We start from the raw sequence: 144,179 nt of genomic DNA, 5'->3' as shown, positions 1-144,179 counted from the left end.
TTACCATTTGCCTATACAAATCATGATGTCATTGTTTTGAATAGCTAAGGAATACACTATTGTATAAGTGTGCATTTTTATCCAGTTTTTGGTTGGATGACATCTAAGTTTTATCAAATTTTTATTATGAGTAAAACTATTATGAACCTAGTGGAGCAAGTGTCCTTGTGGTATGGTGGAACATTCTTTTGGCTATCCCACTCCTGAACATATAGCCAAATTATAATTTTTATATATCCTCACAACCTCACTGTCTTTAAGTAAAAATATAATCTCTCAGTATTGTTTATTCCTACTTTTATCGTTGAATTTCAAAAAATACAACTTGTTTTCAGTCAGTAATCACATTCAACTTTCTCAGCCTCCTAAATTAATTCTGGTCTAGTGGAGAATGAGTGAAAATGAAAAGTCACCACATTAACTAGCCAAGTGTATTCCCTGATAAACTGATGGCAGAAGAAAACATGAGCAGGTTTCATTCCAAGATGATAGATGTCAACAACCAAACAAGTCATTAACTGTTATCAGCTACTATTGGGTTTGGCCTTTAATGAAATATATTTGATTAGATGTAAGGAATAATTATATCTTCAGGTTCCACTTGTTTTGCTATTACCCATCAGTTATTTAACTGAGGTATTTTCAATGCAAATATAATATGCAAAGATACTGCACTTTCATGGTGTCAACTAGAGATGAAATTCACGGAGCAAGTGTCATTATACCCCTATACACTTTTGCATTCTGAGAGAGCACTTTAGTTTCCTAGATTTCTGTTCTCTAAACGTAAGGTCTAATAAGTGAACTCAAAGCTGTCATATCTCATGAGGCTTTCGGGATTTTATCTACTCAGCTTGATAAAGAGAAACAGTAAATTTGATAGTTTGGAAAGGTCAATGATTTTCATAAAATTGTTTTAAGTGAGATTATTTATTAACAAGGCTACCTGTTTTACTTCATTTCTCTTCAGAAATGAATTCTGACAACTACAAAATAACTTTAATAATAAGATTGCCTTTATAATTTGAGTGTGGCTATATTTATTGATATGTCAAAATGAAGACAGTCACATGATCAGCTGTGAATTCTAACATTTACAGAGCATTCATTATGGGAATTCTTTAAATCCACAGTTATTTTTGTTTACATCAAGGAAAGTAGCATCTTATTACAAAAAAAAAAAAGAATAGCTAAGAATAAACTTCTACACAAATAATGAATGTATGTTTTCATTTATATGTCTTCCTTTCTAAATTCAACATCAAACCATTTAACTTGTGATTGATGTCTTGAATAACACTATATTTATAATTTGTCCACTTCTGTCACAGTGAGAATCCATTTTGAAAAAAGGAGAAACAGAAACAAACTCAATTACATAAAAACTAAACCACATGAAGAGACTACTTAACTTTAATTTCTTGACTAAACTAAATGTATGAAAAACAACCCAAAAGACAACAAAAGTTTCCACAGAGTACTTTACACATTATTCATGCATATCTTCTTGTACAAAATATTCTCCATTTATTATTAGGAAAAAATCTGAGCATTTGTTTTATTTATGAAAATATGACTAAGTTAAAGAACTAAAGATATCTGGGTTTAATTGCAATTGAGATGATATCAATGAAAATCACCTCAAATATATTCAAATTGAGGCAAACATTTGTAAAAGAAAAATATACATTTTTATGAGACCGAAAATTCTAAACACAACTTTCCATAAACTTAAAAGTAAGACTAACTTTAAAAACACTTTCATTTGAAAGAAGACAGTGGTTCTAACAACAGGTGAGATTCTTATTCTTGGGTCTAGAGTCTACAATAAAGGTTGTGTTGTTACCAAGCAGCACAAGAGAAAGACAGAAATCCATTAAATAATTCACCTAAGTAGTAGTATTTATTGTGTAAGTTGTTAGGTACTCAGCTTGTAAGCTATTCAACACACTTAGTAAAATTTACTAATAGCATAGTCTGTCATGCATGGCTAATCTTGGATGCCAAATAAAGTAATCCTAAGCAATTAGGAATATCTGTGAGGGATTGTATTGATTTGATCAATTGAGGTGAAAAACCTAACCCTAATTCTGGGCTATACCTTCTAGTGTCAGCCCACTTAAAAGGATGTGAAAGAAGAAAGTTTTTGCTTTTTGTCTGCCTCTTTTTTACTTTTGTTGGCAAGAAATCTCCCTTGAAGCAGAAGTATCTCTTTGTTGGTATTAGCACCTACTTCTCTGTTATTATAACATAGAGTGAACAATGGCATTATTGGTCTTCCCTTATATTCCAGCACCAGACTTGGAATGTAAAACTTCCAGCCTCATGGATTGAACAGCCATTTGATTCTTTTCCTTTATCTTTAGAGACAGTCACCATCAGACTACATGAGCCACAGCCCTTACACTACTCTACAAAGTCTCCTTCTGCAACCATTCCAACAGTTCTGTTCCTTGGAAAAACGCCCTGAAAGCAAACCTGCTAACTCACTTAAAAATCATTTATTATTTTCTCAAAAGAACTATTGATAACACAAAAAATAGAAAGAAATCTCACACCATCCATCTCTAGGATTAGCCTTATTACCCATTCAAAAATGTGACGAAATGTGATGAAAGATTACCTGTCATCTTACAGAAAAAAGTATCAATTACTGAAGAAGGGTCATGAGATACAATCAGAAAAATTGATGAGAAATTAAATTCCTATACCCAGTGATCATAAATAATATGAAACTGAAATGTATAAAAGATTTTAAAATATTTTTAAATATATTTGTATAGATAATTTATATTAAACAATTTTGGCTAGAAAAATGGTTTCATAGTAAGAACACTTGCAGGTTTTTTCAGAGGATCAATGCTTAATGCCTAGCACTCACAACAGAGTATATCTCTAGGTGATACACACACACACACACACATACTCCTTCAATAGGTAGAAAAAGAAATCACTAAAATATGCTAAAGAAATAAGGAATAAAGGCTATATAAAAATTAAGAGCCATTGAGAATTCACCTCTAGGGAAAGAGTTCTATAAAGAGATGAGACAATAAAATATGTAGGAGAAGGGTGTCTTAGTGAATTCAGAAATACAAAAATATTCAGACCTCTTTCCCCCTGTAAGAGCCCGAACTTACTTACCATACTAAGGTCACTTGATATGGCTATGAAGCATTGAGCCACACTGGTTGGAGGGTTCATAACATGACCAAAGGTGTAGCAATTTCATTGATAACTGTCACACTTTTTATTATCTTTATCAGTGACAGAATATAATGGTAATTTTTATGATCAGTGCAGTAATAGTTACCATATTAGAGCCAACAAAGAATCTGAGACTGAAGTATATATACTCTATAAGTAGAAAGCAAAGAATGCAATTAAAACTTTTTTCTCTACTGAGAAGTAGTCTAAAAAAATATTAAGTAGTCTAAGCAATACATTATTTAAATCTGAAGTGAGATAAGACATTTATAACATATATTGTAAACTATGGAATAAGACTGTATATATGTAAACATCAATTTATCATTACATAAAACTGGGCATTTTCTCTTTAAAGTATAAAAAGTATGGGGCTAAGGAGATGGCTCAGTGATGGAGAGTACATACTACTCTTGCAGAGGACAGGAGCTTATAACTAAGCATCTAACTTGCTGCCCATAGCTGCATCTGCTGGAAGATTTACTGCTTCTGCCCTGCCCTCCCCCAGCTCCTGCATTCAAATGTACACCCTCAACACTAACATATATATAATGATGTATAATATAATTCATAATTTTAAAATGTGTAAACTAAAGTGGAGTAAAGAAGATGTACTTTTTAAAAAAGACAATATATAGTGTCTGTTCCAAGATTACTAATGATACAAAACACTTTTACAAGTTTAAAAATTAAAACTGACTACACAAAATATATTTAGATGTATAATATATGCTGATTTTTTTTTTTTTTGGTTTAGAAATATCTACGTCACCACATACAAAAGCAATCAGACACACTTGTGAGGGATTATTTGGCCTCTGGATATTTCTGTGAAAGATTAGATTGAATAGATCAATTAATGTGGGAAGAAACATGTGGAAAGTGTACGACAGATTCACTTGGCTTCGGACCTTCACTCTTTAAAAAGTAGAGAGCTGGCTGAGAGCAAGTATTTTGTCTCCAGTTGAGCATATGATGGAATCAGCTGCTTCAAGCTACTGTCATCTTGTCTTCCCTGACATGATAGACCGCACCTTGATCTGTGAGTGAAATAATACAGGAAAAAAAAAAACAGGATAAAATCATATTGCAATAATTACTATTTCCTTACCATTAAATATTAATTGAGATTTATTAGGAATTTTCAAAGTCCTCTTTTCTAGTTTTATACAAAATAGAAAATTTGAAGAGAACTACCAGTCAGCCTTTTTTGCATGTGTAGTAAAACTTATTTGTTTTGTAAGGCTTTCTTTCTCCTTCCATTTACAAACTTGTGATAAGTGTTATTGTTGTACCAGGGAAATATTCGTGATCCCCCCAAAAATAGACAGGAGCCAATCTGATGCAACTCACAGCAGGGTCTCTATCCTATTAGAGCTAGCTCATCCCCCTCCCCCAACACATAACCATCATGCAGGACAGTTTTTGTGGTGAGGGAGCCCCTAAAGTCTATCCAGGCGAGGCTTTAGAGTGAGCTGAAAGCAGGGTATAAGTGTGCAAGCATCTACTTCGAAAGCTACTGTGGCCTTTGACATAACTGGCTGGTGCTGGGAGTTATGTCATAAACTTGCTCAACTCTGCATAGGTGGCCGTTAGGCAAATGGTAGGCTTGTAACCTCGGAGTACAGGTTTGTTGGGTAAATAACCTGAGTCTTATTGAGGGTGTAACCTGGAAATGCTGGCCTTGTTGGGAAAGAGTCTAGAGACTGGAGCTAGGCTCCAGTTTCATTGGGAGGCATCTTGGAAACTAGTGCTAGGTACCAGTGTTTTAGTTTACCTGAGCTCAAACTTAGATCAGGTTCTCTAAAAACAAAGCCTGAACTTAAAAGTTTCAGCTTCTCATCTAATTATATACTTCTATTAAGTTGATACTTGGAACTTTTATTTTTTCGTGCCTGATTTTTTTATAAAGTGATATCATTTCTAGCTATGTTGTTACACACGACATAGTAACATTTGTTTGAAAGTTGGATAATATCTAATGGTATCTCTCACAAATGATATTGTGTGTATATACATTTGTAGCTTTATTATCCATTCAGTTATAAATATACAACCAAATTATATCCAGAAACTGGCTATTGTGAACAGTGCTGCAATAAGGATGGGGGTATTCTATGAAGTATATTTATATTGATTTTCTTCAAATTTTTAGATAATTCATATGGTGGCTGCAATTTATACTTTTTTTGCAACATTTTCTACCCCTTCAGATAATAACTCATAGTAATATGGGTGAATAGCATATTCACCCATATTCTAACCTTCAAAGTATACTTGCTTTTTACCCTATCCTTGAGAGCAGATTAATTTCCTTTTGTAATCTCTGGGTTTTTTGTTTGTTCTTCTTTCTGTCACGTGTTTCTATTATATACCCCTTCTAATCCTGGTGAGGTGGGATTAATAAATAAAATTGACCCACACAACAAGTTTACACAATGGCTCTCATAATTTAGAAAAGGTAATATGTAACCATAGCCCAGTTTCAAACTAGCTATGTGGTCAGGGATTATTTTAATTGATGTTGAACTGTCTGCTTTTTTTTTTTTTTTCACCAATGCACTCTTCTGTCTGGTTTTATGGTGCTGGGGTTAGAATCTAGTGCTGCAGGCACACTAAGTGCTCTGTCAATCTGTCTATGCTCCCAGCTCAAAATACCTTTAAAGACTATTACATTTAAAATACTCTGTTACAAAACAGTCACATGTCTGCATAGAAAAATAACAAAATATTCATGAGGCAAAAGTAGCTTATATAAATGCTGTGCACTCTGATTCCCCACATTTTTCTGTGTGATTCCATTTAAAAATAAATAGTTTTCAGTCTATAACTTGAACTTATAACTCAAACTGTACAGACCAACTCACATTTTGAAAAAATATATACATAAGTCTTCAGGTTTTAGAAAAAATAGAGCTTTCAGCTTCTGCACCACATATACTTAGCTCTATGGTAGTGAACATTTTCTAAGTCTTAATTCACTTAAGCAGTAAATGTTCAATTAAAAGTTATACATCTTTCTCCTGTGTCAATGAGTTCAGAAGTATTTCCTCTCTTCTATCAGTTGTAATGTAGAATATCACTGACATCACAGGTGCTAGGATTAAAAATTTACAATTAGGACCTCATGAAATTGAAAAGCTCTCTACGAAAAGTGATATGATAATTTCAAATAAGTGCCATGCTACGGGATGGAGAAAATATTTACAAAATACAAATTCAGATAGTAAGCTAAAATATATAACATACTCAACACATTGGGATACCAAGAAAGCCAACAACCAAACTTAAAAACGTGGAACAAATCTAAACTGAATTCACAAAACAGGAAATTCAAATAGCCAAGAAGCATGTACAGAAATATTTAATATCCTTAGTCATCAGGGAAATGCAAATAAAGACTCTTTTGAGATTCAATCTTACACATACCAGAATTGTCAAAATCAGTAAAGCAAATGCTAGCTCATGCTGCAGGGGTGTGATATAGGAAAATACTCAATCTTGGCTGCTGGGACTGTAAACTCATATATAGTCACTATGAAAATCAGTGTGAGAGGTCTTTAGCAAGCTAGAAACAGATCTACCTCAAGATTCAGTTATACCACATGTGAGCATATCTAGTATCTGCATGGGCGTACCTTTCTTATTTAGTAGCATGAAGAATAACTTCCAGTGACAAGAACATTAGTCTATAGTGAGTGATTGATCCAGGTAGGCACCAGCTTGACTTGAAGAAGTCATGTCTCTCATGTCTTTCAAACCTTGTTTTCTAAGGTATGGAAAGGGTATTTCTTTCCTTTTGTAATCTTACTGTTCCTTCTGCATGCATTATGGGATCCAGAAAAGTATTTTTAGGGGATTCCTTTGTGTGGGACACATGTCTCTGCCTCTACATGTGTATCTTATGCTTTTTCTTTGTCTCTTTTTCTTCTATTTGTTTTTTTCCTACTTCAGTGACTTTGTTTGTTTGTTTGTTTTTTGTTTTCTCTTATTTTATTATTATTTAAATGCATATTTGTTTTCTAAATAAATACAGGAAAGATTTAGATGTTAAAGGGAGGAAAAGATGGGAATATCAGAGGAGTTGGGAAAAGAGAAACTATTGCCAGGATAAGTATACAAAATATATTTTTGGTAAAATAAAAATATAAACATATCTTTTTTAGGTACTGGAGACAAAATTACATCAATTGTTTTTAATAAATTTCTGAAAGCATTTTAAAAATACTATGCAGAAACAATCATGTGTACAAAAATGTAAGCAGAATGACTTCTAAGTTCAGTTTCCAATATGCTATTAAAATCTTATTTTTATTTTGATGGTTTTTATTCAATATCTTCTCTGAATTGAAACAAACTTTGTTAATTAAATGGTATTCATTTTGATAAAGTATTTTTTTATTTGTAATTCAGCTGACACTTTCATTCTTTTGCATCAAAATCGAAAGAACAAAGCTAATGAAGTTAAGTAGGATTTGAGCATGTTTTTGCTGCCCCCCATGTAGCAGGTGTCAGGCTAAGCATTTGTGGAGTACCATCACTGCATCCCTAACTCCCACTGAAAGCTGTTTCAGATCAATGTTTGTTCCACAGTGCTATTCTATAACCCAATGGGGAAGCACTACAAGTTTTACAACCAACTCACAAGCAGAAGTTCAAGACTATGCTAATCTCACTCACCTTTCATGTTCCTATCTCTGTTAGATTCAGGGTATTTGCTGAATATTAATTAGCAGTTGCTTTTAAAATTCATGCTCTTAATTCAGTACTCAAACCTCAAATAGAATACATAATGTGTTTTTGTCCAAATTAGTATACACAGTTCAAGAAGACCTTTTCCTTAGACAATACAGAATTCAAAAATAGTTAAATAAAATATTGCAAATTCAGACAGATGTACAAAGTCTGGAATAACTGTTTAAATAACACAATTATGGCTGTATATAAAGGAAATTCTAATCATAAATACTGTCCAGTTTTCTATCTCTTTCAATAGCATCTGACTGTGTTTCATTCCCAGACAGCCCTGATAAATAGAAATGCTATTTATCAAAGTATACTTACACAGCGATGAGGGTACTACTAAAAAAACAAGGCTTGTTTCTGTTGTTAGAGGCCTAGTAACTCATATAATGTATATTTGGTGATAATTATATATATTATATTCATATATTTATATTACATATACCATGTATCATATGTAATGATATACATATATAATTATATACATATACATATATAATTATAAATACACATATACATATATATGTATATACACACACATATTGGTAGTTTAAATATGTATGGCCCCATAGTTCTTACACGCGCTATTGTCTCGCCAGCAAGAACACACACATGAGAAACCGGATCCTTCGGCAGCAAGTTTATTACACCAGTTTCAACATGAAGGGGAAGACCCCAAGCACCAAAAAGGTGCTGCTTATATACACCTTAGTGTGGTGTGTCCACACCTGATTGGCTGTTCGCCCAGAGCCTCATCACCACGCCCTGGGGTGGGCTGTGACTTGGCATGAAAACACTCTCGCATATGCGCACATTGCTTGTTTACCAATTAGGCCACGCAGGCACAGTGGAAACCACTTCCTACATCTCCCCCTTTTTGTTTTATTAAAACGAGGCTGGTCTAGGCCTCTGCAGTTAAGCCCATCTGCTGTGGCCCCTGTTTTAGGTTGTTCCTCTAATGTCACAGCCTTACGTATACACCTGCGCAGCTCTCCTGTCTGCATGCGTCAGGTGCATCAAAAGGCCAGGATGTTGATTAATCTATGGCCAGATTTTGATTGCTGCAAACAAGCCTCATGGTGAAGGTAGAGGTCTGATCCCCAGAGTGTAAGCATAGGGGCCCTACACAAAACCATCCCTTGGGCTCATCACCCAGAGAGGTCTTGGCCAGCTCCCGTGTCGTTTTTCCTGGGGGAAGGAAACTAGGACACTGAACCTTCATGCAATCAGACATGCCTTCCACAGGATGCCAATAGCAAGCTATCGTCTGTGCAGTGCTTAGCCTCGCAACCCATGGCATAACACAGCATTATAGGTTTGTCTGTGCAGGAGGAAAGTTGCCTATCTCTGGATACCACAGTGCTGTGTGACAATAACTGCTAGATGGCCTAGGGTGAACTCTACGAGCAAGGCCAGCCAGGTTTTAAGGAAAAATTTTAGTCGAGAAATCATGATCACCCTGTCACGTGCAATGAGGAAACCTCAGCAATGTGCAAGGGCTGATCGATGATCATTGAGTCTCTCTCATCCCAGTGCAATGGATCCGCAGATCCATGGGGTACAAGAGCAGAGAACTCAGATGCTGAACCAAGGGTCACTGGTTCCACTCTGGTCCCATTGAGGTTCAGGATCTGTATCTGCAGCCGCGTCTGCAACCTTTCCAGCTCCTGTGACCAGTTCCCCTTCAAGTGATTCGATAGGTCTGTTCTCTTAATAAAAGAATCATTAATATACCTAAAGGGAGTAATGCTGCCCAATTAAAGATAATCTACTCTTATACACCCGTGGCTCTTGAGGAGTTTGTCGTGCATAAGGCACATCCAAAAAAATATTCCTTTGCAAAAAACAAAGGCAAGGTAAAAGAATTGGAATGTACCAGTAAAGGTACTGGCCATGGTCTTACTATGGCCCACAGAGGTATACTTATTCTGGTCTCAATCATCAGGAGCAAGAGGATCATCTTGGGGTTCATCTTGCTCTTTCACGGTCCTTGTCAGTCGCGTTGGGACCTGCAGCTGTTTTTGATGATCCTGACGAAACACAAACAGACCCTCTCTCCCACACCAATTGAGAGTGCTCCTCTCTTACCTGATTCAGTGCCTCATTTTCTCTCTGGAGTTCTGCAACACTGTCAACACTGGTGGGCAATGATTTCCATGCCCTTATGGCAGCAGCTGAAACCTGAGTGTATGCTCCCCAAATATACTTTGTCTGATTAGCTGCATATGGCCCCTGACCTGTCAGCAGATCAAACATCCAATTTCTCTGATCACCTTCAGCTGCGGCATTAGCCCTTGCTTGCGTTTGAGAAGTGTCATACCATAAGGCTTTCCATTCTAAATACTGCTCCATATTGGTGAGCACAGCCTTTGCCACCATTTGCCAGTCTCCCAGAGTTATGGCCAAAGTAGCAAGTCTTTCGACTTGAGATAAAGTAAAATTGGCACTAACTCCATAATTACGGACCAACTCAGCAAGTTCTTTGATCTGTATGTGCTCCACAGATGCGTGAACGTGTCCTCCATCCACTGCCTCAAAGATAGGAAACATCTGTTGTAATTTTTGCCGCTCGTCTCGAGGGATAAAAGAATCTGAGCAGAAATTTTCTGCATAAGGTGGAGGGGTGCTAAGGCCCGGACACGAACCATGCCCTGACATAAACCACCATTTCCTTTTAACTTCCTCCTTGGTTCACTATTTCTACCCTCATCAGGGTTGTATCTTTCTTCCCCATAGTGGGCTGCTTCTTCCTCTAAGTCTTCTTCCTCCAAGGGACTAAGTTCTTCACTTGAGCTTGAGCTATCAAGTCCTAAACCCTCAAGTTCTTTTAACGAATAAAGGTTCTTCCTCTCAGGGGATTCCTTCCCCTTCTTTTTTCACTTCTCCCCTTTATCTTTTCTCCTCTTTCTCTCTCCCTTCTCCTTTTTCTCTCCCAGGGCGTCCTTTACCTTTTCTCTCTCTTCCTCGGATCCAGAATCCTTGGAAGGGCCTTGTTTCTTAGGTATACCTTTTTTTCTTTGAGCTCCCAATCTTTTACCCTGCTCTGTTTCTGACATGCTGTCTTGAACCTCCTCCAGCACTCCCTGTCCTGCTTTCACTATAAGGAAAAGGGTAAGTGCTGCAAAAACAATTACAAAGGCTTCCATTGCCCCTTCTAATTGTAGAGAAAGAACAGAACTAAACATGCCTCTCAGAACCTTAAAAAAACAACCTGACTGCAGTTCTGAATCCGCCCCGCAAACAGTCTCCTCAGCTCTGGTGATGGTAAGGCAGTTCCCGGGTTTCGGCACCAATTCTCACACCTGCTGTTGTCTCACCAGCAAGAACACACGCGTGAGAAACTGGATCCTTTTGCAGCAACTTTATTACACTAGTTTCAACATGAAGAGAAAGACCCCGAGCACCAAAAAGTTGCTGCTTATATACACCTTAGTTTGGCATGTCCACACCTGATTGGCTGCTCTCTCAGAGCCTCATCACCATGCCCTGGGATGGGCTGTGACTTGGCACGAAAACACTCTTGCACATGCGCACATTGCTTGTTTACCAATTAGGCCACACAGGCACAGCAGAAACTGCTTCCCACAAATAGTCTCATGTGTTTGAACACTTTCCCCATAAGGAGTGGCTTTATTGGGACCTGCAGCCCTGTTACAGTATGTGTGTGCTTGTTGGAGGAAGCATGTTCCTGTAAGAATGCTTTGAAGTTTTCTATGCTCAACCTACACCTAGCATGGCACCCACTTTCCTTCTGCTGCCTGTGGATTAAGAGTTAATACTCTTGACTCCTTCAACTCCATGTCTGCCTGCATACTGTCTTGATTCCTGCCATAGTGATAATGGATTAAACCTCTTGAAACTATAAGCCATCATTGCCAATGAAATATTTTCCTTTTTTAGAGTTGCTATGGTTATGGTATCTTGTCACAGCAATGAAACCCAAGTAAACAATCTGTGTACCATTTTTTGTTTAATAATGTTTCATATATCTTGAATTGTTTTCAACTACTCTAGGCTTGTTATCATTGTCTTCACAATGATTAGTCCTCTTCATAATAATCATGCAATTAAAGGCTAATATCACACAATTGTGTCATATAACAAAACAATTAAGTGGAAAAGCCCCAAGAACTTTGTGGTAATTTTTCCCACTATGAGTTAGTCTTGGTTACAATTAGCAACCTGTTTAATCGACCAGGCATCATTTGCATTATTCATCTTGTGGACTTTTTCCTAAGAGCTGCAGATACTATTTTAGTTACTTCTTTCTTAGCGGTGGCAGCATCTGTTTCAGAAGAAAATGATTTATTTTGTTCACAATTTAAGAGCCTATAGTACATTGTGGCTTAGGGGAGTCAGTGCATGCATAGAGTAAGAACACAAGATTGCTAAACACATTGCATGTCCACAGTCAGAAAGCAGAAGTGGGGAATGCTGGTGATCTTCCTAACTTTAGTTCTCCCACATGACCCCGGTTTCAGTTCAGGCAAATATACTAGCCCAAAGGAAAGTGGTATACATACTGAAGTTGTGTCTCTCCTAAGTTAAACGTTTTGTTAACAAGTAACAGTTCTTGGTTTATAGAATAAAAATGATTGTAAAGAATATGATAGCTTAATTCTACTAACTTCACTTATGCTTTGTGGCCCAGAATGGTTCCAAAGAAGATCATGCAGGCTTGCAGTGTCTGGTTAGAGTTGCTATTGCTTGGAAGAGACACCATGACTACAGCAACTCTTATAAAGGAAAGCATTTATTCAGATTTGGCTTATAGTTTCAGAGTTTTAATACTCTGTCATCTTGGTAATAAGCATGGCAGCAAGCAGGCACACATGAGGCTGGAGAGGTAGCTGAGATTTCTACAAGCCTGAGAATCAGACAACAGGAAAAATGAGTGACACTGGTCATAACCTGAGTACGTGAAACATCAATGCCTACCCACAGTGGCTACATCTCCTTATTGTGTCACTCTCTAAGAGTCTATGGAAACCATTTTCTTTCTAACCACTACATGTAGCAAGACTGAAAGACTGGAGTCAGTGAGTATTTCCATATTCTTTTCTCGAAAAGAACATGACTATGATATGAAATTGTATTTCTTTGGTGTTTTCCTTTATTCTCTTTGTACCTGAATAACTGAAGAGCCTGCTTTAGTCTGTTCCACCTCCTGAATAATTAACACAGAGACTTGGCATTTTTATCAACAAGTTGCAAGCCTAACCTGGGCAGGTTCTAACCCTCTAACTCAGCCTATTTCCCAACCACATGACCCTTTACTTTTAGTGTGAGCTTGGCTTTGATTCATTTTGGTCCATTTCTGTCCTCATGCCTACTCTTTCATCATGATCTCATGTGGAATCCACCTATTCTGCCCACATGGTCTCTCCACACACTACTCTCCTCATGCTCCTTCTTCTCTCTCCAGTCCCCCTGGGACATGCCCTGAATCAAAGCAGAAGTCCCAACTTATTCTGTTCTGCCCTGATATTTAGCTGATCAGCTCTATACTGACCAAACGGAAGGTGATGAAGAATCTTTACAAAACCATGAGACAGTTGATGCTTCATAAAAATAACAACACCAAAGTCCACCCTATGCTTCAGTATGCAGGTACAGAAATCAGCATTTGAATAATACAAGGAAAATCTTTATGCAGTGCACAAAATATAACTCCAACTATGATACATTTGATCATACTGTATATTTAATAGGAGTGGTGGGTATTACAGAAGCAATGGGAATTGTTAATTTTCAACGTAGTAGTGTTTTCTTTTCTAAAAAAAATGATAATGAAATTACACTAGAGTGATGGCCTACTAAACCATCTTCTGATACATATGCAGCTAGAGAAATGAGCGCCAGGGGGGTACTGGTTAGTTCATATTGTTGTTCCACCTATAGGGTTGCAGATCCCTTTAGCTCCTTGGGTATTTTCTCTAGCTCCTCCATTGGGGGCCCTATAATCCATCCAATAGCTGACTGTGAGCATCCACTTTTGTGTTTACTAGGCCCTGGCATAGCCAGCCTCACAGGAGACAGCTATATCAGGGTCCTTTCAGCAAAATATTGCTAGTGTATGTAATAGTGTCAGTGTTTGGAGGCTGATTATGGGATGGATACCTGGGTATGGCAGTGTCTAGATGGTCCATTGTTTCGTCTCAGTTCCAAACTTTGTCTCTGTAACTCCTTCCATGGGTGTTTTGTTCCCAATTCTAAGAAGGGGCAAAGTGTCCACACTTTGGTCTTCGTTCTTCTTGAGTTTCATGTGTTTTGCAAAATGTAACTCATATCTTGGGTAGTCTAAGTTTCTGGCCTAATATCCACTTATCCATGAGCACAGATCATGTGAGTTCTTCTATGATTGGGTTACCTCACTCAGGATGATGCCCTTCAAGTCCATCCATTTGCCTAGGAATTTCATAAATTCATTCTGTTCAATAACTGAGTAGTACTCCATTGTGTAAATGTACCGCATTTTCTGTATCCATTCCTCTGTGGAGGGGCATCTGGGTCTTGCAAACTTTATATGCCTCAGTACAGGGGAACACCAGAGCCAAGAAGTGGGAGTGGGTGGATGGGGGTTGGGGGAGGGTACAAGGGAACTTTCAGGATAGCATTTGAAATTTGAAATGTATATAAAGAAAATATCTAATATCCCTGAGACCAGTTTTAGGCAAGTGTTTATAAAGGCAAGAAGGCAGTATTTAGCTTGTTCTACATCTGATTGGGGGGAGGGGCACATTATGATCTTTAATACAATTGGCTGCTGCTGGGATCAAACAATAAACCTAACTTCTATTTCCCTCATGATAGGTGGTGGTTTGGAAGTCAAATGACAGGGGCAGGTTTGTAACCTAGAGGTCCAGATTGGCTGGGGAATAACCTTGAAACTGGTACTAGATGCAGGTGTTTTTGAGGGTTAGCCTGGACACTGGTGCTAGGTATTGGCCTGTTAGTTAATTTGAGTTCAACCTTAGGTACATATACCTGGTACACATATAAACTGTGACAAAAAAAATTAAAAAAAAAATAAATAAAAAGATAGGAAAAAGTTTAGAATTTCCAAGTAACAGTAACTGCTCTATTTAAAATCAGCTTGATGCATAGTTTTCTTATACTCCCTAAGAAAACCTAAGTCAACCCACACCATTCTCTAATTAGCAAATAATTAGCCAAATATACCATATGTATGAGAATGTCATTCTAATCAGTAAGTGCAGATCATGCTGTCTCTGTTTATGATGATGACAACATAGCTATAGAAGGAAAGTTAACAGAGAGAAGCACACTGCTAAATATGCAAGTGTCACAGCAAACTCTATAGAGCGGAAGCGCTGGAGGTGGGTTCACTTGATGTGAAAGTAAGGGAGCTTCCAAAGGAGGATTAGGAGAAGAATACCAGTTTATATATTCAAGAAAATGCCATATATTGCACTTAAGTCGACAAACTAAACAGAGATTTACATTCAGTATAAACGCATGTGTTGTGTGGGCTGGATGTAACTTCTTTTTTAAACTGCAGAGAACATTAAACCGTTGTACAATTAGAAGTGTTGAAAGAAAAACTGTCCTCAAGTTTGATTCAAGGAGGAAACATTTTGGTAAGGGTTAGCCAAACTCTACCTGATTTTCATCTCTGAATTTCTCAGAGAAAATTCCCAATTCCACTGGTTGGCTTATCCCAAACTGACACAGTCAGGGAAGCTGTATGTAACGTATATCATTCGTCTGCGGCAATGGGAGACAAACTCCTTCATTGCTGTGTTCCCTTCAGTGCTCGCTGCTAAGATTGAACTAGGGTTCTCAAGTCTACTTCAGAAAAGCATTTAGGGAAGAGCCAGCATGCAGCAAAAATGACGTTTAGTAAGACATAGTTTTATCAAAATTTTAAGTATTCAGCGTTCCCTGACTTTTAGGTTGAAGGGTTGTGTTGAAGATGAATCAGTTGCAGCTGGGCTCTACACAGACATGTTTTCAGCTTTTTTCCCAGCTGTGGAATTCTATACTGGTTTCCAGAGAACAAAATCTAAAAGAACCTTCTTTCATAAGGAGTGTATGGTGAACTTTCCTGTGGATATGCAAGTGTTTAGAACAGAGTTAGAAATTACACCTATATAGGAAGATGGCAGAAGTAGTTCTCACCAGCCACCGATAGTTGGGCTTATAGTTAGAGTTATGACTACTTTGCAATTGAGCATCTTTAAGTACAATTAGAGTGCTGTGTTTACACCCAAGATATAGGTGTCACTATTTTATTCTTCAGGTTATCATGTCATGGTGATCATCATTATGGTATGTAGACCTTACAGCTGGACAGGATCATATTTAAGTGTATGTGTGACTAACTCTGTGTGTGTGTGTGTGTGTGTGTGTGTGTGTGTGTGTGTGCGCGCGCGTATGTTTGTGTGTATGAGAGAGAAAGGGAAAGAGAGAGAGAACACATGCATGTGCATGTATGTGCAAAGTATATGTATTTTAAGTAAATATAAAATAATGTTTCCCTACATTTTTTCAAATATTATTAGTGTTGCATAACCAAGTTTTATAGGGGTGCTGGTGACTTCATTTTGGGTCTCCATGTTTGGATAGAAAGTATTCTTATCCACTGAGCCTTCTCTTCTGCCCCTCTGTGTTTTTCCCAATGCAATGTTAGTGTAATGGCGTGGCTATACTATATCTAAAATATTTTAACCTCAGTGTTCAAATGAGCACAGTCAGACAGTGTGGTCTTGGAAAATGATTGAGCAATATAATGAAAAATTGCATATGATTATTTTTTGTAGTACTGCCTCTCATTTTATGATACCCAGATGTCCCCTTCTCTTCCATTTAAGCAATACACCCACTGAAAAGCATGAGCACAGTTATTTCACAGTGTTCAATTAACACAACCAGAACTCTAGAGACTAAAGGTAATACTATGTGACCTTGCATTGTTTCCAGCTTTGATAGTCACTAACTAAATTATGATAAAAATGAACTTAATGAAAAGGGACTGTGAATTAAAAAAAAAATCAAAGTAAATCATAATGATAATCAACTGTGGGCTATACGTTTTATGATGGTTTGCATATGCTTTTCCCAGAGAGTGGCACTATTAGGAGGTGTAGCCTTGTTGGAGGAGGTGTGTCATTGTGGATGAAGGCTTTGATATGCTCATCCCTAGCTGCCTGGAACTGAGTATTCAGCTAGCAGCCTACAGATGAAGATGTATAACTCTCAGCATGCCTGCTTGGATACTGCCATATTCCTGCCTTGATGACAATGGACTGAACCTGAACCTGTAAGCTAGTCCCAATTAAATGTTGTCCGTACAAGAGTTGCCTTGGTCATAGGTCTGTTCACAGCAGTAAAACTTAGCTAAGATAGTTTGCTCTTGAGTCTCCATGGATCTGGTTTACTCCATTACATTTGTATACTGCCAGATTGAAAACTTTCACATTATTCTTTATTTCTACTTTTTTACATGTTGATGAATAGACATCCATAGAGTATTATTTTCTATATATTTTTCATCTGCCTTCACCTATTTCAAATAACATATTTGGAGAAAGAATTTGATGAGTGTGGAGCTGTGTACATGGCAGTAAAACTGTCATAGCAATCATGTTCAAGACCTCCAAAGATTCACAAGAGCATTTGCAAGATTGCTTTCCTGGCTTGCATGACTAATTCTCTCCATCCAATTCCAAGAAAGCCACAATCAGCTTTCTACAAATGTTCAAAGGATTAATTTTCACTTTATTTTTCTTATAGTTTAAAGAAAATCATATTGTAAATGGATTAATTATAATAATTCTTGAAAAGAAGTAAAGAACCTTAAAACACCTTCCTCCTATGATTTAGAGAAGAAATTAGCAAAGAATTAAAATACTAATATTTATTCTGAACAAATTGTTTCAGGATTAATCTCACATCAACTCTCAATAGTCACTAGTAAAATAGGTTTTATTCTTGAATAAATAAATAGACAATGTAGTTATTAGTTGGTGGTATATTTTGCTTTTTGCAATGAGATGAATTCTTCACCTGAAGTGAAATTTTAATGTATTCATCTTTTATCAAAGTAGATCGTTTTCATCTCACATCACACTCCTAATAAAATATATTCTATTTTAAAAATCTAAGAAATTTGCTTAAAACACATTGGGTTTTGGGTTATCTAATTGGTTCTGTGAATTTGGCCAAAATTACCTTAGAAGGGTTTCAAGTGCCTTACCTCAAAGTAACATTTTAGGTGTTAATATTATGCACTTCCAATATAAAATCCTGTGGTATTTATAACATGTTTAAAGCAATGGATATTTATATTAACCATCTTATTTACTAACGTAAATGCGAAAATTCTGGATTAGAAGTAATTTAAGGATGCTTGAGTAAGGGCAGAATAGACATTGTAATAGTGAATAAGATATCTATGAAGTATTTTACTTTGTATTTCAAATTATATAATATATATATATATTTAATAAATTCACAATACCAGAGTGGTTGTACAAGCTTGCAATCCCACCAACAATGGAGGAGTGTTCCCCTTTCTCCACATCCTCGCCAGCATCTGCTGTCACCTGAGTTTTTGATCTTAGCCATTCTGACTGGAGTGAAGTGGAATCTCAGTGTTGTTTTGATTTGCATTTCCCTGATGATTAAGGATGTTGAACATTTTTTCAGGTGCTTCTCTGCCATTCGTTATTCCTCAGGTGAGAATTCTTTGTTCAGCTCTGAGCCCTATTTTTTAATGGGGTTATTTGATTTTCTGGAGTCCACCATCTTGAGTTCTTTATATATATTGGATATTAGTCCCCTATCCGATTTGGGATAGGTAAAGATCCTTTCCCAATCTGTTGGTGGCCTTTTTGTCTTATTGACGGTGTCTTTTGCTTTGCAGAAGCTTTGCAATTTTATGAGGTCCCATTTATCAATTCTTGATCTTACAGCACAAGCCATTGCTGTTCTATTCAGGAATTTTTTCCCCTGTACCCATATCTTCGAGGCTTTTCCCTACTTTCTCCTCTATAAGTTTCAGTGTCTCTGGTTTTATGTGGAGTTCCTTAATCCACTTAGATTTGACCTTAGTACAAGGAGATAGAAATGGATCAATTCGCATTCTTCTACATGATAACCGCCAGTTGTACCAGCACCATTTGTTCCCATTTCTAAGAAAGGGTAAAGTGTCCACACTTTGGTCTTCGTTCTTCTTGAATTTCATGCGTTTGGCAAGTTGTATCTTATATCTTGGGTAACCTAAGTTTCTGGGCTAATATCCACTTATCAGTGAGTACATATTGTGTGAGTTCCTGATCCTGCCAATCCATGAGCATGGGAGATCTTTCCATCTTCTGAGATCTTCTTTAATTTCTTTCTTTAGAGACTTGAAGTTCTTATCATACAGATCTTTCACTTCCTTAGTTAGAGTCTCGCCAAGATATTTTATATTATTTGTGACTATTGAGAAGGGTGTTGTTTCCCTAATTTCTTTCTCAGCCTGTTTATCCTTTGTGTACAGAAAGGCCATTGACTTGTTTGAGTTATTTTTATATCCAGCTACTTCACTGAAGCTGTTTATCAGGTTTAGGAGTTCTCTGGTGGAATTTTTAGGGTCACTTATATATACTAGAAGGAGTTACAGAGACAAAATTTGGAGCTGTGACGAAAGGATGAACCATCTAGTGATTGCCATATGCAGGGATCCATCCCATAATCAGCTTCCAAATGCTGACACCATTGCATACACTAGCAAGATTTCGCTGAAAGGACCCAGTTATAGCTCTCTCTTGTGAGACTATGCCGGGGCCTAGTAAACACAGAAATGGATGATCACAGTCAGCTATTGGATGGGTCACACTGCCCCTAATGGAGGAGCTAGAGAAATTACCCAAGGAGCTAAAGGGAACTGCAACCCTATAGGTGGAACAACAATATGAACTAACCAGTACCCGGGAGCTCTTGTCTTTAGCTGCATATGTATCAAAAGATGGCCTAGTTGGCCATCACTGCAAAGAGAGGCCCATTGGACTTGCAAACTTTATATGCCCCAGTACAGGGGAACGCCAGGACCAAAAAGGGGCAGTGGGTGGGTAGGGGATTGGGGGGGTGGGTATGGGGGAACCTTTGGGATAGCATTGAAAATGTAAACGAGGAAAATACCTAATTAAAAAAAAATATGGAAAAAAAAAGAAATGGGAACAAAACACCCATTGAAGGAGTTACAGAGACAAAGTTTGGAGCTGTGTCGAAATAATGGACCATCTAGAGACTGCCATATCCAAGGTGACAAATAAGGATCTATTTTCATTCTTCTGCATACAGACAGCCAGTTAGCCCAGCACCATTTATTGAAGGTACTTTGTTTTTCCATTGTATATTTTTGGCATCTCTGTCAAAGATCAAGTGGCCATAGGTGTGTGGTTTTATTCCTTGGTCTTCAATTATATTCCATTGATCAACATGTCTGTCTCTGTACCAATACATGCAGTTTTTTTTTTTTTCACTTTTGCTCTGTAGTAAAGCTTGAGGTCAGGGATGGTGATTCCCCCAGCCTTTCTTTTATTGTTAAGAATATTTTTCACTATTCTGGGATTTTTTGCCTTTTCAGATGAATTTATTGCTCTTTCCATATTTTTGAAGAATTGTGTTGGGATTTTGATGGGGATTGCTTTGAACCTATAGATTGACATTGTTAGGATGGCCATTTTTACTATGTTAATTCTGCCAATCCATAAACATAGGAGGTCTCTCCATTTTCTGAGATCTTTGATTTCTTTCCTGAAAGACTTGAAGTTATTGTCATATAGGTCTTTTACTTGTTTGTTTGGAGTTACCCCAAGATATTTTGTATTATTTGTGGCTATAATGAAGGGAGTTGTTTCCCTAATTTCTTTCTCATCCTGTTTACCATTTGTATAAAGGAACAATACTGATTTATTCTAGATAATTTTGTATCCAGCCACTTTGCTGAAGTTGTTTATCAGCGGGGGAATTACAGGAATGGAAATAGAGAGGAGCCTGAGGAAAAAGGGTCCATCATCAGGCCCAAAGGGAGATCCAGCTCAAGGGGAGATTCCAAGGCCTGACAATATCACTGAGTCTATGGAGCATTCACAAAAAGGAACCTAGCATGATTGTACTCCAGAAGACCCAACAAACAGCTAAAAGAGTCAAAGGCAGATAGTGGCACCCAACCAATGGACAGAAGCATCTGTCACCTGTTGCTGAATTAGGGAAAGACAGTAAGAAGCTGAGGAGTAGGGTGACCTGTAGGAGGACCAGCAGTCTCAATTAATCTGGACCCCAGATATCTCTTAAACACTGGATCACCAAACAGGTAGCATACACCAGCTGATATGAGGCCACCAACACACATACAGCAGAGGACTTCCAGGTCTGTGTTCGTTTAGAGATGATGAATCTAACCCTCAAGAGACTGGAGGCCCAGGGAGTTTAGAGGTCAGGTAGGGTGAGAGATGGGGGACATCCATGTGGAGACAGGTGGTTGGGGCAGAGGTGTGGGATGTAGATTAGTAGGAGGGTGGATGGGGGTCAGAATAAAATATGGAGTGTAAAATTAATTAATTAATTAATTTTAAAAAGAATATGCTTCACAGAGTCTTTGAAGGTCCTATGACAAAAGCTATTGAAATATAAACAACTTCTCTTACATTGTCTCACTATGCTAACATCTATCAGTGGGAAATTAAGAAGAAAATTGTGACCTTCACTTCTACCACAAAACTTCCTTGATAACTAATCCAATAGAGACAAACACTGGCTATGCTGCCTTCCTCTGTAACTTTGTTCTTTAAACCACGTCTTCTCCTGTAGGCCATATCTCGATGACTGTCCAATAGTCTATAATTTGTTATCTCGAGAATCCATTTGGAACACATAAAGAAGGTTGGTAGTATATATTCCTTCTCCTCCATTATTTCTTCCAGTTTTTTACCCCTTCTCTACCCATCAAACTTCATGCCAGGTTCTTAATTAAAATTAAACAACAACAATAACAAATGTTGTTAAACACCACATAAAGCCATAGTGAGAAGCTCATCTAAGGAATATTCTACTATCTCTAAAACACATATTTCTGGAACATGAAGAAATATTTCTGCAGTCGTATCATAATATAATTTCCTACTCTGTAGAGACTGAGTGAATAAATGAAAAAAATAAAGAAATGCAACAATACAATGTAATATAATACATTTGATGAGAATATAATTAATTACTGCAATATAATTCTTCCATTTTGGAAACTGATAATATCTCAAGATGCAAAAAATATGTCTATCAGTAGGTGTACATTTTAAAAATTTCTATGATTTCTCAGTTAAGAAAAATTCTCATATAGCTCGTTCACTTCCTTAGTTAGTGTCATGACAAGGTATTTTATATTACTTGTGACTATTGTGAAGGGTGTTGTTTCACTAATTTCTTTCTCAGCCTGTTTCTCCTTTGTGTAGAGAAAGGCCATTGACTTGTTTGAGTTAATTTTATATCCAGCTACTTCACTGAAGCTGTTTATGAGGTTTAGGAGTTCTCTGGTGGAATTTTTAGTGTCACTTATATATACTGTCATATCATCTGCAAAAAGTGATATTTTGACTTCTTCCTTTCCAATTTGTATCCCCTTGATCTCCTTATGTTGTCGAATTGCTCTGGCTAGGACTTCAAATACTATGTTGAATAGGTATGGAGAAAGTAGGCAGCCTTGTCTAGTCCCTGATTTTAGTGGGATTGCTTCCAGCTTCTCACAATTTACTTTGATGTTGGCTACTTGTTTGCTGTAGATTGCTTTTATTATGTTTAGGTATGGGCCTCAAATTCCTGATCTTTCCAAGACTTTTATCATGAATGGGTGTTGGATTTTGTTGAATGTTTTCTCCCCATCTAACGAGATGATCATGTGGTTTTTGTCTTTGTGTTTGTTTATATAGTGGATTACTTTGATGGATTTCCATATATTAAACCATCCCTCCATCCCTGGAATGAAACCTAATTGGTCAGGATGGATGATTGTTTTGATGTGTTCTTGGATTCGGTTAGTGAGAATTTAGAATTTTATTGACGATTTTTGCATCGATATTCATAAGGGAAACTGGTCTGAAGTTCTCTAACTTTGCTGGGTCTTTCTGTGGTTTAGGTATCAGAGTAATGGTATCAGAGTAATTGTGGCTTCATAAAATGAATTGGGTAGAGTACCTTCTGCGTCTATTTTGTGGAATAGTTTGTGAAGAACTGGACTTAGATATTCATTGAAGGTCTGATAAAACTATGCACTAAACTCATCTGGTCCTAGGCTTTTTTTTTCTTTTTTTTTTTTTTCTTTTTGGTTGGGAGACTATTAATGACTGCTTCTATTTTTTTAGGGTATATGATAGGAACTTCGTCTTTGAAGAAAGAAATTAAAGAAGATCTCAGAAGATGGAAAGTTCTCCCATACTCATTGATTGGCAGAATCAATATAGTAAAAATGGCTCTCTTGCCAAGAGCAATCTACAGATTCAATGCAATTCCCATCAAAATTCCTACTCAATTCTTTAACGAATTAGAAAGGGCAATCTGCAAATTCATCTGTAATAAAAAACCTAGGATAGCAAAAACTCTTGTCAATGATAAAAGAACCTCTGGTGGAATCACCATGCCTGACCTAAAGCTGTACTACAGAGCAATTGTGATAAAAAAAAACTGCATGGTACTGGTATAGTGAAGGACAAGTAGACCAATGGAATAGAATTAAAGACCCAGAAATGAACCCGCACACCTATGGTCACTTGATCTTTGACAAGGGAGCTAAAACCATCCAGTGGAAAAAAGACAGCATTTTCAACAAATGGTGCTGGCACAACTGGCAGTTATCATGTAGAAGAATGCAAATGGAATCATTCTTATCTCCTTGTACTAAGGTCAAATCTAAGTGGATCAAGGAACTCCACATAAAACCAGAGACACTGAAACTTGTAGAGGAGAAAGTGGGAAAAGCCTCGAAGATATGGGCACAGGGGAAAAATTCCTGAATAGAACAGCAATGGCTTGTGCTGTAAGATCGAGAATTGACAAATGGGACCTCATAAAATTGCAAAGCTTCTCTAAGGCAAAAAAATACCATCAATAAGACAAAAGGCCACCAGCAGATTGGGAAGGGATCTTTCCTATCCTAAATCAGATAGGGGACTAATATCCAATATATATAAAGAACTCACGAAGGTGGACTCTAGAAAATCAAATAACCCCATTAAAAATGGGGCTCAGAACTAAATCAAGAATTCTCACCTGAGGAATACCAAATGGTTGAGAAGCACCTGAAAAAATGTTCAGTATCCTTAATCATCAGGGAAATGCAAATCAAAGCAACCCTGAGATTCTTCCTCACACCAGTCAGAATGGCTAAGATCAAAAATTCAGGTGACAGCAAATGCTGGTGAGGATGTGGAGAAAGAGGAACACTCCCCCATTGTTGGTGGGATTGCAAGCTTGTACACTCTTGAAATCAGTCTGGCAGTTCCTCAACAAATTGGACATAGTACTATAGGAGGATCCTGCAGGAGATTTATCTCCTGGGCATATATCCGGAAGATGTTCCAACTGGTAAGAAACACATATGTTCCACTATGTTCATAGCAGCCTTATTTATAATAACCAGAAGCTGGAAAGAATCCAGGTGTACATCAACAGAGGAATGGATACAGAAAATGTGGTACATTTATAGAAGGGAGTTCTCAGCTATTAAAAAGAATGAATTTATGAAATTCCGATGCAAATGGATGTATCTGGAGGATATCATCCTGAGTGAGGTAACCCAATCACAAAAGAACTCACATGATATGTACTCACTGACAAGTGGATATTAGCCCAGAAACTTAGAATACCCAAGATACAAGATACAATTTGCAAAATACATGGAACTTAAGAAGAATGATGACCAAAGTGTGGACACTTTGCCTGTTCTTAGAATTGGGAACAAAACACCTATGGAAGGAGTAAAAGAGACAAATTTTGGAGCTGAGAGGAAAGGATGCACCATCTAGAGACTGCCATGCCCAGGGATCCATCCCATAATCAGCCTCCAAAAGCTGACACCATTGCATACACTAGCAAGATTTTGCTGAAAGGACCCAGATATAGCTGTCTCTTGTGAGGCTATTCTTGGGCATAGCAAACACAGAAGTGAATGCTCACAGTCAGCTATTGGATGGATCACAGGGCCCTCAATAGAGGAGCTAGAGAAGTACCGAAGGAACTAAAGCAGTCTGCAACCCTATAGGTAGAACAATAATATGAACTAACCAGTACCTCCCAGAGATCATCTCTCTAGCTGCATATGTATCAGAACCTGGCCTAGTCAGCCATCATTGGAAAGAGAGGCCCATTGGTCTTGCAAACTTTATATGCGTCAGTACAGGGGAACGCCAGGGCCAAGAAGTGGGAGTGTGTCTAAAGGGGAGTGTGGGGAGGGTATGGGGGACATTTGGGATAGCATTGGAAATGTAAATGCAGAAAATACCTAATAAAAATTTTTTAAAAAAGAAATATTCTCAGGTCTTGAAGAATATGAAAGTCTGAAACTCTGTGTTTTTTTTTTTTTCAAAATGAGAAATTAGTACTTTTTTGTTTTAAAATTCTATTAAATATTTAATTTTAAAATTTTACATTTTGACTATGAAAATTTTTAGTATTGTGCAAGATATCTTTAAAAGATAAATACAAGTAAATAAATTTACAATTTAAATTCAAGGTCTACCTGACTTAACATCTCAGTTAAAAAGTTAGTGTAGACTCTATAGAATTAAGTATAAGTATCAGAAAAAATAAAGATGGATTGCATTATTTGATAATTATATTTTTATAATTTTATTGTACATATTTTACATATTATATAACATATATAATTGTAATTTCAATTTGTGACATGTAAAAATGGTTGAAGTATGTCTGCCTCAAGTTGCCTTTCCATAAACAAAGATTCCTATACCATATACAAATATATTTTTTGATATATATCTTTTGATAAAGAAATACTCATTCTGTATTCATTCAGTATTCAGTGGTTATGTATATAGTGATGTTGCTTTAAGGATTTAAGCCTATACATGACTTTCTAAATTTTTTTTCTCAAAGGCAAAAGAAATAATTCCATTAAAACTAAGGAAAAAAGAGTTGGCTGGCAAAAGTAGTTATGGATTTGGAAATGGTCCATAATACTAGGGTAAGCTTCTTGATCATCAGAGTAATGGTGACATAAGTCCATAAGTGATTTCAGATGCACCTCACCCATCAGTCCCTGCTTTCTCCCAAGGCCTTGTCTAGTTCCTGTAGGAGAAGTGGCCACTGATAAATCAAATTTATATAATATATAAAAATATAAAATCCATATAAAACATGTCTAAATTAATGCAAAGTCATATCTAAAATTCATAAGTAAAGCCTTGTATCTGATGCTTAAATAATCCAGAACTATTGTTATTCCATTATTGTGATATCAACTGTCTGAGGACTATCTAAACCAATGATCTCAGGATTGATGGAGATTACAGGTCTTGAAAGAGTCAAGAATTTTAAAGATAAACACTTCAGTGAGTTGTCTAATCTTCAATTTGGGGGAAGAATTTTAGATAATTAGCTTTCACTTATTATTTTGTACTTTCACCAAATCCAGGAATGTATAGCCTGGAGAAACATCTAATGAAGAAAAAAATAATCTTACCTCAGTTTATAAAGTAAAATGTCACTAAAGGAAGAGGTCCAAAAATATTTGCAGAATCGTACATGGCATGCTCCATTGAAGTAATCAATAATGGTTGTGACATTAATCATTTGAGTCATGAAACCTTAGTGTTAGGAACTTTGCTCAATAAGAGACAAGAGAAAAAATACAGGATTCACAGGTACTTCTGAAATATCATGAAATTCACCAAGGAGGCTAGGTTGAAGTAGCTAAATATGCCATATGTATGTTTTACTAATTTAAAACCTCAGGTCTGAATGTTAAATATTAACACACATATGGTTTAGAGCAACTTGGCAAAAGGGATATATATATGACATGCTTAAAAAAATAACATAAAATAGTTGAAATAAGCACAGCAAGTGACAGAGGAATAGGATTTCAAATTAATGATGCCTGGAAGATACAAGAATTACAAAGTTTACAAAAACGTTTTAAACAAAAACAAAATATTTTACTGGTCTCTATGACATTGTATTATATATTGGTTCTGAATATAGCAAATGTATTCTGTCTATATATAAGTCATTCTGTCTCAAGTAACAATTGTCTAAGTTCTGTTTATGGAGGTAATAATAACTATTTAACCACAAGTTCCTAAGCATTCAGCTTCAAGCCCAGGAAAGAGCATCAGGAAAGTAGAATTGGCTCTATTTTAGATCACCTAGCTTCAATGTGCATCTTTTATTTTCTTTTTTTTTTTTTTCCATTTTTTATTAGGTATTTAGCTCATTTACATTTCCAATGCTATACCAAAAGTCCCCCTTACCCACCCACCCCCACTCCCCTACCCACCCACTCCCCCCCTTTGGCCCTGGCGTTCCCCTGTACCGGGGCACACAAAGTCTGCGTGTCCAATGGGCCTCTCTTTCCAGTGATGGCCGATTAGGCCATCTTTTGATACATATGCAGCTAGAGTCAAGAGCTCAGGGGTACTGGTTAGTTCATAATGTTGTTCCACCTATAGGGTTGAAGATCCCTTTAGCTCCTTGGGTACTTTCTCTAGCTCCTCCATTGGGAGCCCTGTGATCCATCCATTAGCTGACTGTGAGCATCCACTTCTGTGTTTGCTAGGCCCCGGCATAGTCTCACAAGAGACAGCTACATCTGGGTCCTTTCAGTAAAATCTTGCTAGTGTATGCAATGGTGTCAGCATTTGGAAGCTGATTATGGGGTGGATCCCTGGATATGGCAGTCTCTACATGGTCCATCCTTTCATCTCAGCTCCATACTTTGTTTCTGTAACTCCTTCCATGGGTGTTTTGTTCCCACTTCTAAGGAGGGGCATAGTGTCCACACTTCAGTCTTCATTTTTCTTGAGTTTCATGTGTTTAGGAAATTGTATCTTATATCGTGGGTATCCTAGGTTTTGGGCTAATATCCACTTATCAGTGAGTACATATTGTGTGAGTTCCTTTGTGATTGTGTTACCTCACTCAGGATGATGCTCTCCAGGTCCATCCATTTGGCTAGGAATTTCATAAATTCATTCTTTTTAATAGCTGAGTAGTACTCCATTGTGTAGATGTACCACATTTTCTGTATCCATTCCTCTGTTGAGGGGCATCTGGGTTCTTTCCAGTTTCTGGCTATTATAAATAAGGCTGCTATGAACATAGTGGAGCATGTGTCCTTCTTACCAGTTGGGGCTTCTTCTGGATATATGCCCAGGAGAGGTATTGCTGGATCCTCCGGTAGTACTATGTCCAATTTTCTGAGGAACCGCCAGACTGATTTCCAGAGTGGTTGTACAAGCCTGCAATCCCACCAACAATGGAGGAGTGTTCCTCTTTCTCCACATCCTCGCCAGCATCTGCTGTCACCTGAATTTTTGATCTTAGCCATTCTCACTGGTGTGAGGTGGAATCTCAGGGTTGTTTTGATTTGCATTTCCCTGATGATTAAGGATGTTGAACATTTTTTCAGGTGCTTCTCTGCCATTCGGTATTCCTCAGGTGAGAATTCTTTGTTCAGTTCTGAGCCCCATTTTTTAAGGGGGTTATTTGATTTTCTGAGGTCCACCTTCTTGAGTTCTTTATATATGTTGGATATTAGTCCCCTATCTGATTTAGGATAGGTAAAGATCCTTTCCCAGTCTGTTGGTGGTCTTTTTGTCTTATAGACAGTGTCTTTTGCCTTGCAGAAACTTTGGAGTTTCATTAGGTCCCATTTGTCAATTCTCGATCTTACAGCACAAGCCATTGCTGTTCTGTTCAGGAATTTTTCCCCTGTGCCCATATCTTCAAGGCTTTTCCCCACTTTCTCCTCTATAAGTTTCAGTGTCTCTGGTTTTATGTGAAGTTCCTTGATCCACTTAGATTTGACCTTAGTACAAGGAGATAAGTATGGATTGATTCGCATTCTTCTACATGATAACAACCAGTTGTGCCAGCACCAATTGTTGAAAATGCTGTCTTTCTTCCACTGGATGGTTTTGGCTCCCTTGTCGAAGATCAAGTGACCATAGGTGTGTGGGTTCATTTCTGGGTCTTCAATTCTATTCCATTGGTCCACTTGTCTGTCTCTATACCAGTACCATGCAGTTTTTATCACAATTGCTCTGTAGTAAAGCTTTAGGTCAGGCATGGTGATTCCACCAGAGGTTCTTTTATCCTTGAGAAGAGTTTTTGCTATCCTCGGTTTTTTGTTATTCCAGATGAATTTGCAAATTGCTCCTTCTAATTCGTTGAAGAATTGAGTTGGAATTTTAATGGGGATTGCATTGAATCTGTAGATTGCTTTTGGCAAGATAGCCATTTTTACAATGTTGGTCCTGCCAATCCATGAGCATGGGAGATCTTTCCATCTTCTGAGATCTTCTTTAATTTCTTTCTTCAGGGACTTGAAGTTTTTATCATACAGATCTTTCACTTCCTTCGTTAGAGTCACGCCGAGATATTTTATATTATTTGTGGCTATTGAGAAGGGTGTTGTTTCCCTAATTTCTTTCTCAGCCTGTTTATTCTTTGTGTAGAGAAAGGCCATTGACTTGTTTGAGTTAATTTTATATCCAGCTACTTCACCGAAGCTGTTTATCAGGTTTAGGAGTTCTCTGTTGGAATTTTTAGGGTCACTTATATATACTATCATATCATCTGCAAAAAGTGATATTTTGACTTCCTCCTTTTCAATTTGTATCCCCTTGATCTCCTTTTGTTGTCGAATTGCTCTGGCTAATACTTCAAGTACTATGTTGAAAAGGTAGGGAGAAAGTGGGCAGCCTTGTCTAGTCCCTGATTTTAATGGGATTGCTTCCAGCTTCTCTCCATTTACTTTGATGTTGGCTACTGGTTTGCTGTAGATTGCTTTTATCATGTTTAGGTATTGGCCTTGAATTCCTGATCTTTCCAGAACTTTTATCATGAATGGGTGTTGGATCTTGTCAAATGCTTTTTCTGCATCTAACGAGATGATCATGTGGTTTTTGTCTTTGAGTTTGTTTATATAATGGATTACATTGATGGATTTTCGTATATTAAACCATCCCTGCATCCCTGGAATAAAACCTACTTGGTCAGGATGGATGATTGCTTTAATGTGTTCTTGGATTCGGTTAGCGAGAATTTTATTAAGGATTTTTGCATCGATGTTCATAAGAGAAATTGGTCTGAAGTTCTCTATCTTTGTTGGATCTTTCTGTGGTTTAGGTATCAGAGTAATAGTGGCTTCATAAAGTGAGTTGGGTAGAATACCTTCTACTTCTATCTTGTGAAAAAGTTTGTGCAGAACTGGAGTTAGATCTTCTTTGAAGGTCTGATAGAACTCTGCACTAAACCCGTCTGGTCCTGGGCTTTTTTTGGCTGGGAGACTATTAATAACTGCTTCTATTTCTTTAGGGGATATGGGACTGTTTAGAAGGTCAACTTGATCCTGATTCAACTTTGGTACCTGGTATCTGTCCAGAAATTTGTCCATTTCGTCCAGGTTTTCCAGTTTTGTTGAGTATAGCCTTTTGTAGAAGGATCTGATGGTGTTTTGGATTTCTTCAGGATCTGTTGTTATGTCTCCCTTTTCATTTCTGATTTTGTTAATTAGGATTTTGTCCCTGTGCCCTTTAGTGAGTCTAGCTAAGGGTTTATCTATCTTGTTGATTTTCTCAAAGAACCAACTCCTCGTTTGGTTAATTCTTTGAATAATTCTTCTTGTTTCCACTTGGTTGATTTCACCCCTGAGTTTGATTATTTCCTGCCGTCTACTCCTCTTGGGTGAATTTGCTTCCTTTTTTTCTAGAGCTTTTAGATGTGTTGTCAAGCTGCTAGTATGTGCTCTCTCCCGTTTTTTCTTGAAGGCACTCATAGCTATGAGTTTCCCTCTTAGAAATGCTTTCATTGTGTCCCAAAGGTTTGGGTACGTTGTGGCTTCATTTTCATTAAACTCTAAAAAGTCTTTAATTTCTTTCTTTATTCCTTCCTTGACCAAGGTATCATTGAGAAGAGTGTTGTTCAGTTTCCATGTGAATGTTGGCTTTCTGTTATTTATTTTGTTATTGAAGATCAGCCTTAGTGCATGGTGATCTGATAGGATACATGGGACAATTTCAATATTTTTGAATCTGTTGAGGCCTGATTTGTGACCTATTATGTGGTCAATTTTGGAGAAGGTACCATGAGGTGCTGAGAAGAAGGTATATCCTTTTGTTTTAGGATAAAATGTTCTGTAGATATCTGTCAGATCCATTTGTTTCATCACTTCTGTTAGTTTCAGTGTGTCCCTGTTTAGTTTCTGTTTCCATGATCTGTCCATTGGTGAAAGTGGTGTGTTGAAGTCTCCCACTATTATTGTGTGAGGCGCAATGTGTGCTTTGAGCTTTACTAAAGTTTCTTTAGTGAATGTGGCTGCTCTTGTATTTGGAGCATAGATATTCAGAATTGAGAGTTCCTCTTGGAGGATTTTACCTTTGATGAGAATGAAGTGTCCCTCCTTGTCTTTTTTGATGACTTTGGGTTGGAAGTCAATCTTATCAGATATTAGGATGGCTACTCCTGCTTGTTTCTTCATACCATTTGCTTGGAAAATTGTTTTCCAGCCTTTCACTCTGAGGTAGTGTCTGTCTTTTTCTCTGAGATGATTTTCCTGTAAGCAGCAAAATGTTGGGTCTTGTTTGTGTAGCCAGTTTGTTAGTCTATGTCTTTTTATTGGCGAGTTGAGACCATTGATGTTAAGAGATATTAAGGAAAAGTAATTGTTGCTTCCTGTTATTTTAGTTGTTAAAGGTGGCATTCTGTTCTTGTGGCTGTCTTCTTTTAGGTTTGTTGAGGGATTACCTTCTTGTTTTTTCTAGGGCGTTGTTCCCGTTCTTGTATTGGTTTTTTTCTGTTATTATCCTTTGAAGGGCTGGATTCGTGGAGAGATAATGCGTGAATTTGGTTTTGTCGTGGAATACTTTGGTTTCTCCCTCTATGATAATTGAGAGTTTGGCTGGGTATAGTAGCCTGGGCTGCAGTTTATGTTCTCTTAGTGTCTGTATAACATCTGTCCAGGCTCTTCTGGCTTTCATAGTCTCTGGTGAAAAATCTGGTGTAATTCTGATAGGCTTGCCTTTATATGTTACTTGACCTTTTTCCCTTACTGCTTTTAGTATTCTATCTTTATTTAGTGCATTTGATGTTCTGATTATTATGTGTCGGGAGGAATTTCTTTTCTGGTCCAGTCTATTTGGAGTTCTGTAGGCTTCTTGTATGTTCATATGCATCTCATTCTTTAGATTTGGGAAGTTTTCTTCAATAATTTTGTTGAAGATGTTTGCTGGACCTTTGAGTTGAAAATCTTCATTCTCATCCACTCCTATTATCCGTACGTTTGGTCTTCTTATTGTGTCCTGGATTTCCTGGATATTTTGAGTTAGGATCTTTTTGCATTTTCCATTTTCTTTGATTGTTGTGCCGATGTTCTCTATGGAATCTTCTGCACCTGAGATTCTCTCTTCCATCTCTTGTATTCTGTTGCTGATGCTCAAATCTATGGTTCCAGATTTCTTTCCTAGGGTTTCTATCTCTAGTGTTGCCTCGCTTTGAGTTTTCTTTATTGTGTCTACTTCCCTTTTTAGGTCTAGTATTGTTTTGTTCATTTCCATCACCTGTTTGTATGTTTTTTCCTCTTTTTCTGTAAGGACTTCTACCTGTTTTCTTTAAGGACTTGTAACTCTTTAGCAGTGTTCTCCTGTATTTCTTTAAGTGATTTATTAAAGTCCTTCTTGATGTCCTCTACCATCATCATGAGATATGCTTTTAAATCTAGGTCTAGGTTCTCAGGTGTGTTGGGGTTCCCTGGACTGGGCGAAGTGGGTGTGCTGGGTTCTGGTGATGGTGAGTGGTCTTGGTTCCTGTTAGTAAGATTCCTCCGTTTACCTTTCGCCATCTGGTAATCTCTGGAGTTAGTAGTTATAGTTGACTCTGTTTAGAGATTGTTCTTCTGGTGATTCTGTTACCGTCTATCAGCAGACCTGGGAGACAGATTCTCTCCTCTGAGTTTCAGTGCTCAGAGCACTCTCTGCTGGCAAGCTCTCTTACAGGGAAGGTGCGCAGATATCTTGTATTTGGACCTCCTCCTGGCCGAAGAAGAAGGCCCAAAACAGGACCTTTCTCAGACACTGTGTTGCTTTGGCAGTTCCCAGGTGGTACAGACTCTCACCTAAGCAGACTAAATTCCTAAGTCCCGGGACCAAGATGGCGACCGCTGCTGCTGTGGCTTAGGCCGCCTCCCCAGCCGGGCGGGCACCTGTCCTCCGGTCCGGACGGTGGCTGGCTGTCCCCGGCCCACAAAGGGTGCTGCCTCAGCGCCTCTGTGCTTCCGCCTGTTCCAGAAGCTGTCAGGTTCTCTGGCGCACCCTCTCACCTGTTCAGACTAATTTCCTAAGTTCGGCGGGTCCCGGACCAAGATGGCGACCGCTGCTGCTGTGGCTTAGGTCGCCTCCCCAGCCGGTGCATCTTTTATTTTCTTATTGCAACCAGATAGCTACTATTTCAATTTGGTAACATCCCTTCTGTCACAATGATTTCAACTTTGAAGAGAACTGTTTATATTCTCAAGTTTCACTCCTTAAAAACATACTTTCTTAAGCATGAAAATTTTTAAAGGCAATCTGGTCAAATATTTTATTGCACATTTTAACCTATGTAATCTATGTTTTAATTTTTTTCTTGAAGAACAGGCCATATGACTTTATTTGGGAATAAGTGGTCAAAATACCACTTTTATTGCATGAGACGAAATGATGAGAAGAAAGCCATGCACTAGACACATATCTTGGACAGATCCCAGAAAATTTCTTTCTCTCTCCTAACTATCCTTATGCCTACACCTGGTGGCTTCTAGTCTTCATTAGGGCTAATATTCTAAGCTGATTAATTCAATCTGGCTTCTGACTGAAATGATCTGCTTGCCCTCATACTGGCTTTGGCAATATCTTTTAATCTTCTGCCTCCTTTTTCTCTGGCTCATTCTGTCTTGACCTGTGTATAGCCTATTCTCTCTTTGCAACCTTTCTCTATAAAACTGTGTAGTTAAAATGTTCCTAAACTCACACCACATGCCACTAACTATACACACCTTTCTTAAATGGCTTCTCTCTCCTGTGCTGTTCTCTGTAAATTGTATCATATCTCTTATTCATTCTGTCAAATATTTCTCTGTCTTGTCACTTTGTCTGCCTCCCAATTAGACTTCACTCTCAAACATAGCTGCTTCCTTCTACAAACCACCTTTACCTTCATTAGTAGGAATTAAAGGTGTGTACTAAGGATGTGTCTGTACTCTAACTAGATCATACTGTAATCCAGGGCATGTCTGCATTCTGACCAGATCATAGCTTTGGATTTGATCCTTGACTTTGTAGACCTTGTTTCCTTGTTATCCTCTATGCTTTCTGGCTCAAACACTCTTTCTGCTCATCTTCCACAGAGTTCTTTAGTGTCAGGAATTGGTTCCATATCATTGATTAATGCTATGTCAGATTAGATATTGGTTGGTTACCCCAACATGGTTTGTACCACCATTCACCGCACTAATATATCTTTTGGGCAGGATACCTCTGATGTGAAAGGGCTTGTATATGGGTGGGTGTTTGTGTTTCTCCTTTGATAGTGTACAAAGTGTCTTACTGTACCAAAGATGCTAGAAGATAGAGGTTAAGGCTTTGTGTAGGTACTAGGTATATATGTAGGTGTTATCTTCAATAAAATATATATCAAAAAGCTGTTTTTTGTGTTTTTATACTTATCTTGAAATTAAGACTAGACTTTTGTATTTTGATTATTGAATGTTCTAGCACTCTTACCTGTCTTATTGAACATAAGACATCTCAAGTGATCAGTTTATTTTTTTAAAAATATTAAGAATTGCCTTTCATTGTAAATAAAGTATGCTGGGTTCCTCTTTTACAAAAATAAGTTGCATTTAGATATACTCCATTTTCATTACAGAATCTTGATGCATTAATAAAACTTTACCAAAGCTATCATATGACCAGGATGTACTCACACATTTAAAATATGTTTTCTCCTAAAGAATCCCTGGAAACTCCCACTGCCAAAATGTATGTTTCTTGTTCTTGGCCACCCAAGTAGTGTTTGGAATGGTTTTCACCTCATGAGGTGGGCCTTATGTCCAATGAGATACTGGTTGGTTACTTCCACAAGCTTTGGGCTATTATTGCAATAGTGCATCTTGCATGCAGATCACCATTGTACATCAAAGGTTTTTTATCTGTATTCGTTTTAACCTTTACACTTTAGTACCATTCATAGTACTCCCTCTAAGTGAAGGCTCTAGGTATGTGTCAGGTCTACTTCTTCGTAGTCTATGAATTCTGTAGGTGCTATCTTTAGCAATATGGTCAGTTCTGTAACCTGCTACTGTATCTGAATGTCAGTTCCCTTTGACTTACTGAAGCTTTTCAGTTTCATGATCTCATATTTATTAATTGCTGTTCATTAATTGAGTTAGAGATTATTTCCCTTATTTTCTATTAGATCTAGTATATCTGCTTATGTTTAGGTCTTTAATTAATCTAGAATTGAATTATCTTCATGAAAATACATATGAATCTATTTACATTCTTCTATATGCAGTCTTCAGGAACCCTTTGTTAACAAGAACCGTTTGTTGACAAGAACCCTTTGTTGAAGTTTCTGTCTTTTTTTCTATGTGAATTCTAGGTTGTTTAAAATATTAGGTATTCAAAGGGATGTGGAGTGGTATTTTGGGCTTTAGTTAGATTCTATTTATCAAAATTCCTGTTTTGATACCAATACTTCACAGTTTTTATGATTATAACTCTGTGGTACAATTTAAGATAGGCGATGGTAATGTTTTCCATAATTCTTTTATTATTAAGGATTGTAATAGCTTTGATAACTTTAGGCTATCCAGAATTATTTGTAGCTTTAAATAAAAATGACATTTTCATTTCAAGTTCTGAGAATAAATGTCTTTGAATTTTGGTGGAGATTGCATTAAATCTCTTGATTGCTTTTGGTAAGATGCCTTTGTTTACTATTTTAATCCTGTTGATCTGTGAACATGGGGGGTCTTTCAATATTCTGATATTCCTTCAATATCTTTCTTCAGTGTTTTGTTTGTTTGTTTGTTTGTTGGTGTTGTTTTGTTTTTGTTTGTTTGTTTTGTTTTGTTTTGTTTTTTTCAAGACAGGGTTTCTCTGTATAGCCCTGGCTGTCCTGGAACTCACTTTGTAGACCAGGCTGGCCTCGAACTCAGAAATCTGCCTGCCTCTGCCTCCCCAGCGCTGGGATTAAAGGCGTGCGCCACCACGGCCCGGCTTTCTTTCTTCAGCTTTATAAAGTATTATGCAAGTCTTTAGGTGGCTTGGTTAGCGTTTTCCCAAGATATTTTATATTTTTGAGAGTATTTCAAAAGCTGTTGTTTCCCTAATTTCATTCTCAGTCAATTTACTATTTGTATGTAGGAGGGCTACTGAATTTTGCATGTTAACTTTTTATCCTGCTACTTTTCTGAAAGTACTTTTTTAGCCATAGGGACTTTCTGGATCCAAGCCATACATAGGAGGTTTCTTGGTCCAAGCTAATGGCCTATGTTCTATTCAAGATGGCTCCCTAGACAGTTCACTCTAGATAGCTCTTCCTCTGTAGTCTGAATAAAATAGATTTTTTCTAGTTGAGACAGCTATCTCTGCTCAGGACCAATCTCTCTCTCTCTCTCTCTCTCTCTCTCTCTCTCTCTCTCTCTCTCTCTCTCTCTCGCAATCTTTCTCTCTCATTGAGTTAGCTTTCGCCTGATAGGGAAAAAAATCTAAACGCTCATTGAGTTTCTGAACAAAGTCAGAAAAGCTGCTTAAAAAAAAATAATTCTCGGATTTTCCAACCAAATCAGAAAACTTTTTGGAAAAATTCTAAATGTAATTCTTGGGTTTTCCAATCAAAATCAGGAAGCCAGAAAAAATTCTAAAAGAGCTGTTTTCACTGTTCAGACAGCTTTCTTTGGTTGGCTGCTAAAAAGGATTCCAAAAGATCTGTGTTAGCTCTTTAAGCAATTCTTAGGATTTCTAAACAAGGTTAGAAATCCTGTTAGAAAAAAAAATTCTAAAAGATATATTAAAAATTCTAAAAGAGCTGTTTTTGCTCTTCAAACAGCTTTCTTTGGTTGGCTAAAAAAGATTCCTAAACATCTATCTTAGCTCTCTAAATAATTCTTAGGATTTCCAATCAAGGTTAGAAATCTTAGAAAAAAATTCTAAAAGAGCTAGTAAAAATCCCATAAGGGCTGTTTTCACTTTTCAGAGTATGTATTTTCCAACCAAAATCAAAAATCCTGTTAGGAAAAAAAATTTAAGAAGTATTGTAGCTCTCCAAACAGCTCAGTTCTCGAAAGAAAGAAAGAAAGAAAGAAAGAAAGAAAGAAAGAAAGAAAGAAAGAAAGAAAGAAAGAAAGAAAGAAAGGCAGGCAGGCAGGCAGGCAGGCAGGCAGGCAGGCAGGCAGGAAGGAAGGAAGGAAGGAAGGAAGGAAGGAAGGAAGGGAAGAGAAGAGAACTGGAATTGCTCTCTGCTAGTTTATCTCCCACAGACTAAAAGCCCAATTTGTTTGTTTTTTTAATTTTATTTACATATCAATTCAGTAATTTTTTTTCCGAGGGTCCCTCTTGACCATTCCACAAATCAGCATTCTAAGATCTTAACCACTTGCTTCTTAGTGAAAGGATAGCAAGTACATTTTTTGTTTGTTTGTTTTTTAACATTGTAAAAGAATGCAGAGATCAGCCTTCTGCCTGTCACCATCTAGAGTACTCTGGAGATTGGGTCATGAGTCTTGCCTGGACAGCATAACAGAAATGACAGGTGAGCCAGCCCCAAGGTCTAGAACATGGAATAGCTGGCCCAACAACTTGTCTTGTCTTCCCTGAAGTGAAAGTGATGCTCTCCACCACCTCAATTTTTACCTTCAGTGGTCAAAATAGCTGCTCCTGGAGTTAAGAGAACAGTGTAGCTGGCCTTATCTCTCATCAGCTGCATCTCTTTGGAGAATGGGCCCTGCACCTCACCTGGGCAACACATTGGAGCTGGCCCTGGTTTCAAAGGCAAGGGTGAGTCAGCCCCTCAGGTGTGAGCATGGGCAGCTGGAGAACTGTCCCATTGTCTCACAGTCTGCAGCACTTGGGATCATGAGCCCTGCTCCTTCACTGAGGAGCTTAGTAGAGCATGGGTGAGGGAAAGCCATCCATGAGGGCATGAAAGTAGGAGAGCTGACCTGATGCTAGTGGCATTGAGTGGTCTAGCCAGAGTAGTAATGGGGAACTTGTCCTTGTGACAATGACAAAGGAGAGCCAGTGGTTTGACCAGCTTCGCTACCACCCAGGCCCAGATCCAGGGCTCTGAGTTGGTGCATCCCATGGTCTACATTATCAGTGAATGTTTAGGATGCTTAAAAGGGCCAGCCCTACATTTCCAATGCTGTAGAATCTCCATGACACAAGACAATAACAGAATAACTGGGAGGAATCCATATGAAGACCCAGTGTTGATTATATAAAATAAGCCAGAGATCTTGAAGCAGACTCATGACTCATTGCAACGAATATTTGCAAATAAAGACTTGTAGACTGAATATATGTTGGAGCACACTGTGACATACTACAGCTTCCACAATGAGATGTTTTCTATGCTTTATTGTTGTTGCTATTGTTGGTTGGTTATATGATTTTATTGGATTGGTTGGATGTTTGTTTGTTGTTGCTTTGTTTTTTTATTTTTGTTGTTGTTGATGATTTGGTTGGTTTTGGGGTTTTTTTATTAGGTTGTAAGGGCAAAGTTCAGACATGAGGGGACAGGAAGAACAGCAGGACTGGGATGCTGGGGGAGTGGGTGGGTAGGGGAGTGGGGGTGGGTGGGTATGGGGGACTTTTGGTATAGCATTGGAAATGTAAATGAGCTAAATACCTAATTAAAAATAAAAAAATGTATAAAGAAGAAGAAAAGAAAGCATCTGCATCACTCATCTTCAAATCCGCAACCTAAAAGATCTTCCTGCAAGATATAATAGTAAGATGGCACAAATGTTATGCAACACACCTATTTTTTATTGGATTTTTATGCTCATTCAGTGAGATGTAATGCACACATGACATTGATAAATTGACCAAGAATCTAATACTATCTAGGTCATGGACATAGAAAAAAACCTACTTCTATTCTTCTGTTAAAGGAAAATAGCAATAGGAAATCTCCTAATGACCTAGTAGTATTCCCACTTAACCTCCTTCAAAGAAGCATTGTCTTGCAGTCGATTATAATTAATACAAAGATCCACAAAGGAACCAACAGCAGAAAGAGTATTAGACTTTGGAGCCCTCAGTCCTAAGTAGGATGTCTTTCTCAACCTTCCCACCAGGTGGAATATTTTAGAAACAAGATGTTGTGAATGATATCTTCTAAACAACATGGTTGTTTATATACATATACATACATATACATATATACATACACATACACATACACATACACATACACATATACAGTCATATTCTGAGAAACTATGGCAGTATGCAAAAGACATTTTTTTTAGTATAGAATAGAGTTTATTCAGGTCATGGGGAGAGGAGTTCAGAGGGTAGTGGAGACAGAGCAAGGCAGAGAGAGAGAGAGAAAATAGAGGCTGGTGATGAGCACTTAGAGGGGAGAAAGGGGAGGGGAATGGGGAGGGAGAGAGGGTAAGTGAAAAGCAGACAGAGAAGGAGCAAGAAGATAAGAGAACAACATTATGCAAAAGGTGTACAAAGTTCAAACCAGACAACATCACTAAAGAGGAGACATTGACTCAAAATGTTACATATCCCTAACCAAGAACAAATAATGCAGTGTCTGATGCCTTCTTTGAATTAATGAAATATGGAATCTAAATAATTCTTCAAAAGCCCTGAAAGAACCAGCTAAATGTTTATAATAACAAGCAAATAACCTTAAAACAAACAAATAAAAAATCAGAAACAATAGTAAATTTCAGTAACTTTTAGAAGTCAATAGCATTAAGAAATTGATCTCAGGTTGACTGGAGTTGTCATTCCATTCAGAAATGTCTATTATTTTATGCAAATTTTCCTGAGAATGCAAGCAAACTGCAGTTCTCTATATTAAGTCATAAGGTAGATCATGGACAGTTTAATATTGGGAACTCTAGAAGATACCCATGTCAGTTCATCTACTTTGAAGTAGAGTCATCAGTAAACACGATATGCAAAAGAAGCCTTTCTACAAAAAGGTAAAGATAAAATTGCCATATTTAGTTCCTTCCCTTCCAAAGAAGAAAGACTTGAATGTGTGAAAATTAAGTCAAGTCAGAATTAGGCCAACTCTGCTGACTAATAGTTCCATGAGGAAACAAAAGTGTACTGAGCAAATAGTGTAATGCATAAAACATAACAGGCACGTCAAATTCCCTTTTAGGATGAATGAATCAGTGAGTGGAGGAACAAACATGTTCTCTGGAAAAGAAGTGTTGAGGAGGAAATATGTGGGGCATTATCCTCACTAAGAGCAGAACTTCATAAAATGCTTAAGAGTAGAATAAATTATAATAGGCAGAGAATAGTGTGGATTTTAAATTGTATATCTTGCCTTTTAATCTTGCTTATGTAATAATTACTGTGTGGTTGTTGAAATTTTTATCACATAAACTTTCTTTGTAAGGTGAAGAAGTCCTTAGCTACTTAGAAAGGGTGGAACCAAAAATGTAAGTACAAATATTAAACATGTGATAAAAATCTTGTTTCTATTTATTAGAACTCTTCAAATATATAATAATAAAATACATCTGCTATTGAAAACTATGAAACTCTTGACTTGTGATATTTCAATTAATCTAATGTTGATGGAAAACAATGAAGTATTTTACATTGTTCTTGATACAGACCTAATTCACCCCCTCCTTATCTATCATTCAAAGCAGCATCCTCTGAGTTATTGGTTTGTACATTCTATCTTACACATTTTCATAAGAAATTTAATTAAGTGTAAACTGTTTGAATATTGAACACTTATTCATATTCATTAGATTTTAATTTAGTGATTGATTATACAAACTTTTTGGATTTAAATAAGATACAAGAAAGAAGATAATTATTTATCCAAAATCCTAAACTCTATTAAAAACCTGCATTTTCTTTATATGTATACCTTTATTGAAGATAGTTATTTTTCATGAAACTCATTTCTCAAAACTTCAACTTATACTATCAGAGAGTGCCAATAAAGAACTAGAGAAACATTTTCACAGCTTGTTAGTTGCCTTCAGTCCGGAAGATTGAATTTAGTGCTTCATGTACACTGAACAAGTACTCTACCATTGAGATGCATTCCAACAAGAAAAGCAGCACAAAATCTTACCAATAGAGCTGCCTAAACATGAGCTGAACATGGGCAGCAGCAATAAAGAAGTCAAGTGAAACATAAGATCAGAAAAATAAAATAGTTATGGAAAGAAAAAGGTAAAACTATAGTAGAAGAATTAAATGGGGAAAGAGTTAATGATAAATACCTTACAGAAATAAACACTTCCCTTGTATCTAGACAAAAAATAGGCAGCAAAGTAATAATTAACACAAAATATCTTTAAAATATTTTAACATATTTCTTATGAACAATCTTTGTGAGCTAATATGTAAAAGCGACATAGTTTTACTTTCAAAGCCTGGGATATGTGTAACGGATACTCTAGGAAGTTAAGCCATGAGAATAGCACACCAGACATTGATATGCTTTTCTACCAATTAAGAAAGAAACCAGCATTGTGTCTTAATTTGGGACTTAATAGCATACTGTCTATGACATCTGGTACAAAATTGACTTATCACATTACTTAGCTAATGTTCACATGTAGATATTGATATCAAATGTACGTTCAGAATAGAAATTACTGGAGGGCTCATGAAAAACTATATATGTTTAATGCACCCACGATTTTCTATGCATTATTCACAATCTTAACAAACATTTATTGCATGATTAGAGCAAGGTGTTCTTCATAGCCAATTAGACAAGACTGCCATGCATAAAAGCAATGAAGAGAACCACAGGTATCATACTGTTCAGTTGGAATATAATCATGGTTTCTGCACCAAAGTTGTTATGGAGGGAACTATCAGTGACTCAGCTATCACAGGTGACTGAGAACACAAGGGTGAAGAAAGTAACACTTATTACATTCTGCCAGAGATAATGGGATTTTAAGAATTATGTATATAATTGCGAGCTACCTCAGAAATCAACAACTTAGCTACCCAATGATTTATCTGGATATCTACTCATTCAACTATCTGCCCACCCACATATTTTAATCCTAAAATGTAAACATTCCTGAAGACACTTTGAAGATATAAGGGAACATTCAAAGAAAGCCATTTATGGATATGCTTATTTCCATGTATTTTAGATGTAACAGGCACATTTTAAATTTTACTTTAATCTATGTATTCACATTTATTCAAGGCTTGGAAACTATGAATGAGCATTTTCCTCTTTGCTTAACCATCAGAAATATTAAATACAAAAAGAACAAGAATCCTTTACAGAATTATTTAATTCCTTTGTGTCTAGGTAAATGTTTGACAAAGTCTAAAAGAGCCTCCAGTCATCACAAAAAGATATGTATCCAATACATAGATAAAATCAGTAATTTTCAATCATATAAAGGCACAAATAACCTTTTATCGTGCATGAGTGAGATTTTCTCTCTTGAAAGATGGACTTGAAACCTTAACCCCATGCCTGTCTTTTATAAATCACTACGTAGGAGGTACAGCTTAATAACTTCATTTATAACTGTTATTTACTTGTGAAAGCAGAGACAGTGTATGAGATGTATTATTTTCTGACCTAATCTCAACAGACCAGTGACTAACATGACCATTGCTTCTCTCTGTTCAACAGGATGCAAGGACGTATGAGTTGGTAAGCACAGAATCATATGAATGTATTATTTTAGGCAAAAGTTTCATTAATAGAAAAGCCCATATCATCCATCATAAAAAGTATACATTTGGAATTAGTAACTCTGAGTCTAAGTCCTGGATCTAGTCCTGGATTCTGGTCAGGTCACTTAAGCATTCTTATTCTTTACCTCACATAAAACCACAAAGATATTCAAACATATTTTTGTAGTGAATTTTAGATTTAAGTGATGTGACTGGAAATAGATATTAAAAGCAAAGATTTTATACTTCATTACAATTAGCACACAAATACATATTACAATAAATTCCTTTAGTATTTTTTTTAAGTTTCAACAGGATAATTAGTGAATTGAATGTTCTTGAGAGTAATAAATAACAAGGCAATAGGGCATGACTTTAAATTATGTTTTCTATAACACTTGTCTTACAAAAGATAAAGAAATTAACATGTTTAAAAAGACTGAACTATTTAAAGAAACTGAACTATAGAACTTTCATTTGTAAATCAATTTTATGACCAACTTATGAGATTTTACTAACATATTCTCACTAATCTAAGGAAAGTAAGATTTACAATATGCATCTAAGTTCCTAGACATGTATATAAGAAAGAATATTCCATGAAGGATACAGAATATCCCCATATGCTATTACGAACAATTGCTGAGTTTCAATCTTTACTCACTAGTTATCCATGGTAGACTTTACTCCACTCAGCACTTCCTGTTTTCATATATATAAATACTACATTCTTATATATTTTCCCATATTTTATGTATTCCAAAACAGATTTTCACTTGGTGGTCACAGCAACATGCAGGAAAGATCAGGATCAATAGAATTAATATTTTAACTCAATGAAATGGATGCTATTACAGTTTTGGCAGAATAAATTATATTCTGCATCATGTGTGTAATAGGCATTTAATAAGCATTTATTGCAGAATTAGAGAAACTTATCAAGAAGCAATTAGATAGAGACTCATTGGTATATTTAATTACACTTCACCATTCTGAAACAAGATTTTTCACTTCAGTATTTATCATTTAACTCTGTATATATAACTTAGAGTCTAGGAATCTAGAAGACTTAAGTGATTGTAGTAGGGTTTATTTTTTTTAATCAAAAACAAAACAAGTGCAAATAATGAAAGGACCAAGGTCACTTTAATAAGCAACAGTTTTAATAACAAGCAACAGTTATCTTTCTTAACAAATAAAGTTCTCTAAATAATTATCTTCATGGTATACATTGTTGCAAAAATGCAGACCAAAGGTAAGTCTGACTTACCACTCCTATTTCAAGTTGCTGTGCTTTTCTTAAATAATTGTCCCCTCAAAAGGCTACAGTTTTATTACTTTTATACACAAACTTCTTTATGCAATTCATTGCATTGCACAGGATAGAAAGTGCACATAGCTGGGTTCACATAAAAATTTTATATTGAATGAAATTATTTCTAGTTTAGAATCTTTTGTGACTTTTGTGTTCTAAATGATTTACTGTCTTACACAGTGTCTCATATTTTATTTAGTAGAATTTGTGTGGTTTATTCTACTACTGACCTCAAAGTGTAACTATATGATTATATTACAAAGAAAAAATACCACACATCTTTGTTAATAACTATTTGGGGTCAAGGCAGAATTATCCATAATTGATTTCAAAGCATTTAACTGTTATTTAACTGTTCATATTACTACAGATTCATAAGACAATTAGAGGTCATAATTTTAAGTCTCTGAAACTAAATATAAATCTATTAATTCTATGGCTAGTATGTAAATATGCTACTATAATCTTAGTTCATTCAGAAATTTTAATTGGTTCTTAAATTCATATCAAATGTTATAGGTACTGAGTTCTGATAAACAGAGATCTCCTTCAATTAAGTATTGGGGCTAAAATAATGCTTAACAGAATTCCAAAATAACTATTTGAAGTGTAAATATCTCACTCAACCATACATAAACCACAGAATCCATTGCTACCGTGGCCACCCTTTCCAGAAAATTTTGTCAAAAAAAAAAAAAAAAAAAGATTTTGCTTGCTTGTTTGGTTGTTTTGTTTTGTTTTTTGATCCTTGGAATGCAAGTCTGTTTGTAGCTGTATTAAGTGGACACAGGGTTAACTCATCAAGGAAATAGTAATTTTTTTTTTATTTTATACTCAAAATAACTAATGTAGATGTGCAAGATCAAGAGAATTATTCTCGTATACCCAAACTAATGTAGTAATTTCTTTAGTGTGACTATTAATGTATCATGATAATTATAAGGCTTCTTGGTAGGCGGCTAATTACTTTGAAAAAGAAGTACATCACTCTATAAATATTTCATATCTAAATCCCACCTTACTTATATATTAATTTAATTTAAACTGTGAGGTTTGCTATAGTATTGTTTCTCATCCAATCAGTTAGGAGCTTACTCAAATCTGTGGACTCTAGTGTATCTCACCAGTTTTACCAGGGAAGCAAATGATAATAGTGTGATAATTTTTAATGGTCAACTTAGCACAAAATAGAATCACCTAGGAAGTCTTAATGAGGAATTATCTAATTACCATTGATTGGGCTAACCGCATGTCTGTGTAGGAATATACCATGATGGCTCATGGAATAAGTCATAGCCTATGATCGTTGGTAAAATTTTATAATTTGGGCTTTGAACCATATGAGTGAAGAGTTCTAGTTGGCAACATGATTTCATTTCTTTATTTCTGTTTTTGACTGTAGATGCTATGCAACTATAGATTTTAGTTCTTGTCTTAATTTTCCTTCATTGAAAGATTATAAGATAGAATGGTAGGGTGAAGGAAACTTCCTTTTGTAAGTAACCTGGGTAGAAAAAAGCTTATTTGATAATGGTTAAGCAATTCACTGAACTGTAAGTATAACATGATATCAATAGGACTAATTTTATTGCTGGATTTTCTTTTCATTTTTGAATACCAGAAGACTTTGATTTTATTCTAGGTCTCTGGGCTATCCAGTCCCAGGTGATTAGTAACCCATACTGTGGGATGTGGGTTCCACCTCATTAAGTGAGCATTAATTCCTCTCAGATATTCGATGCTTATCCCTATAAGCTTCGTGGCACCATTGTACTAAGATATCTTGCACACCTGGTTTCCTTTATATCTTTCTAAGATGAATCATTAGTGTAGCTGCCTCTTTCCCTTCAGGTTTTTGAAGGCCCTCATTCAATTCACTTTGCAACCTTTTAAATTGCATAGTTGAGAAATCTTGTAATAAACAATTCTTACAGTGATTTATATATTCTAGAACTCATGTTTTCAGAGTTCTTTGCATAACCTTAAATCTCAGCATCACAGAGACACAGACTCACTCTCCTGAATCATGCTTTTTCTGATTATCCACAAGTCATTAACTTTGGCAGGGACAACATTCCCTGATGGTATGAGCTCATACAACTCTTAAGTCATATAAAGGAATTAATGACAAGTATGGAGACCAAGCTGTGCATATGTTACATATGTGCAAAGAGGCCTAGGTGCAACCTCTGCTTTCATTTTGGTTGGTGACACAGTCTCTGGAGTCCCCAAGGGTCCAGGATAGTTGACTCTCTTGGTCTTCCTGTGGAGCCTCTGTCGTCTTCAGATCCATCAATCCTCTCCCAACTCTTCCATAAGACTCCATGTGCTCCATTGAATATTTGACTGTGGGTCTCTGCATCTCTTTCTATTGGTTGCTTGATGGATCATCTCAGAGGTGTTATGCTAGGTTCCTTTCTGTAAGCATAACAGAGAATCATTAATAGTATCAAGAATTGGTTTTTATCCATGATATAGGTATCAATTTGAGGCAGTCATTTTTTGGTATTCCTTCGATCTCTGCTCTATCTTTGTCCCTGTATATGTTGAGGTAGGACTCATTTTGGGTTGAAGGTTTCCTGGGTGAGTTGCTGTCCTTATTCCTCCACTGGGTGTCTTGCCTGGCTACAGGAAGTAGTCACTGCTTGATCACATACCCCACTGTTAGGGGTCTCATTTAGAGTGGCCAAAGTACACCCTCCTGGGGACTGCCCTTCACCTCAAGTTTCTGGAACTTGTAGAAATTCTCATCCCCATTGATTTTCCTTTTCTTTCCCATGCTCTTCCTACATCTGGTTACTCCCCTCCCCTCCACATCCCCTCTCCCACCCAGTTCCCTTTTTTCATGGATCTCTAATATCTATGTTGGTTTTTCTCTTTTGAGGACTCAACCATCCTCCCTTGAGTCCTCTTAGTTATTTGGCTTCTGTTCATAATAGCGTGTTTATCCAGTTCTTTATGGCTAATATCTACTTAAAAGTGAGTACATAGCATGTATGTTATTTTGGAACTTGCTTACTTCACTCACGATGATATTTTCTAGTTGTAACAACTTTCCTGCAAAATTCATGGTGTCCTTGTTTTTAATGGCTAAGTAGTATTCCATTGTGTAAATGGATCTCATTTTTTTATCAGTTCTTCTTTTGAGGGATATCTAGGTTGTTTCCAATTCCTAGCTATTACAAAATACAGCTGCTTTGAACATAGTTGAGCAAGTATCCTTGTTGGATGGTGGAGTATCTTTTGGTTATATGCCCAGGAATGGTATAACTGGATCTTGAGGTAAAACATTTCCCAATTTTCTGAGAAATCAACAAATTGATGTCCAGAGTAGTTGCACAAGTTTGTTCTCCCACCAGCAGTGGAGGAGTGTTCCCCTTCCTCCACAACCTCACCAGCATGTGCTGTCCTTGAGTTTTTGATATTGTCCATTCTGATCAATGTAAGGTGAAATCTCACAGTTGTTTATGATTTGTATTTCTCTGATGCCTAAGAACATTGAACATTTTTCAGGTACTTCTCTGCAATTAGAGAGTCCTTTTTTAGAGAATTCTCTATTTAGCTTATTATTCCATTTTTTAATTGGGTTTTTGATTGTTTGGTGTCTAACTTTTTTAAGGTCTTTATATATTTTGATATTAGCCATTTGTCAGATGTAGAATTAGTAAAGATCTTTTCCCAATATGTAGGCTATTGTTTTGTCCCAGTGGTAGTGTCCTTTGTCTTACAGAGGCTGTTTGTTTGTTTGTTTATTTTGTTTTGTTTTTGTTTCCTAAGGTAATTGTTGCCCTTATTGTGTGAGCCAGTGTTGTTTTGCTTGTAACTCCTGTTCTGATGATTTCCAGCCTATTACCCACCTTCCTTTCCACTTGATTTAGTGTATCTGTTTTTACCTTCAGTTTTTGATCAATTTAGAATTAAGCTTTATGTAGGGTGATAGATAAGGATCTACTTGCATTCTCCTACATGCAGACATGCAATTAGACCAAGATCATTTGTTAAAAAATCTTTCCAATTTCTATTGTATGGTTTTGACTTCTTTGTCAAAAGTCAATTGTCTCTATGTATGTTGCCTTATTTCTGGGTCTAATTCAATTTCATTGATCAACTTGTTTGTTTTTATATCAATACCATGCATTTTAAATTATTATTTCTCTATAGTTCAGCTTGCTGTCAGATTTTTTGATAACTCTAAATGTACTTTTATTGTTCAGGATTGTTTTGGCTAACTTGAATTTTGTTTTGTTTTGTTTTTTTTTTTTTTGTTTTTGTTTTTTCACATAAAGTTGAGAATTGTTTCTTCAAGGCCTGTAAAGAATTGTGTTGGGTTTTTTATGGGAATCTGTAGATTGCTTTTGGTTAGATGGCCATTTTCACTATTTCAATTCCACAGATTCATAAACAAGGGCAATCTTTCCATTTCTGATATCCTCCTTAATTTCTTTCTCAAGAGACTTGAAGTTCTTGTCATACAAGTCTTCACTTTTTTAGTGAGAGTCACACCAAGATAGTATATACTATTTGGTGCTATTGTGAAGGGTATAGTCTCACTACCTTCTTTCACAGCCTATTTGTTGCTTGTATAAAGGAGGGGTACTGATTGCTTTGTGTTAATTTTGTATCCAGCCACCTTGTTGAAGGTGTTTATTGGCTATATTACATATATTATCATATCACCTATAAATAGTTATATTTTTAACCTTTTCCTTTCTCATTTGTATTCCATTTGATTTCCTTTAGATGTTGTATTATACTAGCTAGAACTTCAAAAACTCTATTTCAGAGAGAGGGAAATGGCATAGATTCGTCTTGTCACCTATACTTGTACAATTGCTTAATTACTTGTAAAGTTGTCTTCATTTTATTGGATATTGGCTACTAGTTTGTTGTTGATTGCTTTCATATGTACCTCATATCCCTGATCCCTGCGAGTGTTGGATTTTCCCAAGGCTTTTTCAGGATCAAAGGAGATGATCATATGTTTTTGTATTGTTTTGTTTTCAGTTTGGTTTAATGATTGGTTAAGTTGATGAATTTTCATATATTGAACCATATCCACATCCCTGGGATTAAGCCTTATTGATCATGATGGATGATGTCTTTGATGTATTGTTAGATTTGGTTATCAAGAATTTTTTTGAGTATTTTTTTACATCAATGTTCCTGAGGAAAGAATTATCTGAAATTCCTTCTTTGTTAAGTCTTTGTGTGGTTTACATATCAGAATAACTGTGACGTAATAGAATATGTTTGGCAGTGTCTCCTTTGTTTCTATTTTGTGGAATAGTTTGATGAGTATTGCTATTTGCTTCTTTTTGAAAGTAAAATTCTGCATTAGAACCATCTGGCTCTTGGGCTTTCTTGGTTTGGAAATTTTAATGAATGCTTCTATTTCCTTAACGGTTATGTGAATATTCAGATAATTTATCTGATCTTGATTTATATCTGATAATTGCTACCTTATAGAAAATCATACATTTCATTTAGGTTTTCCAATTTTGTGGAGTACAGGCTTTTGTAGTAAGATCTAATTATTCTTTAAATTTCCTCAGTGTTCTTTGTTATGTCTGCCTTTTCATTTCTGATTTTGTTTGTGTGGGTACTGTCTGTTTGCCTTTTAGTTAGTTTGACCAAGGGTTTGTCTATCTTGTTGATTATCTCAAAAAAAAAACCAGCTCTTGGTTTTGCTGAGTCTTTGTATTGTTTTCTTTGTTTCTAATGATTGATTCTGATTATTATTGAGTTTGATTATTTCCTGCTTTCTACTTCTCGTGGGTGTGTTTGCTTCTGTTTTGTCTAGTAAATATTCACATATATAAATTTAGTCAATTATTCATATAATTATAAATATATATCTTACCTTATATATTTACACGTTACATATTTATAATTTTATAAATAATAAAATATCAACCAAAGAAAAAGCACAAAACAAGAATAGAAACAAACAATTAAAGACCAATAAGAAAAAGAGTGAGCATACTCTGTTGTGTGATTGATATATCCAGCAAGACTCCTGTGCTCCCCTTGCCAGTGAATATTGCTGCAGATAGGTTTTTGTTTAGTGGTGTGGCCCTATGTCCATTCTCACTGCTTGGAAAATATATAGCTAGACCTTGTTCAGGTCTTATGCATCTGCCATAATCTCTGTAGTTTAATTTCTGCATCAATCTTCTTATTTCTGGAGGACACTTTTTCATTAGAGACATTCATCACCTCTGGCTGTTAAAATCTATATGCTTCCTCTTCTGCATAGATCTGAAAGCCTTAAGGGAAGAGTTTGATGAAGACATTCTCTTTTGGCCTGAGTGCTTTAAAATTTTTGACTCTCTTTACATTGTCTAGTTATAGGTCTCTGTGTTAACCATTCTTTACACATACACAGCAGTGCAGATTTCTACTCATCGATCAGCATTTGCCTTCATGTATTTATTTGCAGAATACATTGAAGAAAATAAATATCCTTTGAATTGTGCCTGAGATAATTGCTGTGGAGTCTGTGTATGAGATAATAAATAGATGATATCACCTAGAACTCCTTTATTAGCAGAGTAGAAAGATGTGAAGGAAAGTTACATCTTGACCTTTCCTTGAGTAAAATAATAACCAATGGCTCAAAAGCACAAATTGTTTCAGGAAAGTGCTATGAATCACTACCATACAGTCAAAAGTTTGGCCTTCATAGGAACAAAGAGTTTCACAACCTTTTATTTCTTCCAACATTTTCTCATAAAAAGAATATCTATGCTCCTAGTCCATTAGAAACATACATTATATTTTACACATCCAAAAAAGAAGTCTGGGTCAGACACAGAAGACAGATACAAGGAAGCCCCAGGTTAAAAGAAATCTTTTGTGGAAAGCAGTGTTATTGGATACTGTCACTGTTTTGTGAACAAGGATATTTGGGGCTCAATACTTGACTTTCAACATCCTATCCAGGAAACAAGAGATGATTCCACTAAATGACTTCAAAGATTTTTCTTTCTAGAATTTTTTTTAAAATTTTATACAGTCATGTTAATCAAAAAGCTCATAAAAGCAGATGAACATAATGAAAATGTGGGAAGAGACAAAGGATTCAGGATTCAAAAACAACTGGTGAAAAAATCTTGCGTCAAATACAGTAAATCTAGCTATTGTAAAGTTGATTAGAGTCATCACGTCAATTTATAATTTATATGGCTCTTTTCATTTCTGTTATTTCCACCTGACTATCTTATGTGTGCTTCCACTGTACTACTTTGTACCAAAAGTGGACTTTGTAAGTTAGCATACTTAACTCCTCTTTACATTAGTTTTTTTTTTCTTTTCTTATTGGATATTTTCTTTATTTACACTTCAAATGTTATCCCCTTTCTCAATTTCCCACCCTCCCAGACAAGCCTGATCCCATCCTCCCTCCCTCTGCTTACATTAGGGTGTTCCTCCACTCACTCACCCACCCACTCCAACCTCCCTGCCCTTGATCCCACTACACTGGTGCCTTGATAGGACCAAAGACCTCTTTTCCATTGATTCATGCCAAGGCCATCCTCATTTAGTAAATGTGTATGGGATGAAACTCCAGGGTAGAGAGTCTCAGGGTGGCTTTTCCTTTAGTCTCTGCTCAATACTTTATCTCCATATTTGCTCCTGTGAGTATTTTGTACTCTTTCTAAGAAGGACCAAAGCACCCACACTTGGTCTTCCTTCTTATTGAGATTCATGCATGAGCTATGGCAACACCACTGAATTTTAACAACACAAAAGACCACCACTCCCACCACCACAACCACCATCATAAAAGTAAAACCCAAAACCTTGAAATAGGCAAAAAGAAAGATGATTGAGATTAAAAGTGGTGTTCTCATCTTAGAAATAAAGGAATTATATTTTTATTTACTAAGAAAAAAATATCCCATGCTGTCTCTTTGACTTAATGTGAAATGCAGGATTTTATAGGGAGAAGATTACAAACCACTGTGGAGTTTACTCATTTTAACCAGGTGTTCCTACCTTGTGCCATCTCATTTACTTATAAGAGGGTTTCCTTAAAACATTCAAATCATTTACTTTGGAACACTCAACATCAGAAGATGTTTTCTGTGTCTTATTACATAAAATCTAAACATGTTCTAGTTCAAGGAACAAATCATAAACCAAGACTTCACTAGGATGGGGGTGGGGTGTCTGGCCAAAGATATTGGCAGTTTGTAGAAGTGTGTTCTGAGCCAGTTCCATGTGCATTTATGGTAGTCCAATAGATTTTCCTATGTAAATGTATCATATCTAAAATGAAAATATTCTCATTGAAATGGAACCACTAAGGGCTATTTTAACCATGGTAATAATCACTCATAGAAGAGTCAAGAACAGAATTATAGAGGTAAATACATTTTTGGATAATTTCTAAAAATAAAAAAACTATAAATATGCCAGGTGTGGTAGCACACGCCTTTAATCCCAGCACTCAGGAGGAAGAGGCAGGCAGATTTCTGAGTTCGAGGTCAGCCTGGTCTACAAAGTGAGTTCCAGGACAGCACAGGGCTATACAGAGAAACACTGTCTTGGAAAAAAAAGAAAAGAAAAAATATAATTATATATGAAATTAGACTTGGGAAATTACATTTCTGAATACATCAGTCTTGAAATGATTACTTGACGAATCACTCATATAATTTAATATGAGGATGGTTTTTGGTTCATTTAAATTGATATGTGGATCACCATCATAGACATACCTGAAATTTGCCCTAACTCATTAAAAAAGAGAATGCTGTCAGTGATGTTGTGATGTTAAATGTTTATTTAAATTCTTTAAAGTCAATGACACAATCGGAAACAGAGACTTTGCTGTAAATCTGTGGATGCAGTTATTCAACAACTATGTTGATTAATAAAGTATTAAGACTTTACTTGTTACACTTATCAAAAAACTGAATAAAATGCATATTAAAATTAAAGAAAACATTTCTTTAAAACAAGTAGTTGATTTACAGGAAAGATTCATGTTTTGTGTTGAACAAATATAATCTCACAAAATCAGAAAAGTTAACATTATTTAGAGAAAAGTCACCTATGATATCAGTAAGTCGTCAATAAATGGGTGAATCAAAGCTCCATTTAGATTATTGAGATAAAACACCCATAGTAAATACTCACATGGATATGATTACATAAAAATATACTAGTTTACTGTTTTAAAATTAAAAATTAGAGAACAGTGAGTATACAGGCTTTGATTACATGGTGAAAGTCTTTAATCCCAGTCGCTCAAGAGCATGGGGTGGAAGGATGGCAAGGGGACAGCAAGCCTAAGTTAGAGAGTGAATTCACATCTAGCCTGACTAACTGAATACACCTAAATTGGAAAAATTAAAATAAAAATAAAATGATTTAAAAATATTATAGAAAGAAATTAGGTAGACTAGTTTTCTAGAAAGTAGAAGATCCTAGATTCAGCCCTGATACCAAGGCAGAAATGAAAGGAAAAAAGAAAAATTGGTTAAAAAGACAGGGGGAAATAAAAAAGGAAGGGAGGGAGAAGCAAGGAAGAGAAGTAATTCCTACTAGGCATAATTCACAGAAACACTTGTAATGGACTTCTTAGAAGAAGAAAGCTAAGCATCAAAAGCAATGTTGGCAATACTCTATACCATGTGAAATTTTAAATTATCGCTGTTTAAAGTGTGTGTGTGTGTGTGTGTGTGTGTGTGCACGTGTGTGCATGTGAGTGCACATGTGTTCGTGTATATGACAAAAAACAAACTGTCAAATTCAATTATTTCTTTTGCTCAATACAAACATCCATCCTCATGTCCTACACAATGATCAAAACTAATACAGAGTAGAAATTGCCAGCTGTCTAGAGCACACTACCCAAATGTGATTGAAAGTAGAAAAGGATTCAGCAGCCTAGATTTAGAGTACCATTTTCCCTTGTTACATGTACCTTACATTGTCTTAGTTATTGATTACCACAAACAGGTGAATGCTTGTATCTTCACAGATACTTGCCATATTGATGGTTTTTAATGATGTCACAGATGTTAGAACTATTACTTGTTTTCCTCATCTGGTAACTTCAATAGTACTTTCTAGAATAGAAATAGAATTTCTGGAATAGCTACCAGAATGCAAGAAGGACTTCCAGTTGGATGTAGACGAACCATCAGAGTCCTGTGTCATATGTGCAAGATTCCTTGAGCAACAGTTACTTACTTTTTTTTTTTAATTAGGTATTTTCTTCATTTACATTTCAAATGCTATCCCAAAAGTCCCCCATAGCCCCCTTTCACTCCCCTACCCACCATCTCCCAATTCTTGGCCCTGGCATTCCCCTGTACTGAGGCATATAAAGTTTGCAAGATCCAGGGGCCTTTCTTCCCAATAATGGCTGACTAGGCCATCTTCTGCTACATATGCAGCTAGAGATACAAGCTCTGGGGGGTACTGGTTAGTTCATATTGTTGTTCCACCTATATGGTTGCAGATCCCCTTATAGCTGTCTCTTGTGAGGCTATGCCAGTGCCTGGCAAACACAGAAGTGGATGCTCACAGTCAGCTATTGGATGGAACACAGGGCCCCCAATGGAGGAGCTAGAGAAAGTACCCAGTTTCTTACTTTTACCTCACCTTTTGTGAGGTATTCCAGAGGTACTAACCTGGGCAACCACTTAGATAGAATTTGCTCATGTCTGGTACTAGGGATTTTTTAGTCTGAATGTGATATGTAATATTGTTAGCCCAAGTGCAATAATATTTTGAAAAATATATTTAGAGGTATTATGTATAACTTTATGAAATAATATAATTATTTGAGACTATCAAACAGCCTTGGTCCTTTTTGACCCTCTGTCTCTTTTAGTATTGACTTCCCTCACTCCTCCTCATTTGAAGCACCTCCCCAATTTCTAATCCCAATTCTATCATTGTGTCTTTCTATTAACCTTCTCCATAGAACCTTTTCCACACACACACACACTTTATCATTTCTGGATTGGGGGTTTGAACAAGATTACTTCATATCAACTCATATATTTTAATGTTTAGTTGTTAGGGGTTGCCACTATGTGAGAGGTGGTTTGTTGGAGGAAGTATGTCATTGAGGGTGTGCATTCATATTGGAAAGTCCAAGTCAGGTCCAGTGTGTCATTCTTCCTTATACCTGCTCAGGTACTTCCCCAGCATTGTGTTTGTCAGTATGTTACCATTATCTCCACTATGATGATAATGAACTAAAATTCAGAAATTGTAAGCAAATCTCATTTTGCCAGAGTCTGACCAATACAGATGTGGATGTTCAAAGTCAACCATAGGATGGAGCACAGTGTTCCCAGTGGAGAACTTAGGAGAAGCACAGAAGAATCTGAAGAGGTTTGCAACCCCATAGGAAGAACAACAATATCAACAAACCAGACTTACCCCTGAGATACCAGGGACTATATGACAAAACAAATAGGACATGTAGAGGGACCCATGGCTCCAGCTCCATATATTACAGAGGATTTCCTTATCTGGCATCAGTGGGAGGGGAGGCCCTTGGTTCTATGGAGGCAACATGCCCCAGTGTAGGGGAATGCTAGGGGAATGTAGTGAAGCAGGAGTGGGTAGGTGGGGAGCACCTTCATAGAAGCAGGGGAAGGGAGAAGAGGATAAGGTGTTTGCAGAGTGGGACTAGGAAAGGAGATAACATTTGAAATATAAATAAATAAAATAACCAATAGAAAATAAAATAAAGGGAGTAAACTTAAACCACATTTAAAAGATTACTTTTTATAAGAGTTGCTATGGTTACTGTGTCTCTTTACAGCAACACTAAAACAGATGGGAATTTTTCCATATTATATACTCATATCTGAAGACTTAGAACTGGGAGCCACTGAGGAAAGAGAACATGCAATATTTACCTTTATGGATCCCAGCTTACCTCACTTGTTACGATCTTTTCTAGGTCCATCCATTAAAAAATAGAAGTAGAAGATTACAGAGAATCAACAGGCTCTATAAAACACCAACTGGGCCACTTTGATGCTCTTAGTGGTAAAGGATGCACCTAGTCCTGCAATAAATTGATGTGCCATGGTAGGGTGATACCCAGAGGGGTCCTCCCTCTTCTCAAAGGGGAAAAGGAGGGGAGGATGGGGAGAGGAGATACATGAGGAAGTAGACTGGGAGGACAGGCATTGCTACAATCAGGATATAAGGTAAATAAATAAATTAATCAATGGAAAATGTATTCTGTAACACTTTCAAATAATTAAGCATACCTAAAAATTAGCACCAAACAAAAGCAAGCAAAAACAAACAAACAAACAAACAAAAACAAAACAAAACAAAACAACAGAACCCAGTAACCACAAAGAAATTTGGTACATGTCTGTCAATACTTGAGAGGCAAAAACCCAAGGTTAACCAGAAGCAGTATTTAAATTAAATAAAATAAATGGTAAAAACTGAAGAAGCACCAGTTAATGAAAATACCAGGAATCTTATATCAATTTATCTTATTATTTTATTCTGGAAAACATTCCTTTTATTAAATTAAAAAGCAAATAATAGAACGTATTGAAATTATCTCCTCATGGACTAAAGATCTATGCATTTTTATTCCAGCTCCTTAGAGACCTTCAACCCTGCCTGACTTAAGCAGAGAAGAAACAAGTGCATACCAAGCATAGACCTTTTCTGATTCTTGCCTTTCTGCTCTTCATTCTTTTCATATCCTTTATATGTGCTTGCCTGGTATTTTTCCCTTTATTTGCAATTTTAAAGATTCTAAGGAAACCAGATTTCAGATAGTAGGGATTGGCATAAAGGAGATCAAAAGAAGTTTTAAAAATACTGCTATATCTTCTTGACATTTGTCAATTTCTTTTATTTCTCTGTTCCTAAGAAATGCAGAATTGATATGACCCACAGAAACAGACAACCAAAGGAAAGATATGTGATAAGAAGTCATGGTGGTTTTTTTTCCTAAACCTAAAAATGATTCCATAGTACTTCTACCAATTTTTTTCAAAATATAATTATCCCAGTGTATAATGATATGCTAGATTATATTATCATTCCATGGTCTCTGTAATAAATAATCATTATAATAACATTTATCCTTGTCTTGATCTGGAGTCCAAAAGTCTATACCTAGTTGCACTGGGACATAATAAAGTTGCTGGCAGAGGTATGCACTCACCATCAATCAAAGAATCGATTCCTTAGTTCTTCCCATCTTCCTTGGTTTGAGGCCCCTTGTGGACAATATCTGATTCTTTGACAACGTTGTCTATTCTGTATTTGAATAATCCCCCTTTTACATCTAACTTGAAACTATTATTAAAGCCTGAATATTTAAGTATCCATACCTTGATCCCACAGTTGCCATAATATACTATTGTCATGTCTGGTGTATCTTTTATCACAACCATTTTCTGACAATTTATTGAAGATCTATAAAAGCAATAAAGAATAGATTCAAGGACAATTAATGTTACTTTAGCTATCAAAGGATACTATTTTAACTTAGAAAAGATTAAATATTCTGCTTTATTTTTAATACATCATTGTGAGGCACAAAATTATTAAATGAGTTTCTCTTCTTTCTTATTGAAATCATAGGTTTTTAATTAATGAATAATATTTTATATAATGGCAAGTCTAAAAATATGTACAATCAATTGCAAAATTATGATTAGTTATTTAATAGGGCAATCTGGTAAATACCAAATCCTCTTGTTATTATTTTAACAAATATTTTAAATATTTGTTTGCTCAATCTACTTTATTATCTAAAGGCCTAAGAACATATTTTATTCTATGTCCTCAGTATAAAATACTAGCAGTATGCTAGCTGGAAAAGAAAGTAAATCATTGAGTCAAAAATGTACCTTACTAACTAATATTGTCATTAATACCAACTCATTTGAAAAGAATATTTCAGTTTTTGGCTATCACAGATAAGACAGCTATGAACATAGTAGAGCCCACACCCCTGTGGTATGGTGGGTGTCTTTGGGTATATGCCCAAGAGTGGTATATCTGGCTCTTCAGGTAGATCTATTTCTAATTTTCTGAGGAATCTCCAGATTGATGTCCAGAGTGGTTGTACCACATTTCAATCCCATCTGCAATGGAGGAAACAACCCAGATGCCCCAAAATGGTAAAATGGATACAGAAAATATGGTTCATTAACATCTATTCAGATATTAAGAACGAAGACATCATAAGTTTTTCAGCCAAGTGGATGGAACTAGAAAATATCATACTGAGTGAGGTAACTCAGACTCAAAAGGACATGTATGATATATACTCACTGTTAAGTGGATATTAGTAAAAAAAAGTACAGAATACCTAGGATAAAATCCACAGAACTCAAGAAGTTTAACAAGCCAAAGGACCCAAGTAAGGATGCCTCAATCCTACTTTTTAGGGAAAAGAAAGCAATTTTGGGCAGCAGAAAGAAGGATGTACCTGGATGGGAGAGGGAAGGGGAAGAGCAAAGAGAAACATGATTAGGTAGTTAGGAGGCAAGAGAGAAGCCCTGAGCAAGAAGAGTGAATGGGAATATGCAACCTCAGCGGGGTAGGGGGTTGTAAAAGTACCAGAGACCTTGGAGGTAAGAGGGACTCAAATGGAGGAACCTTAGATGAAATGCTAAACAGTGGAGAGAGGAAACTTGTAGAGTCTACCTCCAGTAGAAAGACAAGGCACCAAGTGAAGGGAGGGTGTTGCCATCCCATAGTCAAAAACTCTAACCCAGGATTGCTCCTGACCAAAAGTACTGCAGGGACAAAAATGGAGAACAGACTGAAGGAAAGGTTGTCCAGTGACTAGCACGAACTGGGACCCATCTCAAGGGGAGGATCCAAGGCCCGACACTATTACTGATGCTGTGATGTGCTTACAGACAGGAGCCTAGCATGGATGTCCTCTGAGAGACCCACCAAACACCTGACTGAGACAGATACAGATGTTTATACCCAGGCATGGGATCTCTGTGGTTGAATTAGGCAAAGGCTGGAAGTAGATGAGGAGGACAACCTGATAGGAAGACCAGCAGTCTCAACTAACTTGGACCCCTGATATCTCTCAGACAATGGGCCACCAACAAGGCAGCATATAGTAGCTGACCCAAGGCCCCAACATATATACATCAGAGGACTTCCTGAACTGGTCTCAGTGAGAGGAGAGGTGCCTAAACTTCAAAAGACGTGAGGCCCCAGAAATTGGCAAGCCTGGTAGGGATTGGAAGTTGGGAGGATTGGGGACGTCTTCTTGGAGACAAGGGTAAGAGGAATGGGATGAAGTTCTGTGGGAAGGAAGACCGGGAGGGGTAGTGAATGTAAAAATAATACAAAAATTTTCACGCAACTCTTGGGGTATAATTTTCACCCCAGGAAAGTTAATCTATTTTTTCTGACTCTTTATTCTTAGATTCTTGTAAAGCAGAATTGTTAAAAGTCTTACAGGTATTAGAAATATACTCTCAGTGTTATAAAGGGAAAATTGTCGGGAACACCACATTTTACAAGTTTGTTTGCACTGTCCTTTTTCTGTTTCAACTGAATACTGAAGCAAGGCAATGGAAAGGAACAGCAGTCTATGTCAGTAGACTTCATAGTTTTGTATTTAAATAAAATAGGTGTGGAAGCAGCTGCTACTTGATATCACCTAACTGCACTAATTAGACCTTACATGTACAGTTGCAATAGGCATTTAAAAGAAAAATGTTGACAATTGTTACTAGATATTATACAGCATAAAATGAATGGAAACTGATAGAGTATCTAATGAAAGTTATCAGAATGACTCATAAGGAAAAGACATACTTTCATAAAGCAGAGAACGAGACTTGTGTTAAGTAGAAATATTTTAAATGTGTAGGTTCTACATCCTTTGCAATTTTTTCCAATAAATTTTGTGACTCAGACATGAAATGCAGTTTCCTTGTAATCTCCTCCATGGAGTCCAGTCATTTTCTGAATTTTCCTTTTTTCTCATAAGAGGTCCTCTACATTTTGCTAGATTTTGTCTTCTCTGAGACACAAAGTAAGCTTGTAGTCACAGATTTACCCCAATTATAATCCAGTGTTCCCTACTATTATAGAAAAATTAAATGGTACTTAATGAAACTTGTTGCTTAAACAAGCAAAACTTCAGTAAACTATATCTACTGTGGATGTCTATAAGTACCTATGAAATGAGAGAGAGGAGTTAAGTAAAATGTTTGCACTTTAAGGAGAGATAAGGACAAAAGTAGAGTGTTTAAAATTATTAGAAAAGGAAGATGTGAGAGGTGTCACATGGCATGTATGAAGAGCACAATGTGAAGCATTAAAAAACATAAAGAAACTGTATAGAAAGAAAAAACCAAATGAATAGAAATTGATAAAAACAGAACAAGTATCAAGATGTTGTAGTCAAATATGCTGAACATACAGACAAAAAATAAAATAAAAAGAAGAAGAAGAAGAAGAAGAAGAAGAAGAAGAAGAAGAAGAAGAAGAGGAAGAAGGGGAAGGGGAAGGGGAAGTAGAAGGAGAAGGAGAAAGAGGGAGAAGGAGAAGGAGGAGAAGGAGAAGGAGGAGGAGGAGGAGCAGGAGGAGGAGGAGGAGGAGGAGGAGGAGAAGAAGAAGAAGAAGAAGAAGAAGAAGAAGAAGAAGAAGAAGAAGAAGAAGAAGAAGAAGAAGAAGAAGAAGAAGAAGGGGAAGGGGAAGTAGAAGGAGAAGGAGAAAGAGGGAGAAGGAGAAGGAGGAGAAGGAGAAGGAGGAGGAGGAGGAGCAGGAGGAGGAGGAGGAGGAGGAGAAGAAGAAGAAGAAGAAGAAGAAGAAGAAGAAGAAGAAGAAGAAGAAGAAGAAGAAGAAGAAGAAGAAGAAGAAGAAGAAGAAGAAGAAGAAGAAGAAGAAATAATGACCCTAGGGAAGAAGGTGAGCTCACAGAGCTCACAATGTGAGAGTCAGAGAGCAAAGGGAAAAGATGTGTCTCTGAAAGATTTGGAGGCAATGCACACTAGGACACAATGACTCTTTCTAAAATGAAAGGCTCTTTCTCCACTGTGAACAAAACAGGAAGCTTGGACAAGGTGTTCTGTGCTTATTATTTGACTCTCACTTCTGAATGATATCTGTATAGTATAGAATGGCGAGGAGGTCCATGATGAAACAGGTCCTTCAAAGACTATTCGGTACTTGTTTAGTGAGCAGAACATTCCAGTCTGTAGCAGAATACACCAAGTTCCCGCAGGCTTCTGTTTTGTGAAGTTTCTTTTAAAGACTTCATTGATCTAAATCAATACTAGACCAGGCATCGGAAGTCTTTATCTTGAGTTTCATATACTACTTTATGGCAAGTTCCTGCCTCAGTATCATTTGTGACTGGAAGAAAATAGGGTAGATATATTATTTAAATTACTTCAGCAATTTTACATCTTTTTCCAAGTCACTATAAGGCTGAAAATGAAAAAGAAGAATTCATAGTAATAATATTATTCACACACAAGAGTCAAGAGCTAGAATTATGCTTTAAATATTAACATTTTATAGTGAATAATTTTGTGCTATATACTGTATTTATGTTTGGTTTGTTTATGTTCTTTGAAATTCCTCATTTTTATCACTGAGTCATTTGTATTTGTCCTTTCTGGTTTGGTGTTGATTGCTTTTGTTTTTGCTTTTTAATGTAGGCACTTAGGACTATAAACTCCCTCTTAGACTTGTTTTTATTTTGTTCCAGACCAGATGCTTCTTTACAACTTGGCCAGATGTTATCCTTCTCATTGCTTCATCCTCCCATCTAAAATTTACTCCTTATTCTCACCTTGCTGGTCTTGACACAAGCACTGAATACTGACTTGAAAAATCCTTTCTTCACAAGTAAAACAGAGTTGTGTGTTTATAGAAATCTAGAAAATAATTAATATAAAATACATAAAATAATTTAGGTTAAAGAAAGCTTACTGGTAATTTAGCATACTTAGGCAGAGGAATGAAAAAAAAACATGTTAAAATATATATCACAAAAGCAGTATATACTTTAGATAGCATCTGAAACTTTTGAAGAATTTGAAATGCTTGTATTTTATGAAAATTAGTTATTTTTAAGCAGCATTACTATTTTCATCTTTTTCAAACACTAAACCAAATATAACATGGAAAAAACCACATTGTTTCTGGTAGGAATGTTAATATCATTCAAAAATAAATAGTTCAGTTATGAATGAGTTTATAAAGGTGTACTTGATATTCAGTCATTGAAGCACCTAAGTTCAAACATTTGATCCCACAGAGAAAAGAGGGAACCAGCTCTCAAATTTATCTTCTTATTTCTATACATGCTGTGTTATTACTGGGCCCATATCAAAATATTAGTTATAATAAAATATCTTCAATTCATAAAAGTTTCCAAAGGAATAGAAAAAAATTTTTCAAACAAATATATGTATAATAGCATGAATGATTAATTTAATATTTTGTTAATGTAAAATTATAATAGCTCTCATAAGTGAACAATAATGCCATCCCTGCAAAAATGCCACCATTCAACAAGACATATATGTATGCATACATCCATCAATATATATATCACCCTTTATCAATTCGGTTTTGGTTAAGGACCTAATTGCTCAGATTCTACAGAAATGTGTTTAAATCTTGAAGGAAGGAAATATTAAGTTATTTTAGTTGACATTATACTACACATATTAGTTATATACTATTTTGCTCAGAAAGTAGTTTATATTTTATTACAAAATTATAATATAAAACATTTGCTTCTTTCTCAGGTCCTCCTACCACTTTTTAAGACTGTGGTACTAACATTTATCTCTTAAAATAGCTGAATAATTTGTCTTTCCACTGACCTTTATCAACCTTATCTCTCAATGTCCAACCAATGTGTGGTCTTAAGCCCATTCACTCTGCAAAGCACACAAAATAAGCAGGATTTAACTCTTCCCATGTTGTGCATCACTTTTTATTGCTTTTTCATGTTTCCTTTGACTTACAAAACCCACAACACAGTTTTCTACAGTTGAATTATTGATTGGATCTTGCAATATCTCTAAAGGCAGTACCTTTGATTTACTTAGCTATTTTTCTCTAACAAATGTCTGAAGCAGTGTGATTCAGCCCTCTCATGATTGAACAAATGCAACATATAACAATGTCATCTTTTTGGCTCAGAGATCTAAAATCCTGTGTCAGATTAAAATTGGTGGAGAGAAAACTAATGGCTCTGAGTTATATTTACAGGATATTTAAGTGAAAATATTAAATAGCTTCAGGAATATTTATGAAGGAATATATATGAAGATGATAGCAGTAATGTCTGTTTCTTAGACAAATATACTAACACCAACATACAAGCATGTGAACACACACATACACAGACACACACACACACACACACACACACACAAACAGCACAATACAAAAAGACCTTACCTCAGGAAAGATCCAGAAAAATGGAAGCATACCTAACAACAAACTCAAATAATATAACTGACATATAGAACTCATGAAACATGTCTATGTTTCTTATGAATATGACTGCATGAAAACCATCATTAATATTGAGTTGAATGCTCAAGAAGATTGAAAGAGAATGGAAGATCTGCACAAAGAAAAAATATGGAGAGGTAAAATTGTGTTAGTGTATTTGCAGATAAATAGTGGTGTATGTAATTTGTAGTGATAGAAAGGGAGCCTATTGATTCTATAAAGTTGAAATTAATTTTTGCTTGCAAGATTGGGTGATAGTTGGTTAAGCTATGCTATGTGCTTAATAAACAAACCAGTGTCTTAACAGAAAGAGGAATTGCATCATATGAACTTTAATTGTATACTAATTGACTTAGAAAAAATTTTGGTTTTGTTATTATTTAGTAAATTACAAAATTACATGTAATAAATGTATATAAACTAAATTTTATTTAGTTGGTATTACTTTCTGCTTAATTTTAGTAAGAAGCCTATGTGTGTGTGTGTGTGTGTGTGTGTGTGTGTGTGTGTGTATTCAATAGCAAATGTTTTTTTTTTTTTCACACATTAATAGGTATTTCTTGTGGCGTCTCCTTCCTCTATGCTCCTTGTTTCTTTCTATGCTTCTTCCTCTGATTTGGATCCATCCCCTTTCTGTCATTAATTATTAAATAAACTCTTCTATAGGATTATAATAACACTACATTAACATATTATAACATAGACACAGGAACTGCAGAGCAGCTGGGGACTCTGTGCTCTCCATACTCAAATCCTGACTGAAGAAAGCCGGCTCCCAGGAGTGCTGATACATCTAAGATAACAGGTGAAATCACCACTATTGCTTCAATACCTGGCCCAAGTGGGACCTTCCAGGAGGCCACAGGACACAGGAACCTCTGAACAGCCAGAGACAGACAGGACCTTCTGGTTCCCATCTGTGCCCTGGAACTAATCCTGTGTCACAGTTCTCTGCACACAAATTCCTTCCAGAGAGAGTTGGTATCCCAGGAGTGCTTATACACCTATGATCACAGGATCACAGGCTCACAGGAAGGACAAGGTAAAGTCAGAGACAGCAAAACCAGCTAAAACCAGAGATAACCACAAGGACATAAGCAACAGAAGCCAATGCTACTTGGTTTCATCAGAACCCAGTTCTCACACCAGAGCAAGCCCTGGATACCCCAACACTCATGAAGAGCAAGATTCTGATTTAAAATCACATCTCATGATGGTAATGATAGAAGACTTTAGTAAGATCTTTACTAAATCCCTTAAATAGCTCCAGCCACATATGTAGCAGAGGATGACCTTGTTGGGCAACCAGGGGAGGAGAGACCTTTGGCCCCAGTGTAGGTAAACTTGAGGGTAGGGAGACAGGAGTGGGTGGGTAGGAGGGGAAACACCCTTAAAGAAAAAGGGAGAGGGGAAATAGGGTAGTGGGCTTCCGGGGGCTTGGGGGGGGTGGACCTGGAAAGGGGATAATATTTGAAATGTGAATAAAGAAAATATCAAAAAGTAATAAAAAAGCAAAAAACAAAAACAAACAAAGAAACAAAGAAACAAAGAGAAAAAACAAAAAAGGAGAACACAGGTAAACAGGTAGAAGCCATTTAAAGAGGGAACACATATATCCCTTAAAGAAATGGAAGAAAACATAAAGAAACGAGTGATAATATTGAACAAATCCAAAAATGGAAATAGAAGCAATAAAGAAATCACAAAGGGAGACAAGCCTAGAAATAGAAAACATAAGAAAGAGATCAGGAGTCATAGATTCAAGTATCACCAACAGAATACAAGAAATAGAAGAGAGAATCTCGGGTATAGAAGATACCATAGAAAATATTGACACACCAGTCAAAGAAAATGCAAAAAGGTCATAACCCAAAATTTTCAGGAAATCCAGCACACAATGAAAGACCAAACTTAATTATACTATGTATAGAAGAGACTAAAGATTCCCAACTTAAAGGGCCAGTAAATATCTTCAGGAAAATTATAGAAGAAAACTTCCCTAGCCTGAAGAAAGAGATGTCCATAAACAAACAAGAAGTCTACAAAACCTCAAATAGATTGGATCAGAAAAGAAATTCCTCCTATCACATATTAATCAAAATACCAAATGCACAAAAAAAGAAAGAATATTAAAAGCAGTAAGGGGGAATATCAAGGAATATATAAATGCTGACTTATCAAAATTATACCAGTCTTCTCAACAGAGACTATGAAAGCTAGATCCTGGGCATATGTCATACCAACACTAAGAGAACACAAATGCCACTGCATGGTACTATACCCAACAAAAATCTCAGTTACCATAGATGGAGAAACCAAGATATTCCATGACAAAACCAAATGTAAACAATATTTTCCCACCAATCCAGCCCTACAAAGAATAATAGAGGGAAAACTCCAACACAAACTTCTATACCCTAGAAAAAGTAAGAAAGAAATCTTCTTTCATCAAACCCCAAAATAGCCATAGAAACATAATTTCACCTCTAACAACAAAAATAACAGGAAGCAACAATCACTGGGCCTTAATATCTCTTAACATCAATGGATTAAGTTCCCCAATAAAAAGACATAGACTAATAGCTTGGATACATAAACAGGACCCAGCATTTTGCTGCATACAGGAAACTCACCTAGATGACAAAGACAGACACTACCTCAGAATAAAAGGATGGAAAAAATTTTCCAAGCAAGCAAGAAAGAAACTGGAGTAGCAATTTTAATCTCAAATAAAATCAACTTTCAACAAAAAGTTATCAAAAAAGTTAAGGAAGGACACTTCATACTTACCAAATGAAAAATCTACCAAGATGAACCCTCAGTTATGAACATCTATGATCCAAATGCAAGGGCAGCAATATTTAGAAAAGAAATTTTAGAAAAATTCAAAGCACACACTGCATCTCACACAATAATAGTGATAGATTACAACCCCCCACACTCATCAATGGGCAGATCATGGAAACAGAAACTAAACAGAGACACAGTGAAACCAGCAGAAGTTATGAACCAAATGGATTTAACAGATATCTGTAGAACATTTCATCCTAAAACAAAAGAATAAACTTCTCAGCACCTCATGGTACCTTCTCCAAAACTGACCACATAATTGATGAAAAAACAAGCCTCAACAAATGCAAGAAGATTGAAATGGTCCCATACATCTGACCAAATCATCATGGACTAAGGCTGGTGTTCAAAAACAACAGAAAGCCCATATATGGAAGCCGAACAACTCTTTACTCAATGATAACTTGGTCAGAGAATGAAGAAGGAACAAAATTAAAGACTTTTTTAGAATTTAATGAAAATGAAGGCATAACATATCCAAATTTATGGGACACAATGAAAGTAGTGCTAAGATGAAAACTTATAGCTCTAGGTCCCTCCAAAAAGAAACTAGAGAGCCCATATTCTAGCAGTTTAACAGCATATCTGAAAGCTCAAGAACAAAAAAGAAGTAAATACACCCAAGAGGAGTAGACTCTTGGAAATAATCAAGCTCAGGGAAGAAATCAACCATGTAGAAACAAAAAGAATTATAAAAAGAATCAACAACACCAGGAGTTGGTTCTTTGAAAAATCATCAAGCTAAATAAACCCTTAGCCAGACTAACCAGAGGGCATTATCCAAAATAAGGAAATCAGGAAAGAAAAGGGAGATATAACAAAATAAACTGAGGATGTTTAAAAAGTTATCAGATTATTCTATAAAACCTATATTTAACAAAGCTGGAAATTCACATAACCCCTAAAGAAATAGAAGCAGTCATTAAAAGTCTCCCAAACAAAACAAAACAAAACAAAAAAAGCCCAGGACTAAATGGTTTTAGTGCAGAATTCTATCAGACCTTCAAAGAAAACCTAATACCAATACTCTTTAAACTATTCCACAGAAGAGAGATAAAAGGAACACTATCTTATTTGCTCTATGAAGCATAATCCCAGTCACTTATTATAAATATTTGAAAGAGTTGTGAGTATTTTTAGTGACCCCTAGACTCTGAAATAAAACCCCTTTCTGACTAAAATTGGAAATAGTACAAAGCAATATACACAAACATAACTATTTAGAAGGAAGATTAAATATATGATTCTATATAACATAACAATATTTTCTATTATGAGATCTATATCTTTCCTAGCCATTGGTACTCTAGTGATCTGAAGGAGAATAGCACAAAAAAATTCACTTATTTACATACTTGTTTCCTCAGTTGAAAGAATTACTTGGGAAGGATTACAAGGCATGGCCTTGTTAGAAAGGTGTATCATTGGGAGCAGATTTTGAGGTTTCAAAAGATTGTACCAGTGTCTTCTCTGCCTCCTGCTTGTATTCTGCTATATGAATTCTCACTTTCAGCTTGAGTCCATATGCCTGCTGCATTATCCTGTGTTGCCCTTCCACATTGAATGGCATGTTAAGGAGCTCAGAAGACAGTTCACAGAGCCATAAAAATAGTACCAGGCTCATTTTAGAATTTTTAGAGGGAAACTATATTAACAACAAGGCTAGGTATATGACTGCTTTCTATTGTCCCAGAAATTTGCCAGACACTAAGTAAAAAGAAATTGACTAATATTTTCACCACAACAGATTTCAATCCCAAATAAGAGAGTGTTTGCTTGCAATCATAAATAATATTTCTATGAATTAGGGAAGGCGGAAAGGAGCTGAGGAAAAGGGTGATCATAGGAGGACCAGCAGTCTCAATTAATCTGGACCTCTGAGATCTCTCAAACCTCTGACCACCAAACAGACAGCATATACCTGCTGATATGAGGCCCCAAACACACATAGAGTAGAGGACTTTCGGATTTGTGTTCATTCAGAGATGATGCACCTAACTCTCAAGAGACTGGAAGCCCCAGGAATTTTAGAGGTCAGGTGTTATGGGGGTTGGAAGCTTCCACTTAGAGATGGGATGGGATGAGGAAGAGATGTGGGATGTGGAACAGACAGAGGGTGGATGGGGACATGTGGAACTGAATATAAAGTATAAAAAATAAATTAAAAATAAAGCTGTCTGGTCCTTGCTGCTCATGCAGACCCCTAGTTGGTCTGTTCCCATGAAGTTTCCATATCCCAATCCATCCTAGAGGACCCACTGCACTCAGAGCAGTTGGAGCCACTGCACTCACAGCAGTTGATCAGTTGAGGAACCTCTGCACTCAGAGCAGTTGAGGATCAGCTGCTCTCAGCACAGTTGGACAACAGCTTGACTGCTCTACTGAAGATCCAACAATCTAAAGGCCTCCCAGGAGATCTGCTGCAGCCAGGGCAACAGATCAGCAGCTTCTCTGTTCCAGTGAAGAGCCCCCAATTGGAATACCCCACAAGTGGTTTGATACAACCGGGGCCCCAAGCCTACCAGGAGATGTGAAGCAACCCAGGTACAAAAGAGACAGACTCCATACAGTCACCCAGATTAAAGAATGTCATGGATATCCAGATGACTAAAGGAAAGCCCAAGACCATGTGCAACAGAAGCCAAAATACAGAGCATCATCAGAAACCAGTTATCCCACCACAACAAGCTCTATATACAAAAACACACAAGAAAATCAGGAAGCTGTCCTAAAATCCTATCTCAAGGAGATGATAAAGTTCTTTAAGGAGGATATTAATAACTAACTGAAAGAAATACAGAAAAACATAGGTAAACAGGTGAAGGAATTAAATAGAGCAATCAAAGACCTAACAGTGAAAGTAGAAACAACAAAGAAAACACAAATGGAAGGAAACCTGGAAATGGAAAACCTAGAAAAGAGGCCAGGAATTAAAGATGTAAGAATCACCAAAATAATACAAATGATAGAAGAGAGTACCTCAGGTGTAGAAGATACCATAGAAGAGATTAACACAGCTGTCAAGGAAAATCCAAAATGTAAAAAACGCCTAAGCCAAAGTGTCCAGGAAATTCAGGACACAATGAAAATACCAAATCAAAGGATAATCAGAATAAGGAGAACGAAGAGTCCCAGCTCAAAGGATCTGAAAATGTCTTCGGCAAAAATCATAGAAGAAAATGTTCCTATCCTAAAGAAAGAGATTAAAGGATTAAAAAGCAACATAGGACACCAAATAAATGCTGCCAGAAAAGAAAATTTTCTCATCACATAATTATCAAAAATCTAAAAGCACAGAGCAAAGAAAGACTATTAAAACCTGCAAGGGGAAAAGGCCAAGTAACATACAAAGGATGATCTATCAGAATTACACCAGATTTCTCAACAGAGACTATGAAAGCCAAAAGAACCTGGTCAGAAGTCATGCAGACTCTAAGAGAACACAAATGCCAGATCAGGCTACCATACTCAGCAAAACTCTCAATCAACATAGATAGAGAAATCAAAATATTCCAGAACAAAACCAAATTCAAACAGTATCTATATACCAACACAGCCCTAAAGAGGATCATAGAGGAAAACTCCAACACAAGGAAGATACCTGCACCAAAGAAAGGACAAAATATTAAGCATCTCACTACAAAGTCAAAAGCAGAGAGCCACAAGCACATAAAGCTACCTACAAAAACAAAACTTAACAGGAAACAACAGCCATCTTTCTTTACTATCTCTCAATATTAATGGACACAACTCATCTATAAAAAGACATAAGCTGACAGACTGTATACATGAACAAATGGAAGCATTTTGATGCAAACATTGAACTCATCCCAACAACAAAGACAGCCATCATCTTAGAGTAAAAGTATGGAAAAGGTCTTCCAAGCAAATGGTCCAAGGAAACAAGCAGAAGTTGCCACTCTAATATCCAATAAAATAGACTTTCAACCAAAAGTTATCAAGCATAAGGAAGAAGAATACTTCATATTCATCAAGGGGAAAATCCACCAAGAGAAAATCTCAATTCTGAACATCTAGGCCCCAAATACAAGAACACCCAAATCCATAACAGAAACTTCACTAAAACTCAAAACACACATTGAGCCCCTTGCAATAATAGTGGGAGATTTCAACACCACACTATCACAAATGGAGAGTTCACTGTAACAGAAACTAAACAGAGACACAGTGAAACTAAAAGAGGTTATGTACCAAATGGATTTGACAGATGTCTACAGACATCTCCCTAAACAAAAGAATGTACCTTCTCAGCACTTCATGGTACCTTCTCCAAAATCAACCATATAATCAGTAACCAAACAGACCTCAACAGATACAAGAAGATTGATATAATACCATGCATCCTATCAGATCACTGTGGCCTAAGGTTGGTTTTCAATAACAGTGAAGACTACAGAAAGCCCACATACACATGGAAACTGAACAACTCTTTATTCAATGATAACTTGGTCAAGGAAGAAAGAAAGAAAGTCAAGGAAGAAAGAAAGAAAGTCAAGGAAGAAAGAAAAAAAGAAAGGAAGGAAGGAAGGAAGGAAGGAAGGAAGGAAGGAAGGAAGGAAGGAAGGAAGGAAGGAAATAAATTAGACTTCTTGGAACTTAATGAAAATGTTGACACATCATACCCAAACTTATGGGACACTAAGAGCACTGTTTTCATTGCACTAAGTGGCCTGCTAAAGAAACTGGAGATACCTTACACTAAAAACTTAAAAGAAAACCTGAGAGCTCTAGAACAAAAAGAAGCAAACCCAAGAGGAGTAGAAGGCAGGAAATAGTCAAACCCAGGGCCAAAATCAACCAAATAGAAACACAGAAATCACTATCAAGAATCAACAAAACCAAACGCTGGTTCTTTGAAAGAATCAACAGGATAGATAACCCCCCAGCCAAGCTAACAAAAGGCCAAGAGGCAGTATCCAAACTAATGTAATTTGAAATGAATAGGAACCATAACAACAGAAACAAAGGAAATTCAAAAAATAATCATCAGATCCTACTATAAAAGCTTATACTCAACAAAACTGGAAAATCTAGATGAAATGGATGGTTTTCTAGACAGCTATCATATTTAACCAGTTAAATCAAGAGCAGGTAATCTATCTAAACTGGCCAATATCACACAAGGAAATAGAAGAAGTCATTAAAAGCATCCCAACCAAAAAAAAAAAAAAAAAAAAAAAATCCCAGGGCCAAATGGTTTCAGTGCAGAATTCTACCAGCCATTCAAAGAAGACCTGATACCAATTTTCCTCAAACTATTACATGAAATAGACCAGAAGGAACACTACCTAACTTATTCTATGAAGCCACGATTTAGAACCAGAAGGAACACTACCTAACTCGTTCTATGAAGCCACAATTACTCTGACACCTAAAGCACATGAGGACGGAACCAAAAAAGAGAATTTTAGGCCAATCTTACTTATGAATATTGATGCAAAAATACTCAATAAATTTCCAAGAACATATCAAAACCATCATTCACCACTATCAAGTAGGCTTCATCCCAGGGATGTAAGGTTAGTTTAATATGTGAAAATTCATTAACATAATCCACTACATAAACAAACTCAAAGTAAATAAATCACATGGTCATCTCCTTAGATGCAGAAATAAGTATTTGAGAAAATACAACACCCCTTCATGTTTAAAGTATTGGAGAAATCAGAAATTCAAAGCCCATAACTAAACATAATAAAAGCAATTTACTGCAAACCAACAGCCAATATCAAAATAATAGAGGCATAATTAAAGCAATCCCACTGAAATTGGGCAAAAGACCAGGATGCCCACTTTCTCCATATCTATTCAATATACTCCTTGAAGTGTTGCCTATAACAATGGGACTAAAAAAGACATCAAGGGGATACAAATTGGTAAAGAAGAAATAAAGTTATCACAAAACACACATTGTGTACCAGAGAACTTCTCCAACTGATAAACAACTTCAACAAAGTGAATGGGTATAAAATTATCTCAAACCTGTAGCTTTCCTTTATATAAAGAATAAAAAGGCTGAGAAAGAAATTAAGGAAACAATACCCTTGTCAATAACAAGAAATAGTATAAAATATCTTGGGGTAACACTAACCAAGCAAATGAAAGACCTGTATGAAAATAATTTCAAGTCTCTCAAGAAAGAAATCAAAGAAGATATCAGAAAATGGAGAGATTCCCCATACTCATGGATTGGCAGAATTAACGATAAGAATGACCATCCTACCAAAGGCAATCTATAGAATCAGTATAATCCCCATCAAAATCCCAACACAATTCTTCAAAGTCATGGAAAGAGCAATTCTCAAATTCATCTTGAAAGGCTAAAAACCCAGACTACTGAAAATAATTCTCACCAATAAAAGAAAGGCTGGGGGTATCACCATCTCTGACCTCAAGCTTTACTACAGAGCAATAGTTATAAAAATGTCATGATATTGGTACAGAGACAGACACATTGATTAATGGAATAGAATTGAAGATCCTAAAATAAAACCACACCTGGTCACTTGATCTTCAACAAAGAAAGCAAAAATATACAATGGAATAAAGAAAGCATCTTCAATAAATGTTGCTGGTCTAACTGACTATCTGTATGTAGAAGAATGAAAATAGACCCATATTTGTCACCTTGTACAAAGGTCAAGTCCAAGTGGATCAAGGACTTCAACATAAAACCCAGTGCACTGAATAGAAAGTGGGACTTATCATGACACCCCCCCCTACACACACACACACACACACACACACACACACACACACACACACACCCGTGAAAGACCAATAAGCAGCTGAAAGGGTCAGATGCAGATATTTGCACCCAACCAACAGAAGGAAGCAACTGACCCCTGTTGTTGAATTAGGGAAGGCTGAAAGAAGCTGAGGAGAAGAGTGATCCTGTAGGAGGACCAGCAGTCTCAATTAATCTGGACCCCCATGATATCTCAAACACTGGACCACCAAATAGCAGACACCAACCGATGTAAGGCTCCTAACACATGTACAGTAGAGGACTTTTGGGTCTGTGTTCATTCATAGATGATGCACCTAACTGTGGGAACTAATAAGGGGGCCCAAGGAAGGAAGGGGGAACCCACAGGACACCAGAGTTTTACCTATTCCCTGGTCTGCCAGGCATGGGAGAGCTGCTATACACTTTCCACTCAGCACTGGATGGGCATTTAAGCCTCTGACCCACTCTTCAGTGGGTGGCCAAGGGGCAGCCCTACCTGGGGAACCCGGGGTTACCTTGCTAAAGCCACCAGGGTTATAAGAAAGAGGGATAAGGGAAGAGAGGTTCCCAACACCTGCAAAAGTGAGGATAGAGGATCTTTATGAGCAGAGACTCTCTTTGATTTAAGAGCTTTATTATAGAAATGCAGGGGTAGAGAGAGGGGGGGATGAGAGGGTGAGAGGAAAGGAGAGAGGAGAGAAGGCAAAGAAAAAGAAAGGAGGAGAGAGGAGTGAGAGAAGTGTGAGGTAAGAGAACAAAGGAGTGAGAGAGACAAGTAACAGAGACAAGTAAGAGAGCAAGATGGGGCTGAACAGCCCTTTTTATGGTCTTTACTGTTGCTAGGTAACTGAGAAGGAGTTTAGCCTGAAGGTCAGAAGCTTGGGCCATTGCCTACTTGACTTCTAGCTGTGCTTCTCTTGTGGGGGCTGTTGGGCCAGTAACTTATGCAGGATCCAGAGTTCCAGGAGCATGAGGGAATGCCTACCATGTCATTTAGGTGAAATATCACCACTGGGGTTCAGACCCTATCTCAACTGGATACCAGCCTGTCTGTGCATAGCCCAATTCCTCACACCTAACCCTCAAGAAACTGGAGGCCCCAGGGAGTTTAGAGTTCAGGTGGGTTGAGGATTATGGGTATCCACGTGGAGACAGGGTGGTGTGGGGAGGAGGTGTGGTACATGAAGCAGATGGACCATGGATAGGGGTGTGTGTGCTGGTAATGGAATATGGAGTGTAAAAAATAAATTAAAAATCAAATAAAACTTAAAAATAGAATTTAAAAAATAAAATTGAATTTAAAAAATATTTTGTACTGATAGTCACAGATTCCTTGGCTGTGGGAAGCCACATGTGCTGTTGCAGAGTGGCACTGACTACTGCTGGCCACCACACATAAGTTTGGACAAACAACCAATGTGTACATATGTAGTAAAGTTTTTTACAAAGACACTGCCTGGCCTGGGCATGATAATGAGGCTTTGGGAGTATAACCAATCAGATGTGAGACTTGCAAATGAGGTATGATAATGAGGCTCTGTGAGGTACAGAGAGAGAGTAGGCAATCAGATGAGGAACATGCAAATGAGGCGTAGTACATAACCAATCTGGGTGTGAGACATGCCTCTCCTAGGCCTATATAAGCAGCACCAGTTCTGGGCTCAGGGTCTCTTCGCCTCTGCAATCAAGCTCTCCCAATAAAAGTGTGCAAAAGGATCCTGTTGCAGCATCATTCTTGCTGGTCGAGTCCGGCGCACGCAAGAAATGGTGCTGAAACCCGGGACAAGAAACATCTTCAGGCACGAGCAAAGACCCCCTGCTACAGGGAAGATTCAAAACTGCATCACGGGGAAGGAGCGGTTAATAAAGGTTCCCGTAAAACAGACTGCTGAGAAGGATCCGGCATGGATTCAAAACTCTTCAGCTGGGGAACAGTGATAATAAAGTGTTCCTGCAAAACAGACTGCTGAAAAGGATCCGACTGCATGGATTCAGAACTCTTCAGCTGAGCAACGGTGGTACCAGGTGAAGAAAATCCACTTTGGGTCCCGATGCGACTGACAAGGACTGACCGTGAAAGAGCAAGATGAACCCCAAGATGATCCTCCTGCTCCTGATAATTGGGATAAGTATACCTTTGTGGGTCATAGTAAGATCATGGCCAGTACCTTTACCGGTACATTTCAATTCTTCTACCTAGCCTTTGTTTTTTGCAAAGGAATGTTTTTTAGATGTGCCTTATGCATGGCAAACTCCTCAAGAGCCACAGGTGTATAAGCGTACTAGTTATCTTTTAAATTATACATTATGCTTTGTGCATAATGTAGATAAACATTTTACACCTTGTATATTTTTTAAGAAAAAGATTATCTCTAATTGGGCAGATCAAATTAATACTGCTGACACTATAAGTCAGATAGCAGAAAAAACGTCTGAGACATTGCTTACCCTGCAAAGGGTGGATTCTCATATCACCTCAGGGTTAATGTTAGTAAATCAGAGTGGATATTTTACAACATGACATGGAACAGATGATGGATGTCATACAAATGAGTTGTGTGGCACCCACTTTGCATGTGTGCATCACTCCCAATAGGTACATTAATAATTCTTTTATTAAAAGTACAGACCTATCAAATTACCTGAAGGGGAACTGGTCGCAGGAGCTGGAGAGGTTGCAGACGAGGCTGCAGATACAGATCCTGAACCTTAATGGGACCAGAGTGGAACCAGTGACTCTCAGATACTTTAACCTCTTGACTTACCTCTGCTTTTTCTTACTTTAAGGAATGGGTGGGAGTGATTTTGTTTGGTGCTGCCATATGCTGTGGACTGGTGTTCATGCTCTGGTTGGTATGCAAATTCAGAACCCAACAAAAAACGTGACAAGGTGATTATAACTCAGGCACTTTAAGCTATTGAAAACGGCACATGTGGCTTCCCACACTTGGCAGGTAATTATCATATTATTCATGTAAGTTCTGGTCAAGACATCTTCTGACATCTCTGTTTGTAGTGGTTTGAAGGATAAATTTGCCCTATGGACTTGGGTATAAAAATACTATTCTCCCAATTGAAGGTCTGTAATAGGGGTTAGAATATCTTTCCTTGCATCATCCCTGGAAGTAAGCTTTATGATTTTCTAATCTAGTCCCTCTTCTGATTTGCCCATGTCTTGCTTTCAGAACACCCTGGTGAAAGGAATTTGTTATTTAAGAAAAACAAAACCAAACAAAACAAAATAAAACTTTTTATTTGTTCTTTGTGAATTTCACATCATACACCCCAATCCAACTCATTCTCTTCTCCCCTCATACCTGCCTTCTACCCTCAAAACCTCACACTAACAAAGTTAAAAAACAATCTGATCATGGAAGCTGTATTGTGTTGCAGTGGGTCCCATGGTGTACCCATTTTTTTCCCTCCATTCTTTTCTGCTTGTCAAATCTCATTGTAATAATGTTGCTTTGGTACTCTGGCTTCTGCTACTCTTTCACTAGTGGAACCTCACTAGGACTCTCTCAATTATGCTGTTGTTTTCCTGTATCATGGAGATCCTATAGTTTTGCATGTGTAGGACAAGATTCCTCATGCACTCCAGCAGCTCAGTAATGGGGTAGATGTCAGGGTGAGCCAATTTAAAACCCTGGATCTGGGTCTGAGAGGTATCTAATCTGCTCAGCCCTCTGGCTTTCCCAATTTTACACCCTCGGTGCAGGCTCAGCTCTGATCCCTGTAACCAGGGTCAGCTCTACTCTGCTGTCCAGGTAAGACGTAGGCATCACTTCCCTGAGTGTTGCAGATGTTGAGGAACATGGACAGTTCTCCCAACACATGACCCTAAGTTCAGCTCTCCTGCATAGCATAGGTGAAAAGGAACAGAGGAAGGGAGGAGCATGTTCTTTTCCTGCTCCTTACCACCACTCAGTAGACAAGAGTCAGGACCAACAACTCTACTTACACACTTGCTCACCCGCAATCTCCACATCCTGGCCCAACTATACTGCCCAGGTGAGGTACAGGGTGTGCTTTGCTGAGTGCTTCAGTAGGTGATTGTCAGGGAGAGCTCTCCTGCTTTGATAACCTCAGGGCCTGATGTAGGTGGCAAGGGGCAAGAGGGGGAATCTCTCCCTCACCCATGTCACTGCACAAGAGGCAGGGTCAGCTCTCCTATAGTGATATCTTCCAGCTGGCTCACCTGTGTTGCTGCCAGCAAGGTCAATTAGATCTACTGTGATCCCAAGGCAAGTTGGATATCCCATTCTCCAGATTGCTCCGGTAGGTGAATAGCAGAAACAGGTGCCCTGTTCCCTTGACCTCAAGGCCAAGTCTCCCACCTGCAACAGATGGTAAGTGTTAAGGTGTGGGGAACAAATTTCAATCCCTCATTCACATCATGGAACAGGAGATGAATGGCATGTTCAGTTCTCTCACACTCAGTCTGGCTCACCAGCAAATCCCACAATGAAGAGAGCAACACTTCCAATGACTCAGCTGGCTGGAGGCAAGAGTCAGCTCCTGCTTTTACTCCCCCAGAGTCTTCTCTTCTGAGATGCCCAAGTGAGGGGTAAAGATAGTTCTACCCAGCCTTCATACATCAACATGTCCCAGATCAGGGACATCTTTCTAGCCTTTGGTAGTAACAGACTATTGTTGCTATAGGGTCTCAGACTCAGATGTGGCCTCCAGTGGCAGCACAGGCCAGGACCCGACCATACTCCCAGGTGGTATCACCTGCTTCTCATATGATTCTATTCCTCACTACTCACAAGTCTCCAGTTCTGCTTCTCTTTCTTGTGCCCACATCCTTCTGATTCTGTTGCTCTTCCATTTCTCCACTACTCACTTACTTCTCTTAGTGACCCTCCCGTCTCTGAGTATCTAAGGTCATCTCAGGAGTGGACTCAGCTCATGGATTATGTCACTGAGCAGGGGTCACCTTGTGCATGATCTGACTCCGTAGACCTGTCAGATGCAGGTATATTGGTCATCTCAGTCTAGCTTCATGTCTGAGCCCATTTCTGTCAGTAATCTCAGGTTTGTTCATAGCCATCCCTATATAAGTGGCCTCATGTGATGATTATCTGTCTCAGGCACATTCTTGCTCAGAGGACCCAGGTTTCAGTTGATGTTCTAGTCTCTTGCTTGCTTCCCATCCTTGAAGCCCTATGCAGTGAAAGACTGGTTGTTGTCTCAGGGTATCTGTCAGTAGACTGGTGCGCATCTCACACTCTCTAAGTTTCAGGGAATGTTAGGCTACTACCTGTGTTTGCAGGTCAGAATACTGAAGGTAGATATAAACTATTTTCTCCCAGCTACTGATGCACATTTGACAGAGCACTCACACTTGCAACCACTCTAGGGATGACATAAGATACTTGTACCTCTAGAACCAAATCCTAAATAAATTCATCCTTCTGTAGGTTACTCTAGTCATAGTGTTTTACCACAAAACAGAGAAGACACTAAATAGTCCCTAATAACTTGAATTGCAGTTGCAATTTCTATGAAATCTGATTTTTTAAAAAAAGAGTTGTCAATATTCAATTTAGGATAAAGGGACTAATACCCCAGTTAATGGATCAGGAATACTTTTGCAAATCCATGAAAATATGAATTAGGGTTTAAAATCTTAACCAAATGAAGGTTACAAATGCTTATCTGAGAGGGTCACCTTAAAACGTTGCTTGAGTATTAACACTAGCTATATAGCAGTAGGTGAGTAGATTAATATTATAGAGAATCCTGAGAGGTAAAGCAATGGTGATATACAAATGGATTTTGGCCCAATAAATAAGATGAGAGACAAATTAGGAGCTGAAGATTTATTGATGAAGGAAGACACTGGTTCCAAAACAGAACAGTAAAAATACACTGCCAGGTAATCATCATGTGTGTACCAATTCAAAGGCTTGTGTGTGGCTTTTGCTTATAAGTCATTGGTGCTTTAATGATTTTAGGACAAATATCACAATTATAATTGGTTGTAATTTTTCACATGAAATCTAGGGTGTCATGCATTCAAGCTATGTGCTCTATCCCTGAGCTACGGTCTGAATCAGAACATCACTCTAGTTAGAAGGATTTCCTAGAGCCCTATCACCTACATTTGGTATTAAGACACGTAAGTGAATGAGTGGCTATTTGAGACTCTTCATCATTTTTAACAAGATATTATAAAACTGATAATCAAAATCTTTTAAACAGTTTGAAGAATATGCTGGATTTATGTGGGGAAATTCGGTGTAGCAACAATACACAACTCACGTAATGATATCGACTAAAAGGTGGCTATTAAGACACGAGTGAGGTATAAGCACCTAATTAATAGAAGAAGTTTATTGCTTTCAAAAAAGAAAAAAAAAAAACAGTGACCTTTAGAAAATAATTAAGCATGATATTCTTGACATAGCAGAACAGCATCACATGTGAACTCACAGTGTTAAGAGCAGTGTGCCAGACAGCAAATTTATATTTTCACAATGGCATCAACTAGTATCATCTGAGAGTCGGTAAACTCGAATGAGAACATTTCTTCAAAAGAATGGACTAGAAGCAAGTCTACAGATAATTTCTTTGATTACTGATAAATTGGGGGTGGGGGGCAGTTCACTGAGGACAAGTACCATTCCTATGAAGTGGCCCTGGGTTGTATAAGAAAAAAGATTTAGCGAGTTGTGGGAAACAAGTATGTACAATGTGTCCCTCCATGCACTCTGTTGTTTCCTTGCCCTCCTTCGGAATCCTGCTTGAGTTGCAGCCCTGAATTCACTTCATAATGAATTATAAACTGTTAGATGAAACTAGCCTCCCCAAGTCGGTTTTGTTCATGCTGTTTTAACATAGCAATAGAAATCTGATTAAGACCGACAAGAAACACCTTGCAAGTCTAACCCAGACCAAATAGTAACATGGAGATAGAAAATGGGAACAAAAAACCAACCCCTAGAGATAGGCAGTTTTTTGTTGCTGAGAAAAGAGTTGGTTTTCTCTAAAAGTATAAACCTTAGTAAGCAGACCTCATCCCCCAGAAGAAGATAATGCACCCAAGTATACCTTTACAACACAAATCAGTCTCACAGGACAGTTTTTGTAAAGAACACAAGTTGCAAAGTTTAGAGAATGAATAGAGAGAATTTTGCGGTGAATGTTATCCTAACATGTTGTACAAACATCATCAAATAACTAAAACAATTTAATACTGAAAAAAAATATGCATCAAGTATTAATTGAAGGAATCCAAATTGTTCTCCTTAGTTGTGAGGCAATAAATGCAGAGACGTTGTATGAAATGAATTCAAAACACTAAACAGAGAATCAGGGAAATGTTATGAACTGAGTGTCCCGATGTTATAAAATCATTCTACCAAGAATGCATAATCTATTATTTCATAGATGTTGAAAAGCTAGTGCAGGTCTGCTTAATCAATTATTATGTTAGATTAATCTCATTTTATAGATATAAAAATATAAATCTGCTATTTTTTACTTTTTGTATCTCCCAAGAAAGAATTCTAGGTATCAATAAACACATCAGCATATATTTGCCTTCAAGTTATAGAATGAATATATATGTGTTTAACATTGTAATCAAATAATTTCAGGTATATATATATATATATATATATATATCACTTAAAAATCTGCCCACCAGAAAAAAATTATCAAAATAAAATGTAGCAATATTTAGACTAAGTCTTCCTGGCATGTTGAATGAGTATTTTTGCTTCTTTTTAGAGATAAGATTTAAATTGTTATGGAAAATATGATTTCAATATATCTCAAACATTGTAGAAAAGAAAGAAAAACAATTTGACAATAACAAAAATAAAATAATTTTTATGACACAATTCATCTACATATTAAAAATGAAACATAATCATGAGTCATTTGGCAAGTAACATGACATTATCTATGAGAAATACAAAGAGGGATGATGAACATGAATTATTTACCTCCCCAAGGTTTGCATATCTTTGTGTGCTATGATATATTTAGTACAGCAAAATGCTTAAAATATATTTTACAAATATTTAAATCTTAAATCCACTGAATCAAAACCTACATTAGATGTTGTGATTGCTATTACTATTGCTATTATTTTGTTGAGTTAAAGAATAACATATATGTGTATATATGTATGTATATATATATATATATATATATATATATATATACATATACATTTTCAAATGAGACATAATATCTGATTTTTCCAATAGGTTAAACATACCCAGGGGAATGGTCAAAACCAAAGGTTGAAATATGCATCTATCGAGAACACAGATACTTTCATATTTTTATATTTTAATTTAAACAGTGTTTAATGTGAAAGACTTTATTTCTCAAAATCACAACTATGAGACACAATGATTGATCTTTAGAGAACCAGTGTCTTTCCCTCTTGTATAGGGGCTCTACATATCCATATGTAGTATAGGTGTGTGTGTGTGTGTGTGTGTGTGTGTGTGTGTGTGTTTGTATGTGTAATATGTAACATAGTAAATAGAAAATTTTGTTTACGTTTTTAAGATGTAGCTTGATGTTTTGTTAATTAAGGCACTAAACTTTTTATCAGTAATTAGATAGAGTTTAAAGGAAATCAGGTAATAGTTCATATTTTGAAAAATCATTATTATTATTTCATTCTACAAATCTAATTAATATTAAAGTGAATTGAAAATTATAGATTGTTGTTCCAATGACTATGTCATCAAATAACTAAATATTATGTAGATGTAAATTTCTTTGCTCTACTTCAGACCTGTTTAGTTCAGTTTGGTATTGAGCTATAAACAGATAACTATAAAATTAGTGAACAATTAACAAATTCATCTTGTATATGAAATATGAATTTTTGGAAGAAATAAATTCGTATCTGGGATTTCAATGCAGTATCACCTCTTCTGAAGTCATGGGAAGTTTCTGTTTCCACATTGTCTTCAGCAATAATGAGTTTAAAAGCAAAATGAAATATTTTTATAATCAAATCTGAAAGGACTAACTAACCTTAGTATTTGTGTGTATTCATCAACTTGTCTTCTCAGTCTCAGATGTTATATTAAAATCCCTATTACAAAGAAACAGAAATATTCAGAATACCTAAGTTAGTTTATAACTAATCTAGCCATATAAAAATCATATAGTAGAAAGAAAACTACACCTTAACCATTGCCATAGGTCAGGTTAGCATTGAAACTAGTCTAACTTGTATATTATATTTCATCTCCAACATCATACAAGATTCATTTTGTAAATTAATTCCCAAATATTTACTGAAAGCATATAGTTGTACACAATGTTGCTTTTTTCAGAGTTATCACTGTAATGTGAAAATAAACTAGTATGCCCATTATGACAGGCTAAATTCTAACCCTGACAGGCAAAACAGTCCCCCTGTAAAATACTATTGTGATTGAGCAGCAAGACAATTAACTGTAATACCTACTGCGATGTAGTAATGACTGTTTATAAATATATTTTTATAGTATAATAGCATTTCTGAACTTGTAAGGTACTCAAAGATCTTGAAAATCCCTCCTTATTTTTGTTCCATAGCTATTATATAAGTTCATTCATTCTACAGTGTTTAATAAAGTCCTAACATGCACAGGTTACTCTTATACAAATTGGTTTTTTCATATATGGTAATAACAGAAAAAGTCATTGTTTGAAATTATTACTAAAAAATGCACAATTTGAAGCTCATAAAAAGCTAAAATAAAACAGCATGGCTTCTGTGACAATTATAATAAAGAAAGTGATCTTATTCAGTTATAAAAGAGTTTTTAAAATATGAAGAAAATTGTACATTTAACATAGTAGTGTAGGTAGATGAGGATAAGTGAAAAATACCTACTACTCAGAACAAGTAACCAAGCAACAGATCAATTCAAAAATCAGGAAAAAAAATCACACTCATAATTGCTACAATAAATTGCTGATAGATAAATAGGTACATGATAGATAGGTAGATAGATAGATAGACAGACAGACAGACAGACAGACAGACAGATAGATAGATAGATAGAGATTTAACAAGCAAACAAACAAAAACCTTCGAAAAACCAATAATGTATACAATTCTACATGCCAAGTTTACATGTTATGTAGCATGACAATTACTTTACACAACCATGACATTAAGGTAAAGATAAAAAATGATAAGATAAATCACTACACCAAAATCACACGTTAAAAATTCATTCATTTGAGAAACTCTCAGCAAACAAAAATATAGTGAAACCTTTCTCAAATGGCAAATAATAGCCATGAAACCTTTAGTATTCGTATTATAGCAAACGATGAAATGTTTTCTGTATATGATTTGCTAAAGGAAAAATATTTTTCTCACCATTTTAATTTTGGCATTATAACGAAGACCTAATTCATATAACAATTGAGAATAAAATATGAAGATATATTGAAGGCAAAAATTTACATAAATGAAACTACTCTTTGCAATTGGCGTGATTGTGCCTCAAGGAAATTTGCTACAATTTAAAAGCAAACTCCTTTACCTAAGAAGTTATTATAGCAGGGAAGTACTTGAAGGTAGTTTTAATAAACTATGTACAAGGTCCCTATGAGAACACCTATGAAATATTGATAAAATAAGTCAGTAATAAAGCATAAAGAAACATAGTAGTCAACAACAAATTGAAGGAGTAAAATCATGTATCCCTGCTCTCATACTTAAAAAACTTAGTAGAAAGCTGCAGCAAAATAGATATACCATTTGCCAAATTGGACTTAAATCTAAAGCAATAAAATGTAATCAGAATATGGGACATAAAAAAGATGATCTCAAACAGTGTGTAACACTTTGCAAAAGAGCACAAATTATTTGATCACTATTGTCTCTTCACTAAAAGTTGCTGCAATGATAGAACCTTACAAGAAAATACATAAATTTAGAAGGTGGCCATATATATCAAAAGAAGGTAATAGGGGGAGGCAGTATCAGGTACTTGAGGGGACAGGAGAAAGATACAGAGGGCCAGGAAATAAAATAAAAATATATAGCAGTGGGGGGATGAGGAAGTGGTGATAACCACAAATGCCAGGAAAGTGAGAGGCTCATGAGACCCATTGGGGTTGACTTCAGCTGAAACATGTAGTGCATGGGAAATAGAACCTGTAGAGACCACCTCCAGTAGATAGGCACAGTCTCCAGTTGAGGAATGGGGCCACACACCCATCTAAAAATTTTTAACCCAGAAATGTTCCTGTTCAAAGGAAAGGACAGAGGTAAAACATGGAGCAGAAACTGAAGGAAGGGCCTTCGAGAGACTGCCACACCTGGGGAACCATCCTGTCTGCAGATACCAAACCTAGACTCTGTTGCTGTTGCCAAGAGAAGCCTGCTGACAGGAACCTGGTATGGCTGTTCCTCCCAAGGCTCAGCCAGCAACTGAAAAACCTAGACATGAGTACTTGGAGCCAACCATTATACTGAGCTCAAGGACCCCAGTGAGGGAGCTGGCAGAAGGACTGGAAGAGTGAACAGAGACTGCAACCCCACAGGAAGATCAATGGCTGATGGCTGAACCACCCAGTACTCTCAGTGACTATATCACCAACCAAGGATAGCAAACAGGAGAAATCCATGCCTCCAGATACACATGAAGCAGAGGATGCCTTTATCTGATATCAATGGGAGAGGAGGCCCTTGGTCCTGTTGAGGTGTGATGCCCTAGCATAGGTGGATGCTGGAGCAGTGGAGCAGGACTAGGTGGAATGGTGGAGGAGCATCCTCAAAAAGGCAAACGGGAGAGAGGAGAGGGCAGATGTGGAATGGGTGTATGTGTGGAGGAATAACCAGGGAGTGGAATATAATTTGAGATGTAAACAAATGGAATGATCGATTAAAAAAAAAAAAAGCACCTAACTCAAATGAATAAAATCTAAATGTAATAAATGAAGCGTCGAGTCTTTGATGTTTTAGAGTGACTTTTTATATCTTTTCAAAAGTGTATTCCAAGTAGAATAAAAAGAAATGAAAATAAAAGTGAAAAGAGGCCATGATCTGTCACAACTCCCAGGAATCCCCTACATCAGAAGAAAACACTGAATTTTCCCAGCTTCTCAAGACTAGAACCATCTACACACCTCAAGATACATGACTTAGACAGTTGGGCATTTTGGCCTCATACACCCACAATGTCCACCAATCCTGAGGAATATTGTTCTGTTAGCCCATCCTGCACAACATCTAACACTACGAAGGCACCTGGTATCTCCTTTATAGGTCACCCAAACCATGGAAACTTCTTGCATCAACACTACAGAAAAACTCCTCAATATTGTAATATTCTTTCACATTGAATACTCTGCTGAACATTGTGAGCATATCCACTGAAAGATGAAAGATAACGTGAACAAATAAAAACAAGAAAAGGAAAATGGAGCCAACCAACTATTACAGATGGAAAAGTCCCCAAGCAAAAATAAAGATAACAATAAATAGAACAAACATCACACACACACACACACACACACACACACAGAGAGAGAGAGAGAGAGAGAGAGAGAGAGAGAGAGAGAGAGAGAGAGAGAGAGAATAACATGTCAAATAACAGAAACTCAATGCAAAATGTATCACCCTCAAATCTCTAGTGAAAATAGCTGGGCAAAATTTAGATAATTCAAGACACTGATCATAATTACATTCAGTGAATTCAAAGAAGACATGAATATACCCCAAGATAATAAAAACAAAGAGATGGATGGCATGCAAAAGGCAATACAAATATGCAAACAGAATTAAAAAAGAAACAGATTGAACAAATAACAGTCATGTTAGAAGGAAGATCTCAACAAGCCAAACACAAATCAAAATGGTTCAAAGATGGAAAAGATATTCCAGAAATATCAAACTAGCAAAAGTGTCTGTTCTAATATCTGAAAAAAATAAACTCATCACTAACTCTATTCAGGAAAGTTAAGGTCACTTCATAGTATTTAAAGAAAAAAAATCTATCAAGTGACTATTACAATCTAAGCATATACACAACAAGACAGGCACACCCAATTTCACAAAAGATATGCTACTAGATATAAAACAGAAATTTATCTGGACACACTGATAGTGGATGGCATCACCAAAGCACTCTTATCAATAGACAGGTCATTCTCGGGGGAGGGGGGGAGAAAAATAATAGAGATAAATCATATAATTAGTCAAATGGACCTGGCAAATATCTATAGAATATTATATAAACACTGAAGAATTGAGTATTATTTTAAGCAGTCTATGATTTTTTTAAAATCTGTTCCACTGTTAAGGCCCAGAGGAAATCTCAACAAAAAAATATGGAAATTGAACATCTGAATGCAGTGGAGTAAGTATGGATATTAAAAAGTGAAGCTAATGCTACACAAAATATGGAGTTGCCTTAGTTAAGATTTCTATTGCTGCAATGAAACACAGTAACCAAAAATCAAGTTGGGAAGGAAAGGGTTTATCTAATATACAGTTCCACATTGCTCTTCATCACCAAACAGACTCAAGCAGGTCAGGAACCTGAAAGCAAGAGCTGATGCACAGGCCATAGAGGAGTGCTGCTCACTGGTTTGCTTCCCATGATTTTCCAAGACTGCTTTATTATAAAATGCTGTTCCACTGGTCCAGGGACAGCACTACTCACAAAGGGTTGGGCCCTCCCCATCAATCACTAATTAAGAAACTGCCTTATAGCTGAATCTTATGGAAGCATTTTCCTAGTTGAATTCTCTCCGTTCAGATAACTCTAGCTGTGTCAAGTTGACATAAGACTAGGTAGTTCAGAAGTGTAAACAACTCACTACTAAATGTCAATTGGATCAAGAATAAATAAAATAGGAGGCTAATTAAAATTTCTTAGAATTGAATAAAACCTGACAAATTCTACCAAACCCATAAAGAACTAATACCAATGATCCTTGACTGCTGAATGGTTTAATATAGGGAAGAAACACTCAAAAATTTCCCCACAAAGTGAGTAGTAACTTGATATGCAAACCACATATAAATACAACAAAGAAAGCTTTAGACCAATTGCTCTGATGAACATGAATGTAAATTCTAAAAAAAAAAAAAAAAATTGCAAAATGAATCCAAGTGCTTATTAAGAGGATCATCCAACCATGTCCAGGTTATTTTCATTCCAGAGATGCAGAGCAGTTTCAAGAAATGCAAAATGAAAATTACATGATTGCAGGGAACTATGGAGTTGGCCTGACCTGGCCTGGCTGCCTTTAGAGGTACCCATGATTAGTTTTTCAGATTAGAATCCGTACCTCCTGGGGCACAATGTGCCATCTAGTTTCTGAGAGGCTGTTGCCGTCCCTCCGGTGGTTAAGTGTTCAGGTCACTGTGTTTCTCTATATGCTCCTTAGTAGTCTAGGAGGCATGGGAGCTTGACCAGACTATTGGTCTTAGGCATTAATTTTGTGTACCCTGCATAGCTTGCAAACTTCATTGTGTTTGACAACTACAACTGGCCGTTACCATTATATTCTCTTTCTGGTAAAGGTATAGAAAAAAGTCACATTGCTTTCAATAAAATTTTTACAGCCTCACTTTCTCTGTGGCCCCTCCAAATCAAGCCAGCTTTTAATGCTTATGGCCATATCATGTGACTTTGGTCTGGTAAGTGGGAGAAGGGTACTTACACAAGATCATCTTAAATGTTGCATAAATATCCTAGACAAAGTTAAATATCTTATAAGCCTCAACAGACAAAAAGTACACATGACATATCTGTAGCCAAAGACAAATGTGGAAAAGACCTTTGAGTATTGCAACATCCCCATGATGGAAAACTAAACCAAGTACAGGTACACTGAACATAACATGTTACTGACATTATACTGTACCTGTAAATACTGAAGAAAACAAGGTACTCACTCCAGCCTTGTCCAGTACAGTTCTAAAAGACTTAACTAGAGCAATAACAAAAGAGAAAGAGTAAAAGGGATACACATAAGAATGAAAGTCAAATTATTCATTCTTGAAGATGACATAATCTTACATTTAAAGACTCTCAGACCTGATGATCCTGTTTGGCAATGTAAGAAGATACAACATGAACACATGAAAATAAATAACTTTTCTATAATACTATTGATAATATTACTGAATATGCTGAAAAATAAAATATATATTGCTCAAAATGATTAAAATATTACAACACCCGAGAGTGAAACTAAACAAGAGTGTTTTTAGTTCTAAGATGAAAATGAAGCATAGATTTATGAAAATGCTGAAAGATGACAACGATCTGCAGACTCAGTGCAGTACCCACTAAAATTACAGTGGTATTACCACTGACAAAAATTAAAATTTATAAGGAAACACTAATTTATGTGCATCAAAAAAAAACCCAACAAACTAAACTGATAGGAACATACAATATTTCAAATTACATTAGAAACACAGACCACTAATTTAATTAAGTAGTACAGAGGCTCTAGAAACAAACCTACCAAACTGTACAGCAGCACCCACTTAGTTATTGTGAAAGGCCTCAAAAGTTATGCTGGAGATACATAGACTCTTTAAAAAATAATATTAGGAAAATCATTTTGTACATGTTGAAGAATGAAAACAGTGCCATATATTTTATGTTGAGAAAAAGTCAAGTTAAAAGGTGTCAAAGGCCTCAATGTGACTACTGGAACTCTAGAAAAGTTACATCAAAACAAAATAATAAAGCTACGAGGTCATCTGCCCCTCTAAAGTATTCATAGGGCTCAAAATTAGCACCATGATGACACTGCACATATATGTCTATACGGTGGCATTAAGGACAGCAAGTTTATAGAATCAGCATGAATATGGAACAAGAGAGGAAATTAAGGAAAGGTATTAAACATACCATGGAACTTTATTTAGCCTTAATTAAGAATGCAAGTATGACATTTATGGGAAAAATGGTATGATGCATATGAAGATCACTGTTAAATGAAAAAAGGAGAAAAATTATATATTTTTATGTATATATTATTATGTATTTATCATCACATGAATAATAAAGACATATCTGTGTACTGTAGATTTGTAAACAAGGCCATTTCATGTAATGAATTATAAAGGCAGTAGGAGTTAGAGGGAATGAAAAACAAGTGTAGAACTGTAAAAATATCAACTTCACAAGATATTCTTGAAAGACTATGTCCTTCTGAAGACTATTACTCTGGTCCATGAATACATACCAATGAAGCTAAAGAGTAGTTATCATAAAACATGTTATTCCAGTCTCACTGGGGTTTCAATATATTTATTTAACAGATAATAGTATTGAATAACTTTTCACTATATCAGTTGTGATCTTTACCTCTAATTATTGAAATACCCTGCTATAATATTTTGTTTATTATCTAATTGGAATTTTTAATGTGAAGCTTTGAAATGTATTTATACACATAGTTATAATTCCACTTTAAAATGTGTGTTGCAAACATTTTCTTCCAGTTTGTAATCTCTTTAGCTATCTCCTAAGGCAGTGGTCCTCAAACTGTGCGTCATGACCAACACATACTATAGATAGTTTGAAGAACTGTGGCACCACTCAGTTGCAATTACAGTTACTAAGTAACAATAAAAACAATTTTGCAGTTGGGTGTCACCACAACTTGAGGAAATGTGTTAAAAGCTAGGATCATTACGAAGATTGAGAAGCACTGCCTGAAAGTTTTAACAAATTCACTTTTGTAAAACCTTCTGAGGTAAGTTTATAAAATTTCTTGCTTTTGGTGTGAGTTCAATCATGGATGATACACCTAACACTCAAGAGACTGGAGGCCCCAGGGAGTTTAAAGATCAGGTGGGGTGAGGGATGGGGAGGCTGAAGACCTCCTGTGGAGATGATCTGGGGAAGAGTTATGGGATGTGGAACAGTCAGGGGTGGACCAGGGAATAAAATTAGAAGTGTAAATAAATAAATAAATAAATAACAATTAATTTAAAAAATCTTGCTTTCTTTTTCACCTTTTACATCATGTTAAGAATACTTTCCCTGCTTTTCTTATGTACCAAAAATTTTATATCTTCTCCAAAGGGCTTTATAGTTTTATGCTTTTAATTAAATAATTAATAATTTTCATTTCTCTCACATATATTACATACCTAACACACTTTACTCTTCCTCTCCTCCCCACCCCCAAGGCTCTTCCTTCCACCTCCTTTCTCCTCTAGATCCAACCCCCTCCACTGCCTCTCAGGAAAAAGCAGATCTCTGAGGAAGATCATAGGATTACACAGATGGGAGGATAGAGGTACGATTCAGAGAGAGATGGTAAATGCTTAAAATGCTTTGATGTTTCGCTATGTGGAAAAATAGTCTTTGCACACATATCAATTCATCTATTTCCCTAAAAAGACATTAAAATTGTAACAAGAGGAATTCCAGTAAGTGCATAGTATAACATTTAGCAATTTTTCAGAAATAAAATTATGTGACATGAAGATAAAAGTATAAAAGTATAAAAGCCCTATGGTGTGAGTTACTGGATCAAATACAGAAAACTAGACATTTGTCTTAATGTAAGGTTATATTGATTTCATTTGAGCCAAATGACTTAACTCATGAAATTTTCCCTAGTTGGAAGAAGGACTCACTCAACTGTTAAGGCTTAGGTGAAATCTGAAAGAAAAACAAGACACAGTGGAAAGAAAAGAAAAACTGTCGTTTAGTAATTTTTGGAGAGGAAAAGGAAGGGCTGTGAATGAGGCAACTAGAGAGGCTTCCACTAAAGTCACCTCATAACTTTAGCTAGGAAATGAGCAGTTACCCTCAACAAAATCATTCCTTAGAATGCTCATAGAGTATCTCTACTTTTCCATTGGTTTTGACACAATGATAGAGCAATCTGATCACGTCAACACTAATATCAGAAATTTAGCTTTCATGAGCCAGTGAAGGCAAATCGAATACACAGTGAGGAGAGTCCCTAATAGAGAGGTTGGTCTGGTTTCTGACCTAGGTACTCTGCATATATGTTCTGCATGAGAAGCTTGGTGTTCTTGGAGAAATACTAACAGTTGAAGCAGGGCCCATCCATGACTCTTTTGCCTACTTGTGAGACAGTTTTTCTCCTATTGGGTTACCTTGCCCAGCCTTGATGTGATGGTATGTACATAGTCTTATTGTAGCTTATTATGTTGTAGGAGATTCTTGTCTGAACAATCTATTTTCTATATCCCATAATACCCATTAGGTCTAAACACAAAATATCTTTGAGATGTTTACAAAATGGCTTAGTGGACAAAGGCATTTCCTGTTCAGGCCTGATTGATCTGCAGAAAGCATTTAAAAGTGTACAAATAAATAAATGACTGAACAAAGCTACATTCTGATTTCAGCACACCTTCTGTGGCATGTAAGCCCCTCTCCCCACATGTACAATCAATCAATCAATCAATCAATCAATCAATCAGTCAATACCTTTGAAAATCTAAACCAAAATTCCCCACTATCTTCAGAGATAATTATATGGCTCATTATAATGGTGTTGTAGTATAATGATTTATATGATCAGTCATTCAGTAATCTGTTTGATAAATATCTATTAGACACATACATATAGATAGATGGAGATGGAGATGGAGATAGAGATATCAGGCGGGAAATCCTTTCTGGAATAATAGTACAAAAAGTCTTTTTAATAGCACTTTCAAGAAATAAATTTAGAACTTCAAAAACATACTAAAACTCACCATTGATCCCAGGGAATTTAGAGGGCAGATGGGGTGGAAGGTGGGGACGTCCATGTGGAGACAAGGTATTGGGGAGGAGGTGTGGAATGTGGAGCAGTTGGAGGGTGGGAGGAGGCAGGCAGGGAATGGAATATGGAGTGTAAAAAATGAATTAAAAATAAAATTAAATTTAAAAAAAATATCACCATTGAGTGCACTGAAATTGAACCAAATAACAAAGCAAAATGAACCTCAATTTTGAGAGAAATAGTGATCTCAGATCAGAATAGCAAGAGTTCTTTATTGACTTGAGTTGTTTTCACTCTTTTAGATCTTTCAAAATAGCAAGTCAATCGGAACTATAGGCAGGTTAGTCATCTTTGATCTCTTTGTTGGAGAGTTATGTTGGACAATAAATATCATTAGTAGACCTGATAATCTCAGGAGTAAACAACTTCTCTCTTATTTGTATCTCACTTTGGGAAGTCAGTGGTTCCTTGGAGCAATAGTGTTTCACAGAAGAGTGCAGGAAATGGGATAAATTCATGACTCTAATAGACTCCAAAACTATGTTAGTTTGTCCAGAAAATACAACAAAGTGTGGCAGTTGACACCAAAACCAAGTTGCCGAAATACATATGCATTCAGAAATTAGGTGAGGACTGATTATTCTTTAATTTGTTGAAATCTAGTAATAATGAGGAACCAAAATTAAAAATAACTTTGGATCAGAAAGCAATGAACTTTTAAAATAGAAAATGCAGTATTATTCATGACTCTGGAAGAAAGTTTGCAAAATTAAATGTTGCCGTTACAGAATGGATGAAGTCACCTCATTCTATCTTCATGAGGGCTCTGATATGATCAAACTCATAGATCCGAAGATGAGGATGCTCTCCAGGAACTAAGTGATGGAAGAAATTAGTAGCTTCTATTCAGGTGAGTAAAATATTTTTCATGTAAAATGAATGTGCTCTGGATACCTATTGTGCTTATAATCAGTCTATGTTGTTTATTGTTTACCTAAAGTTTAAGATGGATAGAGATCATACGTTTCAAAACCAGAATAAAAATAAGAACTTTGTTATCTCATTAATATTTAAAGTAATATTAATGTATAAATGCATTATATGTGTAATAGTTATCCTAAAGAACTTGAAAACTCCTAGTGGTATTAGGACCACAATTAACCAATAAGATCTAGAAGAATCTTTAATGTTTACTATGATGTGTGATTTCTTTCCTTACCTTATCAACACCCCTCAAGACCTGCTTCCCCCTCCTTTTCTGCTTTTTTTTTTCACCCTCAGGAGTGACTGAGTCAGTCCCCATGAAACGGGCATTATCATTATAGAGCAAACTGGGTCAGTCTCCAAAGATGAGTGTTGTCACCCCAGAGCAAACATGAGCTTTGTTTGCTGGCCTTCCCTCTGTGCTGCTCATCTAGGTCTTACATGAGCTCCTCAAATTTTCCCAGGACATTCACTGTACCATAACATTTACTTTCAGTAGTTGTGGGTTTGATACTCCCTGATTCTGACTCATTTACCTCTTAATGAAAATGTATTTAGATATCCCTGCTGAGTTTCACTTCTCAGTAGTATATATTTTATTTTATTTTTGCCTTTGTAGGATTTATTTGTTTATTTACTGAATCATACTATTTTAGACTAGATGAGCCTGGAAATTACTATGAAGCTTAGATTGATCTCAAACTCATGGTAATCTACAAGACTCAGAATTACAAGAACTGGTATCATAACAACCACTATTCCAGTCTCAGTTTTGTAATTGTGAGGATATTTGACATGCTCTTTTTTTATATAAAATTATTTAATTTAGGTGAAAAATCGGTGATGTTTTGTTAGTGTATGATCTTGATAGAACCAAACATTAATATTAGTACTTAAAAAAATTAAAAGATGAATTATCACAGTTCAATTTTTTTAGAAAGTATGAGGCTACAAGTGTAAATAGCTCACATGTTAAATTAAAAAATCAAAGTACATTAATAATTGGCCAAAAATTAGGCTGGGTTGTGGGAAGTAAAAAAAAAAATAAGTATTATGAGCCAAGAATAAATATAAACTTAATTATATTTTAATATGTCATTAAAATACTATGAATAATAAGAGTAAAAATACAACTTTATCCTAAATAGCACCAGTAAAGAAAAACTACTATTCTTGGGAATATATTAATCAAAATACTAAATATTGAGTTAAAATATAAATTAAAAACTTACTGACCACCTTATATATCTAACAAATATACAGTTATTTAACAGATTTATATTTTCAATAGAGTTAAAGAACTATCCTCTTCTATAAGTAAAATATAATCTATTTTATTATTTCTATAAATGAATAAAATCTATAAGTAAGATAAAACATATAGAATTTGCTGCAACTTTGTCATAAGAAATTTATGAACTTACTGTAAAATTTATGTGGCAGAAGTTGATGAACTGCATTCAGCAAGAGAAGCAAATGGGCTAACTGCAGATCTTTACCTCCTCCTCAGCTCCTCAAACACTAATTGTCCAGTGTTATCCCCTGTTCTACAGTAAGGCACATGCTTTAGTCTCCTTCTCTCTCCTGGCCACACCTCTAGTGGATCATACAGATCTACCCTCTAAACTTCTTTCATTCCCATTAATTGTTATAACCCAGTACTGAATTCCATCAAGCATACTCTGGAAAACAACAGACTACTCCAGTCAGCAAAGCCATTGACCTAGCTGAAGATCTTAGCTTCTTCCTCCATTCCTCCAGGTCTAATACCCCAGTCTCATTCCAAGCTCTGTAGAATACCTCTAGTGGTCTGGCCTCGCTTTTACTCTCTGACCACATTCCCAGGGGAATAAATAGATCTTGTTGGAATGCTTTAGTTTCCTCTTTTTGAACCCTATCAGAAACCTGCCCTATTCTGTACCTATCCCTAAGTGTCAGCCCCAAATACATAGAAATATATTTTCCTGAAACCCCCACTAGCCACATTTACCAAGATATAAGAAGAATTTCCTATCAAGCAACACATAGCGACCACAATCTCAAAATAATGAAAGAGAACAACAGAGACCAAGGGAAAATACCAATCAATAAAGACAAGACCAGATATCAGTACTAAATTGAAAATCTTTCCAAGCCCATATGCCTAGATACAATCAATAGCATTCAGTACAATATGTCTCCACTTGAGTCCAGCAACATAGCTGAAGGACAAGAAAAATAGCTTAAATAGATGACTATGATAGAAGACTTTAAAGAAGAAATGAATAAATTCCTTAAAGAAACATACATACATACATTCGTACATATATACGTACATACATACATACATACACACTTACATGCACACACACACACACACACACACACACACACACACACAAAGACAAGTGGAAATAGAGTTCATTAAAAAATGCCAAACTGAGAAAAAAAGAAACAAAAGATTAATAACTCAAACAGGAACTTCAGAAGCAAGCCTCACCAACAAAACACATGAGGCAGAAGAGAGAATCTCAGTCACTGGGGATACAATAGAAAACAGAAGTGTACACCTCAGGTGGAAAAATATTAAATTTTAAAATTCTATGCCACACATCCAGGATGTCTGAAACACTATTAATAAGTCAATTTCAAGAATAATACAGGAAGGAGAAGAAACCCAAGCCAACAGCACATAAAATATGTCAGCAAAAATGAAAATTTCCTTATCCTGAAAAAGTTGCCTATCAAAGTTCAAGAAGCACACATCAGCAAATAGTCTAGGCCAGAAAAAGGTCTCCATGGTACATAATAATAACATCAAACATACAGAAGAGAGAAAGAACATTATAAGTTCCAAGGTAAAATTGCCAAGTAACATATAAAGGCATTTTCCTTCTTACCACAATGACATCTGGCTTCTCAATGGAAATTTAGTCCCAGAGAGGGCTGGAGAGATATTCTACAGACTGTAAGAGTCCAGAGATGGCAGCCTGTACTATTCTACCCAGCAAAACTTTCAATCACAATAAATGGAGAAAGAAGTTATTCTATGATAAAACCAAATTTAAGCAATATCTGTCTACAAATCTAAAACTTGGAATTGTTAAACAGAAAGTTCCATCCTAAAGGGTTTAACAAAACCCAGGAAATGCTGGAAAACATAATTCCAAATCAGTAAATCAAAAGATGGAAAACATGTGCACACACACCACAACGAGCCATCATTTCCACAACAGTGAAATAAAAGGAATATCTCTAACAGGAACACAATAGCAAAATTGGTGGGAAAATAAATTCATCCTTTTGTTGAGTTTGAAGAACAAAATTAAAGACCTGGACATTCAAGAAACATACCTTAGCATCAAGAACAGACATCATCTCAGAGTTAATGGATGTTTCCAACCAACTGGACTTAGGAAGCAAATTGCTATAGTGATCTTAATATCTGGCAAAATAGACTTTAAACAAAAACTAATCACAAATGATAGAGAACAACACTATGTATTCATCAAAGAAAATGTCCACCAAGAGGATCATGCAATTCCTAACATCTATGCTTCCAATCCGGGTATGAGACATGCCTCTCCAAGGCCTATAAAAGCAGCACCAGTTCTGGGCTCGGGGTCTCTTCGCCTCTGCAATCAAGCTCTCCCAATAAACGTGTGCAGAAGGATCCTGTTGCAGCGTCGTTATTGCTGGCCAGTCCGGCGTGCACAAGAAGTGGTGCTGAAAACCCGGGACAAGAAACATCTTCAGGCACGAGCAAAGACCCCCTGCTACAGGGAGGATTCAGAACTGCATCACAGGGAAGGAGCGGTTAATAAAGGTTCCCGTAAAACAGACTGCTGACAAGGATCCGGCGTGGATTCAGAACTCTTCAGCTGGGGAGCAGTGTTAATAAAGGTTCCTGCAAAACAGACTGCTGAGAAGGATTCAACTGCATGGATTCAGAACTCTTCAGCTGAGGAACGGTGGTACCGGTAAGTATAAAGAAATTAAGGTAAGTCTCTGAGAGGTATGCTTTCTTACGCAGTGGGTCTGGTAATTGTTGCTGGGTTTGTGTGGGACCAGCTGTTAAGGAAGGGCAGCGACTCTGTAGGAGTACCAGGAAGGCATATCAGAAACAGAGAGAAAGAAAAAAGAAGACGCGTGCAGAAAAATAAGTAACTTAAGAAATATAAAAAGAGAAAAAGAAAGGAAGCTAAAATATAAAGATACAAAGGATAATATAAAATATAAAGATTCAAAGGATAATATAAAGTTACAAAGGATAATATAAAGATATAAAGGATAATATAAAAAATGAAGAACAAAAAATTAAGTCAATTTACCCTCTTCTCAAGGACTTTGACTAAAGAGGCAGCCTTCATCCAAGGCTTAAAGATAGCTCTCAGGAAAGAGGAGTAACTATTAGAAGCAGCCACTGTGCAGAATTCCTAGAAGAAGGAGAAAAAACGAAAATAAGCTATTTCAGAGCCCTCCTAGGGACAGACAGAAAATGGGAGACGTCCTGCTTCCTCTCTGGCTCCTATGAAAATATTTTTAGCTTCGAATAGGATATCTGTGTTCTATTGTCTGTTTTTTGGTGCACCAAATTGTCTATATGTCTGTTAATTCATGTTTGTTTTTGTTTGGATGGTTGAATGATTGTTGTTCTGTGTTTCATGTTGAAAAATATAAAAAGCAGTCTCAGTCTGCACAGCAAAAGTTGACAAGTTAGCTGCATGGTGGCTGGGAGACAAGTACAGCTGAAAAAGCCCTGCTCAGGGTCGATTGCAAATGGAGCTTTTAAAGGGGCAGGCAGCCTTTTGCTTGTAACAGAAAGTTAGCTTAAAGTTGGAAACCCAAGGTTGGAGTTATTCTAAACAACATAAGAAAACAGGTAATATGCAAAAGCAGTGTACAAAGGGTAGAAAGGGTATGTTTGAAAATAAAGTACATATCTTTACAAATAGAAGGAAAACCCTTTCAAGGTATAATGGATATAGGAGCAGATAAAAGCATTATATCTAGTAAGTGGTGGCCCGCTTCTTGGCCTGTTAATCAATCGTCACATAGCTTACAAGGATTAGGATATGAGGCTACCCCAACTATAAGTGCAAAATCCTTACAATGGCAAGATAAAGAAGGAAGGACAGGACTTTTTCAGCCTTATGTACTCCCTTTACCTGTAAACGTATGGGGAAGAGATGTGTTGTCAGCCATGAACTTTATACTAACTAATGACTATTCTCAAAAAAGCAAGGAAATGATGAAAGGAATGGAATATATACCTGGACTAGGTTTTGGAAAAATTTTACAAGATAGAATTTCACCAGTTAAAGCCACAGAAAAATCAGACAAGAAAGGGCTGGGGTTTTCTAGGGGCCACTGAGGAGCCTTTGCCTATTCCATGGTGTATGGAGGACACGGTGTGGGTGCCTCAGTGGCCTTTACCCTCTGAGAAGTTAAAAGCAACTAGAGAATTAGTATAAGAACAATTAGACCTGGGACATGTGGAACCCACTCAATCACCCTGGAATACCCCCATTTTTGTTGTAAAGAAAAAGTCAGGTAAATGGAGATTGTTACATGACCTAAGAACCATTAATGCACAAATGCAAGTTATGGGACCTGTACAAAAAGGACTCCCCCTACTCTCAGCTCTACCTAAGGATTGGAGAATTATAGTAGTAGATATTAAGGATTGTTTCTTTTCAATTCCATTAAATAAGAAAGATAAACCTAGATTTGCATTCACCTTGCCTTCTATTAATCATATGGAACCTGATAAAAGGTACCAATGGCGGGTGTTACCCCAAGGAATGGCAAATAGCCCTACCATATGTCAGTTATATGTAGGAAAAGCTTTGCAACCGGTTAGGAATGGTTTTCCCTCCTTAAAAATCTGTCACTATATGGACGACATTGTAATTTGTGGACCTGAAGAAGAAAGTATACAGCAAGCTTATGGCTTGCTTAATGAAACTTTAAAAAATAATGGTTTGAGTATTGCACCAGAAAAGGTACAGCAGTCTAATGTTAGTCATTTCCTAGGAGCCACTATTACTTTACGATGTGTCACCCCACAAAAGATTAGTATAAGAAAAGATCATCTAAAGACATTAAATGATTTTCAAAAATTATTAGGAGATATAAATTGGATTAGACCTTATTTAAGGATCCCTACTTCAGAATTAAAACCTTTATTTCAAATTTTAGAAGGAGAATCGCATATTACCTCATTGAGACAATTAACACCTGAGGCTTCTGATGTTCTTAGGAAGGTGGAAAGAGCTATCCAAAAAACACAGTTAAATCGTATAAATGAGCAAGAACCTTTGTGCCTATGCATATTACGCACCATCAATTCACCAACTGCTGTGTTATGGCAAAATGGTCCTTTAGTATGGATACATCCACATATATCCCCTAATAAGACTATAGAGCATTATCCCACCATGGTAGCAAATATGGCCCACAACGGGATAAAAACTTCAATCACTCACTTTGGAAAAATGCCTGATAGCATAATTGTCCCTTATACTGTCGCACAAATGCAAATATTGTGTGCTACTATAGATGAATGGGCCATTCTTAGATGCAGTTATTCTGGTTTAATTGATAATCATTATCCTAAACATCCGTTATTACATTTTATGTTATTACATCCAGTAATATTTCCAAAGGTAACAGCTAATACCCCTATAAAGGGAGCCATTGATATTTATACAGATGGATCCAAAACAGGAGTTGGAAGTTATGTAATCAATGAAAAGGCTGTAAGGTTGCAATTTACACCAGGGGCCCCTCAATTGGTAGAATGTTTGGTGGTTTTAGAAGTTTTTAAAAGATTTCTTATGCCCATAAATATTATCTCTGTTTCTGTTTATGTAGTTAATGCGGTTCTAGCATTAGAGACTGCCAGAAATTATAAGCAGTCTAGTCCAGGATCTGAAATTTTGATGAAAATACAAAATTGTATTTTGATGCGTGAGCATCCCTTTTATATTCAACATATTAGAGCACATACATCATTACCTGGACCTATGGTTAAGGAAAATGCCATTGCTGACTCAGCCACCAGAGACATGGTTTTCCTATTACAAAGTTCTATAGAAAGTGCAAAGAAATTTCATCAACTTTATCATGTCCCTGCTTCTACATTACAATAAAAGTTTAAGCTCACACGAACAGAAGCCCGAAATATTGTCCTACAGTGTGGTAAATGTGTAGAATTTGTTAATGCACCTTCTGTGGGTGTCAATCCTCGTGGATTGCGACCCCTAGATGTTTGGCAAATGGATGTCACGCATATCCCATCTTTTGGGAAATTACAATATGTACATGTATCCATCAATACCAGTTCTGGTGTCCTACATGCCTCTCCCTTGACAGGGGAAAAAGCAGTTCATGTCATATCTCAGTGCTTAGAGGCTTGGGCTGCATGGGGCAAGCTCCTAGTGTTAAAGACAGATAATGGTCCTGCATATACTTCTTCTAAATTTAGCCAATTTTGCAAACAAATAAAAGTAAAACATATTACTGGATTGCCCTATAATCCACAGGGCCAAGGCATAATTGAGAAAGCCCATCGCACTCTGAAACAATATTTGCAAAAACAGAAAGGGGGAATAGAGGCTATGACGCCAAAGATGGCTCTATCCCTTAAAATATTTACTCTTAATTTTTAAAAATTGGATGATGCTGGAAGATCACCAGCTGAAAGGCATGGACAATGGCCTCAATCACCCAATGAAATGGTCAAATGGAAAAATGTCCTTGATAATAAATGGTATGGCCCGGATCCTATCTTAATCAGATCCCGGGGAGCTATTTGTGTTTTTCCACAGGTTGAAGAAAATCCACTTTGTGTCCCAACGCGGACAAGGACCGTGAAAGAGCAAGATGAACCCCAAGATGATTCTCCTGCTCCTGATAATTGAGACCGGGATAAGTATACCTTTGTGGGCCATAGTAAGATCATGGCCAGTACCTTTACCAGTACATTCCAATTCTTCTACCTAGCCTTTGTTTTTTGCAAAGGAATGTTTTTTGGATGTGCCTTATGCAAGACAAACTCCTCAAGAGCCACGGGTGTATAATAGTACTAGTTTTCATTTGAATTATACACTATGCTTTGTGCATAATGTGGATAAACCTTTTACACCCTGTATATTTTTAAAGAAAAAGATTATCTCTAACTGGGCAGATCCCCTTAGCCAAAATAAGGTGAGCTCTGGAGTGTTGTTTAATGCTTTAACGCAAGTTGCTCAAGGAGCGCAATCAGGCTCAGGTGATGTTGAAAATAATATAACTTCACCTATAAACACCACCACTATTATGATAAAGGGAAAGGTGACCATTCCCAAAAGATCACGATGGCCTGTTGGCAATGCTACTGCTATACGCAGCATGCCTTGGTGTCATCTGGACCTCGTTTTTTCACCTTGTCAATCAAAAATTTTTCCTCAGAAAGAAATAGCAAAGGGTTTTGTTTTGTCACCCCCACTAGATTTTGCTGTAATGAATGATAAAGGAGATGCTACAGGGAAAGAAAATATTTGGCCATATTACCAATGGATTTTAAGCAATGAGGCAGGTGCTAGTACTAGTTTGTCAGCCTTTGCATTGCTGACTGGAACCTTTCATGAGATATTGAATGTTTCTGCCACACTTTCCAATACCTCTGCTCATTTAGAGAATGTGACAACTAATAGAATTATCAGAAATATGACTACTTCACCAGTAGAAGTTTGTGTCAATCCTCCATTTTTCTTTATATTGGCTGAATTTCAAAATAATACAGAATGGTTAGATTGTACAAATGTCACTTCTTTTTTGACACAATGCTGGAATGGAACCAAATTCTTAACCTTAGTGGTTCATCTACGAATCTTTGTCCCTGTGCCTGTTGAGGCAGATCCAGAGAAGTTCCCAATAATGAGTCTCAGGCACTTTTAGCCATTGAAAACGGCTCCTCCCCTGAAATTTGGTTATCCATGCTCAAGAATTAGTTGGCATCTGAGTTCTCTACTCTTGCACTCCACGGCACTGAGATGAGAGAGACTCAACGATCATTGATCAGCCCTTGCACATCACTGAGGTTTCCTCATTGCAAGCGATAGAGTGATCATGATTTCCCCATTAATTCATTTTTTGGCTGGCCTCTTTTGCAGAGTTCTCCCTAGGTCATTTAGCAGTTATTGTCACACAGCACTGTGGTATCCAGAGACGGGCAACTTTCCTCGTGCACAGTCCAACCTAAGACATGGGGCCCTGTGGCGATAGGGTTACCCTATGACGGGTAAGGCTGTGACATTAGAGGAATGACCTAAAACAGAAGCCACAGCGGATGGGCATAATTGCACAGGACTAGACCAGCCTCATTTTATTAAAACAAACAGGGGGAGATGTGGAAAGCCACATGTGCCGTTGCAGAGTGGCACTGACTACTGCTGGCCACCACGCATAAGTTTGGACAAACAACCAATGTGTACATATGCAGTAAAGTTTTTTGCAAAGACACTGCCTGGCCCGGGCATGATAATGAGGTTCTGTAAGGTACTGAGAGTATAACCAATCAGATGTGAGACATGCAAATGAGGTATGATAATGAGGTTCTGTAAGGAACTGAGAGAGAGTAACCAATCAGATGTGAGACATGCAAATGAGGTATGATAATGAGGCTCTGTGAGGTACTGAGCGAGAGTAGCCAATCAGATGAGGAACATGCAAATGAGGCATAGTGCATAACCAATCCGGGTGTGAGACACGCCTCTCCTAGGCCTATAAAAGCAGCACCAGTTCTGGGCTCGGTGTCTCTTCGCCTCTGCAATCAAGCTCTCCCAATAAACGTGTGCAGAAGGATCCTGTTGCAGCGTCGCTATTGCTGGCCAGTCCGGCGCGCGCAAGATGCACATACAAACACGTCAATATGTTTTAAATATAAGTTTCTCATATAGCAAATAAATGAGTTATTTGTCTTCTATAATTTTAAATATTTCAGTTACTATTATTATGTCTAGTTGTATTCATGTTCCTGCCAAAAATCATTTAATCATTATGTTAATGTTAATCATTCAACAATTATTATTTCTTAATTATTCAGTTCATATGATGCTATTTACTGCTGGTGAGTGAAATTATTTAAAATAAATTCTAGCCATAATACCTTGGCCACTTATTATCTGAGAAAAATGAATTGAATATTTATGTTGAAACTTAAACTTAGATGATGAGAACATAATCTGTAATTCCATTGAATTGAATCACACAGACACACACATACTTTTATCTGGAAGAATTAAAGAATTTGCACAATACAGTAATACTCAGCTATAATATGGATTGAAGTGATATGTGTAACTTTGAAAAAATTCATTTAAATCATTTATATTTTTAAAAATTGTTAGCATCGTTGGCTGGACAGCTAGCTTAGCAGTGAAGATGTACACTTTTGTTTTTGCAGATGACCTGAGTTGTTATCAGCATTCACATGGAGATTAATTCACATCTATAACTTTAGTCCAAGAAAATCTGATGCTATCTTTTGGATTCATCAGGAAATTCTTGGCATACAGACAGACATGCAGACAAAACACCTACACACATAAACAAACAAATAAAACAAACAAACAAACAACCTCTAAAATGTTGGTAAAGGTGATTAACTCATATATTAAAAAAAAAAAAACTTTAAAATAATGTAAATACAGATGATAATGCTGATTTTTTTTCTTTTTTTTATTACGTATTTTCTTCAATTACATTTCCAATGCTATCCCAAAAGTCCCCCCCCACTCTCCTACCCACCCATTCCCATTTTTTGGCCCTGGCATTCCCCTGTACTGGGGCATATAACGTTTGCCTGACCATATAACGTTTGCCTGACCAATGGGCCTCTCTTTCCAGTGATGGCCAACTAGGTCATCTTTTGATACATATGCAGCTAGAGTCAAGAGCTCTGGGGTACTGGTTAGTTCATAATGTTGTTCCTCTGATAGGGTTGCAGATCTCTTTAGCTCCTTGGATACTTTCTTTAGCTCCTCCATTGGGGGCCCTGTGATCCATCCAATAGTTGACTGTGAGCATCCACTTCTGTGTTTGCTAGGCCCCAGCCTAGTCTCACAAGGGACAGCTATATCACCGTCCTTGCAACAAAGGCTTGCTAGTGTATGCAATGGTGTCATCGCTTGGAGGCTAATTATGGGATGGATCCCTGGATATGGCAGGATAATGCCGATTTCTAATTTTCAGATATCAAGAACAAATTTTTACATCACTAATATAAGGTAAGTAGACTAATTCATCATACCAGCTATGGCAAAGATACACATTGTGACAGTGATTATAATTATAGAGGTTTACATGAACCAACATCACATAGACACACACATATATATATATATATATTAATGAAGTCAGTTATATGGTTTTGATGTTATAAAACTTCATAATGTCAACAAGGTGCAGGTGAAATAAATGGTTAAAGGGATTCCTCAGGAGTGATCTAATCACTGGACTCGGTGAGATCGCCATTTTCTCTCCTGTGTTTCTCTGAGGTGGGTGCACACAGGACAACACAGGCCGCTTCTGGGACACAGCTTCTGGGACACAGTACCTATGGACCTTCATCTTCAGCAAGGAGGTGGAGTTGATCCTCAGTCCTCTGTGCACCTTCCCTGCTAGGGGAGAGCTTGCCTCCAGGGCAGGCTCTTACCCCAGCACTCAGGTCAGATTGCCATTTTCTCTCCAGTGTCTCTCTTACATGGGTGCTCTCAGGAAAGAACAAGAATCATAGCTTCTCAGACAGGGTCCTATGGACCTACGTCTTCAGCGAGGAGGGAGGGGGGCTGTACCATAGTCCTCTGTGCACTGGTCTTGCCAGGAGTGCTGTTTTCCCTGGAGTACTGATACAGGATAACAGACTCAAAGGAAGAAAAGCTCCAGCCAGAAAGAGCTAGAACATCTAACATCGGAGATTACAAGATGGTGAAAGGCAAATGTAAGAATCTTACCAGCAGAAAAAAGATTTCTTGACATCATCAGAACCCAGGACTCCCACTACAGTGAGTCCTGGATACACCAACACTCCTGAAAAGCAAGATTCTGATTTACATTTATACTTCATGATATTGGTAGAGGGTTTTAAGAAGGGCATTAATAACTTCCTTAAAGAAATACAGGAGAATACAGCTAAATAGGTAGAAGTAATTAAAGAGAAACCACAAAAAGCCATTAAAGAATTACAGGAAAACATAGCCAAAACTTTGAAGAAATTGTACAAAAACATCCAAGATCTAAAAGTAGAAGTAGAAACAATAAATAAAACACACAGGAAGACAGTTCTGGAGATAAAAATCCTAGGAACAAAATCAGGAGCCATAGATGCAAAAATAAGCAAAAGAAAACAAGAGATGGAAGAAAGAATATCAGGTGCAGAGGATCCCATAGAAAACATGGAAAATGAAAGAAAATGAAAAATGGAAAACAGATCCTAATTCAAAATATCCAGGACAAAATGAGTATACATGAGAATAAAGGTTATCAACTTAAAGGTTCAGTAAATATCTTCAACAAAATTATAGAAGAAAACTTCCCTAACCTAAAGAAAGAAATGCCCATGAACATACAAGAAGCCCACAGAATTCCAAATAGAATAAACTAGAAAAGAAATTCCTCTTGAAACATAATAATCAAAACACCAAACACACTAAATAAAGATAGAATATTAAAAGCAGTAAGGGAAAATGGTCAAGTAACATATAAAGGCAGACCTATTAGAATTACACCAGATTTCTCACTTGAGACTATGAAAGCCAGAAGATCCTGGACAGATGTTATACAGACCCTAAAAGAACACAAATTCCAGCCCAGGATAATATACCCAGCAAAACTCTCAATACATGGAGAAATCAAAGTATTCTATGACAAAGCCAAATTCACACAATATCTTTCCATGAATGCAGCAGTTCAAGGATAATAAACGGTATACTCCAACACAAGGAGGGAAACTATGACCTAGAAAAAGCAAGAAAGTAATCCTTAAGCAAAATTAAAAGAAGACAGCCACAAGAACAGAATCCCAACTCTAGCAACAAAAAATAACAGGAAGCAACAATGACTTTTTCTTAATATCTCTTAAAATCAATGGACGCAATTCCCCAATAAAAAAGCATAGACTAACAGACTGGCTACATAAACAAGACCCACCATTTTGCTGCTTACAGGAAACCTATCTCAGGGAAAAAGACAGACACTACCTCAGAATGAAAGGCTGGAAAACAATTTTCCAAGCAAATGGTCTGAAGAAACAAGCTAAAGTAGCCATTCTTTTTGTTTGTTTGTTTTGTTTTTGTTTGTTTGTTGGTTGCTTGGTTGGTCTTGTTTTGTTTTGTTTTGTTTTGTTTTGTTTTGTTTGTTTTGTTTTTAGACAGGGTTTCTCTGTGTACTCATGGCTGCCCTGGAATTTTGCTCTGTAGACCAGGCTGGCCTCGAACTCAGAAAGCCGCCTGCTTCTACCTCCCAAGTACTAGGATTAAAGGCATGAGACACCACTGCAAGGCTTGGAGTAGTTATACTAATATCGAATAAAATCAACCCAAACTTATCAAAAAAGAAAAGGAGTGACACTTCATACTCATCAAAGGTAAAATCTTCCAAGATGAATTCTCAATTCTGAATATCTATGCTCCAAATGCAAGGGCAGCCCCATTCATTGAAGAAACTTCAGTAAAGCTCAAAGAACACATTGCACCTCACACAATAACAGTGAGAGACTTCAACACCCAACTCTGATCAATAGACAGATCCCAGAAACAGAAACTAAGTGAAGACACAGTGATACTATCAGAAGTTATGAAACAAATGGATTTAACAGATATATACAGAACATTTTACCCTAAAATAAAAAGGATTTACCTTCTTCTCAGCACCTCATGGTACCTTCTCCAAAATTGACCATATAATTGGTCACAAAACAGGCCTCAACAGATACAAAAATACTGAAATTATCCCATGCATCCTCTCAGATCACAACGGACTAAGGCTGATCTTCAATAACAACATAAATAATTGAAAGCCAACACTCTACTTAATGATACTTTGGTCAAGAAAGAGATAAAGAAATTAAAGACCTTTTAGAGTTTAATGAAAATGAAGCCACAACAAACCCAAACGTATGGGACACAATGAAAGCAGTCCTAAGGGGAAAATTCATAGCTCTGAGTGCCTCCAAAGAGATTCTTGAGAAAGCATGCACTAGCAGCTTGAAAACACACCTAAAAGCTTTAGAACAAAAGAAAGAGAACTTGCCCAAGAGGAGAGTAGACAGCAGGAGATAATCAAACTCAGAGCAGAAATCAACCATGTGGAAACAAAAAGAACTATATAAAAAATCAACCAAACCAGGAGATGGTTCTTTTAGAAAATCAACAAGATCGATAAACCCATAATCAGACTAAGTAGAGGGCACAGGGACAGTATCCTAATTAACAAAATCAGAAAGGAAAAAGGAGAAATGACAACAGAATCTTAGGAAAACCAAAACATTATCAGATCCTACTACAAACACCTATGTTCAACAAAACTGGAAAATCTGGATGAAATGGACAATTTTCTATACGATACAAGGTACCAAAGATAAACTGGGATCACATTAATGATCTAAAGAGTCCAATATCCCCTAGAGTTATACAAACTGTCATTAATAATTTCCTAACCAAACAAACAAACAAAAAAAACCAAAAAACCCAGGACCACATGTGTTTAGTGCGGAGTTCTATAGCTCTTCAAAGAATACCTAATTCCAATTCTCCTGAAACTATTCCACAAAATAGAAACAAAAGGTAATACACCCAATTCGTTTTATAAAGCCACAATTACTCTGATACCTAAACCATGCAAAGACCCAAAAAAGAAAAAGAACTTCAGACCAATTTCCCTTAGGAATATCAATGCAAAAATATTCAATAAAACTCTTGCAAACCAAATCCAAAGACACATCAAAACGATAATCCATCAGGATCAAGTAGGCTTCATCCCAGGGATGCAAGGATAGTTCAATATATGGAAATTCATCAATGTAACCCACTATATAAACAAACTCAGAGGAAAAAAAACACATGATCATAACATTATATGCTGAGAATGCATTTGACAAAATCCAACACCCATTCATGATAAAAGTCTTGGAAAGATCAGGTAATCAAGGCCCATATCTAAACATAATAAAAGTAATATATAGCAAACCAGTAGCCACATAAAACCAGAGACACTGATACTTATGGAGGAGAAAGTGGAAAAGAATCTTGAAGATTTGGGCAGGTGGAAAATTTTATGAACAGAAAAGAAATGGCTTGTGCTGTAAGATCAAGAATTGACAAATGGGACTTCATAAAATTGCAAAGCTTCTGTAACGCAAAGGACACAGTCAATAAGACAAAACAGCAAAAAATAGATTGGGAAAAGATCTTTACCAATAGTAAATCTGATAGGGGGCTAATATCCAATATATAAAGAACACAAGAAGTTGGACTTCAGAAAACCAAATAACCCTATTACAAAATGGAATACAGAGCTAAACATAGGATTCTTAATTGGGGCATACCAAGGCTGAGAAGCACCTAAAGAAATGTTCAACATCCTTAAATGACAGGGAAAAGCAAATCAAAACAAACCAGAGATTCTGCCTCACACCAGTCAGAATGGTTAAGATCAAAAATTTAGGTGACAGCTGATGCTGGCTAGGATGTGGAGAAAGAACACTCTTCCATTGCTGGTGCGATTGCAAGCTCGTACAACCACTCTGGAAATCAGTTTGGCAGTTCCTCATAAAATTTGATATAGTACTACAGGAGGATCTAGCAATAGCTCTCCTGGGCATATATCCAGAAGATGTCCCAACTGGTAATAAGAACACATGCTCCACTATGTTCATAGCAGCCTTAGTTATAATAGCCAGAAGCTGGAAAGAACCCAGATGTCTCTTAACAGAGGAATGCATACAGAAAATGTGGTGCATTCATACAATGGAGTACTGCTCAGCTATTAAAAATAATGAATTTATGAAATTCTTAGGCAAATGGATGGATCTGGAGGATATCATCCTGAGTGACATAACCCAATCACAAATGAACACACATGATGTGCACTTACTGATAAGTGGATATTAGCCCAGAAACTCAGAATACCCAAGATACAATTTGCAAAACACATGAAACTCAAGACAAAGGAAGACCAAAGTGTGGATACTTCAATCCTTCTTAGAAACGGGAGCAAAATTCCCATGGAAGGAGTTACAGAGACAAAGTTCAGAGCTGAGGCTAAAGGAATGAACATCCACAGTCTGCCCCTCCTGGGGATCCATCCCATAAACCACCAACAAACCCAGACACTATTGTAGATGCCATCAAGATATTGCTGACAGGCCCCTGATATAGCTGTCTCCTGTGAGGCTGTGCTAGTACCTAACAAATACAGAAAGTGGATGATCACAGTCATCCAGTGGATGGATCACAGGGTTCCCAATGAAGGAGCTAGAGAAAGTCTCTAAGGAGCCGAAGGTGTCTGCAGCCCTATTGGGGGAACAACAATATGAACTCACCAATACCCCTAGAATTCCCTGGGACTAAACCACCAATCAAAGAATACACATGGTGGGACTCATTTGTCTAGTTGCATATGTAGCAGAGGAAGTCCTAGTCAGCCATCAATGGGAGGAGAGGCCCTTGGTCTTCCTAAGATTCTATGCCCCAGCATAAGGGAATGCCAGGGTCAGGAAACAGGAGTAGGTTGGTTGGGGAGTAGGGTGAGGGGGATGGGGATAGGGGATTTTGAGGGAAGAAACTAGGAAAGGGGATAATATTTGAAATGTAAATATGTAAAATATCTAATATCCTCAGTATACTTATTTGCAACATACTTGAAGTTTTTTTTAAGACCAGTTAAATTCAAAATGCAAAAAGTAAAAAAGCATGCATAGTTTAACTTCAAATGACAATTTACTATATACTTCATTTTTTATTTTTAAGAATTCCATGCAGGTACTATAACCTCTGTAATACATTTTTGCAGCTCTCTTCATGTAGGATGTTCATCTCTAAGTGGCACATTTATATCACACTCCTTTCCATTAAAGCTTGAGAGGTCATTGAATAAAAAGGAACAGAAAGATTGTAAGATCCAGAGGAATTAGATGGTTACATAGGAACTTGTTTGCCTGACCCAATGGGCTGTTGCTCAGAGGCACTAAATGATTTCAACATTAGATTTAGGCAAGGTGTAACCACACCAAATTCTAGTGCTGAAAAACAGAATGTCCATAAAGCCTTATACATAGATCAATAGAAATTAACAATTCTGTGAGAAAGGGAGACTCTTTTTATTTTATTCTTTTTATGATTTATTTATTTATTACCTTATTTTTTGTTTAATTTTTATTCATTCCTTCATTCATTCATTCATTCATTCATTCATTCAATTTATATCCCAAACACAACCCCATCGTTCTAGTCTCCCCTCACATAGCCGTTTCTTGAATCTCATACCCTTCTCCCCTGAGAAAGGAGAGGCCTACATATGTACCAACCCGCCTGTCACATCAAGTCACTGCAGGACTAGGCATATCCTTTCAGCACTGAGTCCAGACAAGTCAGTCCAGTATAGGGAACGGGATTATCAAGCAGGTGAAAGAGTCAGACAAAGCTTCTAGTCCAGTATTTTAGAGACCTGAATGAAGACAAAGCTATACATCTGCTATTTATATGTCAGGAGGCTAGGTTCAACCCATGTATGCCCTTTGGTTGGTGGTTCAGTCCCTGGAATCTCCAAGGATCCAGTTTAGTTGACTCTTGGTTTTCTTAGTAAAACCCTTTCCCAACAGAGTCTCTCAATCCTTTCCTCAACTATTCTACAAAACATCCAGAGTTCTGTACAATGTTTGGCTGTGGTTTTCTGCATATGTTTAGGGAAGGCTCTGGGTGGAGCCTCTCTAAATAGAGTTATGCTAGTCCCCTAACTGCAATAAAAACAGAGTATCATTAACAAAGCCAGGGATTTATTCTTGCCCATGGGATGGTCCTTGATTTGGGTCAGTCATTGCTTGGACATTCTCTACATCCTACAGAGGGTTGATATCCAACATATTTAAAGATCTCAATAAGTCAGACAAACCTACAAACCAAATAGCCTAACTAAAAATGGGGTACAGAGATAAACAAAAGCATGAGAAACACTTAAAGAAATGTTTAAGGTCCTTAAACATCAGGAAAATGCAAATCAAAATGACTCTTGGAGTATACCTTATATTTATCAGAATGACTAAGATAAAAAACTCAAGGGAAAGCACTTGCTGGCAAGGTTATGGAGCAAGAGGAACACTCCTCCATTGCTGGCAAGAGTACAAAGTAGTACAACCACTCTGGAAATTAATTTGGTGCTTTCTCAGAAAATTGTGAATATTTCTACCTCAAGACATCTGGCCATAAACCTAAAAGATGCTCCACTATTCCACAAGGACACTGGATCAACTGTGTTCATATCAACTTTATTTTTAATAGCCCAACAGTGGAAAGAGAGAACACAAAGAGTCCACCTCCAATAGACAGGGCCTCAAGTAGAGGGACAGGGTTACCAAACCACAGTCAAAATTTCTGAAAAGAACTGCAGAGATAAGTGACTGAAGGAAAGCCTGTCCAACAATCAGTCCAAATTGGGATTCATCTCTTGGGGGGGGGGCACACCAAGACCTGACACTATTACAGATGCTATGATGTGTTTACAGACAGGACCTTAGCATGGCTGTCCTCTAAGAGACTCTACCAGTAGCTGACTGAGACAGATGTAGATATGTACAGCCAACTCGGGCTAAAGTCAGGGACCCCTATAGAGAAATAAGGGGAAGTATTAAAATATATGAAGGGGAGGGCAAGCCCATAGGCATACCGGCAGTCTCAACTAACCTGGTCCCTAGGAGATCCCAGAGACTGAGCCACCATCTTGGTAGCATAACACCATGGTCTGAGGCCCAGCACATATATACTGGAGGACTGCTTGATCTGGCTTTAGTGAGAAAAGATGCAACTAATCCTTGAGAGACTTGAGGCCTCAGGGAAGGGAGATGGGGCAGGTAGATATCACCCTCTCTGAGGCAAGTGGGAGGGGGAATGGAAAAAGGAACTAGGAAGAGCACTCGGGAGCAATGGCTGAATGTAAATGAATACAATAATAAATTAAAAATTTCAGGAAAAAATAAAAGTAGAACAGCAGAATTACTGTACAATATATATAGACATTTGTAAATACTATTATACAATTTATCAATATTTAAATTCATATAAACAAGCAAGTATCTACTCTATACATTGAAAGTTAGCTGAAAATTGCATCAAAGCTATTTATAAAACATTTATAGTTGAAGGAATTCACAGTGATCAACATCCTAAGAAGTACAATTTTAACACTTAAAAAACACTTAAAAAAAGACATATCCTTTTAGCCCAAACTCATAGCTTTTACTTTTACATAGCATTAAAATAAAGAAAAGAAATGCATAATGAATCCCTTTCATAAGGGAGAACAGTTTATATTCAAACACCACCAAAATAATTATTGAATCAAAAAATAGTATACCTTATTATAGAAAGAAGGGGACAGAAAATGATGTCATCTTGATATTATATATGTATATAATATATATAATATATGTATATTATATATATATATATTATATTCAACAATTTCAAATTCACATTTTAATTGCAGTTTTAAATTGTATTCACTGATTTATATTTCTACAGTTAAGATAGTTTAGCAAATGCTACAAAAATGGAGACTAACTAAAGTCAGATATTTATAATTGTTTCTGCTTAAAGCCATTTGATGTTAGTTATTTAAAAGATCAGGTAGTACATAGACTACATTATAACTATTTTCAGAGAGTTAAGGAAACAAATTTATTAACAAAAAGAATTCAACTCTTCAGTTTGAATTAATTTAAAATTAATCTAAGTTGTAAAGACACTATGGGCATTTAATATGAGAGAAAATCAATTAAAGAATGAGGTAAAATTATTTCACAATAGAATAAAACTGATTCATAGAGAGATTAAATCAACTACTTCAAAAAGAAAGAATGGACATTCTATAAATTTTATTTTTATTATTTTATTTATTTATTTATTTATTTTTATTTTGTTTTTTTTTTTGTTTTTTTTGTTTGTTTGTTTGTTTGTTTGTTTTTGATACAGGGTTTCTCCGTATAGCCCTGGCTATCCTGGAACTCACTTTGTAGACCAGGCTGGCCTCGAACTCAGAAATCTGCCTGCCTCTGCCTCCTGAGTGCTGGGATTAAAGATGTGCGCCACCATGTCCGGCGTTTTTGTTTGTTTGTTTGTTTGTTTGTTTGTTTGGTATAAATTTTATTAACAATTAACAGATTTATACATAGATTCTTCATTTTTTTCAAGACAACTTGATTCATTTTTCTTTTCTCAGACAGTAGCAAATATATCTTAGGTTGGCTTGGAATTGACAATATAACCAAAGCAGACCTTTGTAGGTTTAGAAATTTTTTTGAAATTCTATATTTATTAAATAATAGCTTTCATTTTTCATACAGCAGTCTCTGATAAGCTCTTTCATCTACTTTGGGCTTTGTAATTCTTCTGCACAAAGAAGACATCCTTTGCCATTCTGTGTTGTTCTTACTTCACTTAAGGTAATGAATTAAGGATCATTTATGTTGTAGCATATGTAAGAATCTTACTTTATTAAAATAAATATCTTTTCAATGTGAACACTGCATTTTGCTTAGATGCATCTGTTAGTGGTTATAGGTTGCTCCCACCTTTTAGTAATGAAAAATAATGCGGTGTACTCAGGTGTGTACGTCTGTAGTACATTTTCTTTCTTTTTTTAAAAAATATTTTTTATTACATATTTTCCTCAATTACATTTCCAATGTTATCCCAAAAGTCACCCATACCCTCCCTGCCCCCCACTTCCCTACCCACCCATTCCCATTTTTGGGCCCTGGCGTTCCCCTGTACTGGGGCATATAAAGTTTGCATGTCCAATGGGCCTCTCTTTCCAGTGATTGCTGACTAGGCCATCTTTTGATACATATGCAGCTAGATTCAAGAGCTCCGGGGTACTGGTTAGTTCATAATGTTGTTCCACCTATAGGGTTGCAGATCCCTTTAGCTCCTTGGGTACTTTCTCTAGCTCCTCCATTGGGAGCCCTGTGATCCATCTAAAAGCTGACTGTAAGCATCTACTTCTGTGTTTGCTAGGCCCCGGCCTAGTCTCACAAGAGACAGCTATATCTGGGTCCTTTCAGCAAAATCTTGCTAGTGTATGCAATGGTGTCAGCGTTTGGAAGCTGATTATGGGATTTTTTTAAACCTACTTTTAATAAGGATTTTCAAAAGCTTTTAATTCCCTTGTAGCCCGCCATCCAAAGGTAGGGAAGAAAAGATGGCAAATAGGAAGAAGGGATGTGGACCTATTTAGAAGTAGTTCCTCAGAGCAATTCCAATATCCATTTGTCAGAATACTAGCAGTCTATTTGAAGAGTGTCAGGATACCAAAGAGGACTCAGCAGCAATGTCATGATCTGGAAGAAACCATCAGTCACCCACCAAATCAGCATGAATCATCATGGACTGACCAAGACCAGCCATGATGGCAGAAGTTCTCTGCCATGCTTCTCTCAACAAAGTGAATCAGTGAATATGAAGGTACAAGGCCAGTAAAGTATTGCAAAGCTAGCTATGCAATCACACCTTCACTGTTCATTGAGTCTTATTTATACCCTTTCCAAAGATCATGTGTGCTTCCATGGTCCTTGTTTCAGCAAAATACCATGTGAGTCTGTCTTATCAAAACACCAAATATGTTTGCATCACATGATATATCCAGAAATTTCTACTTCATATCCTCCTTTATGTTTAAAAATCGTATATTTCCCTAGCATTAGCAACCTACACACATTTAAAATAATTATAAAAAAACATAAAACTAGAACTTTACATTATATTGGAAGTAAATAGCCTATGTATAATATAGTCTAACAAAACAACTTTAAAATCGTATTGGTGTACAATAATTCAAGCAAAACAGCCTTAAATTCCTACCAGTATATAAAAATCAAACAAAACAACCTTAGTTTCTGTTAATATACTATTAAAATAAAGCCACTCTAAATTTTTATTGGCATATAATAAAAAGAAATCAACCTTAAATTTCTATCAATATATCTGTATGAAATAGACAATTTTCTAGACAGATACCAAATACCAAAGTTAAACTGGGATCAGATAAAACATATAAACAGTCCCATAACCCCTAAAGAAGTTTAAAAAGTCCCAGGACCAGTTGGGTTTAGTGCAGAATTCTATCAGACTTTCAAAGAAGTCTGATAATACCAATATTCTTCAAACTATTCCACAAAATATAAACAGAAGGAATACTACTCAATTTGTTCTATGAAGCCACAGTTACACTAATACTAAAACCACACAAAGACCCAACAAAGAAAGAAACCTTCAGACAAATTTCCCTATTTTGTTGAATATTGAATATATTCAATAAAACCCTCATAAACCGAATCCAAGAACGTAGTACAATTATGATCCACCACGATCAAGTAGGTTTCATCCCAGGGATGGTTCAATATATGGAAATTCACCAATTTAATCCACTACATAAACAAACCCAAAGAAAAAACCCACATGATCATTTTGTTAGATGCTGAGGGAGCATTTGATAAAATTCAACATCCCTTCATCTTAGAAAGATAAAGAGTTCAAGGCCCCTACCTAAACATAGTAAAAGCAATATACCGCAAACCAGTAGCCATCATCAAACTAAATGGAGAGGAACTTGAAGCAATTCTAATAAAATCAGGAAGTAGACAAGATTGCTTTCTCTCTTCCTATTTATTCAATATAGTACTTAAACTTCTAGCCAGAGTAATTAGACAACAAAAGGAGGTCAAAGGGATTCAAATTGGAAAAGAAGAAGTCAAAATATTACCATGATATACTTAAGTGGCCCCAAAAATTCCACCAGAGTATTCCTATAGCTGATTTAAAAAAAAAAAAAAAAAAAAAAAAAACTTCAGCAAATTGGTTGGATATAAAATTAACTGAAACAAATCAATAGCCTTCCTATACTCAAAAGATAACTGGGCTGAGAAAGAAATTGGGGAAACATTAGTCATAATAGTTACAAACAATATAAAATATCTTGGTGTGATGCTAACCAAGCAAGTGAAAGATCTGTACAACAAGAACTTCAAGTCTCTGAATAAAGAAAATGAAGAAGACCTTAGAAGATGGAAAGATCACCCATGCTTGTGGATTAGCAGGATTAATATACTAAGAATAGCCATCTTGCTGAAAACAATATACAGATTCAATGCAATCACCATCAAAATTCCAGCACAATTCTTCATAGAATTAGAAAGAGCAATTCTCAAGTTCATTTGGAATAACAAAAAAACAAAAAACAAACAAACAAACAAACAAAACCAGGGTAGCAAATCTATTCTCAACAATAAAAGAACTTCTGGGGGAATCACTATCCCTGACCTCAAGCTGTACTTTCCTTCATTTTGACATTCCCATAATGTATCATTTCCAAGAAAAAAACAATTTACAGATTTTAGATTGCTATTACCAGAATGCCACTCTCAAATGTAATGTTTTTACTAAGTATGCTTTTGAATGTTTTAATGTTCAAAACCATTTATTGTTGGAGTCAAAGACTTGGTTCAGTGGCTAAAAACACTTGTTTCTCTTGTAAAACACATGGGTTGAGTTTACAGAACACACATGGTGCTTCACCACATTTTGTAACTTCAATTTCAATTGATCTGATGCCCACTCTTGGCTCCTGAGTACTGTGGGCATGTATACATACATACTTGCAAGTCAACATTCATGTACATAAAGTATGAATAAATCTAAAACACATTTATTTCATATGCTTCTGCATATTATTTATTTATAACTTGTTTCGACAGGGCAATCTATTTCCACACAGCTGTTTTTGCCTGGGTTAAGACAAAAAGGGTGTGTCACTAAGTATTAATATGCCTGAAACAAGTTTGTTCAGGTAATAGTCTCAAATGTTTGATTTACCAATGAAGACTCTGGAGCCAGATACTAGGGTGCAAGGCTGCCAGCTCAGAGATGCAGAGAGAGCACGCTGCTGACCCTCCTATTCCATAGACATGCTGAAAGAAAGAAGTTCCTTGTAGTGGTTTGAATATGCTTGACACATAGAGAATGGTACTGTTAGGAGTCGTGGCCTTGTTGGAGAATATGTGTCACTGTGAGGGTAGGCTTTGGAAGTTTCCTATACTCAGGCTTCTCCCATTGCAGAAGAGAGCTTCTTTTTAACTTAATGAGGAGGCCAGTCTCTGGTGGTTGCCTTTGAATCAAGATGCAGAACTCTCAGCTCCTTCTCCATGTCTGCCTGCATGCTGCCATGCTTGCTGCTTTGATGATAATTAACCAAACCTCTGAAACTGTAAGGCAGCCCCAATACAATATTTGCCTTTATAAGAGTTGCCTTGGTCATGGTGTTTCTTCATAGCAATGGAAACCCTAACAGAGAACTCCTTCTCCATGCTGTCTTAAATGCCCTTCTCAAAGGCCTTCCTTTCTCTCTCCTGGGTTTGCTTATGTTCATGCCATGTCAACTGGTTGCTTGCCTCTCTCCTTGACCTATTTTTTACTTTATTTAGCTCTTCTTTGTAGAACCTGGAACTTGGGTTCCAGGTGTGTGGTAGGACTGAACAACTACTTGTTTACAGTAAACAGAAAGCTCTTGGATAAAATGTGTGTACTAGGGCTGAGTCACACCATCACAAGGTATTTCCAGTAAAAATCTTGTGGTTTACAATGTTATCAAATATCCCACAACAATAGTACTTGCTTGAAGTTCACCATAAAAAGTAGAAACCCAAAGAAAGAAGAAAATATTACACATTATCTTTATATAAATGTGATTTCTTAGTCAATTCTTTCAGCTTCTGTTTGGCTGTGTCATAGATAATAATTCTTAGGTCAAACCAGACCATTTTACACTAAGGTGGTTCTATCTGGTATAATATCAATTCCATTTTAGAACAACAACAAAAAATCTTTTCTATATTTCATTCATAAAGAGCATGTACATTACAGTATTAACATAAGACTACAATTTCTTTCTTATAATAATGTAAAGACTACTACATTTTCTTTGCTATAATAAGGTAAAGTCATGGTGATGAACATGAATATAATGAAGATGAATAAATAGTTGGTAAAGATGTCAGAATATAGCATTAAAAAAAAAGGTTGTCCAGGGTGAGAGAGTTGGCTTCATGGAAAAGCATGAGGACTTGAATTTGAATCTTTAGAACCTATGGAAAGAATAGAGCACTCTCTGTTCATTCCCTGTGAACACTGCAGCTTTCTATACTCAGTTTTCTTCTCTTACCCTATGAATTTGAAGCAACTTTAAATAGTGGAGTTCCACAAACCTGTACTCGGTGAAGCAAGTAACCAGTCTTATTACCTTCTGGTCCTCTCATTCAAAGCCTTCAGTCTCACACCCCACTTCAGCTCTATGTCAAACCAGTGACATCTGGATGAAAATTTGGTCAAGACAAAATGTAAAAAGGAATTAAAGCTTTTTTAGAATTGAATGAAAATGAAAACCCAGCATATTAAATAAAGGCTGTTCTAAGAGGCAAATTCATGGAACTAAGTCCCTACATTGAAAAAAGAACAAATAAAAAGAACAAGTGTACACACACACACAGAATCTTCAAACTGAGTAACTGAGTACTATATTGAAAAGCTCTAGAATACAAAGAATAAATGAATAAATAACACCCAAAGGTAAATATAGATAGCAAGAAATAATCAAAAGGGCCAGAAATACATATAATAGACACAAATAAAACAACACAAAGAATCAATGAAACAAAAATTCACTTTTGATAAAACTGATAAAACTATAAAGCCTTAACCAAATTACCTAAATACCAGATTAAAAAAAAAAAAACAAAAACAAATTAACACATAAGAGATGTAAAAGAGAACAGAATAAGAGATGCTAAAGAAATTCAGAGAATCACAAGCCTATGATTCATAAGGACTACTGAAAAAAAAACTGTACTCTATTAGATTGGAAAGGCTAAGAGAAATCGATAGCGTTTTCAATACACAACACCAAATTAAATAAGGATCAGATAAGCCATTTAAGCAGAGCTGGTAAAGTAGAAGTAATCAAAGTCTTCCAAGCAAAAAATAATCGCCTAAATTTGTTGCAGAATTGTAAAATACTCAAAAAAAAGAGTAAATGACAGTATTCCTCATATTATTGCACAAAAATAGAAAAAGAATGAACAATGCCCAATTTTTCTTGTGAAGACATGGTTACCCTGAGTCTTAAGCCAGGTAAAGACCCAGCAGAAATTCAAAGAGATTACAGACCTCCTTATGAACAAAGATACAAAGTTTCTTAATAAAATACTTGCCAACTGAACCCACCAAGACAAGACCAAGATCATCTACGCTGATAAGTAAACTTCATTTTAGAGATTCAGGGTTATTAACCATATGTACATCTATAAATGCAATGTATCATATAAACAAATTAAAAGACCAAAAACTACATGATTATCTCATGAGGTACAGAAGAAGCCTTTGGGAAAAAAAATGCAACAGTCCTTTCTGAAGAAAGTCCTGAAGAGTCTAGGAATGCAAGGGGCAAACCTCAACATAAAAGAGGGTGATTTACAGGAAGCCACTAGACAACAAAAACAACCTCATAAAGGGAAATCAAAGCATTTAACAAAAATCGAGATCAAGGCAAGGTGTGGTGCTGAGTTTTATCTCTTCTCCAGTGGTGTTTGAGGGCCTACACCTCTACACTAGTTCAGAGGTGACAGAGCAAATCTGAAATTGGTATCTGCGGCCTCCCACACATATACAATAGAGGGTGGCCTGGTCTCTGTTCATTCAGTGATGATGCACCTACCCCTTAAGAGACTGGAGGCCCCAGGGAGTTTAGAGGTCAGGTTGGTTGGGGGTGGGGACATCTCCATGGAGACAGGGAGGTGGGGAGGAGGTATGGAATGTGGAACATTTGGAGGGTAGACAGGGGCATAATAAAATATGCAGTGTAAATTAATTAATTAAAAATGAAATTCACAAATAAAAGAATAGATGGAGCTAGGGAAAAACATATCCTGAGCGGGGTAATACAGACCTACCAAGAAAAATATGGTATGTATCCATTCATTAGCTCTCACTATACTCAGGCCATGCATAACAACCAATGTTAAGTCTAAGGGAGACCTGGTGCTGGAGGAGCTGAGAATTCTACATCTGAATTGATCAGCTGCAGGAAGTCAATGAAACATAATTACTCCAACAAAGCTACATTTCTTAATATTGCCCCTCTCTATGAGCCTATGGGGGCCATTTTTCAAACCATTACAATGCCTCATCTTCAACCATTGTTACTTACTTGCCCAGTATTCTAATACTAAGAGTTCAAAAGTATAAGATGCCTTTTCTAATGAATTGGTGTTTTAAGTTACTCCTGTATTGCTACATCCACTCCAGTAGTGACTCAAGTGACAGGCCTGGAAACGTGGACGCAGTCCTGAGGCCAAAAGTTCACAGAAACTTAGTCTCTTGGAACCTTGGCATCCAGTATAACAAATGCTCCAAACACGTCCTTGAAAATGGATGTGTGCTCTCCCTCAGTATTGTTTTATTATAGATGATTCCAAGCAATGATTTGCCAAATATCTAAGCAAAATTGAACTTTGCTTCCTGGCCTTCACCAATGCCCTAGGTAGTCCTTGAGCCGACTCTGGGCTTGGAATTCAATATGAATGTTGCCTATTCAGTGACAATCAGAATTGCCTCTAGTATTGTAAGAGAGATAGTGAAAGAAATCAGTCATTACTATCTACTACATAGAGTTAGAAATCTCAGGGCAAGTTTAGCAAAGTATGCTTAGAATCTTCATTACAGTCACGTATGGCAGACTACATTGCATATTAGAAGAAAGTTGGTGAGTTCTTCTGACGAATGGAGATTCCTTGCAGATACTTAAAAGAATAGCTGAGTTACTCCCATATGCAAGAAATTACAATGATCTAGGAAGTTTGTGTTCTAAGAAGGAACTACAGTAAATACTTAGAATTGTAGATGGCTGAGTCACACCCATACACAGGAATTTACAATGGCCTAGGGGGAAGGTGGACTATAAAATAGACTAGAATTGGAACTATGACAAGGGCATGAAGCCCTTGCCCCTGGTTTCTAAGATTAAACTGACCTTAGGTGGTGCTGCTTTTGATCCCTGTTGTTAACATTGATTTTATCCCAGTTGGTTCCTGTTAGCTTTTTGTATGCATTCCTCTGTTTTGTGTAAAAGTCACTTAAAAGAGTGGTTCTCACTTTGAGACAAATTACATTCAGATACACACTCTCTCTGTATCCGTGTGTTTGTCATCCATGCCAACTCCTTGCTCTCCTGTAACTGGAATTCATGAGTTCTTCCTCAGATTGAGGGAGACTGAGTGAGGCAGGTCCGCAACACTATATAATAATTCATTTAATTGTTTAACAATCACAGCAACTTTATGAAGTACATTCTGAATTTACAGAGGAGGTTCTTGGGTCTGCTTAGGTCTGTTTGGGCCTACTATTTAATAATGATTATTCTTGTGCTCAGAACCACGAAGATTTTCTCAAAGCAAATATTAGAACCCAGGATATATTTTTAAAAGACCTATAGCTGGATCCTCCGGTAGTACTATGTCCAGTTTTCTGAGGAACCGCCAGACTGATTTCCAGAGTGGTTGTACAAGCCTGCACTCCCACCAACAATGGAGGAGTGTTCCTCTTTCTCCACATCCTCGCCAGCATCTGCTGTCACCTGAATTTTTGATCTTAGCCATTCTGACTGGTGTGAGGTGGAATCTCAGGGTTGTTTTGATTTGCATTTCCCTGATGATTAAGGATGTTGAACATTTTTTCAAGTGCTTCTCTGCCATTCGGTATTCCTCAGGTGAGAATTCTTTGTTCAGTTCTGAGCCCCATTTTTTAATGGGGTTATTTGATTTTCTGAAGTCCACCTTCTTGAGTTCTTTATATATGTTGGATATTAGTCCCCTATCTGATTTAGGATAGGTAAAGATCCTTTCCCAATCTGTTGGTGGTCTTTTTGTCTTATTGACGGTGTCTTTTGCCTTGCAGAAACTTTGGAGTTTCATTAGGTCCCATTTGTCGATTCTCGATCTTACAGCACAAGCCATTGCTGTTCTGTTCAGGAATTTTTCCCCTGTGCCCATATCTTCAAGGCTTTTCCCCACTTTCTCCTCTATAAGTTTCAGTGTCTCTGGTTTTATGTGAAGTTCCTTGATCCACTTAGATTTGACCTTAGTACAAGGAGATAAGTATGGATCGATTCGCATTCTTCTACACGATAACAACCAGTTGTGCCAGCACCAATTGTTGAAAATGCTGTCTTTCTTCCACTGGATGGTTTTAGCTCCCTTGTCGAAGATCAAGTGACCATAGGTGTGTGGGTTCATTTCTGGATCTTCAATTCTATTCCATTGGTCTACTTGTCTGTCTCTATACCAGTACCATGCAGTTTTTATCACAATTGCTCTGTAGTAAAGCTTTAGGTCTGGCATACCTCTCCTGGGCATATATCCAGAAGATGCCCCAACAGGTAAGAAGGACACATGCTCCACTATGTTCATAGCAGCCTTATTTATAATAGCCAGAAGCTGGAAAGAACCTAGATGCCCCTCAACAGAGGAATGCATACAGAAAATGTGGTACATCTACACAATGGAGTACTACTCAGCTATTAAAAAGAATGAATTTATGAAATTCCTAGCCAAATGGATGGACCTGGAGGGCATCATCCTGAGTGAGGTAACACATTCACAAAGAAACTCACACAATATGTATTCACTGATAAGTGGATATTAGCCCCAAACCTAGGATACCCAAGATATAAGATATAATTTGCTAAACACATGAAACTCAAGGAGAATGAAGACTGAAGTGTGGACACTATGCCCCTCCTTAGATTTGGGAACAAAACACCCATGGAAGGAGTTACAGAGACGGAGTTTGGAGCTGAGATGAAAGGATGGACCATGTAGAGACTGCCATAGCCAGGGATCCACCCCATAATCAGCATCCAAACGCTGACACCATTGCATACACTAGCAAGATTTTATTGAAAGGACGCAGATGTAGCTGTCTCTTGTGAGACTATGCCGGGGCCCAGCAAACACAGAAGTGGATGCTCACAGTCAGCTAATGGATGGATCATAGGGCTCCCAATGGAGGAGCTAGAGAAAGTAGCCAAGGAGCTAAAGGGATCTGCAACCCTATAGGTGGAACAACATTATGAGCTAACCAGTACCCCGGAGCTCTTGACTCTAGCTGCATATATATCAAAAGATGGCCTAGTCGGCCATCACTGGAAAGAGAGGCCCATTGGACTTGCAAACTTTATATGCCCCAGTACAGGGGAATACCAGGGCCAAAAAGGGGGAGTGGGTGGGCAGGGGAGTGGGGGTGGGTGGATATGGGGGACTTTTGGTATAGCATTGGAAATGTAAATGAGTTAAATACCTAATAAAAAATGGAAAAAAAAAAAGACCTATAGCATAATAATGGCTCTTTTATTGACTATCATATAGTTAATTTTATGTGAATAGAATGGATTTAATCACTTATTTATACATTATCTGTTAATATTACAAATTTCATTGTGATTAATATCTATAATATATAAAATAAGTCACAACTTATTAATATATGAACTCTACCAATGGTAGGTTGTTATCATTGATACCAGTAATAGATTTCATACACGAATAAAAAAGTATAGGCCAGAAACATATTAAATCTCTTCAGTGACTGAAAACTTCACCCTATTGTAAAGGGAGTATATGCAAGAGGAGAACCAAGATTTGAGTGTAGAGAGTGTTCTATGAACCAAGGCAGAAGCAGAAATAAGTAACAAAGCTAAGATGAGAAAATGTCCAGCAGTAACCTTCCTTCTGAAGTACTGCTTTGATGAAAACGACTCCTCATGAGTATCAGAAATTAAATTTGGGTGTATTTGTTGTATAATTTTATTGAGGTAAATAACAAACTCTATTATTATAAGTCCCTCAAATAAAGGATAGATCAATTTCTATTTTGCTGAGATGAAGTTTACTTTTTAAAAAATATAAGTATTTTCCATTTTAAAATAATAATATCTACTCCAACAGTTTGTCTTCCATTTCTAATATATTCCTCCTCCCTACTTCATGACATTTCTCCTTAGTTTTGAATATAGCATCCTGATTCCAACTAGTGAAGCTCTTATGAAATGGGGAGTGGGGCTTCCATAGATGCACTGACAATCTACCAGAGGCCATATCTCTAAAGTAATGATTTTGTCACAAATGACATCAACTTATAATAGCTCTTCAGACAGAGGAAGTTCCATGTAGCCCTACCCCATACTTAAGGAAATTTAAATTATCTTTCATTATTTTGACATTTTCATGCAATTATATCATGTTCTACTTCTCTTTTCTTCCTCCAAACCCTATGATATTCTTCTCTTTGCTCCAATTCAAGTTTATGGCTTTGTTTTCACCAATTATTAATAGATGCACACATGTTTTTATTAATAAATTCAAGACATCTGGGTAATTACCAATAATCTTATCTGTGTGCATATTTTCAGGGATGGTCATTTGTTGTTGGATAACCAATAGGGGTTCTCTTCCCTAGGGAAGATTATTTTTCAGGCTTTTGGCATTCTATATTTTCCTGTAGTTCTTTATGTAGGATTGAGGGCATGTGGACATTTTAGTGTCTTCTTTAACATATCTATTGTTGTCCATTTTCACCTCATGTTCAAACCATCATGGTGGTGAGCCTTTATAAGCATAGCTTATGCACTCATTCCTAGGAAACACAAACTTAATTCAAACTACTTAATCATCTGGCTCTTTAATATTTTCCATTCCCTCTACCACAATGTGGCTAGACCTTTATGTATAGGAGCTATTTATAGATTTATCCACTGGACCTGGAGTCTAGAACTGTGCATTTTGATTGGCGATTGGCTATTTTCTGATATATATATATATATATATATATATATATATATATACACATATATATATATATATATATATACATATATATATATATATGTATATATATATACACACATTCTCTGCTGTGAGTGAAGTTTCCTTGATGAGGGATGAGGACTACACTTATCTATGGATATAAGGATAAATATTTAGATTTATAATACATTTAGATATTATACATTTTTATAAAGTGGTGTTGTTAGGTTCTCGTCCATGGTCCATGATTTTACTAGCCTTGTGTATTTAGCTATATTTCCATGAGCAGAAATATTTTTCTTTTTCTTATTAAGGGTTTCTTAAGTCCAGTTAACATCACAAGGATATGCATGCCACATGTCACTAATGTACCCTAAGGTTTACTGCAATTCTGGTCACAGTTGCAGTTTTAATCATCTTTTCTGGTTAGGAATCATAGTGGTTTTCCTCCTTTGGAAGCTTGATTGATACCTTTGGTATCATGAAAACTAGTCTTCATGGAGGAAGTATTGAAATCAGTTACAGCTCAGGGGTCGCTGAAGTGCATGGCATTTTCAGCAATGGGAACTTATCTGCTACTTCTAGGAGGGGACCCATGAAAACAGCCATAGTCTATATTTTTTAGGGTGATTGTTGGACACCCTTTACCAAAAATTCAAAGAGGATGTCTCATGCCTAGTAGTTGGGGTTTTATTAAATGTTCTTTAGCACTTGGAGGAAAGTGTCCACAAAGAAAGAATTTTTCCTTTAAATGTATACATATAAATATGTGTATTTATAGATACACTTGCTAGAATTTTAAATGGCTGGATCTTGTGCAAATCTTGAATATCAATACTCAACTCCTTTAAAAATTAAAATATTTTATGTTACTACTTTCTAAATGCATAATTAATACATTTTGATTTTTTTATCTAAATGATGCAGCTCAATAGCATTCACTTTAAAGCTATATTTAAGTTATCTTGGGATACCTGAACTGTTCAATGTATATCATTTTCAGACATCTTTTAAAAGAAACTGGAGGGCTTATCTTCTGTTAGTAATCAATCTTTGCTCTCTTCTGCCTTTCATCTCTTTATGTTACCAAACTCTTCACTTTATTCCAGGAGGCTGAGCGTGCTTACTAGGTAACATATATTTCTGTTGTAGGTTTACAAATGACACTTCTGGTGGATTAATAGCTCCGTTACTCAGCTTATGCATGCAAAATGTAACTTTTTTGGCAAAGTCCTATTTCCTTCCCATGTACATTTATATTTTTGTACACACTTTTTCTTATTTAACATGTCACCATATTAATTTCTAATATAATCTTTGCTCCCAATGTACTTAATAAAATGCTATTATTCATCACATATCAGCTACTTTTATATCTTACTGAAACCTGAGATTGAACAATGACAGGTTTTATAATAGAGTAGAAGAAACAAAATTATTGAAAGCATACTAACATGTTTTGTTTCCTAGATAGTCAAATTATGTTATTTGTACATAAAAGTATTTTATCACATTATTTAGGAGAAATATTGTGTGCATCTATCAGAATTGTCACAGGGTGAATATTGTTTTGTCAACCACCAGTAAGCAACATTAAAAGAGTGATTATAAGAAAAGTATTGTTAGTGCTTGAGGTTATCTCCATAGGATTTGAAGGATACAGGGCCTCTTAAAATTTCAGTATGGACAAGAGAAGGGCTTCTGATGTACTAATCGATATTCAGGAAGGAGAGTCTTTGGGGATATGGCCATTGGTAGGTTGCTCATACTCCAGTAGATGGTCCCACACCCATTATAATAGTTTGGGTTTCCATTGCTGAGAAGAGAAACCATGACCAAGGCAACTTTTATAGGGGAAAACATTCAATTGGAGCTTGCTTACAGATTCAGAGGTTCAATCTACTATCTTCAAGGCAGAAGCATGGCAGTGTCCAGGCATGGTTGGTGTAGGAGGAGCTGAGAATTCAGAAAGACTACCCCCTCAATGATATACTACTGTCAACAAGGCCACACCTACTTCAACAAGGCCACACATTCTATAACTGAAACTCCCCGGGCCAAGAATATTCAAACCACCACATTCCATTCTCTGGCCCCCATAGGCTTATTCAAACACATGAATCTATGAGGGTCATACTTAGCCATTGCATAATGCAAAATACATTTAGTTTAATTTCAAAATTGCCAAAATCTATACCAATCTCAAAAATGTTAAAATCCAAATTTCAAAGTCTCTTCTGAGATTCATCTAATCACTTAAATGTAATCACTTTTATAATCAAAATGGAGCAGCATATCACTTACCTCCAACATCAAAAGATATATATTATCATTCCAAAATGTAATAGTGAAGAAATACTGAACCAAAGCAAGAACAAAAGCCAGGTGGGCAAACTAGAAACTCTGTATCTCCATGTCTGAATAGCATCAAAATACTATTCAGATCTTTAACTCCATTCTGCCTTGTTGACTGCAATATACTGAGGTTTCCCTCTGCAACTAGGTTTTACCCTTCATCATGCCAAGCCTCAGCTTCTTTGCATGATCCCTTCAGTTCTAGGTTCTCAACTGTAACTGAGTCTGCTTCTTGACCTCTGACAGTGCCAAGACTCAACTTCTCTCCATGACACCTTCATGCCTTCAAAACCAGTACAGCCTGGTGATTCTTACACATTACCAAGTTCAGATGCACCAGAGATCAAAACCTTGGCTATCTCTGGAACAAACATTCTTTGTACTCTTAGAAAACACTTCCCAGAAGATTTCACATCAGTGATGCTGGTATCTTCTTAATCATTGCTATTTTTTTTTTTTTTTTTGCTCTAGTTAACCAACCTCAATTGTCCCACTGGTACCTTTTATTCTATACTCTAAAGCCAGAACCAACAATGCTTGTTGGAGCTGGAACATGGCCCCCTTGTTCTATTATGTTACCACCAGCTTTATATTTTGCAACTCCTTCACTCCCTAAGCTTGGCCATGCTGTAACTTGTCTGCAGGTTGACATTTAACTCAAATAATTGTATGACTATGTCTCCTGAATGCTGATGTGTACTCACAATGCCTGGACATAATATTTTCCTTACCTGGAGCTTGGTCTGAGCCATGCTGGCCTCAAACTAAGAGATCTGTTTGCCACTGTCTCCTGGAATTAAAGGCATGTAGTATCATGCCTGGACCTAAACTTTTTACTATATATAATAATCAAGTTGAAAACCATTTCATATCCTTAAATACAAGATTTGTTTTCATTCCACTTCCTGGTGTTCCTTTACTCTTTGACCCATACAGTTTATATTTTTGCTTTTTAAGCTTGCTACACTTAATCAAAATGTTCTTCAAGGTAACTCTTATAAGAGACAACTTTTAATTGGGGCTGGCTTACAGGTTCAGAGGCTCAGTCCATTATCTTCAAGGCAGACATGGTACTGGAGGAGCTAATAATTCTACATCTTGATCTGAAAGACTCCATAGGAAGACTCTTTTCCAGGCAGCTAGGGAGAGAGTCTCAAATCCCACCCCTACAGTGGAACAGTTTATCCAACAAAGCCACACCTACTCCAACAAGGCCACACCTCCTAATACTGGCACTCACTGGACTAAGGATATTCCAATCACATTCATCATCACAGGAGATATGTCAACGAGACTTACTATGTTTTATTATAAGGAAGAAATGGTATAAATTAACGAGGGAGAATCTGTTGGAGTGGTTTGGGAGAGTAAAAAGTAGTACTATGGAGTAGATATAATCAAGAGACATTGTATACATACATGCTGAACACCATTGTTGTTGAAGTTGTAATATACTTCTTTTACTTTCTTTTCCGTAAAATCACCTATATTTTACTTTTCAGTTATTAACATTTTAAATGTTAAGCAATGAGCAATGAGAACACAAATGGGAGTAGAATTAGCTTAATACATAAAAGATGTGCTATGAAGCACATATAAAATCTTTGCCAAATTTTATTCCAATCGACAATATCCACCAAGAGGACAAAGGGCATTTATATTATTTACAAATTTGCATGATTAATTACCAATGTAATTAAAGCGCTAAGAAGTGTGATTATATAACAATCTAAGATCAGGACAAATTGTCTCCATTTTTTTTTCAGGGAGAATATTTTGTTTAAATTAATGAACAGTTGTAGACGATATTCTTACTGTTTACAATGGTTCTTATCATATCTTTTATCCACCAGAGGTTAATTCCATGAAGAAAAGTCCATCAGGGACAAACATTTTATGACCAGCTCTATGTTTCTATCTTCTTTTATCTGTTGAATCATGGATTTGTCATTTAGGAAAGCTTGTGTTTTGACATCCTGCCAAGTAGTTTTCAGATATAGTCTATAGCTTAGTCACAGTGCAGACACATTTTTATAATGGAATAAACTTTTGTAATTTCATAGGCAGTCCTATTCCCTGGGGTGAGAATCTGGTTTCTCCAGACAGGCAGTCTGCACTCTCAAGGCAAGTGCATTCTCAATGCTGAAAAGTTCCTTGAAACAGTAGCGTCAGGCAAACAAATAAACTACAAAAAGCAAAGGCAGAAAGGGAAGTACAAGAGGTAGGGAGAAGTCATGTTTTTTTTTTTTTTGGCTTTTTTTTTTTTTTAACAAAGAGATGGAACCATATAAACAACAATGGCAAACAAAAACACAAAAAACAAAACCAAATTTATAATGGTTGTATGAATGAATCTGAGCAACCTTCCATATAATCCTCACTAAGGAATGTAAAGTGAATGACTAATTTTTTTTACATAGTAAACTATGTGAATCTGGTTGTATTCTGTATGGTATCTGAGGCAGGAGGCAGAGTATAGAGATAAATCACACACCTTTTCCTTTTTTCCTTTTCTTTCTTTCTTTCTTTCTTTCGTTTTTATTTTTTTCTAAAAATGTTACTTTATCTTCCTTAATATAAGTAGTCATGTTTCCTTAAATCCAAAGTAATTCTACTTTGGGAAATACACTTAATGCAACATGCTGACATTAGATAAAAATTAACGTATTTTTATGAAGGAAGCAATAAAAGTTGCCTAAAATGATAAATTCTAGACGCTTTACAGAATCCAGAATATCATCTTCATGATGGACAGTCAAGCTGAGACATTAGAACATCTTTGAAATCCTCTGTTTCTTTTACTGCAGAGTTGTGTAAGGATGAAAAAGCCAAAAGAATGAAAAAACAAGGTCCTTATTTTTGTGGCAAGTGGACCATGTTTCCAGACAGAAGACCTGGTAATGTTGAAGCAGATGCAAAAACCCAGAGAATTCTCATAATTAAGAATTACATGACAGGCATTACTACCAGCTCCAGTCCTGGAACATATAACCATAACATTGCATTGAGAGGGCCATAACAATTGGTCATTTAGCATAAACACCTACAGCTTCCCATGCTAATAAGTTATCTGGATAACCCCTGAGTATTTAGCCAATGAGTTTCCTTTCCTGGGCATCCCTTTCTGCAAAAGGTATTTTGTCCATGGTTCACCCTAAGACATATGCATTTACCTCCACCATGAATAAAGCAGTTTAAACAAAGTCAATCTCTTTCATCAAGGATTACCTTAGGGGGAAGCTTTGTCTTTAAGAGACTCACCTATATCTCCCAGAGAAGGGCTCTCTTCCAGTCCCTCCATACCTTTGGCACTCACTTGGAACCAAATCAATTCCCTCTACTCGGGACTCAGTCATGTCTTTCCTGCCTGGTACCTAGGGAAAGCACCAGCCAGCAGAATCATCATTCTCAACTCTCTGTGGTTCCCAGCAGTGTGTGGGTACACAGGAGGCTGGGAATCATAGCATCCACCCCAGATGCCACTGTTTCTTGCCAGAAAAAAACATGGGCTGAGATTCCTATCAGAGAATGCATTCTGCCTTCCCTGAGCAGCACATTGGCTGTGTTCTGACATCCCAGTAATGAGGCAGACATGTAGCCCCAACTGTAAAGAGTAGCTTCATGTTATATACACAAATAATAACAGATACAATGATCCCTTCCACAAAAGGTTCAGCACTTAGAGTTAAGCTTGCTTTATTTCAAAAGTCTTGAAATCAGTGTTAAGGCAGTAATTGCCCATATCACAGATACAGTCCAAGAAACAAGCTCTAATAAACTATAGGGGTAGCTTTGTTTTATTATTTAGTTATTATGCCATTCATATCTGAATATGACATGCTATGGAAACTTTAACATTTCGACAGATGGTTGAGGAAGTTCACCAGATAGAATAGAATTTGAAACAGAGAAGTCTGTATCTATAGATATGAGTGAACAACTAAATGTTTTTTCTTCTTCCAGAATTTTTCATATGAAGTGTCTGTTGCTGATATCCTGCTTCTCAAACTTATAATCATGCGGATCAAGTTTGATGCTTGCATAGGGGTGTGACTCTTTGCCATAGGAAAGTAGCTGTCCATCCTATTTTTGTGTCAGACAGTGGTTAGAACTCATTGGCTGAATTTGGGAATGGATATCTTATCAAAGAGAAGAGTCCAAAGTTTATTAACTTATGTCCATTTTAACCCAGTTTGTCTTTGTAATTCCCAGATTTTAAGGAAGTTTTTAAAGTCTTCTCTGAAATGCCATAGGCACATTAGCAGCTACATTTAGAGCTCTCAGAAGCTTCTAGCAGATTGTATTATTTATTATGTGCAGACCCTAGAGGCAAAGAGCAGCTGAAAGCATGGCTGCCAGTGCCAACCACTCAGAATGAAGATTCTCTAAAGGGCCAATTGCCATCAGTTACCCTGATGTGTATAGCACTGAAAATATCATGGAAGTCTTATGAATATATCGAGTCCTTTTATGGTTTAATGATGAAGTAGAAATGTTTGCTTGCTGGGTTTTGGCTGTTGTTAGTTGTTTGTTGCTTTGTTTTTAATGACATAGTTAAAGTAGAGCACTGAAAATTTCCCAAGAATGTGGTTTGATTTTATGAATCAGAGGAAGGTTAATAAAAATAATTAGAAAGTTGATTATTTATCTATCCCCTTAAAGTCTTAGGAGGAAGTTGCCATGAAACTCCTCAGTGATTTCTTTGATTTTTTTTGCACATCTTTGACAAGGCTTAGACTCATAGATTTGGGTGTGTGAACAACACATATGTTTGATTGCTCACATTCCAGTAGCATTTTAGCATTTAGCATCCCCAGGAGCATGTGACAAATACTCTATACTCTAAGCAATAGCGATATATATGTGTGTGTGTGTGTGTGTGTGTGTGTGTGTGTGTGTATGTGCACACACGCACACACACTTGTTCCTATGCCCGTGTGTGTACACATGCAAGCATGCATGCATGTGGTAGAGATTTTGAGTTTGAAAAAAGCTACTACTAAGCAGAAAGATTCTTTTCAGAAAAAGAAAAGGAGAGAAAAGAATGGAAAGACATGTTCCAGGCCTAATAAAATAGTAATAAAACAAAGCTAACCCTGTAGTTTATTAGAGCTTCTTTCTTGGACTGTATCTGTGATATGGGCAAGTACTGCCTTTACACCAATTTCAAGACTTTTGAAATAAAGCAAGCTTAATTCTAAGTGCTGAACCTTTTGTGGAAGGGATCATTGTATCTGTTATTATTTGTGTATATAACATGAAGCTACTCTTTACAGTTTGGAAAACTCCATTTTAGAAGCTGGATTATTTTTCTCAGGTGCTAAATCTTTTTTTTTCCATTTTTATTAGGTATTTAGCTCATTTACATTTCCAATGCTATACCAAAAGTCCCCCATACCCACCCACCCCCACTCCCGTACCCACCCACTCCCCCTATTTGGCCCTGGCGTTCCCCTGTACTGGGGCATATAAAGTTTGCATGTCCAATGGGCCTCTCTTTCCAGTGATGGCCGACTAGGCCATCTTTTGATACGTATGCAGCTAGAGTCAAGAGCTCCAGGGTACTGGTTAGTTCATAATACCACATGGAATATATTAAAAAAAAAAAAAGCTTAACTCCTCAATTTCAGAGTACTAACAATAACCAGACTCTATCTAATTCTTCATTATAATTCAGCAAATTCTGTTGGTGCTGAACTTGGTTTTGTTTGTTTGTTTTCTCATGATTTTAAACTTCTACTACCTACCTAATAATTCAGAATAATAGTTGAAAAAAATTTTAAATGAGATCAATAACATCACTACAGAGAAATTGTCTGTTAAAAAAAAATGAACTAATTCAATGAGGATGAGTTAAACCAGTGAGTGGAATAGCATCTCTAATAAGTACCTGTGGCACATCAAATCCTCTCCATGTGCTAGCACAGATTGATTCATGCAATTTTCTCTTGTGCTTTTTCACGTGACTTTCTGATGCCTTGTTGGCCAGGTCTTCCTAGTACTTCTTTTTTCTGGTGTTCTGTCTCAACATTTGAAGATCTGATATTTAAAATTGCTTCTCAATCTATTTTCTTGGAAAATTCAGCTGTACTCACAGAATAGGTGATACATTAGTCAGCCTAGGAACTCTGTTATCGACTACCACTTCCATATTGATGTTTACCCACCACGTTTGCACTATTTAATATTTCCTTCTGCTTCCCTGTTTTTACATAAAATAATTTTGATCAAACTGAAGATTCTACAAAATTTTAATTTATATCACAAAAATTCTGTGGAAGACATAACAATGTGAGTTTCTACTTTTCCTTTTGAGACTTATCTTCATTAGGGATTCTACTGCTGTGAGGAAAGAAAAACACTTAATTGGGTTTGGCTTAGAGTTCAGAGGTTTAGTCCATTGTTATCCAGGCAGGAAACACATGGCAACAAGCAGATATGGTGCTGGAGAGGGAGCTGAGAGCTCTACATCCAGATCAGCAGACAAGAAAGGAGTGGGACATAGGACATAGCTTGACCATGTTACATCTCAGTGACTAACTTCCCCCGAAAAAGTCATACTTTCCCCAACAAAGCCACACCTCCAAATAGTGCCACACCCTATGAGCTACATGGGTATTTTCATTCAAATCACTATGAAACTTGATTTGATTTAATACTTACATTAAAACATTCTTTAATTTTTGCTCAAAACAGTTTTGTTATAATAAAAGATATTTTGTTATAAGGAAGCAAGATAAGAAATAAATTCTCAATTTTTATTTGAATTTATTATGTGGATATTTGCATGGCAGAAAAATTTTCTGAGAAAAAAAGTGAAACTGAATTATAAGAGACAAACAAAAATATTTTAATATCAAAATATGTTATAAAGTAAAGAAACCTCATTTGATGAAGTGCTTATTGCACACGCATGAGGACTGGAATTTAGATTTTCTACACCCACATAAAAATTCAGGGTCCTTTGGGATGTATGTGTAATAATGTGGGACCATGAAAAACAACTTAGTTCCTGGTTGAGCTAAGGCTAGAAACTCTGGTGACCCTGAAGGTATGGTAAGCACTTCATCTGATTCCTGGGCACCAGGCCAATGTCACTAGCCACAGCCCTCCATAGATTTGTGGCCATCAGTCAAGTAAGGGCAATGCTCTGAGCTTTTCCACAGGTAGAGGAGATCTCATAGTCTCAACACATATCTCCATATTAATGAGATACCTAAAGACCTGGAGGCTTAGCTAATAAGCTTTTCTTCTCAGACATTCCTCCCTGCAAAAGGTATTTAACCTCAGGCCTACCCTGAGAAGTGGGGTACAGTTTTACTCATCCACTTTCCATTATGACAATAAATATCTTAAACCATGGACAGCTTCTTTTGGTCGAGATCCACTGTGGGGAGCTATGGAGAAGACCTTCACCTATAGAACTGCAATCTAATCTCCCATAGAAGATCTTTCTGTACTCCCAGACACACCCACCAAGACCAAGTCAACTGCGGGACAAGTCAAAGACTAAGACCTAGGGAACAACCAGAGCTCTGACTTTCTTCTTTGGCCCAGGGCCAGATCCAGTCTTGCAAAAACAAATAGCTCTATGTTCAGTATGAGATCTTGTCTCAAAAGCTAAAGTGGGGAATGACTGAGCAGAGTAACATTAATCTCTGAGCTCCCCATAAATCCATGTCCACACACCCATACACACACACACACACACACAGAGAGAGAGAGAGAGAGAGAGAGAGAGAGAGAGAGACAGAGAGAGAGAGACAGAGAGAGAGAGACAGAGACAGAGACAGAGACAGAGACAGAGAGAGACAGAGAAAGAGTCATCACATGTCACTTGTAAATGATCAGAGAGAAAAGGCATTGATTTTGGAGTTGTACTTTTAATATACATATACATAATGTTATTTATGATATATGTGGGTTACACACACACACACATGCACACACTAAATGTGCCATCAGAGCTTAAAAGATGAAGTTCTGTGCAAGTTGAAGGGTTGAACAGATGGGCTTTCCAAGTTTAAAGTTTGACTGATATATTTAAAGTCACCAAGGACTGAATTCCGTTTGCTCATGGAAAATGAACACAAAGTCAAGCCTCTTATCAAGCAGAAACTTTCATGTGCAGGTGTATAACTGCTGCTCCCAGGATGGATCACTATACAATTATACCTTTCCTAGATGTAACTCCTTGGAGCACTGTTGTATAGTTGTCCACTCTCAGGTACAAATAACAGGCTGCAAAGAACCACCTATAGATCAGAACAAAACTTAATATGGAACTTTACAGGTAGTCAAATGTTCAGGGAGAAAACATAGATAGGGAATAGAGGGAGGAATAGTGGTAGGTTTGGAAGGAGGAAGAAAAGGAAGGAGGAAGGAAGGGAGGGCAGGATTGTGTAGGGAGAGACCACAGGGAAAAGCCAATGTAATATATATATATATTGGCTTTAGGTGATTTATCTGTGTTTTCACCACCTTCCTGGAACCTATCACACATGTAATTCTTCAGAATGGTTACAAGTTACATACATGATCATAGTTTAGGTCATCAATATTATATTAGTTCATGTTGGGAAGCTCGGGTTACTTGCCCATGATTAAGCATTGAGTGTCTTTTTGAGGCTCCAAAGTCAGGAAGAAGATGTTTCTTGAAAAGATGATAGTTGTTATTTGAAATTGATGGCTGAATCCTGATTGGTCTGTACTGCAGTTTACCTGTATTGGCCTCCAAAGGGTGACATGTAGCATCCTTCATTTCAAGTGCCATCACACTGGAAGGATTGTCTAATGTACATAGCCACTAGGAACATGTCATCCTAAAGCAGAGCTTAGCCCTGCTCAAACCCATCAACTTCCTCTGTTATAGGACAGTATACTTACCTTTCTATATGATGAAGTATTTGAGAATTTTTCAGTAAGCTAAAGGTAATAAAATATATTAACATTATTTGAATCAAGGGAATATAGATGAGATAGAAACTTAGATTTATAAAAAGGAAGAGAGTCAAAAGTGGTTGTAATTTGACTAATATAAAATATTTTTTATCCTTTCAATTTTCTTAAAATACAATTATATACTAAAGACTAAATAAAAGTTTATAGCATATATAGAATAAATTCATAAAAGAAATATATTAATACAGAACAAGGCTATATATTTTGTGAAAAGAACGAACAGTTTATGGTAGACAGTGTTCTATTGTGTATACTTATTTTAACACCTAGAAACACATCATTTAATATGTCAGACACATTATTAGCAAGTAACACAACCTGCAACTGATGTGCACTTGAGATGTGATGGATCTAACTGAGAAAGTAAAATAAAATGAATCATATATTTACTCGAGTTTCCTCTTTTGAAATGTATACAATAAAACTATGAGAAGTGTTTTCTATAACGTGAACCTGAAGGGCATAGTTATGACTGACAATCCAGGGCTGTGGTATATTTTAGTCATTCCCGATGGACTTGAATACAGCCCAAATATGGTTAATCAGAAATATATTATATTAATTACTTTTATTTATTTTACTAAATATAAATCAATAGATCTTACATGAATATTGATATGTAGGGCTTAGATTAATCATAGAAATTCCACTACAAGTTATACTGCGTGGTTTTACACAATAACATGTTATTTCTTTTAAAAAGACATAATTTGAAAATCAAGCTACTATTAGTATGACAACAGAGGTTAAGAAAAGAGTAAGGGACTATGTGGGAGGCATGGATCTTCCTAGAAAGAAGAAATACAATAGATAATTAATTATAGATCAACAAGTTAGGGTCTGGAATTAAGGTATCAAACAGGAAGAGGAAGGGAAGAGAAATGGGGAATGGGAGTGGTAGTTAAAACTAAGGGAGAGAAGTCATTTCAAAACCTAATCCACGGCCAAGATGGCTCAGAAATCTCAGAAAAAAGCTCCAGCCCCTCCCAAAGCTGAAGCCAAAGCAAAGGCCCTGAAAGCTAGGAAGGCAGTGCTGAAAGGCATCCACAGCCATAAAATGAAGATCAGAATGTCACCAATCTTCTGGCAGCCCAGGATTCTGAGGCTCCAGAGGCAACCAAAGTATCCTCAAAAGAGTGTGCCCAGAAGAAGCAGGCTTGATCACTATGCTATCATTGAATTCCCACTGACCATGTAGTCAGTCATGAAGAAAATAGAGGATACCAGTGTGCTTGTATTCATTGTGCATGTGAAGTCCAACAAGCACCAAATCAAACAGGCCATCAAGAAGCTCTATGACACTGATGTGGACAAAGTCAATACCTTGATAAGGTCTGATTTAGAGAAGAAGGCGTATGTTCACTTGCCTCCTGATTATGAGGCTCTAGATGTTGCCAACAAGATTGGGATCATCTAAACAGTCCAGATGGCTAATTCTAAATATACACTTTGTACTGGCTAGTTTTGTGTCAACTTGACACAGGCTAGTGTTATCACAGAGAAAGGAACTTCAGTTGGGGAAATGCCTCCATGAGATCCAGCTGTAAGGCATTTTCTCAATTAGTGATCAAGGGGGAAAGGCCCCTTGTGGGTGGGACCATCCCACGACTGGTAGTCTTGAGTTCTATAAGAGAGCAGGCTGAGAAAGTCAGGGGAAGCAAGCCAGTAAGGAACATCCCACCATGGCCTCTGCATCAGCTCCTGCTTCCTGACCTGCTTGACTTCTAGTCCTGACTTTCTTGGTGATGAACAGCAATGTGGAAGTGTAAGCTGAATAAACGCTTTCCTCCCCAGCTTGCTTCTTTGTCATGATGTTTGTCCAGGAATAGAAACCCTGACTATGACACACTATTTTTCAAGATAAAAAAAGAAAGCCTAACACTTTAGAAGCTTCCTATAATGTATACATACATGACTATGATATAAATGAAATCAAATAATGGGGAAGAGGAAGCTCCACATGGGTCTCTGTTATCACCAAATGAAGTACCAATATTATGTAGTTGGATGGGTACATATTATCTAGTTGTTGCCCAAAGTGGTCTCATGAAAACCACACCTACACACATACACACACACACACAACTATTGTCAAGACTATTGATTGTTCTCTCCACAATGACAACAAAGCTCTAGTGTTGGCAGTGCCTACCCAGCTTATTAAACATAGGGAAGTCAAACTGGTATCTTCATATGGCCTTTACTCCTATTGACTAGTATTCATGGTACTTGAAGAATCTCTGCAAGCTATCAAATAAAACAGTTAAACACCAACCCAACTATAAATGCTTTAATCTACAAGAGCAATCACCTGCAGATGTGCTGGTACAACAGTGGCAAAATGTTGTGGAAGTAACCAACTTATATCTGATTTGAGATACAGATCACTACAGGAAATGTAACATATAAGCAATGCTGACTGAATGGCCAAAGCCCTGAGTCGAAATAGGACATGGACATGGCATGGAGAGGAGCAAATATTATAGCTCTACTAAAGGAGTATAGCAATAAAATGACACTCCTGGTAACATTCTGCTACACTTATAGATCACTGCCTTGCTCAGTGATTATTAGACAGTCATCCTCCTGTAGAATACAGAAGCATACACATAGACCTACTGACAGACAATATGTAGAGTATGACATACATTGAAATACTGAGCCATAAAATAGATGGTTCCATCAAATCCCTCCCCTCAAGAACTTTGCAGAAGAGGAGCTCAAAAGATTGTAAGAAAGGGAAATATTAGAAAACATCAACAATCAAGGCATTCTAAACACAGTAGTGATGATACCCATATGACTTGATAAGATGTACAGGGCCAGCATGTGTCTGCACCAGATGGGATTCTAAAGTTAAAAGGAGAAGACTTACACCTCAATCCATAACCAAGAAATGCCATCAAATGATATAGCTACTTGTGAAAGAAAAATTCTTTATCTCCAAGAAAGTCAAACTGGGAAGTCAAATCACTCTTAAGGGCAGGTCACATCCCTAGCAATAGATAGCTAACACAAAACTAACTCGAAGGTAGTGTCAGTGATGGGCAACCTCTATGACCAGCCCTGCCTGGCTACAATGTGACCATCAAGCAACATCTATGATTGGCCCCACCTTGATATGATGGGGCCCTCAGACAACCCAGAGATAAGACACATCATCATTAGCTGCTCAAATGCCTCTGTCATATGTCCATCTAAGCATGCACTGTGGCCTTTATCAAAAGTCATGTTTTGAATCAGCTACCAACCAGGCAGAATACACTAGCTGATATGAAGCCTCCAGCATATATACAGCAGAGGACTTCCTGGTCTGACCTCAGTGAGAGATGTACCTAACCCTCTAGAGACTTGAGGTTTCAGGGAGTTGGAGGTCTGGTGGTGTGTGGTTGGGGGTGGTAGGGACAACATCTTGGGGATGGCGGTGGGGGAGGAAATGGGGATGGGTCAGAGGATGAACCAGCAGGGGGATAGCTACTGAACTGTGAAAAAAGATATAATAATAATAATAATAATAATATTATTATTATTATTATTATTTAAGAAAATTAAAAATGCCATTAAATAAAACCATGGACACATTCTGTAGGAGCAATAATTTCCCTAGACTGTAATAAAACCATAACTCTTGATCCCTCATCTCTACCACAGTGCCCTAAAGTCTAGAACACATCAATTCTGTGTGGTACTCAGATATATCATCTTCTGCCTGCCAGTTGGTCAGAAATTTGCATACTGCTGTTTCTCTTCCTTAAATTAAGGATGATATGCAGAAAGGAGCTCTGATCAATCCCAGTTGTGGACTCAATAGCTACCTGGGGATAATAAAAGTACAACTGAGATCTTATCCCTCTGTGCTAGTATATGATTAACCAAGAGTGTTGCCACTGGAACAGCAGGACTAGCCACCTTCGTAAACTTGTATCATCAGATCTTTTCCCAGTTTGTCAAAGAACTTCAACAGGTGACACCAAACACACTCACTTTCCAAGGACAAATTAATCCCCTGGCTGCAGTGGTACTTGAGAACCAATGGGGACTAGACCTTCTTTGAATTGAAGAGGGTGGTCTTTCCCCTTTTCTCAAAAAAAAAAAAAATGCTGCTTCGACATAAACCACTTTGGCACAGAATAAATCCAACAACTCCAAACAGACCTCTACAAATGTAAGGAACAAATCAATGCCCCTGATCACTGGGCCCTTGAAAACCCTATATGGAAATAAATACTGCCATTCCTGATTTTTCTCACTTTTCTGCTTTTATTATATGCACCCTTCTACATATTCATCCAAAGACAAATCCAGAAAATTTTCCAACCAAATGATTAATCAATTATTCTTACAGAATTACCAACTGGTGGCCACAGAGAGAACCCAATGCCAACAACTTTCACATGGGTCCTGATGGCAAGGATTAATTATACCCCTAAATTGATGATGCCATTTGACAGCAGGCAGTAGTTTAAGAAACGCAATGCTCTATTTCCCCCTCACCATCGCCCCTTCCCATTTTCCTCTCCTCTTAATGATAAGTAAAAGAAGGGAATGTTAGCAATCAGGCAACCTCTACAGCCAGGCCTGCCTGTCAATAATGCGGCCATCAGACAACCCAACAACAACAAGATATGTCACCATTTGTTACCCAGAGGCCAAACATTCCTATTGCTGACTATGTTGCATGTCCCCCTGTACATGGGTGGTGGTCCCTATAAAAAGGTACATTTTCCTACTGCCCCCACCACCACACACACTCCTTTTTTCTTCCCCAAAACGTAGCCTAAGCAACCTCCTTTCCCCTCCTTTTAATAAACCTCCCTCAGGATTTAGTTGCTTGGTATGTTTTTTGTGGGAACCAGCCACCCAGTTCCATCAGGTAGTATTTTTTGATATTCTTTGTCTTGTAGTGTAATGTTACATCAGTGTTGTTGTTGTTGTTGCTGTTGCTGTTGTTGTTTTTATTTTATCACTTACCTTCATGACCTTTGTGTATATATTATGGATTGTGGTATTGGGTTGTTATCGATTCCTGTGTGTACAAACATCTTTATCTGCATCTATTTGTGTTTCTTGTGCTTTTTTGTTGACTCTTTTTTTCTGTTCGGTTTTTGTTTTTCATATTCATTTGTTTGTTTTGGAGTTTTACTTCATTAGATTATTATTCCAGGATACCTTTTTTTTTTCCCAAAAATTGACCAAAAAAAGAAAAAGAAAAAAAAAAAAAAGTATAGTTCCAGATTGGAAGGGAGTTGAAAGACTGGGAGAGGTAGTAGAAAGAAAAACCGTAATCAGAATATAATGAATGGAAAAAGCTATTTTTAATAAAAAAGTAAAAAAAAGAAATGAAAGCTTAGAGCTGTGGGACAATTGGTTTTAGGTGGATGATATTCTAGCTATTTTAGGACACAGGCGACAGCTCCCTATTTATGTGCTGAAATAGAGTTGAAGTTTTCCTTACTGTTTCAATCCAATGAGTTGTACATAATGAAAATAAATGTGCTTGTTGCTGCCACTTACTTATTAAATTGTCACCAGTAAGTGAGTGTGATTTGCACAGTTTATAGAGTAGATTCTATGGATCATTAGCAGGTTAAGGGAGTAGCCTGTTTAAACAACAGCCAATTTAATAATGTTGTATTCTTCCTGTTTATCCCATTCAATGTGGAATTGTTACTATGCTATCCTAAACCTTTCATTCAAGTTGAAAGTAAAGAACTGTTAGGCATCCAGATAAACCAAAGATATAAAAGTGATCCTGTTTACATTTTCTGATAGCTATGGCACTAAGCATGCATGAACTAAATGCAAAACACAAACAATGAAAAGACTATGTCCTCAACAATTGTAAAATGGATCCAAAAATTAAAAATAAAGAAAACTTTGAACGAGAATTTTTATATTCAATTCTGCCCATTTAAAACTTGTATGATTAGAAAGTTCTCTAATTTTTATCTATATGTTCAATTCTAAATATTTTGAAATAAAAAGAAAAACATCTTATTTCTGAGTATTGTATAACACTGAAATTGTTTTGTAATATAAACGTAAGGTTCATGTCAAAGTTTAAATAGATTTTGAAAACTAAATTTTATTGTCAGCAATTATATGTAAATTAAAATTATTACAAATGAACACGAGAAATAATATTTTGAGTAACTGGTTTACACTTAACTTTTTCACAAAAATTCTTATTTGATTTTTAGATGTTTTTAATGTTCAAGCCTATAGTCTGACCTCTTAGAATCATACAATATTGCTTTTCGCTAGAACATACTAATGCATTTAATAATATAAATATTTAGAAAAATATGATAATAATTGGTATAATAGTAATTCAATAAACTACTTTAATGATAGAAAAGAACACAGAGAAGTATGAATAAAAAATCCTCAACATTTTTTTTATCAAGTGAAGGTTTCATATTTGGAGAATTTGTATTTCTGGGATAAGAAAACAAAGAAGAAAGGAGGTTGGATGGGAAAGAAAGAAAGAATTAAGGGAGGAAGAGAGGGATCAATGGATGAAAGAATAAAACACGTAAAATGAGGAATATATTTAGCATCGAACAAAAAAGAACAGTCTCTGACATGAGTGGATTAAATAATTTTGAGTATTACTATTCTCTCAGATGATTATCTATTAAGATTTTCTAGGATAAAATGTAGGAATAGAGAAACCCAGAGACTATATAGGATTAGGATATAGATTTGAAGTCAGAGGAGGTCAAGACAGACAGAGTTTACAAAACACAATAAAGAGTAGAGATCTCTGCAGACAGGAACCCCACAGGCATCCTCAGGCTTCCTTTAAAGCTTTGAGTAAAATACAGATCACAGCAAAGCTGTGGACAGATTGCTCATGTTTTAGAAAATAACAATTTATAAGAAAAACAGTACTAGGTTTTTAAATGTGCCTACATATAAACATCTTCTCACAACCAAGTAAATTGTTTTATTTTAGATCATCAGTAAAAAATGGAAATTTGAAATTTTAAAACAGTATATACATATATGATTTCATTGGTACCTAATACAAAACTAAACATATGTGAGAAATATATAAAACTCCTACAAAATTCAGAGAAAACTAAATAAAAAATTAGTTAAATAAATTTGGAAATAGTGAATAGTTATGATTACCAAGGTTTCAGTCACTCCAAACTTCATTTACATATTCAATGGTATCTGAATCAAGTTTCTTTAGAATATTAACCGACTAATTCTATAGTTTATTTATGAGTGAAAAAGATTCACTAAAGCCAACACCAAAACATAAATGACATAATTAAATGAAAGCTGGTTACTGGTATAAAGGTTTACTATATAATTATAATAAGGAAAATAATGTGTTGCTGATAAAAATACAGGCAAACAATAGTGTTCTTGTGGAACCTAGAAAGTCCCCCATAAATGTGATCAACTGGTCTTTAACAATGGGAAAGTTAATAAATGAAACACATATTCTTTTTGATAAATGTCATTTGAAATATGAAATATTAGTATGCCATATATCAGCACACAAAAATACAAGTTCTC

General features: G+C 36.6%; 1 long non-coding RNA gene and 2 pseudogenes across 1 annotated transcript; 1 reads left to right on the top strand and 2 right to left on the bottom strand.

Moving 5' to 3' along the window:
• Positions 1–44,255: 44,255 nt before the first annotated feature.
• Positions 44,256–127,368, bottom strand: Gm12374 (predicted gene 12374). The gene is made up of 8 exons (NR_151605.1): positions 127,213–127,368; positions 82,508–82,568; positions 77,697–77,835; positions 63,258–63,314; positions 62,216–62,300; positions 57,765–57,849; positions 56,333–56,464; positions 44,256–46,839 (listed from the first exon to the last, which is right to left on the bottom strand). It is a non-coding gene; the product is annotated as a predicted gene 12374 (long non-coding RNA).
• Gm22732 lies at positions 78,746–78,863 on the bottom strand (annotated as a pseudogene).
• Positions 137,590–138,097, top strand: Rpl23a-ps6 (ribosomal protein 23A, pseudogene 6; annotated as a pseudogene).

The sequence above is a fragment of the Mus musculus genome, chromosome 4 (assembly GCF_000001635.26).
Source record: "Mus musculus strain C57BL/6J chromosome 4, GRCm38.p6 C57BL/6J".
NCBI lineage: Eukaryota > Metazoa > Chordata > Mammalia > Rodentia > Muridae > Mus > Mus musculus.
This window is presented reverse-complemented; position numbering and strand designations above follow the sequence as displayed.